Source organism: Adiantum capillus-veneris, chromosome 14, assembly GCF_014529385.1.
Source record: "Adiantum capillus-veneris isolate H3 chromosome 14, ASM1452938v2, whole genome shotgun sequence".
Taxonomy (NCBI): domain Eukaryota; kingdom Viridiplantae; phylum Streptophyta; class Polypodiopsida; order Polypodiales; family Pteridaceae; genus Adiantum; species Adiantum capillus-veneris.
Window position 1 is genome coordinate 135,056,030 of NC_140944.1, and position 144,179 is coordinate 135,200,208.

A 144,179-nucleotide genomic window follows, 5' to 3' on the forward strand; every position below is an offset into this window, starting at 1 on the left:
TAATTAGGTGACCCAATTTATGTTCTAGAGGATAACGTCTTACTTTTAATTTTGTGAGATGCTTTGATAGCATGTCTTGACGAAAGGTAACATCCTTATTTATGGGGAACTCTCCCTCAGCATTAGCTCCCTCTTCAATTTATGCTTCAAGCTCTTCATCATGAAGATCTTCTTCAAATTCTTCTCTCTCTAGTGTGGATGTTATTGATTGACCTGGGATGTGTTTTTTAGAAGCTTTGTCTTTTTTACTCTTTCCCTTTCAATCATATGTATTGATAGGTCTGACACTAGTACTTGAAACCATCGTCTCACTCTTTGTGCGTAGATGTAATTGTGATGGCATGTCCATCAGAGTCTTTGTCGATGAGACCTCTTGTCCAATGCTCTCAAGAATTTTCTAAAATGAATGATAAAAAGTAACCAAATCAAAAATATAAAATATATTGGAGATTCAAGAACTAAGTAAGTGGATCATAAATTAAAATCCTAGCAGTTCTTCTTTGAGCCATGCAACTATGGTATTCATAGCACAATGAAAAGTTTTTGTGTCTTCATCCATTGGTTTGAGGTGACACAAAGGTGCATCTTTCCAACATAAACTTGAACTGCATATACACCATAACATCCACTAGGAATTCTTGAGCCATGCAACACATCAAGTTCTAATACCTTTGTAATATTTCTTTGCTTTTGTGAGATCCATGTCTTTTGGAGGATTGCCAAAAAGAGAAAAAAAATTAAATATTGAATTCAAAAACATATAGATAAACATGGCATATAGATTGTTTGTTATAGTAGATAGTAATCTAAAGCTATCGAGTTATACGAGATGGCGATCAAGTATTTCCGAGCAATAAAATAAACGAGTGAGTCTCTTTTGGATTGTCACTACTAGTTTAACAAATTTGGAAGCCCAATGGTTATTTACACACAATATATTAGGTGCAAAAAAAAAAAAAACTCAAGAAGGCAACTTATCTTGTAGTAAAAACTACCTTGTACACAAGGGAGACATAAAGGTAGACCTTCATACTCTCTTTTTATATCTTTCCATAGATTAGGGTTCCATGTATCAATGTTGTCATCTATGCTCAATAATAAACCACACAAAAAGAAATAGTTCACAGAGGGATTTTGAAATGATAATGTTTGTTTGTCACTTATGTTAGCTGCTTTTGACAAGTCTTCCTAGAGACTATAAAGGCCCCTTTTTCCTTTATGTAACCCTCTCTAGCAAATGCAACCTTCATACCTGAATCATTGGATTTAAGACCATGAACTCGTGCATATGGAATGAGTCTTCACAAAGGCAATGGTGGGCACTCAAAACAACTAAACACCGTTGTTGTTTTAAGAGTTTACTAATCTCCCCTAGATCTAAATGAAAGTGATTGTCGTCCACATCATCTAAAATAGACCCCACCTGAGATGGAACTAGCTCTATGAAACTAGCTCCATGGAAGCTTTCTATCTAGCTAAGCAAGGAGCTACATCATTCACTAACCCTAACCCAAGACCTATACTCTAGCTCCATGGAGTCTTTCTACCTACCTAAGTGAGGAGCTAATTAAATCATTCACTAGCTCTCATTACCTGTCATTTGAAATAGCCCCCAACTTAGATGCAATATGAAAGGGAATTAACTCCATGGCAGCCTTTTACCTACTAAGTGAGGAGCTATATCATTCACTGACCCTAACCCAAGACATGTACTCTTGCTCTCATTACCCATCATCTGAAATAGTACCCCACCTGTATGAAATGGAACTAACTCCATGGCGGATTCCTACGTACTAAGTGAGGAGCTACATCATTCACATCAAGACCTATACTCTATCTCTCATTACCATGAAGATCATTGTCATCGTAGTCCTCTTTGATTGGCGCATTAAGCTCATTTAATCGATATAAAGTGGATCGTGCGAAATAATAGACACTCTCCCTCTTCTTTGAGTTTTTTAAAAATTAATTTAAAGAAAATAAATTGAATGAATTTATAATACGGGGATGACCTGAATCCAAACAAATACAAAATCTTTTTATAGTTAAATTCATAATACCTTACATTCTAATCATGTAATTGTGCACCTATAAAATGAAGTGACAGAGATGAAAAAAACCCCTCCTAATGTGCGGTTAGTGCCCAGACGGCGATCGAAACTATCCTACGATGCCGTGAAATGGTTTTGGCCACCATCCGAGCATCAACGACATGTCAAGAGGGTTTTTTTTCATCCTTTTCAACTGGTACTATGTAGAAATTAGATGATTACTTAATAATGAATATATATATATATATATATATATATATATATATATATATATATATATATATATATATATATATATATATATATATATATATATATATATATGTATATATGTATATATGTATATATGTATATACATATATACATATATACATATATACATATATATATATATATATATATATATATATATATATATATATATATATATATATGTATATACATATATACATATATACATATATACATATATACATATATATATATATATATATATATATATATATACACATATATATATATATATTTTTTATAAAAAAGTTGTTTTCACAACCGTTGCAAGTGCCAACACCACGGTAGCCTATTGGTGCTCTGTTAATGCAACAAGGTAGACCAGTAGCGTGTTGTGGTGCGCGACACACTTAGAGGGCATTTGATGTCAGGGTGCCATGCTTGTGTGTAGGCAAAGGTATTGTGGCTAGCAGTGCACCTAAAGGGTTATGGTGGAGCGCATCTAGAGGGTGTGCATGGTGGGGTGATATGCTTACCTATAGGTAATTGTAATAGCATGATAGTAGAGAGCAAGGCTTTGCGCAGCCAAAGCAGGGGTTGGGACATGGGTCATTGTATGTACAGAGTTGTGATCAGGAATAGGAGCCGGGGCATGAGGTTGGGTGGTCAGCAAAGCATGCTGAGAAGTGTGAAAGGGGGCAGGAGCCGGGGCATGAGGTTGGGTGGTCAGCACTGCATGCTGAGAAGTGTGAAAGGGGGCTAGAGCGAGGGCATGAGATTTTGTGGTCATCACTGCATGCTGAGAGATGTGAAGGGGGCGGAAGCGACATTATTATTTTTGAAGATCACTAGTTTGCAGGGATGATTGGCCAAGGACGATTATGGTGAGAGCTTATGAATAATCATCGGTTTTCCCTTTTTCTCTCTCGAATTCACTGTCTCAGCGTTGGCTCCATAGTAGCCTACTGGTTTGCTCCTACAACTAGTTCGCACCAGCGCGGACTGGTTACGACAGCAAACTAGTTAGGGTGCTTTGGCTGGTGGCATACCTCGAGGAGGGTGATTGATATCAAGGCGCCATGATTGTGTGTAGGAAACGAAGATAGTAGCGTTTACTTATTGGAGGATTGCATTCAACATCAGGGCATCATGCCTACATGTAGACAACGGGGACATCAAAGTGCATGGCTATCGATGGCAATGGTCACTGCTAAGATACAATATGGCACTATCACAAGTAGCGTTAGGGTGGTAGATAGATGATAGAGGGAGTAGGGTTGATGATCCCCAAGCATGCTTATGGAAGAAATTGATCGAGGTAGTGAGACTTCATAGGATGCTAATGAGTAGAGCACAGGCAAGCGACCACTCCAAGGACTATAAGTGGATGTAGAAGACAGATCACATGCACGAGAGAGAGAGAGAGAGAGAGAGAGAGAGAGAGAGAGAGAGAGAGAGAGAGAGAGAGAGAGAGAGAGAGAGAGAGAGAGAGAGAGAAAGAGAGAGCGGGGGGGGGGGGGGGGGGGGGGGGGAGGGGGGTATAAGGAATTCAGACTCCTTAGACAACATTTTTGCTTATAATTAGAGGGGGTCAATCCCCTAGGATGCCCTCAATTGTAAGATTATAAAGGATGTAGCTGCTATTGGCAAGACAAACAATCCTATATGTATGCCAGGATCTTAGACCAATGAGAGACCAATTGTAAGCCTCAGAGAGACGTAGTTACGGGCTACATAGCATGTGAATTGTGAAATAAAAGCATTCAATGCATCCGGTGTTATGCTTTGATTGATAAATGCTCTTTGGATTTCTTAGAGTGTGGTCAATACCTTATAAACTAGTTTTTGTTTCAATGAGGTTAGAATTTCCACAACAAATACGTATTCACATCATTTTTCAATCCTCTACTTGCTTGGTCTTTTTTTGCTTGTGATGAGCACCCACATTACTAACTAAAGTCCTCATTGTGGTCCACATTACTATCTAAGGTTCTCACTTTGGTCAAACACTAGTTCTTATTTTTTACAGCAGTTAGTTGCAAGACATCAAAATTTCTACACTTAAAACAAAATTTTGATATTTAAGATGAAGAATTCTCATGTGTCCAGTCACATTGTTTGGAGAACATGTGAAGCTTGAACGTGGAGAAAACAACTTTAGCAATTACCTGGTCTACACATTGGGGGGGTGTATGCAAGGTCAAGTGTACCCAGGTTTGGTAGTTTATGTAGCTTTAGACTACAAAAAAGCAAGCTTTCTATGCAAATGTTATTGCATGACACCCTAGCTATACTCATTTTTAAGAGCCAAGAATTGGTGGCCACATAAAAGGCATAAGTACTAACATACCAAACATATTTGATTTTTTAACAAACTAAATAAAATAGTACCTTTTGTGTGTGAGGAATCTCTTGGTTTGACCTGTCACGCCCTGTCTCACAGCATTGTGATCTTAACATAGATTCTTATATAAGTCTCTTATTGCTTACTTAATTTTGAAATAAACTTGCACATGAATCTTGCATATGCTTAAAGAGAATATTTGGAATTATTGGATTTTTTTTGTTCATTTCTTTGAATTATTAGTGATTATCTTTGTGAAAATTTTTAGCAGTTCGTACATCACACTATTTCTGCACAAGATATTTATAGATGCAAGGTTAATTTCTCAAGATCCTACGGTCGTTTGATAGATAAAGTTATCCGGAATGTGGTGAGACAGAAAAACCATACTTTAACGGTTGAATTTTGATAGATCTCCCTTGAAAAATTTACATAGAATATCAATAAATAAAATTCAACTCTTTTAAAAGTTATAATAAATAGAATAATTATTAATTTTTCATGGATTTGATATATATTATAGTTTGTGATACAAGAAACCCATAGAAAAAATATTGTGTGCAGTTAGGCTAACTTAGCACACTAATTCAATCCAAGAAAAAGAGTTACGTGCTCAACCTCATTGTTGCTTTTGGCTTCATTAAGATCATAAGCTAGAAAAAATTACATCTCCTTTTGGATTCTTAATGATCACCCCATCACTTTCATTTTGAAGAACTTTCCTATATACACGATCAAACATCATCATATACGCATCCGCAATGTCCACTTCCTCTTCATTATTGTCCTTATCAAATCTTGAGTAAGATGGAAGCTCCCCTTGCTTGTGTCCCACTATGTCTGCCAAGTGATCTTTAATGGAATGATCAACTTTGAACTCATACTCATACTCTTGCACCTCCAGTCCACTTTAAGATGCACTTGCTAGGCTTCAAATATTGTTCTACATCCCACAAAAGATTGGATAGTGAGCACATAGAACTTTTGTGGAAGCAAATATATCTTGAACTTGTGACAAGCAATAACTAATGCAAATACTCAGTGTTTCCTTTTTGTGTAGGAGAACTCAATTACATTCTTCATCTTGCATTCAAAATAGATTGGCTTGAAGTTTCTTCCCCAATTTTATAAGAGGGTCATCCCAAAATCTATTGCTCACACACTAACAGATACATAGAAGAATATATCTATCAAGTGGACTCTAAGTCAAGTGGACTCACTAATTTTGTAAGAGGGTTGACCTAAATTCTAATGATCCCACACTAATAGATAGATAGAGCATGCATTCCATGTCGGAGGACTCACTATTAAAGCACACAATACCTCCTTGATACCAGCAAAATCCTATTGTATGTCTTCATTCCATTCAAAACCTTGAACTCTTTGGATCGATTTCTAGAGAGCATATGCATATTGACATATCATCCAAAAAAAATTTGATAGGTACTTGAGCTTATGTAAAAATGATGCCAAATCCTTTGTGTTACTCGCCAAATCCATAAGCAATAAAGTTTAAACTTTCTCAAGGTCGTACTCTATTCCATTTTGTGAGACATTAGGAAAAGTCTGGACTCAAAAATGGGCCTTGTAAGAATTGTTGATGTGGCATAGCTTTCAAAAAGTGGGGATCGGTAAATTTTTTGCAAATAAGATCCAAACTTGTCGGAGGTTGGATATTTAGAATGCACTCTTCAAATGCTATCTATTGATATATAGCATGCATGTATCGGACATTGCCTTCATGTAGATCTAGAAAAAGGGGATTTTAGATTACCATAACGGTAACAAAATCTAGCTGATTGAAAAAAACTGGCATAACTTTCATAGAAGTCATCCAAACGTTTCGGACCTTGGCTCTTTAGAATCCATTTTTCAAGAACTTTCCAATGATAGGTCATATCATGGGGTTCTAAGAAATATTTAGAGGGGTCTACCGGGTTGCTTTCTTTTGTACAACTTTGATGATGTGGCACTCTTAAAAGGCCCAAAAATGAGTTCAAAATTTTCCTAATGCCAAATGTCCTAGCAAATGATTTCTAGCATGAAGAAACCTTCACTTCTTTGGGTTAAGTTGCCCACACCCTCTTGTTTATCAAAGTTCAATCTCAACTTCTCCCAATGTGTGATCGTGGAGCTATAACATCCAATGCCATTCATGAAAACTCGAATGAACTTACCCAAGTAGGGACAAAACACTTGATTTATCCACCCTTGCAAGGTAGCATACACATTAATAAATCCAAAAGGCATTCTCTTGTAGGAAAAACAACCCCAAGAAGTCACAAAGGTAGTCTTCAATTGATCTTCAAGCACTATCAAGATTTGAAAGTAGTCAAAAATCCATCCATGATTGAGTAGCATTCATGACATGCAATTTGATTCAGGATTTCATCCTGAAAGGATAGTGGATAATGATTTCTTTTGTGGAAACATTCAAAGGTTTGCAATCAACACTTAATCTAGATCTTTCATTCTGCTTTGGCACAATAACTACTACAGAAACCCATTCAGACTCCTCCAGTTGAAAGATAAAATCTGCTTCTAACGACTTTGTCACCTCTTCAAAAAGTTCCTTCTCATGAATGACCCCCGATCTCCCGAGCTTTTGAACCTTTGGCTTGGCACCTTCTTTTAGGTTGATTCTATGCTCAAACCCTTTTGCTCCTTGTAGCTCTATATATTCAATGGAAAATAGCTTTGGAATTGGCCCCACCGTCAAGTCTTCAATACATTGTCCAAGTTTTTACATGTGCGTGACTGTCGACACACAAACTTGACTATTTACAATGTGTAAATTTTACAACCCAATAACATGTTGTGAAGCTTCTGATTGCATGTTTTTAGATTTATTTGTACACATATACACAATGCTATGTACATGCCAAAAGTTGTATATCAGTGTCCATGCACACACAGTTTTAGATCGGATTTTGGTTCTAGTTGTTGTTGTATTTTGTTCATCATCTTGTGATTATTTCCAGCATGAGTCCTTATGTTTTACTCCTCTTTCAAAGCTCTATAGTTGCACAAAAAAAAATAGTTTTGTTTTTTACATTAGATTCAACTCTTGATGCTTCTCAAACATTCAACATTGGCTTTCACTATATAAGGAGATTAGGTGCTTCTTCTCTAACATTGGAGATAGAGAAGCAGGGTGTGTGATTTTCACACACACACACATACTCTTAGCATTTATGAGTTCTCTGCTCATCATCAGATATACACAATCCAATTTTTGGCTTTGATGACTCCGACATCTTTGAGCAGGCAAGATACTTCCCTCCAACAATGGAAGTCGACATCGACACCCAGACTTCTCGGCATTGACAAACAATCTTTTTGGCATGGGACATTGACTTCTTGATATTGACACAGCACATTTCACAACATCATCAAAGAGTGCAATCTTGACAGTAACCGCTTGGATTCTTAGTGTTCTATTGTGCTTAATTTTTTATGTATGCCTATTGTGGTTGTGTTATGTGAAGCTTAGTCATTGACGGCTCACAAGCTACCAATTTTCATTAATTTCTTGGACTACATAGCTATAGGTTTTACAAAGATTCTTAGCAAGCTTTCCACTACAAATTTGTTGTTCTTACACTTGACAAGTTCCAATTATTGTATACATTTGTGGTTTGATTTTGCTTACCAAGTTGGCTCTGATATCAGGTTTTGCTTTGATGCCAGCTATGTGAGTTTTTCTCTTTGACTTTGATACCAAGTTCGCAGTCTTTTGACAGTTTCTTTGAGAGATTATCATATATATGGCATCTGTGGTTTGATTTTGGTTTGAGTAATTATGCTTAATGTCTTAATCAACAAAGGACTTGCAACACCATTGAAAGAGTGTAGAGAGGGTTTGTCCACTAATGATCAATGGGACGCGTGTTAGAAATGGCGTTTATGGCAGAACATAAGTGAGCTGTTCGTCACATGATTAGTAGGTAAATAACACAAGAGATTAGAAAGAGAGAGATTCACACTAATACAAGTAGGAAAGCATGATTAGATAAATGGAAAACTAATATGCAAATGGTAAATACAAAGTAGGGTAGAGTGATGGCTAGTGCATGGATGTAAGTTGGATACAAAGTGTAGCTTAGGCTTCTTTTATAGACTTGGAAGAGGGCATCTAATGACCTAATTAGTGATGTCAAATGTGTAGGCTTCCAAACTAGAGAGTGTTCTCACTTGTGGTGGTGTGGATGTGTCACACACCCTAATAAGCCTCCCCGCGTGTGTCATAGTAGCACCCAAAAGTACAAAGGTGTCCACCCCAGAGAATTGTCAACAACTGGGTGTAGGACCAAAAGTCAAAATATCCTCCCCAAAGAATTTCCAACTGGGTGCAGGATCAAAAGTGTCTGTCCCTTGAGAATTTAATAAAAGGGTATAGGCAAAATATACATCTCCCCTAGAGAATGGTAGACAACTACACGGTAGGTCAATTACAAACGGGGCTTTATCAAAGGTGAATTCCTACTGCAAATGCTTCAAACTCTTTTGTGATGTATTTTGTTGACAATGTTGACTGCAAATTGTGGATGTTGTCCAGGTTGTCATTGTCAATGCTTCTCTCCCCTCCATTGGTGTTCTCGCAGTTGTCAAAGTAGATGTCGATGGTGGCATGGCATATGTACCAAATTTTTGTGAAAATGTGTGTCGGGTATTGTCTAATCCTTCTACAAACTTTCTTTTCGTGAAGCCAATAGTGGTTGTGCTTTGTGTCCAAATGAAGAAGCGAATGCAAATACTTGTGCTTTGTGCTTGTGAAAATGTGTGAATACAAAGAGATCATGAAAATGTGTGATTTGGCTCTAGTGGGGTTTGTACATAGATAATACATTCAATTTCAAGTTTATGAGCATTGGTGATGTCTCATTTGGGCGGCTAGGTTCAAATGTTATGGCATACTATGAGGTCCCCACCATGTTTACGATATCCATTTGGCAATAGGAGGTACCTGATAGGTCACTAGGCCCTAATCTCTTGAGAAAACTGATGGGAATGGGATCATGCTAGCTAGGGTGGATGAAAGAGAAACATAGTGCAAGTGTGTGAGTGTGTGTAAGCAAGATCATTACTCAAGATAGATTAGCTTGGACTCATAAACACAATCTTGAGTATTGACTTAGCTTAGCACAAGCTCACCATAGACAAGCATGTCGTCAAACTTGAACTATGTTGTTTATTCATGAAAGTAAGCTTTAAGTAGCTCTATAGCTTGACACCATTACATGTGGGATAATTCCCCCTCTTCGCTCCTTCACTTAGACTCTAGGACAAAGACCACACTTTACAATCCTCCCCTTGGGATTTGGAATAAGACAAAGTACTGAAGATGCAATATCCACACAGGATGATAAGTTGGTATCCACACAGGATGGTAAAATCCACACAGGTTGAAAAAATCCACACAGTCAAATAAAAGTCCTTCGCTACAAGTAGAGAGGCTGCATCTTCAAAGTATGTCATCATAGAAGACAAGGTTGTTCTCACCTTTGTCTTATTTTTTGTCTTCTACCATGTGAGTTGATCCTTTGCTAGGTCTCTTCCCTTTGTAGCTTCTAATGTTGCTTCTACTATTACTACTTTCTCCACTGCTACTGCCTCCATTTAAGTAGCATCAAGAAGGAGGATGTCCCTTCTTACCACATTTGTTGCAAGGTTTGTTTGTGTAGCAATATTTTTCTATGTGTCATCCCATTCTTCCGCATTCATAGCACTTTATTCCAAATGATGATGTTGATGGTGAATATATTCCCCTTGATGATGTCATGACAAAAGCCCCTCCTGATGATGTTAATGAGTCTTTTTTCTTTCTTTCTTCTTCTTGAATTGAGTTGATGACATCTTGGAAAGGTGGATCCGGTTCTTTTTCTTCAATAATGGTGACTAAGTGGTCATAAGAAGGTGGAAGTGCACGTAAAAGACCATCCACTTTGTCATCTTCTGGTACTTCACATTGGATGTGTAATGGTAATGGCCTATGAACTTTGAGAATAGTGGAATTAAGAGAATTAGAGTGAGCATTTTTGTGAGATTACTTTGAGAACATAGAGGATGAATTTAATTAGTGGTAGCAACATAACCATAGTACTTAATTAACTTGGCATGAATAATACTTTTGCAAGAGAGAGAGTTTAGAGAACTTGATAACAATTGAGGACTGAATTTATGTGGAGCCGGTCTCCCCTCCAATAGGTTTTTGTATTATAGATTATCCCATCAAGAGAGACTTGGTACAATACAATCTTTGTGTTCCTTGTGACCTAGGTGATGCAACGAAGATGGAAAAATTCATGCATCACGAGCATAACATAGACTTTGTAGAAAGCATTAACCATCCCCGGTCTCAGACCCAAGGCCTCAAACACCCTCAAAGGTGGAGAGAGCTAGTGGGGAATGAGGGTAGGAAAGAGGAAGAAGAAACATTCATAGGAGAAATAAATAGCTCCTCACTTATCTCCACTCTTCTTGCTTAGCATACATAATAGCATAGTAATGAAGATGGAGAAGATGGCAAGCTTAAGCATTGGAGCATGGCTCTTGGTAGGATTTGCATTCCATAGCCAAGAGTGTTGGTGTAGGCTCTCAACTTCTCTACAAGCTTGGATAAGGAGATGGAGCTCTTGCACTTTGCACTTCACACAATGTGTGTGTGTGTGTGTGTGTGTGTGTGTGTGTGTGTGTGTGTGTGTGTGTGTGTGTGTGTGTGTGTGTGTGTGTGTGTGTGTGTGTGTGTGTGTGTGTGTGTGTGTGTGGGAGAGTATACCCCCCAAGCTAGTCCCCCTCCTTGCTTTGGTCGACCCCCTCTTCTAGAACTAGCTTGCACTTGATTGGACCTCCTCAAGCTTGGATAATCACATGCTTAGTGCATATAAAGAAACAAGGGTAGCCTTGGGACAAGTGTCCCCCTTTCCCCTTTGAGAGAGAGGACCTTATAAATAAATAAAAAATTAATAAAATTAACTAAATTATCATTGGACCCCTTGGGAGGCCAACCAATAGGCGTTAGGCACACTATGAGGGCAACATGAAGAGGATCTTGACAAGTGTCCTACTATTCTTTCTTTGTACCAAGCTTGCCTTGTGTGAGGGTGTGTGTGTTCTCTCTCTAGCTCCTACAAAGAGGGCTCACCCCCTCATAAGTAGGGATATGCTTTGACTTTTTGAATGCATGAACCCCTCAAAGCACCTTAGTCATGGAGCACCTTAGTCATTAAGCACCTCAAGTACCTTAATCACCTTAGTTAGCATGCACGACAAGCACCTCAAGCACCTTAGTTAACAAGCACGACAAGCACCTCAAGCTTGGGCCGGGTTCCCACCTCAAGCATAGCCCTAGCTTGCCTAAGGTCGAACGAATTTTAACACTAATTATTGGAGGTATTTAATGAAGCTAACCCTAAGGTCTTTAAGCTCCAATAGCATTTCTCTTTGATAGACCATCTCCCATTTGGGCCCATTATATTTGGCCCCGTGCTGAGATGCATCTAAAGCACATATCTATATTCTAACTCTTGTTCCCATTTATCCTCTCACATTAAGTGATCAATTTAATATAACAAAATCATTTGGGTATAGTTAGATATTAAATTTTATGACAGGATATAAGTGAGCTGCATGACAATGCTCTTAAGCCTATTTACTAGGCTAGCAATGTCCTCCCCTTCAACTATAGTGATCTTGTAAAGTTGTCTTTTGAGACTAATCTTACTTCATTTAGCCCTTGCTCCAAAATTACTTTCTAGGACATTTCAAGCTTCATGTGCATGCTTACATTCGTCTATGAAATGCATGTAGGTATCATGCAAAGAAGTGATGATAATTCCTAATGCTTGTTCATTCTTGGCCAAATTTTGTGCACTTGCTATGAGTGTAGATGCCCTAGTGTGCACTCAATCGCTGTCGGTTTGTTTGTTCTGAGGCAGTACTGATAATAGACCACAAAGATTTTTTCATGAGATATCCTCTTAAGTTTGTTTGCCAGGTGTGAAACCCCTCCTCGTTGAATTTTTTTATTCCCTTCTCCCCCATTTGTGCTAATAGAGGGTTTTTTGCTTAGGAGACTCTCTTAGCCATTGTCTACCTCTTTACATGGGCACAAGTATCCCAGAATTGAAGTTTATTTATTGTGCTTGGATGGATTTATTTTATTGCAAGTTGAGAGAGAGAGAGAGAGAGAGAGAGAGAGAGAGAGAGAGAGAGAGAGAGAATTCCTTTAGTAAAGCTCTACTCCTTTTGTGAAGCTCCTCTTCACCACCAATGAAGCCACTCTTCATAGTTGGAGCTTGATCTCTCATGATAAAGGCTTTTGGTGCTTAGGTATGCTCTCTCTTTGAGGACTTGCTAGCTCTGACATTCTTATAGTTCAAAAATTGAAGCCTTTAAATATTGAAGTCTTGTTTTCTTAAAGCTTCTTTGAATGCTCATAAAAAAGGCCCGCTCTTTAGTACCTGCGTGGTTTGACACTCCCCTTATGGAGGGCTTAATGATATGCTAGCCTCAAGCTCTCTGCAAGTGGGAATACTCTCTTATGGCTGGGAGCATTTGGAGATTAAGGGCAGGTCCACTGGCCGCCCGCAGGAAGGGAGGCCCAAATAGGCTCCAGGCAGGTGAGGTCAAGGTGGTCAATCGAGCACGTATTTGGGCATGCGGGGGAAACTTGGGCAGATGCAAGCAGATCAGACAAGTTTTGGGCAAGTGGGGTCAGGCCGGGCAGTAGGGTGGCATCCTCGGGCAAGCGCGGGCAGGCGGGCAGGCCACCAGGCAATCAGAGGTGTCTTGAGTTGTGGTGCGATCCATCAAGATCCGTTTGGACCTGAAATTTTTCTTTAATGCAGCATACCGGGGCCTTGAGCTCCTATTTAGGGGGGTTACCCACCAAAGTAGGACCACCCCTTGTCCCTTTTAGCATTGACTTGAGAATTGTAGCAGATGGCATTCAAAGCCTTTAGGCACACACACACACAAAAAAAAAGCTTCTGAAGCATTGTTCTGCAAAAAATTCAGAGATTGGGAATGTGCAAGAGAGAAAAATCAATCAACCTCTAGAATGTGCAAATGAAGGGCAATTTGAGCATGGATCACCTTGATGGGACGCACTCGAATGGGGCTATGCACACACATCAAATTGCAAATGTCAATTTGCTAAATAAGGAGCATTTATTGAATGCAAAATGCAAGTTCTTGATGGTAAATTAAGGCACTCTATTGCTAATTAGTCTTCCAATTGGCCAGTGAGTAGTGGCCCAAGAGACTTTAACTCAAGAACATGCTCATGCTAGCCAATGGAGTACTAGTTACGCATGCGATATTCAATAGAAGATAAAACTTGGTGGATCTAGCTAATGATGATTAAGTAATGTTAATTGTACAAACATGCCAATGCATAATAGCAAACTAGCTAGCATGCTCAATGCTCTGATACCACTTGATGGGAATGGGATCGTGCTAGCTAGGGTGGATGAAAGAGAAACATAGTGCACGTGCGTGAGTGTGTGTAAGCAAGATTATCATCCAAGTGAATTAGGTTCCAATATAGATTAGCTTGGACTCATAAGCACAATCTTGATTATTGACTTAGCTTAGCACAGGCTCACCATCGACAAGCATGTAGTGCAAACTTGAACTATGTTGTTTATTCGTGATAGTGAGCTTTAAGTAGCTCTACAACTTGACTCCATTACATGTGGGTTAATTCCCCCTCTTCCCTCCTTCACTTAGACTCTAGTACAAAACCCACACTTTACAAAAACATAGTCAAGAAGGAATTGATTTCCAATGGAGGGTCTCTCGTCACCAAGTAACTTGAGTCTGAACTATTGAAGAGGGATCCTAGCCCTATCACAAAGGGAAAGCATAAACTAATAGAATAATTTTATATGTCCCTAATTCTCACCTTCCAAAAGAGAAAAAATCCACATACCTTTTTCCCCATAGCTTTCAGGGGCACGTATATTTAGGACTTCTCGACTCTTGGCACAATGAGTCTCTAATTTTGATTCTGTGAAAATGAGGGAGTGGAGGGTTTCTCAACTAATCAAGACCACCTATCCTTGAATGGCAACCTGAGCCACTTTCCACCCCACACTCACACTTTTTAGCTTGTTTTTTTATTACTACCACATGATTGTTCATACACAAAATTCCTTTTTAAGATTCCCATCACAAGTTTATTAAAACAGCCCTTTAAACATTATCAAAGCGTCACCAAAACAATCTTTTCTAGAAGAAAAACAACATAAGACCCTTCTTCATTAAAATATCCCAACCCCAAGAGTTCACTCCTCTTGGCGAGAGTTTATAGCTCCCGGTGTCTTTAGTTGCCCATACAACTAAATTATCCTGCAATCTAGGCACAAACCCGCAGTGACTAACTTGCAACCTGGGCCCAAACCCACAAGAAATATTTTGCATTTTGGCCACAAACCTGCAAGATGTGGACATCCATACGCACTACTTTAGCGTTCACTCTGCTAAGCCCTTCTCCCTGGATATCAAAGGGAGTTTTGACTATATCGGTATAGGATTTTGAATGAAGAAGGTTCCAGAGTTTTCCTACTAAACTTAAATAAAATTAACAAATTTAATTCATGTAGTTTCAAATTGAGACTAACCCAATGTTTAGATAGTTTTCTCCTTTCTAATTACTCATAATGCATTGAACAAAATAGAATTTTCCTACATGTTCATGACCAATAACATCACTTCATGGGATAAGTGGCACATCCTCATCATCAAGGCCTTTCCTTTGCCTTTACCATCACTGGTTCCGGCTTCATGATCGTGTGATCCACCATAGCGAGTTCTCTTGGGTGCCATTCCCACTACCAAATGCTTAACTTAACTTGAGAAGTTGTAAGCTAAAGTATAAATAACCCAATGGAAGTAAGGTAATTGATTTTGAGTGCTTCAATACCAACAATTTGTGGTTATGACATACATTACTCCAACATATGATTTGATTAATTCTATCATAGTAGACTTATGCTACACATACACTACAACCCATGCAATATTCTCACTCCCTTGCATGGATGACCATAATACAACTTCAGCAAGCTTAATGCATACTAAGTTTAGGCTAAGCACCTCACTTACCACAAGTAAATGATGATTGATTTTTAACTTCCTTTATCTCAATTTTTAGTGCAAATCTGAACAAGAGACTTGTTTATGTCGAAACAATTGAGTGCATAACGAGTATCATAATCATGAATTTGCAATCAAAACACATGATTTAGATTGTTGCCATATTGCAACATCTTGAGGAATCATAAATTAAAGTATAATAAGTAGAGATTTTGTTGTATCCCAACGAGCTTCAGATAGATAAGAATAAGAATGGTAGTAGTAGATTGGGAATTCTTGAGAAGAGAAGAGAATAGAGATGTAGAATTGAATTGATGCAACAAATTTACATTACCGGCTTGTGCCTAGGAGCTTTTTATCTCTCAAGGTCATGTAGAAGATTCACCAATGAGTAACCACAGCAGCAGAGTCTCCATGTCTCTAATGTGTGTTCAAGCGTGTGTAAAACTGAGTGGGAATGCCCTTTATATAGATTTTGGAGGTTCCTTGTTGCCCAAATAATCCTCATACCTCCCCTGCTCTGCCCCTCTTGCTAAAAGCATGTGTAGAGGTGTCACAAGCTCCCACGTAGTCATTAGAGGTGTCCCTCTTTACTCTTTTGGGTGATACATCTCATGTACTTACCCATGCTTATAGTCATCCCCATACAATAAGAGATGGGTCCATGGCTATGGGTCATTTATGGGCATCCATGGACATACATACACATGCACATACATACATATGCACATACATGCCCATGCACGTGCATACATATACATACCTTAGACTTAGGAATTAATTTATTAACACTAGGATGAAAATTAATTGTCTAAAGTGAGCTTAGCTTATCAAAATTTAATTCTTAAAGTTTCTATTGAATTGCCATTTGGAAGATAACCATCCTTCAAGGTCAATGGTTCTTTTTCTTCCCTATTACGTACTTAAAGTCTCGGTCAGTAGTATACTCATCTATCATAAAAGATAAGTCATTATGAGTTGCTATATACACCACATTTACCCTTGGTAGTTGTGAAAGTGCATCGACCACTTGATTGTGCTTGTTAGCAATGTGAGCAATATGAAATTTAAATTGAAAAAGAAATTTTTCCCACCTCATTTGTTGGTTGGAGAGCTTGGTTTGCGTCATGAAGTTCTTGAGGCTTTGTGATCCATTTGTAGGATGAATGGAGTCCCCAAGAGATAGTGTTTCCACATGTTTAGGGCATATAGAATAGCGAGTAGCTTTTTTTCATATTTGCCCAATACTCACTTATCGAAGTTGAGTCTTTGACTCTCATATGCTATGGCATGCCCTACTTGAAGTAAAATAGCTCCAAGGCAATTACCACAAGCATCACATTGGACCTCAAATGGCTTTGATAGATCTAGTAGTGTGAGCACACATTGAGAGATAAAATTCTCCTTAAGCTTCTTTAAAAGCTTCTAGCACTTTTGCAGTCCATGAATACTTAACATTCTTTTTTGTTAAGTCATGTAATGAGCTTGCTATTAGCGAGAATTTTTTTTTTAATGAAGCATCTATAGTATGCACACATACCTATGAAGCTAAGTACCTCCTGTAGATTCCTTGGATTAGGCCATCCTTTTATTATCTCTAACTTTGTTGGATCCATACGGGTGCCATCTTTAGAGATAATGTGACCTAAATATTGAATCTCTTGTAGGAAAAATTCACTTTTCTTTTTATTAATGAAAAGTTTATTCTCTCTCACAACTTGAAAGATTACCTGGAGGTGTCGCTTGTACTCCTCAAGAGAATTTGAATGGCCTGAAGATTTTTGTCCATCATGAGTTTGAATGTGTCTGGAGCATTTGTAAGGCCAAAACTTGTAAATTATCAAATAGACCTTCTACCCGCGGCACAGGAAATCTATTTTTGATAGTAATCTTATTTAGTGCTCTATAGTTGACACACATGTGATATGTGTCGTCTTTCTTTTGCACTAAAAGCAATGGTGAACAAAAAAGAGAGGAGCTAGACCTCACCATCCTTTTTTCACCAATTCATGCACTTGCCACATGATCTCCTCTTGTTGAGCTTGCGAAACTTGATAAGGAGGCTTGTTAGGCAGTGATCTTCTTGATAGGAGCTCAATTGCATGGCCATCATCCCTCATTTTAGAGGTAGCTCACTAGGGATGTCATCAATGAAAACATCTTAGGATCCATTTAAGAAATTAGACAACTCTAATTCCTCTTGATTTCCTTTACTTCAAGGATATGGTGTTCCCTGAATCATTAGCATCTATGTACATGCTCTCTTCCTTGTAGGCAAAGTAGATTCTCCTTTCAGATAACATCATGTTCGAAACCATGGTGCTCGAAAAATAACATCGTCATGTTTGAGAGGGGAGATGAATAAATCCTTTTTTTCCACATAGCTTTGGACATGAAGCCTTGATTTTCCAATTAAGGAAGTAACTGAGATGTCTTGTCCCTTGATAGCTCCATTGGCTTTCAATGCATCTCCCATCTTGTGGGTTGTATGCCTAGCTTGGTGGCCAACTTTGTGGATATGAAGTTGTGAGTTGAACCAGGGTCAAAAAAAATGAAGGCATCATGCTCTTGCATCTTTCACCAAGCAGAGGAAAGGAGAGATCCTTGACAATGAGCATCCTCTTTTGGAGCTTCAAACATAGAGGCTCTAGGAGTCTCATTGTGGGCAATTCTCTTGGGGCAAGGATGATAACTATGGCTTTGCTCCCCACACTTAAAACATTTGTGGTCCTTACAAAAAGCTTCTAGCTCTTTAGGAGAGAGTTTATATTGGAACGATTGTTGCTGTTGTTAAAATAGACTTGGTAAGAATTTTGGGCATTGGTTTTCCCCTTGGCATCACTTTTGTCTTTATTTTTCGTGGGCTTGACATTCCATCTAGCCCCTTGTTGAAAATTGGTGCACGAAGCAACCATGGTGTGGTGGATTACTTTGGTGATAGAACCAAGCCATTGAGAGTTGACATAATTGGCCATCTCTTTGGGTAATCCGGCACAGAATTGTTGCTTTTGCTCGGTAAAGTCTATCTTTTAAAAGATAGTAGCTTTGAGATGTAAATCCCAAAACTTGTCCACATATTTGTGGATAGACTCATGAGAGAGAAGCTTTAAACTTCACCATTTGGTAAGCACTTTGTCCTTTGCATCACTTGCGAGGAATTGCTTCATGATGGAAACTCGTAGATTTTTCCATGTCTTTGGGGCTTTGCCATTGCCACAAAGGCTAGCCCACCATTGACGAGCTGATTTTTGGAAGTGCATAGCTACATGGCATAGCTTGGAGGACTCCGTGAAGCCCTCGTCTCCAAAGGCCGCATCAAATTGTTGGATGAAGGCCAATACTTTGTCAATAGCACCAAGGTGCCATCATAGGTGAGAAAAGAGATACTATTTCCTCCCTCTTTGAACTTCTTGAGCTATTGGGTCCTTTTCCATGCAGAGTAAGCTTTGCGATGTCCTCCCTCTTGTATTCTCTAGGAGAATAGCCATAGCTTTCATCGGTAGAGGAGGAAGGTGAAGAAGAAGGAGAAGAGGGTGACTTCTTTCTTGCCCTTTTCTTCCTTTGTTTCCTCTTCCCTTTTGGAGTGACAAGGAGAAGAACTATGGGTTAACCGTTTCTTCTTGGAAGGAGTTGGCGATTGTTAAGTTTGCCTTCTTTGTGGAGCCACATCTTCAGAGGAATTTAGGGATTCATTACTTTCTTGATCTTTGGATTCCTCCTCTCGTATGGGAGAGAGTCTTCTTTTGGGGGTCTCCTCAAGAGGCCTCCTAAGTTCTCTCCCCTCTTGAAGAGGAAAGGAAATCCCATAAGCACGAAGTTGTTGAGTAACTTTGGCTTGTAAAGCGGGGTTGCCCATAGCTTGTTGCAACCTAGTGACAAGATGATTAACAAACATGGAGGCATCATCATTAGCACCTTCATGTGCAAAATCAAAGTTATCAATGTTCATTCTACTCTCTTGGTTTTGTCATCCATGTTAATTAAACATATGTGTTTACTTAGTGTATGCTTTGGCAATTCAAAACCTTAGTTGCTACTCCTCTTAGCCTTTGAAAATAGGCACTTAAGTATCTACACCCATGGCTCGAATTGGTAAATTATAGAGAGTAGTGGAGTGAGTTTAACATAGCGAAGTTTCCGAGGGATAGCTCCTTTCGGACTTCTTATGGCTCAATAATGATAAAGTCGTAGGCAAGTCTAAAAAGACTCCAGTATTAAGACAAAAGCTCCTGAGGTGTGCACCATATCCCACATACTGGGCTCAACAAAACCGATAATAGATCCCAGTCCCACTTACCCTAATATAATTAACAAAATTAACCATTAATAGGCTACTTAAGGACCTCTCTTCTTAAGCAAGAAAAGGGAAACCAAATGCTCTGATACCAATGTAATGGAAATGGCCTATGAACTTTGAGCGTAGCAGAATTAGGAAATTAGATGAAGTACTTTTGTGAGATTACTTTGTGAGCATAGCGGGTGAACTTAATTGATGGTAGCAACATAAACATGGTACTTAGTTAACTTGGCATGAACAATACTTTTGCAAGAGAGAGAGTTTAGAGAGCATGACAACAAGTGAGGACCGGATTCATACGGAGCCGGTCCCCCCTCCAATAGGCATTTGTATTATAGTTTCTCCCATCAAGGGAGACTTGGCACAATACAATCTTTGTGTTCTTTGTGACCTAGGTGATGCAATGAAGATGGAAAGCTTCATGCATCACAAACATAACATAAACTTTGTAGAAAGCATTAACTCTCCCAAGCCTCAGTCCCAATACGTCAAACACCTTCGAAGGCGGAGAGAGCTAGCGGAGAATGAGGGTAGGGAAGAGGAAGAAGAAAAATTCCATAGAAGAAAGAAATAGTTCCTCACTTATCATCACTCTGCTTGTTGCTAGCATACATAATAGCATAGTAATGAAGATGGAGAAGATGGAAAGCTTAAGCATTGAATCATGGCTCTTGGTTGGATTTGCACTCCATAGCCAAGAGTGTTGGTGTAGGCTCTCACTTTTCACAAGCTTGGAGAAGGAGGTGGAGTTCCTCCACTTTCACCAAGTGAGAATGATCCACAAAATGAGTGTGTTAGTGGTGTATACCCCCCCAACTCCCCCTTGCTTGCTTGGGGTGAGTTCTAGCCTTTCCACAGTCTTCTAGCTCGTTGGACCCCTCTCCCCCTAGCCAATCACATGCAGCAAGCATTCAAGTACATGGGTAGTCTTTGGACAAGTGTCCTCCTTACCCCTTAGAGAGAGAGAGAGAGAGAGAGAGAGAGAGCTTGAAAATATCTAGATATTTATTGAATAGAAGTAAAAGCTCATTGGACCCCTCTTTAGCCAAACCAATAGCATTCAAGCACACCATGTGGCTAATCATAGGGAGAGTCTAACATGTGTCCCATGTGCCCCTTGGGAAAAGGGGTATCCTTTAGGTGAGTGGAAAGTTAAGTCAAAGATTCCCCTAACTTTGGGACTTTCCCCCACCTTTGTAGGGTCTCTATTTTACTCAAGCACCTTACCTCCCATCAAGCATGACAAGCACCTCAAGCACCTTAGTCATCAAGCACGACAAGGACCTCAAGCACCTTAGTCATCAAGCATGACAAGCACCTTAGTCAACAAACACGACAAGCACCTCAAGCTAAGGTCGGGTTCCCACCTCAAGCTCAGTCCTAGCTTGCCTGAGATCAAGGACTTTTAACACTAACCATTGGAGGTCTTTAATGAAGCTAACCCTAAGATCTTTTAAGCTCCATTAGATGCACGTTGCTCTTTAATAGACTACCTTCTTTTGGACCTGTATTGAGATGTAACCATCTCCCCTCTTGGTCCCCTACTAAGATAAGTCCAGAAGCACTTACTGCACATTGCTCTTTGGTAGACCATCTCCTTTTGGACCCATATTGAGATGCAACCATCTCTCCGTTTGGTCCCCTACTGAGATAGGTCTAGAAGCACATGTCTCTATTCTAACTCTTGTTCTTATTTATTCTCCCACATTAAATGATCAGTCTAATATGAGAAAATCATTTGGGTAAGCTAGATATTAGATTTTATGACAGTCAATTTCAAAGAGGTGACCCTAAAGAACTATTCATACATCTACAATAGCAAACCAACCACTTCCTAGTCATAAGATCAGCATATGTCCAATCTCATTGCTCTAGGTCATCACGCCTTTTTGGCATCCAAACAAATTCATAATGCACCAAAACTTAAGGAGAGGTGTTACAACACCTAAGGGCATAATCCTACCAAGTTCTGCAGTCATCTGGGAAGGTACATAAATCACGATCCATCCCAAAAAATGTATAGAAAATTGAAACAGAACTACACGAAAAGGTTTCGTTCAAGCTTATAAACACTCTTCCAAGGTCAAAACATCAAAAAATAACCATTTAAGACCTCAATTTAGCGCATTTAGCTCATAGACAAGACGTCACAAACCACAACAGAATTGAGGATGATTACACTTAGATTAAAGAGCAAGAGATAAGGAACACAATGTGCTATTCGAAATCAAATTTTGATTATCAGACAAGGAGAAAGGTTGAATACAACCTATAGCAGAAGTACAGCTCTCAGTCGATGGCCAATAACTCCCAAAGATAATGATAATGTATCTTTCAAAACTAAGGGTTTTGACTTAAAAACTTGGGACCCTTTCCCACGACCATTGGCCACTTACAAGGTTTGTAGGTTTTGAGTAGGTAATAGAGAATAACAGGCTAAATTACAATTTGAGGATCATCAATAGTAGAATTACAAGGCCTCTTTTGGAAAAAGGATTGAATATAGCAAAGTTTGGTGTGTATTTGTCTTTTAGGTGATAGTCTGTTGTATCCACCAAACATTCCCCCTTCCTATTCATTGCATGTCCTCATGCAATTGATTTGATTGGTGCCTTTAGTAGTTTCTCAATCTTTTTCCCAGCGTTTTGAGTCGTCCGAATTTCTCTGCCCGTGCTTCGATCTCCATCCTTGTTGCCAGCTCTCTGAATGGGTTATTGTTAAGAGTGCTTTGATATGCGATATGCCGAGCTGGTAAATCCTTGGTCATGAGATTAAATATGGAGGAGTCACCTTCAAAGGATCCTATCATGAATGCCTCCTCGAAGGTTCGCATGCAGTGTGAGGGCAAAAACATGACTCTTGCATATAATCCCATGATGATGTTTTTGCTGAGAACTTCAGTTTCCATATTCCAGCATAGTCCTCTCGTTCCTTCCACAAATCCTTGCCAGGGATGCTCCGCTACTTCAATATCATTGGAGGTCTTTTTGCAGGGGATTAGCATCTTTGTAATCTTTACAAGCATCTAGCATGCAAGATCTGGCACTTCCTTCATCATGTTGATGACTCCTTTGAGTATGTGAATCATATACTTCTCTGAGGGAAGAAGGTTATCGCATGGCTTTGTTATTACGGGGTAGTTGAGAACAGCTGGTCTCTTGCTTTGCCAAGAATAGAAGGTATACCAGGATCGCCTTCTATTGATGGGACAATAGGTCATGTCGATCTGGAGATACTACGGAGCATTTCTGTAATAGGTTTCATCTGTTGGACGCTGCTCAAACCATTTCTTTTTCCAGGTTGGTTGATTCTTTATGATCATTTGTACTTGTATAGTAGTTACAGGAACATCCATGTAATCACCTTTGTGGTTGGGCTTGATGGTAGGCAGCATTTTTCTTTTCCATAAGAGAGCCTCCTGCCTCATCAATGGAAGCGTGATCATTTCATGCCCTAGATTCTTCACCACTTTTTCATGTGTGATCATGAGAAGAGCAGCTTACTCCAACACCTTGAGATCATATTGCTGATACTCCTTGTGTGAAGGATCCTTGACTTCTAATATCCTTTGCTAAATTTTATATTTTGCAATGTCAAAGATTGATGTAGTGGTTGGATCATCAAACTCGTGCATTGTTGTTTCTATGCTTGTACTTGGCATATTTTCATGGTGAGTTTCCAATGTGAATTGTCCATGTCCTTCTGTTTGAGTGACTTCTACACGGACTGGTTGGGCTTGCTTTGACTGCATTGCACTGTGAGCAACCAAGTCTTCCCTTGCCTTGGCTAGTTGTTTCTCTAGCTCTTCAATCTCTTCATCTTTAGCTTTTTGTAAAGCTCTATGCCCTGCTGTTAGGATTTTCATGTTGTACTGTTCTTGAGCAAGGGTAGTCTTTAGACCCTGTACCTATTTTGTCAGCAAGGTTGGTTTAGCTCACGTACTTGTTGAGCTTGGCATCTCTTGCAAGTCCAAGAGATGTGTAAGAGTCTTGCTCACCACTGCATATGACTCTCCAAGCTTTTCATTCGAATACCTCTCTTTGGTTAACTCAAGTCCTCTAGTCTCGCTGCTGCTCTACCTGTAGAGTTGTGTTTGATTCATTGAATGCCTGAACTTCCTTGTAGTAATAGGCAGCATTCTCTTGTTCTCTCTATAATTCTGACTGGAGTTGTAGTTGAACTTTTGTAACTCCTCAATCCTGTTTTGCGGTTCCAGATTGTATTTGCTTCCTTTGGCTGCCTCCTTCTTGGTGTCTTCCAGCTCTAATTCACACAGGTTGTAGAGTGCTCTTTGGCATTGAAATTGGAGCTTGATCTGGTCCAAATGTGCGTCAATGTCAAAAGACATGATCAATTGTGTCCCGTCATCTACCACAGCCTACAAATGAGGCGACCTTGGTTTTTGTTGATCTTGTTGACCTTGATCAAAAGTGCCAGCCTCAATCGTCGTTTTTTCTTCTGTTATCTATGTTTCATGAGCCGCTGGAGTTGTGGTGATCTTTGATATTGTTGTCTCATCTTCTTGAACTATTTGCTTTGGTGATAGCGCTTTGTCTGTTGTTTGTTCAGGAAGGTCCATGGTGAATTCCTTTCTCTCCTTTTCAACCTCTCGATTAGCTAACTCTTGAGTAGGGGAAGGTATTTTTTTCTTAATTGATGATGGCATGTTTTCTATTTGACCTTCAGTGTTGTCTAAATTACCTTCCTCTTCTTGGCTTCCTGTTTTGTTATTGTTGTCCTTCTCCGCTACCTTGGTAGACTCGTCAGATGATTCAAGATCATCAATGCGTGGGCGTTTTTCTTCTTCTCTTTCTCTTTTCTCCATCTTGTGTTTAAACTCATTTTGAATTTGTTGCTGCATCTCGTTGACAATATTCAAATTTTACACTACCTCTCTTCTTTTTCGCTGTTTGATTCTTTCTAGAGCTTCAGCTTTTCTGTGTTGCAGAGGCATGTCCTCCTCGTCCTCTCTTTCATCGTCTGCCTCCATTCTAAGACTTCTTTTTATCTCATTATTTTGTTGGCAAAGTTTTTCCCTTTGTGCTTGCGCTTCTTCATCATCCTTCGTGCTTGTGTAATGGGAATTGCCTCTACTGCACTAGTTGACCTCCTCTTTAGTCTTGTGTGTCTAATTGTAAACTCACCTTTCTATCCCTCCTCTGAATACTGATACTCTAAGGGAGTTTCTCTATCCTTTGATTTAGCTTCATCGATGTTTGGCACATCTGATTCTATTTCCTCGCTATTAGTGTCGTGTTTTCTTGAGATTTGCCTTGTTTGCTTTATCTCTTGTTGCGGTCTTGTTAATGGTCCTGCAAGTGGCTTCATTGCTGTGCTCTTTTGGATTTGTGGATTAGATCCAACTGTGCTTCAATAGGTAGTAATTCATCAATCATGCCTAAAGCCTAGTAGGCAATTCTGGTCAGCATTGGTCTAGCATTCATAGATGACTTGCTTCTGTGACTTCCTTTTATGTTTGCTTCCACTATATTGTCAAGGATGTAGTTGCCAAAGTCATAGTTGACCACTCTTCTTTCTTCCAAACCAATTGCCATGACCACTGCCATATGCAACATTGGTTCCATGTAGCGTAGTGCCTTTTGCACTTTGAAATGTTGCAATATCAACCGCAGTGGCAGCTCTGTCTCAGAGTAGATCAGATCTTGATAGGTCAATTTGTGTCCCTGTTGCTTCAGAAATGTCTTGTCATTATCTATTGCTTTGGTTTTGTGCAATAGATTGTGTGTTCTGTGTTGCAGGTGAAGAGCTTCGATGATTATTTTTGCAGTGATTTTTACCTTGACTGTAGCGCCGTCCGTGTCAGGTAGAGTTCCTTCTCCATTGTATTGAATGGAGCTAATAAGTTCATGCGCTCTTCTGAAATCTGTTCCCCATGGCGATAGTCTTAAGAAGTTGTCCAACTATAGACATCTAGCCCCTTCTAGCACTTTGGATCTTTGGTGGAATTTCCACAGTTCCTTTGGAAATAGGGTGGCCTTCACTATCACTCCATCTGCTGCCTGGAATTTCTCGATGAAAATGTTTAAGGGTATTGTTTCCAGTTCCTGTTTCGTGATGTAAGCTTTCTTGTTTGAGGAGATATCAGTGATCTAGTAAGGAGCCACCTTCCACTCTTTTTGTGCTTTCCTGCGAGGCATCATGAGACCAGTTTCAAGTTGAAATTAGGGTTAAGCAATGACCAAAAAAGCTGTTTGGAAGCTGAAAAAACACAAACTTTAACTAGAAAATGAAAAATGAGCATAACTTTGTCAAGACTACCCCAAATTTGACCAAATTTCACCAGTGCATCTAAGGTTACTATAGTCACAAAGGCATGAGATCACATATGAAGTTCGGCTCTGAGGTACATGGATCGCGATCCATGTTGGGAAACATGTTGAAGATATGATGATACCATCTAGTAGGGCTCATCAAGGTGATGCCTTGGTCCAAAGATTTTGAGATTTGGATCACTAATTAAGAACTTAGGCCAATTCTTGGCAATTTTCTTCAGACTTAGAGAATTTGGACCTTTTGGTTGGGATTTTGGGATCCAAATGAATTTATACTTCATGGCTAGACTTGGTATGATGTTCAGAATCAATTGATGTGATTTTTTCTCTTTCTAGACAAAAAGGTACATGGATTTCGATCCATGTTGGAAAGTATCGGAGCACCCTTTTGCACACATGTTCCCATAGGTCTTCCTAGCACATTGGTGAAACTTTTTCAAGTTTGGACTTGTTTTTCCTGTGTTTACTCAATTTTCCATTTTATGGTCATATTTGTCCCGTCTTGACCATATCTATTTTTTGGATCCAATTTGAGCACTTCCCTTGACTGATATCTGATAGTTCATTGACTCCTGATGATTTATGTCTGAGAACCACTGTGTTGTCCAACTCTCCACAAAATTTTATCATTTTCTAGATTCATTTGAAATGGGCAATTGATGCAGGCAATTTTCACAACTTTATAAGTATCCCTTTGCTTTGTTTTACCCTATTTAGACATTTAGTGTTGCTTCTCTTGATCTTTGGGTTTTACACACTCTCGGATTCCGTTTTGCTTTGTACTGCTTTTGAATGAAGCCACTTGAAGTTCCAAATGCTGCTCTGGAAAGTGGGTTAGCTTCATGTTCCCTTCCCAGCCTTATTCCATATTGCTTTTTGGGAGTAAGACCATTTTAGCCTTGATTAAATAAAAAATAACCCTTTGCAGACTGAAAGTACCAAATCACTTGGTTTTTATGAGTTTAAGATCCTTTTTGTGTCTAACTTGCATGGTCAGTCATCCCTTATTTGCCTCCTCCAACTAGTGGTCTACTTATGCCCTGTTTTTCTCATCAAGATACATGGATTGCGATCCATGTTGGAACATGTTTTGCAATTCCAACTAGTAGAGTCTGCTCTTGGGCTTATGGGAAACTCATTGCCCAAATTTTATTGGTTTTAGGGTTTCAAAAACATGGATTGTGATTCATGTTCCAACTCTCTTTGTAACTGTTTTTGCATGGGGTAATTCTGCCATGTGCCAGGGGTCTACTGATGAGAGGGTTTTGGTTTTGGGTTCCCCAATTGACTCTGACAACTTGCAAAATTTTCGTCTGTATTTTGATCAGATCTGTTGTTTTGGTGTTGTTGGTGCATAATGGAGAATATACAAATGTTCTTGTAGGGTTAATGATCATATATGTCAGATCTGGTGGAGTAAGTACTATTGTAGTAGTCGCAACAGGTGAAAACACGACAGGATTCTCTAAGCTTCTTTGGCTCCCTCTCTCTCTCTCTCTCTCTCTCTCTCTCTCTCTCTCTCTCTCTCTCTCTCTCTCTCTCTCTCTCTCTCTCTCTCTCTCTTAGTGAATGCCAATGAGATTAACTAGCCCCATTTGGATTATATGTTCCCTACCTACTCGGAATGCCCCTTTCATACTTACCTCCATTGCTCATATCTTCCTATTCATAACCTGCGGTTTGAACCATTCCTCATTCAGGTATTCGATTGACCAATGGCCTTTAATCTGTAGTTTTGATACTTCAGAACTTGGCTCAAATCCCGTCTTGTGCCAAACCTTTTCATATTTTCCATGTTTGAAGCCCTTGCTTTGAAGATTCGGCTTTTGCTCTCAGAAGTCAATTTTGACCTTTTTGGCTCAACTTATTAATTTTTGTTGATTATTGATTCTTTTTAGTTTTTTAGCATAAAAAGAAAAAAAATTACCCACAATTATTATTAATTGGCCAAAGTTTTGCCAAAATTATTGTAATCACTCATATATATGTATTCTTAGCGTGGCATCTTATTTTTCATGAATGGTGTCAATATGGCTCATTATTATGCCTGCTAAGAGCTAAAAAGCTTTGAAAATTTGATTTAAAAAAATGACAAGAAAATAATATCTACAAAATGATGATTATCTTGCTGCTAGTTTTCCCCCTTTCCCATAATGAGTCGTCCTGGATGAACATGTGTCAAAGTGCATGGGTATGAAGTAAGTGTCTATGCATAGCCATATATTTGGCTCTAGGACGTGAATGTATGCATGGGATAACAAAATGCGGTGCAAGATGTGGGTTCAGAACCATATGTTCAAGGGTTGTTGATGATGAGATTAGTTTGAAGCTTCGTGGTCCAAACAAAAGAAGTTGAAGAAGAGCGATCTATCTTTGACAGTGAAACCTCGTAGTTTTGACACTGCATTGTCTTTAGAGTGATTGCTCTTTTTTGGATGCCATTGAAATTGCTTTGATGTGGATTTTGACTTCAAGTCATCCTGTTCACGAGTTGGTTTTGGTCTCCATTTCCAAACGACTTCTTTTGGTTGTTGATGGTTTGATTGTATTGGCTTTGTTGTCTTGACAAAAGTTGTAGCTTTTTTGTTTGGGTGTGGTTTGGGTTTGGTATTGGTTGGTGTGGCGTAGGTTGAATTTCAGTACAATGTCGTTTGGGTATCCATATTTTCTTCGGATGGGTTTGCATAATGGATTTTTTTACCCATATTTTCTTGATCACCTTTGTAGAACATTGTGGTATCGGATCAAGGGCTGGTAGAAGAGGTTCCCATAGGTAATCTGACTGTGCGTATGGTGTGGTGAAAGATGTGTCATCCAACATGAGTTGTAAGGTATCATTTTGCCAATTCAGTGTGTCTTTATAAGTGTGCATCCACGGCACTACCTCATTAAGGTCTATATCTGCAACTACATGAAATTGATGAGGATAAGCATTTCCATCAATAGTTATTGATAAATTGACATGTCCCAGGTTGTTCAATGTTCCTTGGTTGTCCACCTTGAACCCGATAGTATTTGGTGTTAGAGGTTTCCTTGTCAATTTTAAAAAATGTTGAGTAGTTGACAACATTTGCTCATGCCCTAGTGTCCACTAATGCACGCTCGATGGAACCATCATGAAGTTGGAGTAAAATTCATAGATCTATGCCACCTAACCATGTAGGTTCCATTTGAATTGATGCTATTGGAGGAGGATTGATGCCTCTGTTTTGCCTCCAAGTTTCTTGAAGGTTTGCTTGTTCCTTTCGCTTTAATATTCTGAACATGGCTTCCTCTTTAGCCTGTTTCTTAATAGCATGGGCTCGATTTCTCCGCTGGTCTGCTGCACGAATTATTTGGAGCTCTTTTGGTGTCATGGAAGAAGATATTTTTTTAACCTACACCCACTTATCCAATTAGGCATCTCCTCACCTGCCAATGTTGCAAGCTTGATGGTACCACTTTGTGATATATATGTATTACGAAAGGTCCCATCCCTCACTTTTTTGAGTTTTTTGGAGTGTTGCTTTAGGGTATACACCAAAACGTAATCCCCCTTTTTGGAACTCCTTACTAATTACATGTTGATCATGGAAAGCTTTCATTTATCATTTCCAAGCATATATTCCTGATACCACCCTCATTCTAGTTTCTAGTTGTTCCAAGATGTCTATGTTACCATATACATGTGGTAGTGATGTGTGTGAACACACTAGGACCGCCGGGGCATTTTTTCCCTCTTTAGGAGGTTTTTTCCCCCGTGCATTGTATATACGCCCATCACTCTAGGGCTATCTATCTTTCCATTGCACACTAAGTAACACACTCTCTATTGTGTGCCTTGAGATTCCTTCGTCTTCTCCAAGCTGTGTGTGTTTCTCTGCAACCCTAATTCCAACAATTGTATCAGAGCAGGTCACGTCCTCCCGGGCTTAGTCGCAAGCTGCTCCAACACACGCCTGCTCACTTTCTCCGATTTCAGTGAGCTTTGGCGAGCGTTCGCAGGTCGACAAAAATTTTGGGGAAACTCGAAGAGCTCTTTCTGCTCAGAATTTTGATTTGGGCTCATTTCGGCCTCTGTTTCCACTACAGGTAGTATTGCACAGGCTATTTCGTCATTTTGTGCAGAATTTTTGTCAGTGCCGTTTTCAGCATAAGAGGTGCCTTATAGTCTTCTACGGTTTGTGCTATATAACACAGGTTGTTCCCGCTCCGTTTCTCCTATTTTCGGGCAGTTTTCACATCAGGTGCAGCATTTACCATGGCCGACGACAACAACAACACAGATGTGTTCAAGATGTTTGTTGCTGAGGACACGTTGGATGGGTACAACTACCCTATGTGGGCTTATATGATGCAACATGTTCTTGTGTCAAAGGGTGTCTGGAACATTGTGCAGGGCATTGATGTACGTCCTGGTTCTGAGGATGTAGGCGATGTTGAGGATGTTGCAGGTCTTGCTGCAAGGATTGCAGCTGTTAGAGTTGTTTTGCCTACGGCAGAACAAGCTCGTTGGGATGTTAAGGATGCGCAGTCTCATGCATTGATTCCGTTGTCTGTGAAGCGCACCATTGTTCCTCACATCCGTTTAGCAAAATCTGCAAAACAGGCTTGGGATATTTTAGTAGGTCTTTATGCAAGCCACAATGAGGCTAAAATTGCTTTGCTGCGTAAAGAGCTGGAGTCTAAGATTATGCATGAGGAAGATGATATGGACACTTTCCTTGCTAGTGTCAAGGATATCAGAGTGATCGTCGATGAGAGGCGCACTTTAACTTGGACATTCAAGGGATTAGTTGGTTAAGCATGGGCGCCCAAGTGTGAATGGGGTGAGCTCCTATAAAAGCCAACTAAACCTAATTTTTACTCATTCTCTCATTTGTGCAATTGAAGAGTGCTCTTGCTCCATCTCCATCTTCTTCTTCTTCACCTCCTTGTGTGTGTGTGTGTGAGAGAGAGAGAGAGGGAGAGTGTGTGTGCGATCGAGCATTACGAAGGCACGACGGCGGCGAAGCGGTTGAGCGCGGCACGACTGCAGCTTCTTCTTCATCGCGGCGAGGAATCCACCACGAAGGCGAGCGTAGAGCGGTGAGTGACACACCCTTTGTTTTCTTGAGCTTGCTAGTTTAGGCTTGTTGTGTGCTTGGAGCCGTTTGTGGCTCGCATACGGTGTATTGGCAAGTCCCTTGCTTCGACAGTGCGGCAAGGAGCGCACAAACTCCAAGTGTCAAGTGAGTTTAAGCTTGCGGTTTCTCTAATCAATGAGAAGATGATTTGTCAATTGCGCATGGGAAGAGAAATTTCAAAAAAATTTGTAAGCACTATTGGGGTTAAACAAGGATGTCCGTCGTCACCAACTCTCTTTGGTCTATGCATCGATCAATTGAAACAAATAATACTTTACTTTATGCAAGAAGAAGACATTGAAGAGGTCGCTATTTGCAATGCGGTAATCATGCTTTTGCTGTATGCGGATGATGTAGTGCTTCTAGCACACACTTTAGAAGATGCACAAAAGCTTATGGTTGTCCTTGAGAACTTTTGCTTGCATAGTGCATAGTGGGCTGACTGTGAATGAATCCAAAACAAAGGTTATGCTTGTGAAAACCAACCATAAGGAGAAGCCATGCATTGTGTACAACAATGAGACACTTGAAGTTGTTGAGAGCTTTAAGTACCTTGGCTTGAGGTTCCATCCAATCACCAGTGGCATGAATGTGCTATGCGTCTTTTGGAAGTGGGAAAGAGAGCGTATTATTCATTTGAGAACATGTGTAATGTGGGAAACATCAACTGTTGGGTTCTCAAGAAGTATCTTTTTGATGCATTGGTGACACCGGTTCTTCTTTATGGAGTTGAAGTGTGGGGCGGAAGCATCTCAAAGTCTACTTGGAAAGAGTTTGAGAATGTCCAAAAGCGTTTTCTTACAAACTTTCTCCAAGTTAAGACACAAACACCATATATACTCCTACTTCTTGAGTCGGGATCTCTTCCAATTGAGGTTATGGACATGGAAAGGGTTGTGGAGTACATGATAAAGATGCGTCAAAACCCCTCACATCGACTTCCTACAATTGCATGGGAAGCAAGCAAAAAAGTTCAAAAGACGCATAAAAGCAAGACTTGAGCACGGGATGGATGCAAGACATAAAGAAGTGGTTTGGGAGATGGGATGCATTACACTTGCTACATGATTCTCCAATTGACTCCCAAGTGAATGAAGTTTTTCTACTACTCCAATGTATCACGGCTTGGGAGAAATCCGGTGGGTCACGCTTCATACATTACACCACCCATATTGCCCCCAACTACAAAACCATGTTCTTCGTTGAAAGAGGAAACTGTACTCACACTTACATGCTTAAGCCTATCCCCTTGTCGGCGATACGCACTATCGCAGCCATTCAACTAAGCTCCCATTTCCTTCGATGCGAGATAGGGCGTTGGGGCAATGGAGAAGAGTCAAATAGATTGTGCATATTATGCTCACTACAAGTTCAAGAGTCTGAGTACCACACACTACTAGAGTGCTCTGCTTTTGGTCACATCCAAACTAGCTTCTCTCACATTTTCAGCCATAACTTAGACCTACACACTTTCCTCTCCCAGCCACAATGTGGGCTCTCCATTGTGACTCTCATCACCACAATTTTGGAGCATCAAGAGTCATTAATCAGCCATACACATACTACATCACATGTAACTTTGGTCCCATAGGTCATATATGACCTCCGAGGACGATAATAAAATCTCTCTCTCTCTCTCTCTCTCTCTCTCTCTCTCTCTCTCTCTCTCTCTCTCTCTCTCTCTCTCTCAATGACCTTCTCGCTCTCTTCTCCCCCCTCCCTCTCTCTCCCCCTTTATTACCTTCCACCTCCCTCTCTCTCAATGCCTCCTCTCTCTCTCTCTCTCTCTCTCTCTCTCTCTCTCTCTCTCTCTCTCTCTCTCTCTCTCTCTCTCTATGTGGGAACCATCTCTTCTCTCTCACTCTCTCTCCCCCCCCCTCACAGGAACCACCCCCAACCATTGGCCCTCCACATGGCAGTGCCATGTGGATTCCAAGTCACTTGCAGCCCTAGATTTCCATGCAGTCCACGATGATCCGCGTGATGGGCCACGCTGGTGCCACGGCTTATGTGGAGCCAGCGTGGCCTACCACGCGGATTGTGGTGGACCACATGACAATCCATGTGGATTGTAGGCAACCACTTTGGCTCACCACACAGATCGTTGCGAATCGCGTGGTAGTCCACATGGCATTCTATGTGCAGGGCCAGCGATCGGGCCTGCGCCACACGAGACTGGGTGGTGGACCATGATAGGCACCCTCATGGACTGTGGGCGCCCCGCAGTCCATGGGGGCACCTACCACGTGGGCTCTCCCTAGCCCCGCCCCCTTTTTCACCATGCGTTCGCCCTCACCCCACCCCTTTTTTTACCACGTGCTCGCCCCCCCTCCTTTTATCGCCCCCCTTTTGGCCACGCGCGCACCCGACCCCCTTTTTGACTCCCTCCCCCACCCTTTGACCACACATCCCCCCTCCTCTCCCCCACCCTTTTTTACCACATGCCCCCCCCCCCCATTTTGACCCTTGGGGGGACATCCCCCTTGCCTATAAAAGGCGTACCTCTTGCCATTGCTTTTTCTCACTCTCACTCTCCACCTTTCTCCTCAAAGTCATAAGCCTTAGTGAACTCCAAAAAAGTTGCTCTTTTTCAGTTCACTACCCTCCCCTTCTTCCTTTGCTATAACCTTGGCTCTTCCCTTTTCCACTCTCAAACTTTTCTCTCAAACCTCCCCCCTCCCCACCCCTTGCCTATAAAATGCCTATAAAATGGGTAATCCCTTGCACATTCTTTTTTTCTCACTCTTACTCTTCATCTTTCTCCTCAAAGCCATAAGCTTCCTCCTCCTATATTTTTCTCCCTCACCCACTCACTGTATTCTTGCTCTTTTTTTAGCACCCCAATTAATTTAAAAATCCAATTCTAATGACAAAGCAGTGTAAAGAGTGGACGCCAAGAAGAAATCCCAATCCACACCACTCAGTAAAGTAGTTCCTCTCTTGCAACGACATCCACGGTTTGAACGCTCGTGTTGATGGCTACACACGTACCTATGTCGAAGGGTGCAGTCATGTCGACATCCATAGAAGCACAAAACATTCGTATTGACCTTCTTACTGATCTCTTTGTATCTATAGTCGATATCCACATGTTTTTAGGTTGGATTGATGCACATGTCGTGACATAGAATCACATGTGGCTATGAATCCCTCTTTGTCATCTTTTGGTCAACCCGGCCATTAGAAAGAACAATGATTGTGTGGCAGAACTCACAATCTGTAGAGTCAAAAGAGGTTACCAATCCATGATGGCTCATTTCATTGTGTCTAAAACTTTTTTTGGGCAAGATATTGAAGGGGATCGGGGAGCACACCACAGACGGAGAGTGAGAGAGAGAAGGAGACACACGACACACAGACATGGGTGGGGAGACTCAAAGAGTGAGCAGCCCCCTATACACTTATGCTATGTATAAAGTATACAAGTCAGTGGGCGCCCAGACTCTGGACGGCCGGGCAAGGCACAGACGCCTATACCCCAACAACCTCCCACTTAAAGGCGATTGTGCCTTTAAGCAAGGGAACCTAGTCTAAAGACTACAAAAGGTGAGAGAAAATAGCTCTCAACCGATGCCCACTGGCTGGTTGTGATCGTGTGCATCCGGTTGTCCTGCTCTCGTGTAAGTCCATACACCACCAGACGTACCGCACACGTACTGTAAGTATGTACGCAATACCTGCATATCTCCCTCGTGCACTATGCCATCATCACTCAACAAACGACTGACAACCCCAACTGCAAATGCTCCCACTGCAACTGCGATATCTGGTCTCAAGATCAACATCTCATACATGAGACCACCGAATGCCGATGCAATGCTAGCGGGCCCTGCTAGCTCTACGGAGCATGCATCAACATATATATCCCTGGCAATAGGCATCTCTGACTGACAAGGCGTGTCAGCCACATGCATCTCCTGACTATCCACAAAAGACGCATCAACCTGTCGTGCAACCTCAGAGCAAACCAGCTGCTCTAGGTGTCTGCTGGAAGACATATCCTGCACAACTATATCCCCATGCTCACTGTCGAGCATAGAAAGGAATGATTGCATAATCGCTGACATCTCAGTCTCCTCTGCAATCATCCACTGCAAACATGACCACTCAATCTGCTGTGACTCACTAGAGCTCTCATGCTCTAACTCCGTATGCATAGACTCTTGCACAACATCCTCTTGTCGTGACTCACTAGAGCAAGACCGCTCTACCTGTCTATCCTGCATAGAAGTATCTCGCACAACTGACTCTCTGCTTTGCTCAGTCACTAGCAAAGCATGCATGTCTGACTCTGTCACCTCTCTGTGTGACTGCTCAAGTCGTGCCCCAACTGTGTGCACAACGAGCTCACTACTCTGCACTCCATGCAAAGCATCCTGCAACCCACAAGCAAAAGAGACTCGCCTGCTCTCTCGCTCTCTACCTGGCTGCGTGATCACAGAGACAACACCGTCTCTCCCGTGATCCACATGCAATGGGTAACCTGTACCACTTCTGGAACCTCTCGCAATCACTAGCAAACCCAAATGCATCACAAAATCTCGCTCTCGTAGCAAAATCTGACATCCATAATCTCTAAGCTGACCAATCGAGATCAAATCCCGTCTCAGATCTGGCACATAACGCACATGACGCAGGGTAAATCTCATACCACTATGCAAGGACAAACATACGTCTCCTGCACCCTCAATGTCATACACAACACCATCAGCCATGTGCACACAACCAAGTCTCCCACTAGAAAACATGCTAAACCACTCACGATGCGACGTGACATGGAAAGTAGCATCTGAATAGAAAGTGGGACTAGACTCCCCTGTAGACATGGATGTCGCGTACATAGCATGTAAACTCTGCCATAAAGCATGAGTTGTAGTCTCCCTCGAGACCTGCCAGTAAACAGACTCAACCAGATGCAAACAAATCGTAGACATGGCTAACTCATCAAGATCCTGCCAATCATCATCACGCATAGAATTGGGCTTTGCCGATAAACCACGCAAGGGTTTATCCTGCCCCAAATCCGCCAATGCAACAAGCATATGTTCCTTCCAGCAACAAAATCTACACCATCAAACTGTGTCAGACCATAACACTGGAAGTCAAATGAAAAATAAGCCATAATGCTCGCAAAAGAGCAACCAACAATGAGTAGCAAATGTCAACCAAATCAGCCCTAAACTGGCTCGAATCGCATCAACAAAAGTCTGCAAATATGGCTGTAAGATATGGCTGCAAAACAGCCCCAAAATTCAGCTCTTAAACAACTGCATAAACAAGTCACAAACGTGTCCCAGATCAGCCTACAACTGAGTCATACATGGACACCTGCAAAGAGGAAACAATGGCTGAAAATTCAACACCCAAATAAGCCCTCAAACCTGCCCGTAAACTTGTAAACCTGTAGCTGAAACCTGCTGAAAAACCTCAAGCCATTAGTGCTCGAATCCGGCTACCTAGCTCGTAGCCACACAAGCATACATCACAATACTCACTCCTGTGAGTGTGCCAAGATAATTGTACGCCTGTCAAACCCGTGAGCTAATCACCAAGCCCACAATGTGCGGTATCGATGCATACACACGCACAAATCTCCCACCTGCAGAGAACACCGCACGCAAATGCTGAGTGCAACCCGCAATCTCTACCTAGATCGCATAAATGATGCGCATAAAACTCCTGGGAAAATTTCGCCAGAGTTTCGTCAGTAAAACAGCCACAAAAACTGACTGCATGCTCAAAACCATGAGCAACCAAAGCGCATCAAACTACACTCAACATACATTCATAAGCTCTGCAAAACTATGGCAAACAATGCTCGAGATCACAAGACTCTCCCACCTGAGAGCAAACCATTGTCTCAAGCAAAGAAAGATACACAACTCCTCACTCTTGCGAGAGTGGATACAAAAACACAAAACTGTGTCCAAACTGACAAAACTTGTCAAAGTGAGAGTAAACACTCTATCACAAACTATGGCGAGAATTTGGGAAAAATTCGACAGAATTTCCCCTGAAAATTGAGCAAAAAACTCAAGTACAATCTCTACCATAAACCATAACACTACTCAATGCCAATGAATAGAAATGCCAAAATGGCTCCACATTTTCACATACAATGGCAATCTGCACTCAACGTACATCAACGGAGTGACCGTGCATAAGCAAGCGCCAAAAGATTTGCAATCCGGAAACTTTATCAATGCGAAAACAATGCTCTCAAGAGAGCTTACCGGCACTTGAAAGTGCTCGCCAAAATGCATGTACAATGGGCATCAACCATGCGCCATAACCATATGCAAACCATCCGCAAAGACCATGAATCCAAGCACAAAATCATTGCCAAAGTATCCTGTGAAAACCAATGAAAGAAGCTCCACCTGTGTGCTCCAAAAACCTGCGTCTCTCAAGAGACCGCTTCGGTGGTGTGTAAACGCCTCCGTACTTCATTGCCCAAGTCTACCAAAAAACCCTCAAACCACAAGCTTAACACAAGCTGTAATTGCATATTCACCTCACAATTTATGCACTCAACTTCAAGCATCTCCCGTGCTTCCAAAAGTGCATCAAACTCGCACACAATGCGACAACAGAAAATCTGGAATTTCTGTATACAGTCAGTCTGAGCTGAATATCAGCAAAACGGTGAGGAATTTGCAAAAAGTTTTTTCTGCAAAGTTATAGACCACGTCGAAACGGATGGGCCCTACGGACAGAATTCTCAGATCTGCATTCTACAAGGAGAAAAACGAATCTGAAAACTGTGCTGCTGCGCACACAGTTTTAGGGTAGCACCTTCACTTACACACAATCTTCCACACTCCTTTCTGAGCTTCCACAAGAGCATACATCACTCTCAACTGAGCTCACAAGCTCCCATTGCATTCTCACAGCAAGTCTTCTGCTTTCTTAATCTCTCTACCGTCGAGAGAGAGCGAGCTATTGCCTCGAAGCTCTCAAAGCCTTCGTGCTCTCCGCGGTCACCATAGCTCTGATACCAATTGAAGGGGATCGGGGAGCACACCACAGACAGAGAGTGAGAGAGAGAAGGAGACACACGACACACAGATATGGGTGGGGAGACTCAAAGAGTGAGCAGCCCCCTATACACTTATGTTATGTATAAGGTATACAAGTCAATGGGCGCCCAGACTCTGGGCGGCCGAGCAAGGCACAGACGCCTATACCCCAACAAATATTATACCTTTCAATAGGCGTGGCACTTATGGGAGAGAGTTAGCGATGTCGGCTATGTTTGATGACCAAATTAGAGACATTCCTGAGCTCTCTCACACAGAGGAAAAAATGTTCATCATATGGGACAATAATCATTGGCTCCATGCGTGAAAATATTGGGCATTGCAGGAGCGGTTAGATGAATTCTCCACCCCCCAAAGGATGAGTGCAAGATTGTAAAGTTAAGTGATGCGTTGTTAGAGACCCACACTCCAGTAAAATGGAACCTAATCAATGGCTTGGAGGGTGCCGCTTGAGTGGGTAGACCTATCCACACATTACAAACTTGAAGTCGGCATTGGTGGCATACCCCAATGGAATGTATTCTCTATCGAGATTGTTGCAAGTGTCTTCACCCTAGCTGTGCCATCTTCGTACCATCTTCTTTCGGATGTTTTGACGCACATACGCTCTTATATATGACTTCACCGATCCATTAATTTATTAACCATTTCTCCACAAGTTTCATGGTAGATATTGGTGTGTTTCTATTTTAAACATTAATAATGGTGTAGGTCGAGACCTTGGTGTTGGCCATGTTCACACGTAAAATTGAAGGGCTCCCAATTATTCCATTATATGATCGCCAAGCAGGAGATGTGGTAGCCAACAATGATGGTTTTGAATTTGATAGTGACTTTATCCAAGAGTCAGTCCGGGATACACCGTGCATGCTAGACGGCTTCGGAGTACCATTTTGGCCTAGAGTGAAGAAAAGCGAGTTCTTTGCTCGGTAAGTTGAGGAGTGGACTTCTTTGCTCAATAGTTTTCATTGCAATGTTCACTAATGTTTGTGTTTCTCTAAATAGGTGGTTGTTGGGTACCTTCAAGAAGGTTGGCAACGCAATTTTGGATTTTCTTACTAGATGTGGCGGCTTGGTGACGGAGTGCGAGCATCTACAAGGGGGAGGGGGGGTCAAATTGTGTATATCGCGTGCATTTAAGGCCTATTTCTAAATCTTCTTATGTATGATTTTTTACCAAATAAAATATGCCCTTTTCATATTCAATGTGTAAATTATTTTCCCAATTCCTTTTTATGGTACCCTTTTTGTATGTGAAATTGTGAGGAAAAATGAAACTTAATAACCCCTTCTGCTGCATTCAAGTGATATATTATTAAGTGACCCCCCCACCCTTCAAGGAATGATACATCAGCCTATGCTAAGAGCAGCATAATCTAAAGGCTTTCCAAATTGCATTTATCTTTTAAGTTCAAGGTGCAATCATAGACCAAAGTATAGAAAAACAACCAAGATTAGTCTATGATGAGGAGCCATGTTGGTCTACATTCAATGCCCACCTCTCTCACTTTTGCCACCACAATATATGATGCACAGTTTGTAAGGCCTCCATATGAGGAGAAGCCAATGGTGCACATATATTTGGTGGATTCCCGTTTTGCACGCTGTTGAGATCTCTATTTGTGATCGTGGACGGTACGGAGCAAATTCAGGGCCAACTTTTTATTTGCCAAAATATTTCTTTCATCGGAATATCTTGGCCAAATGGTGGCCAAGACAATCAAAAAACGATCGTCCAGTGGTCAGTGGCCGGTTGTCCGTGGTCTTTGGCCAGTGGCCAGATTTCCTTGGTTGGTGGCCGAGTTCTAGGTGGACTTGTCTTACCAAAAACAGCTATACATGGGTGCTTCGGAGATTCCTACTTGGACTTCATTACACATGGGCATTTAGAGGCTCCCTTACATCTATATAAGGAGGCCTTCTCATGAGTAATCCGGTGAATGGTGTGCACACTTGAAGCACACAACACATCCTTGTTGAAGGATTGTTAGTTCCTTGTATTCCTACTTGCTCTAGTTGTCTAAATCACCATCTAAGCTCTACCTTGAGAGTGCATGGGTGGATGACGCCATCACTTTGTAATAGTGTGCTAATCTATAGTTTTTGATTTGCCACTAATCTACGTTGCATCGTATCTCTCTCTTCTCTCCTTGCTACTAGATCCTTATTGTATTCCGCATTTCTTACAAGCCACAACCAAAGGTCCATTTAAATACTATCAAGTTTTTTTTGCCCATCCCATCCAATCAAAGTGTTAGGATCATAACCAGTGGTATGAACATCGGCTACCAAGTTTCAACACTAGCCAGTGAGATAGCGGATCCAAACCCGTCTAGTGACAAAAACTCTCAAGTAGCAAGAAAAAAATTTAATTATCCCCATTAGAGAAAACTAGATTTTGAAGCAACAACAATAGTTTTATACAATGCAAGCCACATGTCCAGAATCCACCAGTTTCATAGCAGGAACAGATCCCTAAGTCTAAATTCAAAATGAGGTAGCAAAGCATTATGAGAAAATGAGAATCATTAATGCCTCGAGATTCACAATAGGCATTTGTGTCACTAAATATTTTAGGAAATGCTTGCCAAAAAAGAGAATATTCTTGTGAGACTTGAAAGCAAGAAGAGATATAGCTTAGAAAATTACAATTCTTTCAAAAATTCTAGAGCCAAATCAATAGACCTAGGTAAAGGATTACCACATGAGACATACCTTACATGTTTGGGTCTCCTATGAGGAGGAAGATCTCACCATAGAGTGAGCGGCTTGTAGTAACCATTTCTTGGGAGGAGGACCCCATCTCAATTTTTCAAACTATCAAATAAGCTAAATAGCACCAGTATCATCTAATAGGTAACAAATCAATGACTTTGACTTTTACCCGTTAGCATCAAGAGAGGCATGCCAAGATCACGTTATGAAAGGTAGCCAAAGCCAAAGGTTATAGAGCTTAATGAAACTACAATATGACAAAAAAACAAATTTATTTAAATATTTTAGGCTCAAGCCTTTGAAGTAATAACATGTAATAAAGATCCTTTGAGAATTTCACATGGTGATTAGAGGTGAAAAAAGACCACAACAATCAACACCGAGACAAGTGAGATATCCCTAGATATTTTTCCACATGATTATCCTTGTTTTCTCATTATCAAAAACACAAGTTCCTCCCATTTTTACTATGATAGTTTTGGCTAATAGAAATAACAAAAACAAAGGCTAAGTGAGGGTTATGGAACCCTCACCTTCAATAGCTCAACTGGTTCTACGCCTTCACAAGTAAGTTGGCATCCAATTCCATAGCCAATGTAAGTAGTGATTTGAGAAACCATGATGGTGGTACATCTGATTTAAGACCCTATCACAAAAACCCACAAATAAGGAGAATAGAATTGTGCGTCATAGCAACTAGCCCAATCTGAGTCATAAAAAACAGGTATTTCTAGCAGGCAATGATTTCCCCTTGGGATAAAACAACCCAAGATGTAGAGTGCCACACAAGTAGCAAAAGATCCTCTTAACTTCCCGCCAATGCTTAGACCCTGGGGCACGGACTTCATAAAGGGTTTGCGCACTTGCCATTTGTGCATACTGCTTCTCACATAGCTCATCCTTGTGTCTATTGGTGTTTTGTACAAACCATATGCAAACTAGAAAGCACAAATGGTAAGACGGCAAGCCGTTTTTGAAGTTCATTTGCATTTTTAGGATAAAAAACGTAAAACGATTTCACAAACAACCTTAAAAATGCAAATGGAGTCCAAAAATGGCTTATCATCTTGTCGTTTGTGCTAGAGGAAGATGACATGGACACTTTTCTTGCGAGAATCTCAATGAACAACTCATTTCTATTGGTGAAGTTATTTCTGACAGCTGTGTAGAGTGTTCTTGATGCATTGCCATACTCTTTCTTGATGCATTGTCAGACTCTTACTAGAATTTTTGCTAGTAGTTGTGGAGACTTATGACCCAAGGAAACCCTCAAGCTGTCAAGTTCGATGCATTATGCACATCAAGTGAGAACATGATTTTGTTGCGTTTCAAAGAGGAAGTGGAGGAATCAATCAAAAATTAATATCCAATCTTCAGGGAGCCCACCATAGAATTGTTTCTTTTTCTTCAAGAAGTTAATGTGCTTGTATAACGTAGCTTTGAGATGTAGATCCCAAAACTTCTCCACATATTTTTTCATGTCATCATCAAGTTGTAGGCTTTGCAATGCTAGAAGCACTTGGTGGAAGCCCCACTAGATAAGATTTTCTTTATGATAGCAACTCAGCATGTTTTCCAAGTCTTCGGAGCTTATCCCTTGGAGTGTAAGCTTGCCCACCATTGATGGACTGATTTTTGGAGATACATAGCAGCATGTAGGAGTCTGAATGACTTCCAAAAAAAATCATCCCCAAAGGCCGCATAAAATTGCTGAAGAAAGTTTAGAACTTTGTCCACATTGCCAAAACATGCTAATGGCATGCATCTTGGGATAAATGTAGTTGTTTGTGTTTAAATATCCAACGAATCAAGACATTTTGAGTTCTTTCTTGTCCACATTTGCTAGTGCTATTTCATCGAACACACTACTTGAAAAGATAATTGATGTGGTTGTTCTTGACATTAGTGCAAACAACGTTGAAACCATTAATGTGTGGTTGAAGGCATAGATTATTCAAACACAACCTAAATGCAATGGCTCTCTTGAAGTGAGAATTTTTGTGCAAGCACTCTTGAAAACCTGATACAATTGTAAGTTCTTGAGTGTGCATTTAATTTCAATTGTTTGTCACACTTTAGGTGCTCATTGCAATGTATTTTTCTTTGAGAATCTATGTTACAAGAATATCATTTTTCTAGACCTTTGGATGCATCTTCGTCCTCCAAAGCATGTGGAACATTTTTCTTTGAAACCTAAGTTAGTTTACTCTCCTTTACCTTGAGCAAGGAACTATGTGAAACGTGTGCAATGTGTATGGACCAAAGATACTACAACCATTTTATCTTCATTGATCAAAGAAGCTCCCAATTGCAATTCCAAAGAAATTTCATCTTGAATTGGAAGTCTAATGCCCTCCTCTTACACTTCAAAACACGTACTAAATAAGATTTATAAGATATGGCAAACCATGCAATCTCAACCTCGAGGCGTTGAGTGTTCAAACTTGTAACTAAGGAAATACTAGATGCAATAAATGATACAATTTTTTTTTCCTTGTGCATCATACAACACTTTTTTTTGGGAAAAATTTTGAAGAGTGTTACCGATGCCGAGCGTTTATTATCAATGGATATGAGGCAAGTTCCTCATGGGGAAACTTTGCATCTTTGTGTTTGTGCAACTTGCAAGCAATCTTTGAAAGCTAAACAATCACCATGTTTTTGCATGCATAGTGAGCTTGTCTTCAATGCAAAGATAGAAAAAATGCCATTGAAAGATGCCTTGTGTCACCATAGTCCCATTTGATGGTAGAACTTTTGAGAGTACGAATGGTGTTGCCATGCTTTGTGGATAAGAAAACCACGGTCCATGTGGAGATCAAGTGGAAGAATGAGTATGATCATGCATACTTGAGTGTGTTTTTTGACCTGTATGTGTGGTCCAAGCATTGTCACACCTTTTGAAGACACCATTGTATGTTGATGAGCAAAACGTAACACTCAATGAGTCGTGAGCATCCTTGTTTGTGCCGACTCTTGATCTTGCAATGGTCCTAATTATGATGACCAAGATTGTCTTCTTGAGCAATCAAACACCCTTGTCCATGGTCTCTACTTTCTGTAGCAAGCTTTTGCTCCATGCCGCACAAGCATGGAGCATAGCACCTTGCAAAGGCTTTAGCCCATTTATCATATTCCATGACAAATACTGTGAGGAGTTGTCATTCCCAACATTGTTCTTCGGGCAAAGAAGAAGTATCATGCCTTGGCAAAGTAAAGTTATCAACAAGTGGCAAAATGGGAGATTAAGAATATGGATAGGCATTTTACAACAAACATAGAAACTATTTTTATGAAGATCACCATTGGGAAGGTGTTAGGCTCTATATGAGCTAGACTTTAGAAGGGAAAAATCCAAGGAAAGAAAATTCAGTTTATAGATGTTTGAGCAAGCACAAATATTGAGAAAATACTTACCTCTGAGCTTTGGATACCATGACTTTGAGACCTTGCACACATTTGTGGATTATAAGACAAAGCTCAAGTGCAATGTGTTTGCAATGATTCGACAACTAGGCCATCCCACCTTTTTCATGACATTCTGACGTGTAGATGAAAGATGGAAACCCTTGAAACAATGTCTTGTTAGATTGAACACGAACATCAAGGAGGAGGATTACTTAAGTACAAGCAGTTTTACGTGTGATGTGGTGTGCTTGGACACTATCATTACTACAAGATATTATGTCAATAGATTCAACTAAATGAAGAAGAAGCTCAAGCGCAACAACTCAATACTTGGTGAAATGGTCAATTATTTCTTTGTGACTGAATCTCAACATAAAGGGAGCCAGCATGACCATGGACTACTTTGGATTAAAAATGCACCCATCTTTGCTATTGCACCCAATGATGAAACATTGTAATTCATTGATTCGTACATCATGAAAAACAAGGATGGATTGGACGAGAGTCTTAGGACTGTTCAAATTCATTCCCATTGCAAAACATGCAAAAAATGCAAAATATCTTGTTGGTTTGGTTTTTCAAACCCAACAGAACAAATATTCACAATTTTGTATCCACTCCACTCATTATGAGTGATTTGATTTGAGGAAGAAAACCCTCTTGCAAAACAAAAAGCACATTGATGAGAAACTGCTCCTCTTAGGCCATGATTCAAAGTTGTTGTTTGATACTTGGCTTCAAGCTTTGGGTATGGATGAAGAGCTCCACATTGAACCTCTTTCAGTAAACATTTTGGAGCCAACAAGTTTGCTCATGAGGGATCCAAAAGACATTTACATGAACAATTTTAACACATCATTGTGTGCTATGTGGGATGCAAATATTGACATCCATCGACCATGGAGTAGTTGCATATTGCACATCTTACATGACAAAGACTGACTCCTCTACAAGCAAAACAATCAAGAACATACTTGAAAATTGGAAAAGACAAACCTCTCAACATTGAAATGCTTAAAAAAATGAGAAGCACTTTGATCAATGCACAAGAAATTGTATCATAGCAAGCTGCATATATTGTACTTTCCTTGACATTGCATAGTGCAAGTAGATAGTTCGTCTTCACATCAAGCCAAAGAACATTGTTGCTAAAAGAAGGTCTATGCTAGACTCTCGCCGAGTGCCTTATGACAAAGAATACTCTTTAGCCATCTATTTTTGCCCACTTATGCTTGGCAAAGTATGCTAACAACTATATTCTATTGCAAGATGTCCTACAAAGGTTGCAAGAAACCTCGGGTCAGTAAATACACAAACTTCAATGTAGACAAAGACCCTGAGATACCATGAGCTCTTCCTATATATCTTCCATTTATTGGTAAGGAGATCTCCTTTGAAATGTCCTCAAGCTCTTGAGAGAGAAGTATGAGCTTGATATCGAAACAATCATATAAAACAGGCAATTTTTTTAAAGAATGGAGTTGTCGATGTCAAGCACCAAAAGTCATTGTTGGGTAGCTCATCACAAAATGATGCGAGGAATTCTTTAATTATAAGCTCAAGCTTGATCTCCCAAGTTCTACACGTTTGAAAGGGTCTTTGCCCCCTTATTACATGCTTGCATTGCCTAATCATGAATACCACTCCCTTGTTGTGCAATTAAACTCAGTGCAACAATCCTTGCATGATGACATCATGCTCAAAAAACGCTTGCAACCAGCTCAACCAATTCACCTATTCTTGATAGGAGGTGCATGAATGGGAAAGACATTCACATTGCATGCCATAGTTTAAGCGGTTTGATTCAGTTCTACAACTTGGCAATCGAGAGTGATATTGAGCTTCCAAAAATACTACTAGTGGCATACACAAGAAAAGTAGCCTTCATCTTGAAGGGACCACAATCCACTTAGCATTGCATTTATTTACCACTTGTCTTGCAAATAGGCAGTACCCTCTCTTCCGTGGAGAGCCTAGCTAGCTCAACTCTCGTACCTCTACAAAAGTGATGAACTGAGTGTCTTTGACTAGCCCTCATTGATAGGGAATAGGTTGTTTTGCATCATAGACAACTGAATGCAAGCTATCAAACATAATCATATGGAACCATTTGGTGTCCTTGGAGAAATCTTTTGTGGGGATCTTTGTCAAGCAAGCCTGGTTCAATCAATGGATATTCAATGAGCCCAATGATACCATCAAGATACTCACACCCTCCTTTTTTGGCACACTCACATTTTAAATCCAAAGATGCAAATTAATTTGTTCAACAAATGATACATGGCGGGTCTTATTGAAAGCTCATACGAGATCCTTCTTGAACAACCTTTAAATTCTACTCTATTGCATTTCTTAAATGACAACTTTAACTTGGAACCAAGAACAACTTCCTTTATCAGTGCACACTCCCTAGGACCTAAACCTCCTAGATGTCGACTATTTGCTGTCTAGAGGCCATCACAAGCCTCCAATTGTAGTGGGGTCAATGGACTCTTTGCGAAGGCATGACTCGAAATCTTGGAATTCCTCTTCTTGATAAGAGAACAACAATTGAATCTTTTCATCAAGGAATCCAAGCCTTGCAGGAGGTCCCTGCAAGCTCAGCTCATAAATCTCCTGGCTAGTATGTCCACTATCTATTCAGGCCTTGCAAACATGGGTCATTAAAGAAGGCTCATCAAGTAAAGCAAGTGTAATAACAAAAAACTTAGTGTCCCAAAGGTGCCCCATCTATTAGTCAACTACTTAGCCTTGCAATACACATATTTCAAAGATGAAGAACTACACAATATTGTGTACGCCCAATTCATGCCACCAACATGCAAAGAAGAAAGTGCCTAAATGCTTGCATAATTGCAATTAGAGCAAAGGAGAAAATGAGATGGAGTTGACATGAATGGTGCTTTACCAATATCCACTCATTAAAAAACAAAACGTGTCTAGTCAGACAACTCTAGAAAGTGATACAAGTAAATAATGATAAAGGAAGAATCCATGGAGTCCTAGCACTCACAACCATAGTATGAAACACTTAAGCTTATCAAAGGAGCCCAAATCTACCAAGCCATGCATTGCAATAGAGGCAATTTAGACAATGCTATGACAAACATGGCAAGACAATGAGTTTGAAACAATCAGCTACATTGTCAAAATGAGGGATGGGCTTAGTTCAATAGCTTAGGGGCTAGCTTCTTGGGAGGGAACATCTTCTTCTTTAGTGATATTTGTGCACATGGTAGGCAAAGGAAACCCACAAAGCTCATACGTTGAAGAAAGTGAAAGAATAGTTATTGATTGGGGGAGGGGTTGAGAGAGAGAGAGAGAGAGAGAGAGAGAGAGAGAGAGAGAGAGAGAGAGAGAGAGAGATTGTGGAGAGGAGGCATCTATACCCTTAGAGAGAGAAAGGAGTACGCATTTGGATAATCCACTAAAGGAGAGGTCGAATTGCAGTAGCACAAGTTGCAAGGTGGATCAATAAATCCATCTCAATGCATGTTGGATAGTTATATGCCGTTCAAACTCTGAGATTCTTTGTGCCACTTCAACCCATTATAGTGGTCTTTGTCCTTCATGGTGCAACTCCATGTCCCTTCCACAACAATAAATTAGTCTTGCTTGGTGCACATTGACATACACATGTTGACATGAAGCATCTCACACTGAAATTTTTTGAAAAAAGAATTGCATGTGTATTTATTAAACAAATATGCTAATTAATTACCTCTATAGGTGTCTCTAAAATGGTCAAATTTCACAGCTTTCTCTACAACTGTTTGAGCAGTTAGACCAAGACATTGATTGCTATATGTCGTACATGTTTGGATAGATGTTGGAGCGATGTTGGTTACTTGGTCGGTTGTGATTGTTGTTGCCTTGGATTTTGTTGTGGAACATGAGCGGATGGGATGAACCAATTGGTACGCAACAAGAATGGCTTATATTGGGACTTGAAAGTTGTGTCCCCCATAGGGCTCACTATACAATAGAGGGTTAATAAAGGGAATTATTAAATTGAACAAAGGGTTGTAGCTTAATCATTAGGCTTAAATCCTACTCCTTAACCTACTTTGGTAGTTTATTTGTAGATTGCCATTCAGCTTGGTAATATCACCGGCCATTTAGTCTCTAGACAGGGGACCCATCTTTGAGGCCAATTGTGCAAGTTGGAGGACAATGTTTGAGTCAAGATCCATAAAAGCAATGTGAATAGTTAAATATTTTATCTTGCAATGAAGTGTCACAGAGTGAAAATGCTAAATATACTGTGCACATCATGCAGAAGTGCCATACAAAAGTATGGTGGAGAGTTTGGCACTTTGCCAAAAATTATAAGAAACGAAAGCCGTGCCCTGCCCCGTAGCATTTATGTGTTGCACCAAGCAAACACATAGGCATGGGGAATTGGATGCAGATAATGGACCTCACAGTGTTATCAAGTTGGAGTCGTGCTTGTGCAATAGAAACATCCATTTTTGTGAATATACGTCCTCTCTGTCAAACGCAAAACATGTGTTAAGACAAATACAAAAGGTGCACGATATATATCTACTTAAGGAAAAGCAAAGCAAACTTTATGTTCTACATCATAGACATATTGGAGTCCTACGTAGAGCGAGAAGTGCCCTCGCTTTGCATCCTAAAACCAACGAGCCAGAGCTTCGTGGCCTAGTCCTTGTTGGGCATTTCCTACAATTGATGAATTTCAAGAGACAACATTCTAGACATACATGTCAACCAAGGCAGTTCCACATGCCTTCAAGATGCTCTTTGGCTCAATCTTTTGTTTGAATTTCAAAAAACGACATTAGAATTACCACATCCCTCCTCTAGCCCTAGGGGCCGTACATACCACACACAATACTACGTGTTCTCACATATGCAAGGACCCTTGTGGCAAATAAGGACAAGCACTTGAGCTCTATGGATATAAATGAAGGCTAAAGGCTTGTACTGTGCAAATGGATCAAGCAACAAGCATACGCAAAGTGAACATTCTTTTGAGTTAAAATAGAGGATGGACTTGACAAGGCTGGGAGGGTCTTGTTTTTCAAGGACTCTTCCACTTACCTTAACCCTAAACGATGTCATAGCTTATGCATTTTGAGCAAGATCCTTGGTTTTGTAGAGCTAATGGATGATGATCATTGCTTAGAGACACCATTCAAAATACAAACATGAATTCGACCACATAGCGCACCATCATGCATAGGCAAATATGAATCATGATGGATTGAACAAAGTCTTGCATCATAATCACACATGTAGATAATGACTAACAAATCTATTAGCAAACACCTTTAGCATTATCACCATCATCTACCTTGCCATATATGGCCACCAATTTCACTTTCTCAACTCCTTTACCTGGAATATTTCCACAAGATTGACATATACATTAGTCCTTCCTTCAGCTTTCTTCTCATGCTAGCATGTTCCGTGTAGACTAACTCCATGCCCCTGCAAGAAAATATTTGATGTAGTCAGCATCTTTGTTATGTCAATTGCATCAGAAGAGTTGCTGGCTTCTTTTTAATAGACTACAAGAGACTACAACCGCCGGTTTCCACAATCCATCATTAGAAGTTCACATACAACCACTATGCATGAGCAAGCACATGAGGTGGGCACACTCATAGATTGCATAACACACAAAAGAGTGTATCATAAAGTCATATGCAATGAGTGGGTCTCTCTCTCTCTCTCTCTCTCTCTCTCTCTCTCTTTCTCACACACACACACACACACAATATATATATATATATATATATATATATATAATATAGGACTTGTGTTCAAGACCATTCGATTAATCAATTTCGTCTCCTGGGATTATTCCAACTTCATGTATAGATTAGTTAATTGTACAACAAAAGTATCTTGTATGACCATTACAATACACTTCTCCTAAAAGAAATGAAAGGAGCCTACAATACTAGAGCTCGAGGTGAGCTGATGGAACATAGCATGAATAGGAGAGAGGAGGCCGCCCAAGTTCAATTTTCTTGACGGGTTTCCTACATGCCATCTCAGTTTGCTGAAATCCTCCATCATCTTACGCTCCTCCACTTTATCCTCTTTAGAGCTTCGTCGCCATGGGCTAAGACGTCGTGCCCAAGTTTCACTGCATGTGCTTGTGGATCGCTTAGACACAGGACTCACCCATTGCAAAGGGCTAGTTCGCCGCTCCATGGGCTTCTTGTTCTCCTTTGAAACACCAGTCTTTTGGGTGTGTGGAAATTGCAATTTAAGGTCTGAAACCTCCATGCTAAAACCAGGCCAAACGGTGGGTTGGCTACACGCATTCGGACAATTTTGATAGAATGTCTCTAGCTGAATGGGTCAGCAAAATATATAGCTATTGACCTCTCGGCAAAGATCAAACAGGCAACCAAAACATTAATGAAGTGCATGTATGGCATGATTACGATATTGCAGGGTTTTCCATGGCATTCACAACACAAATGGCCTCTTGAAAGCTATCCATTGCATCGCTTACAATTCTATTTTGTCGTCGTTGTAGGTGGATTCAATTGATTTTGGAAAATGAGCTTCTAATTCCCCAACTTTGCCTTTGCCTTTGCCTTCTTTAGTAATCAGCTTTCCGCCGAGGTGTAATTGGGCTATGAAGATCTAAAACATTTTTGGTGCAGTAACTGTTGCACCAAGCTCCTACTTGAAAGCAATCTTCTATGCAAATCACTTGCATCCTTTACATGCATGAGATGGCATCATCGGTGTAGAGTATAATCAATCCATAGGAAGGTGGACATAAGCTCATCATCGTCCTTGGTTGTCAAATTAGGGTTCTCCTTTTGAGCCGCATGGTTGGAAGATGCTATCCCCTGGCCGTTCAGAAGGTGGGACCTCCTCATAATATTTTGCATACATCTACAAAGAGTGCTTTTTGCGAGAGCTATATTGGCCAGAAGCTGGCGGTGAGGCAGGCTCCTCACCATCTTCACTCTCGTCATCTGCTTCTTCTTCATACACATCAATATAGTCAACATCATCATTGAGTACAGGACCATCGCCAGCAATATTGTCATCATCCTTAGCATCTTCGTAGATGTCTCCAGTGTCATCGTTCCTTGCTCAATATATTCATCCTGCTCGCCCTGCTCCTATTGCTACTAGATCAACAAATATCTATGGCAAGGCAATTTATAGAAGCAGAGCAATTCAAATATAGAAGCCAAAGTGCAGAGAATAATAAAAAAGCTTCTGCGTGAAAAGCTCGATGCCTGATCACAATAAGTAAAATGCTCTTTCAAAACTTGGTGGGGATCTATGGCCACGATTGAACCATTATTGATTGGGGACCTATGGTCAGGATTGAGCCAAGTGGCTCAATTCCCTGGCCTTATTTGAAAAAAAGAACTTTGGTTCACCAAGTAAACATTGAATTGACTGCTACTGCATTGGCAGCACTTCCTATTGAATTCTCTGAACCTCATGACCAACACATCTCTACATCGTGCCCTGCAATCTACCCGTAGCCACACAACATGTGCCTCCCTTACTTTCCACTCCAGGAAACAACCTTTACTCAGATTAATTCTCCGTAGATGATGACCAAGACACCATAAACTCTACGTGCCATCCCGCCTATGCGCTTGCCTCATGAAGTCCTCACTATGTGTCCTAGTCTCCTCTGCAGGCTGCCCATGAAAGCATTGCCACCTTCTCATGCCTGCGTGCTTATCCACCCAGTGTCCTCCCACGTTGCAAATCCTTGCGCCTTTACACCCTTAAAACTCTCAGGTGCTGTAGAGAGAGAGAGAGAGAGAGAGAGAGAGAGAGAGAGAGAGAGAGAGAGAGAGAGAGAGAGAGAGAGAGAGAGAGAGAGAGAGAGAGAGAGAGAGAGAGAGAGAGAGAGAGAGAGAGAGAGAGAGGACGCGAGTATGGTTCCTCTATGCTCTCAATGATGATCAAATTGGTGGACCTTTAAAGAAGTTCATCATTTTGATAATGGAAACTTGAAATTCTTATGTCTTTTAAAGCAATTAAACACTATTTTTAGCAAAAAAAAAGAGAAGTCATCTCTACGACCTTTTAGAGAGTGTTTGGAATAGTTCAATCGCTCTAAACGAGTTTGGACGTTTCAGCAAAAGGGTAGTCTCTTTGAGGACTTAAATTACCCTTTCGATCTCTATGACCTTTGCCCTTTGGGTAGGCCAAAACGTTATCAAGCATCAATAAATTTTTTGTGTACTAAATAGCGGACTAGAGTATTAGCTCTTTTAGCTTTCCTAGCCTTGAGGTGTTGAAAATTACAACATGGATGTCTACCGCCTCTCACCAAGGCTAATCATAATAGGAGAACTATAGTTCTAGGCTTTTACTTCTCCCAGGTTGAGAACATGGCATGGGTAGCCCTAGAGCAGTCTCCCGAGTCTCAATTGCTCCGAGCGTATAGATCATCACTCTACTTTCTTGTATAATCTCTGAGAAGCTTGCCACATCAAGGTCTTCCTCAAACACACGACGGTTTCTCGCTTGCCATATATGGTGAAAGAAGAAGTACATGATAGTTTGAGTGCAGACAAGAAGAGCAAGACTACCCATCTTCTTGTCACCAAGGAACATATCAGTCTTAAAGAACCCGATCTGCCATGTCATTTGGATCCACTTGCATATTTTCCCTGCGAGGCCTGTGATCGTTTGACATTCCATGAAAACGTGGGCCAGATCTTCACTAGCTATCTTGCACCCCATGCAACGATCGGACCCAATTCCTCTTTCCTAGATTTTTACGTCCGTCGGTAGAGCACCCCACATCACCTTCCACAAAAATGTCTTCATAAACTTCAGCCACTTTGGCTTCCAAATATTCTCCATGACTTCTTCCCACCGATCTTCTGGCCAATGCCTCTTCCATATGATGTTGAGGGGGCTAGACCACTTATTCTCGTACATTAATGCATGATAGATGCCTTGAGAAAGGGGTTTCGAGAAAAGACTACTTCTAGGCCATCTCCAAGCGTTCCGCTCAAACCCAGACTCACAGATCGCATTGTCTAGCTCTTTTTGGCTTTCTAAAAGAAACCCTTAGTGTTGTGTTGGGTTAGGGGGACTTTCATTGTTTTTAGTGCATGATGGAGACTTATCTTTCATTTCACATTCTGACATGTCTTTACTTTTTGTGCATTCTATTGTTTTAGAATGCTAAAGTGAAGCTTCACCTTACATAATTTTAATAAATTTTACACACACACACACACACACACACACACACATGTTTTTTTTTGCATTCTATTGTTTTAGAATGCTAAAGTGAAGCTTTATCTAGTATAGTTCTAATAAATTCTATATACACACACACACATATTAATTAGTTCTTTTTATTTCACCTTTCATTTCACAATTTCACATAGCATTACATTTTTTGCATTTTATAGCTTGATTTCAATCAATGTTAACGTTCGAAAAAGTCTCTTTAATTAAGCGGCTCTGTTGATCGAGTTTCTTTCTCACAAAGAAGAAAATCGGAAGTATTAGCAAAAAATTTGAGATTTGCAAAAATTTTGGACGACTTCTCACATATTTCATCGATTTTTCTTTCGTTTACCATGGTTTGCAGCTAGCTAGTCTTGATTTTCAATCGGCTCAAGACTAAGCTGAGACAATCCTTTTCCAAGCACTGATACGAGTTTAATTCAACCTAATAATTACATTTTCAAGGATCGTAGGGACATACTCGTTCTAACTAAAATATAATCATTACCTCATAATATTCCCACCCTCACTTACATTAACCCTTTGGGACATTCTCCTTCTCTTTCCTTCCGCTGTGCCTTGCAGAACGAGCCCGCCCCGAGCTACCCTCCTCTCAAGTCTCTGCACTCAGATATGTATCCTCGCTTTCCTCCACCCTACCTCATGCATGCTACCCCATCTTGTCTGGGAGCAAGTAGCAAGGAGCTCCAGCAAGGATCACGCGCAAGAGACAGAAGAGAGAAAGATCCGAGCAAATTTTGCAACAACAAGCTGAGGAAGAGTAGTGTACGGACCACCAATCGCTGTGTGTGTGTGAGAGAGAGAGAGAGAGAGAGAGAGAGAGAGAAGGCTTCCTTCCCTTCAGATCTGGTGATTGCATGTGGAGAAAGGCCTTCAATTCAGCTGTTGTCGTCGGTTGCCTTCTCTCCAAGTCGACTGCCAGCTCGCATACAACTCAGCAGCCCCTAACGCTTAAAAGATCTCCTAAGATTCGTGGCAAAATTACATCTTCAAGGATCGTAGGGACATACTTATTGTTTTTGAAAGCCGTTGTGACCCTTTCACTTGTTAACACTAATTTGACTAACTAAATGCTAGAACACCAAGCACCCGAAAAATAGCGATCCTTGAACTGACCAGCGAAAGACAGGATGGACGGCGGCCTTCTCTTCTTCATCGTCACGCTTGGCTTTGCAGCTGTGGGCTTGCTCGCATCTCTGGGTGTTCCCATCGTTTATAACAAAGGCTCTTCTACCAATCGGTGCCCTCTCTCTCTCTCTCTCTCTCTCTCTCTGACACACACACGCACGCACGCACATAGACATTCTGACGGTAACATAAACGAGATAGATATATGTAGTGGGTCATCTTCTTGTATCTGGTCAAAATCCGCTAGATCGTGTATGCCTGGTTTGAAGTGTGTGGTTGGTTGACCCTCTCGTGGCCATTGCAAGGGTAAATCCTCTGATGATAATTTGTGGTGTATTTGTGTTTGTGGGAGTCAAAGATCCTCAATCCAACGAGGGTTGCTCGGAGTGTCCTGAACATGCCGGCTGCAAAACGTAGGCAATGGCCATCATGTCAAAGTGCAGCGGAAGGTGTGTTAAAAGGGAACATGAGAGAGAGAGAGAGAGAGAGAGAGAGAGAGAGAGAGAGAGAGAGAGAGATTACAGGTGGATAGATTACATGGCATTATGCACCTCCTCAGTGGTTTCTCCTCCACTCATCATACAGACCACCATGACATTGTTCTAGTCGAGTTGTCACTATAGTGGTTCTCAACCTTACATTCAGCTTGTACACCCCACGTGATAGGCTATTTTGGCATCCACTGGGGATTATATTGTACTCAGTAATATACAGCCCTGATTTTTCCAAAAAAAAAAAAGGAGAGAGAGAGAGAGAGAGAGAGAGAGAGAGAGAGAGAGAGAGAGAGAGGATACTAAAACGGGATGAAGTCCGAAACTCCCCTCTAAGGGCCCCCCCTCTCTATCGCTAGAGAGGTATTTGCCTTTTCGTAACACCTCTTTGATCGAGGTTTCCAAATGGCTTAGTTATTGTTTCAAAGCCATTTTACCTAACGTAAATGAATTGTGGAATAATATGCTAAAGGAAGCAGACGTACCTACCGATTCAAGTTGGATTTTAAATGATTCAGTAGGCGTGATTCCTGTTTTAAAGTTTTTGAACTCTTCAAGAAGCCTTAAGGATAAATCTTCTCCTTTATGTCTCCAAACTTTTGACTTTACAACGCTATACACGAAGCTAAATTTGGAGGACCTTAAATTTAGAGTCAAGTCTCTTATTTCAAAAGTTTTTGCGTACAAGCTTGAGAAGGATAGGTACAAGGCATTGCTAGTAGAAAAGTCAGCCTTGAACTTTGACTTCTTATGGCTGAAAAATAAGAATGTAGATGTAGACAAAGGAAGAAAGAGATTCACCAGGATTGTAGATGACATTGACATCATATCTTGAATAGATTTTCTTTTGGACAATTTATATATAACCATCGACGACTCTCTTTTCAAGCAAACAATTGGTATCCCTATGGGCACCAATTGTGCTGTTTTTCTTGCTAATTTCTATCTTTTTACTTATGAGTTTGATTTTATGGAGCGTCTTGTCCTTGCTAACACTTGCCCAATATTTTTGCACAAGTTATGCAATGTAAGACGCTTTGTAGATGATCTTTTTGTCCCTGACGTTCCTTCTTTTCAAGTTTTTATGTACTTGAATTCGAGTTCTGTAGGCGGAGGAATTTATCCCAAAGAGTTTTGTGAACTTAACTGTACCACAAATAGTGATTGTTGTGCCTTTTTAGACCTTAAGATTTTTCAGAATCCCTTGGGATTAGAAGTAGATATCTATGATAAGCGTGTTGAACCAGAATATGCCAATCTAAAAATCATCCGCATGCCTCACATTTCTTCGAACATTTCTCTTTTAGCTAAGTATGGTGTCATTTGCTCTCAACTATTTAGATTTTCTCGTCTTTGTTCTAGTAAATCTACTTTTGTTGTTCAATCTTGCCATCTTATTTCTTTACTAGTTGAAAAAGGACACTCATTCAAAAGAATCATGAAAAAAGTTCGTTCATTTTTGCATCGTAGTAAGTTTATTTTTAGTGTTTCTTCCTTTGGAATGTTCAAGATAATCAGTAGTAAATTCAATAGAAGTGGGGAGCTAAAAAGCCCACTTATTGTTTGACTTAATAACACCTTATGGTGTTGTTTTGATCTTTAGCGCTTCTAGTATTTTCACTATAGCTTGACAATTGCTAGCCTTTATCATGGTTGAGTATGCCCATCACCTTTGGAGGGTGATAGAAACTCAGCTCGTTGGTTTTGTAGAGTACGTTCAAAGCATGAATGGCCTCTATATAAACCTGCACCTACTCTTGGGCACTGACGACGTGAGTAGGGATGTCATAGTTGTTGTCCAAGCTATGCATGATAAAGGTGATAATCTTATTCTTCCTGTTTGGACAAGCAGTGAAGTTGAGATCACATATCGTCAAGTTTGGTTCTTTGCTCTTCGTAGGTTTGTAGTAGTATTCATTTTTCGATTTCATATTTAGTTTGCCTGAGGACTGAAGAATGTGTTCCATTATAAGTTGTGTGAAGTTTGATTTCTAGGATTAAGTTTTTACGATGTCTTATCCTTTTTTTTTTTTGTGCTTAAAGTTGAGTACTTGTTTTAAGCCAAGTAAGTTGCGTCAACTTATTTTTACACATGCCTTTTCTAAAAACATTTTGAAGTTAATAATGTTTTGTTTTATCTAGTTTTGTTTCGTAGCAAACAAAGTGATTTAGTTTGTTTGTTTGTTTGTTTTTGTTTTTCTTTTCTTTTCGTGTGTCCTTTGCTTTTATAGTTTTATGAGTGCTTTATTCCCTCTTATAATTCGTGAGTTCAGACTATTCTGAACTTATGAAGGTATATATAGGTATTTGCTTTAGATTGCACAAATGGTGATAGTGGATGTGGATGTTGAGATGTTGATTGGATCTTGTGGTAAATGCTTGGATTTGCGAGGCTAAGGGTTGACAGTGCAAAACACTAGTGATGCTGACTTAGATTTGCAATTGAGATGAGGTGATGGGTTGAACACTGAAGGACTGATCTGAGGTGCTGTTGAGGACTAAAAATGCTGATGTTCTGAAGAAGATTAGGGCTGCAAATAGTGGATTTGAAGGCTGAAATCTGCAATGGCTTGGTCTGCTCCATGGTGCTGATAAGGAAGGAAAATGCTGATACTTGTTGCTGGCTGAAAATGCTATTGTTGTTGATGATGGAAACGATGGTGAGGATGCTGGGCACCGTGTGCCCATGTGGTACTGGGTACTAACCCAAGTCGGTCAACAAGGTGACGTAAGGGGTTCCTTTATAACTTGACAATGTGGGGTAGAGCAAATGTCTAGATAATATACCCCATGACTTCGCTAAAAAGTCACTTATAATTGTTAATAAGTTAATAACTCATTATGAGAGGTGCTTAACATATAGGTAAACTACCTAGGCCGAACCCTAAAACTGTAATGGGAACACTCCCCAATGCCTACACCTAGCATACACTGGCTGTGCTCATGTGCAATTAGAGGGTATGCAACTACTCTTAAGTGCCTAGATATGCATGCCCTACGGTTTCAACACACTTCTTAGGCTATCTTAAACAATAGAAGTAGGAGTCAGCTTGTCCACATGCATATAGGGTTAGATGTGTACTTACTCACAGATAATCGGGCTGGACATTGACCGACTGCCACCCTTAGATTATAGTCTAGATTGCCCCATATCCTTCCTGAACCAGATTGAATTGGATCGAGTCTTCAGAGTAGATGTTATGACTCATGAGGATTGAGACAGAGAGGACATGGACCCAACAAAGATGTTCTATAGGAACCACTTCCTACACCTCTCTTGCTTATTAGACCAGAGTACATGGACATCCACCTTTCCCATGGTATGCAAGTTGTCATTGGACAGAGTTGCACCTCTTCACATAGTTAGAGGACCGAGACAGGCAGATGGACAACCACCTGAGTGGAGCACAGGATTTGTGAGCTTCGGGGCCGAGAACTGGAGACAAAGGAACACTATATTTGCAGATGCATAGTATGCTGCATTTCTATGAAGCATAGTATGCTACTGTCACGTGACGCATCCCAACCCTATGTGTCCATGGACAAGCTACACCATAGCAGGGTTCCCTTCAGTTCAGTCAGTCTAGATTAGCAGTGATCTGGCACTTTTGTGAGTCTATTCGTAGACCGTGCATGCCCAGTCACTTAGCATAGATGCATATCCTCCGGTTGCCACAGCATGTTCATCGGAATTCCCATCAGAATCCATTAGCATCAGTTAGGGGAATTTTCCAGTGCATTTAGCCTATTTTCCTATTTATTGGTTATTTTCACTTATTATTTTTAAGTGACTTTCCTACAAAAGTAGGTAGGGCAATTTTGCTAAGTTAATATATAAGCAAACCCAAGTTAGCACTTTCTGGCTGCTCAACATGCAACTTCTCAGCAAGACCAACCCCCGCGACTACTCTGGTGTTTTCTCCACAGAAGACCTAGCGTTTTTGCATCAGATCAGCCTCGGCGATTTGTGGACAGCAGATCAGCCCCGGCGTCATCACGACACATCAGATCAGCCTAGCGTTTTTGCATTTGCAGAACCCCGGCGACAGAAGGACCAATTTCAGCCCTTGGCGTTTTTGGATTTCAGCAGCAAATTAAGACCGGCATCATTCACCTAAAGTGTAGCAGATTCAGCCCGTAAAGACCATCAGTTTTCAGCCCTAAGAAACCTCATTTTTCAGCCAAGAAAACGCAGCCAAAACAGTCATTTTCAGCCACCGAATCAGTCCCGAAATTCAGTGATTAGAAGATCTCAGATTTCAGCCATCGTCGTCGTCGTCGTCGTCATCGTCGTCGTCATTGGCATAGACCAAGTTGCATAGTCCATTGCATACGCATTGTACACCTTTGTGCAATCAAAGAATAGACCACTCTCGCCGACGAGAGTGGGGCCTTCGGAGGAGGGTTTTAGAACCTCTCGGTGTCGTATCTCTTCTCTCTCCTTCTCTCAGTCTCATTCACTTGCACGCACAATATCCACTCACTTTGTTCGTGATCATAGCACTCTCCATAAGACGGAAAGCTCTCTCTTTCCCTAAGAACTAAAAGGAACCTTGAGCAATAAAGATAACTAATCTTGAGAAAATACAACATTCATTCCGCTGCACCTAATAGCTACATTGCTATGACATACGGGGGAGGTATCACTTGTCAAGTGCACATGGCTCTGTATGCCACAGGGACATGCTTCATCGACTTGTAGAGCCAAGTTTCCATCTATCCCTAGATAGCATTAGTACGGACAATTTTTTGAGCCTCCATTTTTCGATGAGTCCATTAGATTAGGTTTTCTAGTTTTCGAGCCCTCTTGCATAAATGGATTTTACAAGTGTTTTGACAAATTTTTTTGCACTTTGGTGGACATCTGGCATGACGAGCATGTAGGTCTAGATTAGAGGAACGTGAGAGTCCAGTCGTTTTGTCAAATGGGTCACAAAATAGTGAGTTATCGTGAGAAGACTCGCATGTGCGCACATTTTCTCGACTTGGCACAATTTTCCCAAAGGTCAGTATATAAGGAGCACATTGGCTAGCGTTTTGGTATCACTCTTGGGAGCGCTAGAATTAAGCCTAGCGTGTTTGCAAGTAGGAGATCCTTGGTATTTTGCTCCTAGCTCGCAAATCAGCACAGTATTTTCAGTGTTCAGCAGATTAGCCCAGCGTTTTCAGATTTCAGCCCTTTCCCTTGACACAACTGGCCCGCATTTGTCACTGCTAACCTCTCCGTTGCAGCCCCCGATGTCGTGCAGCTCCGCTCCCATGCCAAGAAAGATACTAGGAAGATGCACATCAAGCTTAATTGAAGCTTACCTGATTAATGATTAGTGTTCAGGGCTTGTTAACAGGCTAGTTTTACGATTAATGTATGCCAGACGCGGCTTTAAAAGGCCAACAGATGCCTTAATGATGCTAAAAATGAGTATGCTTGAAGTGATTACAGATGGGAGATTATGGTCTTGAACTGCAATGCTTGAAGTGCTCTACCGGTCTATCTTTACGACTCGTCGTGGAGCTACGGTGAGGAAGTTATGTCAGCTTGAAGTTTGAGTTGATGCAGATTCGTACTGGATTGGGCAACTGCAGCTGAGGGGACAGAAATGAAGTGAATGCATGGGCCTAAAGTGCCCACTTTGTGGAGGACGTCGGTTTTTTCAGATCAGCAATCGGAGTTACAGTTACCAAGATATTGCCAGATTAAATTTCCCTAGGGCGAGTTCCGTGCCAGGTCGGTTGCCTCGGTCGTTGTGCCATCTGGGAATTTTACAGCCTCAACCATGGTTTGTATGCGTTCTATGCAGCTTGAGAAGTCTAAAGGAATTTACGGCTTGTCAGACCGAGTCCCGATTGATGAAATAATATGGGTGTCAGTTGCCGGCACTGCTGAGCTGGATGATTTTTGGCTATTTTCAGCAGATGCAAAGAGAGGATAACTCTCCAAATGCAATCACATATGCTTGTAGCTTGAAGGAAAACTGCACCATGCAAAACATTGACATGGGCAACAAAACTCACGATGATATTGTCAGTCGAGGGTTGCTGTGAAAAGATGTCGTGCGAGGCAATGTCTTTGTTAAAGTGCTTGGTCATTATGTATGCCAAATGTGGTGTCCCTTGAGGGGAACCGGCCGCTCAAAAGGCTTAAGGCCGCCCATAAACTTGAAATGGCCGCCCAAGGTGGGAAGTGGCTGCCCATGACCTCAAGAGGAGGGTCCGCCCATGGGATGGCCACCCAATTAAAGAAAAGGGGTTTTTAGTGTGGACAAGGAGGGAGATAAAGAGAGAGGGCATCGTTGCCCCTCTTCAAAAGCAAGCTTTGATAAGTTTTTTTTAATGGGGAGAAGTGGAAAAGTCATGCAAAGTTAGGGAAAAGAAGAGGTGGAAGAGAAAGGAGAGCGCCGTGGAGAGAGAGAAAAGGAGAAGATGAAGAGAAGGAAAAGAAAGAGGAAAGAAGAAGAAGAAAAAAAAAAAAGAAAGAAGAAGAAGAAAAGGAAAGAAAGAAGAAGAAAAAGAAGAGAAGGAAAAGAAAGGGGAAGAAAGAAGAGGGGAAAGAGCCACGGCAAGGAGGGGGCTCTCGCTCGGACTCGGCCGCGTTAAAGACCTCTCTCTCTCTCTCTCTCTCTCTCTCTGTGGACCTTGAAGCAAGAAGGCAGGATGACACCAAAGGGGAATTGCATGAGGAGGAGGATTGGAACGTGCGGAGGGGGAGAAGTAGAAGAAGGGACTCGAGGTCTCTCTCTCGCCTCAACCTCAAGGAGAAAAGCATGACAGAAGAGTCGCAGAAGGGGACAAGGATTGAAACGTGAGGAGGGTGATCAAGAAAGAAAAGGACTCGATCTCTCTCTCTCTCTCTCTCTCTCTCTCTCTCTCTCGTGGAGGAGCAAGCAGTAAGACTATTTCTCTCGTCCATGAGTAAGCAAGTCTCTCTCTCTCTCTCTCTCTCTGAAATCTTAAGCAGTCTTAAGCAGAAGGAATCCAGCTTTCTCTCATCTCATAAGGAGCAAGTAAGCTCACTCTCTCGAGCTCGAAAAGAGAATTCACCAATGGCATACAGAGCCTGAAGGCAATCAGAGCAAGTTGAGTAGAGGAGAAGTCGAAGCTTGTGAGCAGCAATTAAGGCAGTGCAAAGCAAATAGAGCAGGAAGCTGCAGAACATTTGAGAAAAATTGAAGCATGATGATTGACATAGTGAACTTAAATGAAGTTTGCAAAATCTTGAAGGTAGTTGAAGCAAATAAGGCGACACGAGAGAATTTCCATCACCGTCATCAACTTGAAGATTGATTAATCATCTTGTTAAGTCTTGGTGTCGTTAACGGCCCGGTTAATCTTGTAAATCGGGAGCTTAAACTCCTAGTTATCAGATGATCCAAGTGACGGTGCTGTTAACAGTCCGCCTTGGCTAAGGATTAAGTTGTACTAAAAGTTTGACTCGATTAATTGAAGTTTACGGTGATTGCCAGAGCCACTTGCATATGTTGTTCTCGTTCTCTCTCCTTCACACCTCTCACAACCAGAGGCCCCGCGCCTACCCGGCTCACGTTTCGAACCCATATCCCCCGACACCGGTACTTCGGCAGCCCATTGCCCCGCGCCTACTCGGCTCACGTTTCGAACCCATATCCCCCGACATCGGTACTTCGGCAGCCCATTGAGCCTCTTCTTGGCCATTCCCTCACCACATGGAGTGCTCCCATTGCTGCCCATCATCGGCTCTGTCATTATCTGCGTTTTCAGCCTTGCTTTATGCAACGGATCGGCTGCGTTTTTGCAGCCAGATCTGTGTTTTGCAGCCAGCTTTCAGCCCTTCATTCCTCTCACATCGGGAGCACAAATCAGCCCTAGATCTACCCCTTGGTGGCCATTATTAGGAACCCCTCATTGAGACGGATCCAATGGTGCATAAAATTAACCCCGGAGGTGCTTCATTTTGAAGAGTTATTGCGGCAACATTCCCCATTCGAGTCAGTAGAGTCTGCACTTGAGGTATTACATGTGTGTACATTCCATTTCTGCAATCAAAAGCAAATACCACATTGGCAACGGTATGGGGGGCCCTTGAAAGGGTTGGTTGGGACCCCATTGGGTGTCATTCTCGAGAGGAACGTCGATTGGCGGCCGAAGCCAAGGCTCGTAGACGAGAGCGCGAGGCAGACACCGAGGCTCGTAGGCGGGAAAGGACAACCATGCGTGATCTCATCACAACCCTAGCAGTCCGATCGGATACTTCTTCATTGGAGCTTGATTGCCTTTGGGACAGTTTGCTTTTGGAGATTATGTCACAAACTGATGATGTGGCAGGACACCCGTGAAATGTGCTGACGAAAGGCTGACGTGGCAGCCAACGTAAATTCCGTCGGAAAATGCACTGACATGTTGACGTGCCAGGCCATACGGAAAGCAGTACGGACGTCCCGCTTTTTACACTGACAGTCGTACGAATTTCTGGAAATTGCGTTGAGAAGCTTTTTGGGCATAATACTTTAAAATTTTAAAAGCTTTTGGAGATAACCGCTTTTGAGTTTGAGATTTTTGGGGCTTTGCTTTTGGGCATCCCTTGTACCTATAAATAAGTTGGTTGGGCCTCATTACTCAGAGCATCTGGACGGAGAGTCTGAGTGTGAGTCCCCGTCGACTCTCTTTGTACTTTGTACACCGATTAATATAAAAAGAAATACCAAAAGGGGTGCCAATCTTTGGGGCCAATACCTCTGGGCACGGAACTACGCCGGGTCGTGTCGTCTTTGTGAACTGTTTTGAAGTGAATTTGTGTTTTGTCGCGGTAGAATCTTGACTTGGGGTGTCCAAGTTTGTTACAGTGGTATCAGAGCCCGATTGATTTCTCTTCTATTGGGAAATCCGATTCTTTTCTTGCGACACTTATGGATTCCAACAAGAATCAATCGACTTCTTTTGCATCTGCTAATGTGGGAGGAGATCACGAAGAAGATTTTGATGAACAAAGAGAGAGAGAGTACGGGCCACCTTGGCCTACTCGGTTCGAACTTGAAGAGATGGAACGTCGACAGCAGGTTGACGAGTGCACAAATGAGATGGTTAAAATTGCGAAGGATCCGCAGTTGCAAAATTTGTCTCAACAATATCGTAGAAGTGCACACCTAGTGGCAGAAGGCCACAAAACCACCCATCAAACCGGCAATCAAGAAACCTCCTTCTCCGAGGATGTTTACAGAGCAAGAATTACAAGAGGTGGTTCAGACACAGATGAATCGGCTTTTGGACGCAAACAACAAATCCAAAAAGCAAGAGAAAAAGCACAAGAAGGGGACTTACTTCCCGGGTTATTTGGGTCGTCAATCTTCTTTTGCATCGTCAAGAAAGTTTAGAAGCGTGTACGATTTGAAGGACTACCCAATTCTTCTTCTTCTTCTTCTTCTTGTGACAGCTCTTCTAGCTCTTCTGACTCAAGCAAAGACAGAAAAGGTAAAAGCGAAGCAAAAAGCAAAGCTTCGAAAAGGGCAAGAAAAAGGCAAAGATGTCACGTGACACATCCCAACCCTATGTGTCCGTGGACAAGCTACACCACAGCAGGGTTCAATCAGTATAGATTAGCAGTGATCTGGCACTTTTGTGAGTTTATTCGTAGACCGTGCATGCCCAGTCACTTAGCATAGATGCATATCCTCCGGTTGCACACAGCATGATCATCAGAGTTCCCATCAGAATCCATTAGCATCAGTTAGGGGAATTTTTCAGTGCATTTAGCCTATTTTCCTATTTTTGGTTATTTTCACTCATTATTTTTAAGTGACTTTCCAACAAAAGTAGGTAGGGCAATTTTGCTAAGTTAATTTATAAGCAAACCCAAGTTAGCACTAAATGGCAGAAGAGGCAGCAGGAGCTTCCCGCTCAACAGGCAACTTCTCAGCAGTACCCCGCTCAGCACCCCCAGTGTTTTTGGACCTCCATCATCGCGCACAAGTTCCCATCCTTGGCGTTTTCCACAGTAGGCCATCGCCATCACCCTTAGCATCGTAGCGACAGCAGATGCTCATGATCGCCATCAGAATTCCTAGATTTGCTGGCGTTTTTCCCCAGATCAGCATGGGCGTTTTTGCAAGCATCATAGCGTTTTTGATTTGCGGTTCCAGATCAGCACCAGCGTTTTGCTAAGCAGCCAGAAGCCTCAGCGTTTTTGATTCTCAGCCATACCGCAGCAGAAAACGCAGATTTTCAGCCTTACGAACAGTAGCAGATTCCCCCAAGATTGGTTGCAGAATGTTCCCTCATTTTCAGCCATAAAAACGCAACCAAAACAGTCATTTTCAGCCACCGAAACAGTCCCAAAATTCAGCAATTAGAAGATCTCAGATTTCAGCCATCAAGTCGTCGTCGTCATCACCGTCGTCGTCATCGTCATAGTCCCATTGCATCAGTCCATTGCATTCGCATTGTACACCTTTGTGCAATCAAAGTAGACCACTCTCGCCGACGAGAGTGGGGCCTTCGGAGGAGGGTTTTACAAACCTCTTGGTGTCGTATCTCTTCTCTCTCCTTCTCTCAGTCTCATTCATTTGCACGCACAATATCCACTCACTTTGTTCGTGATCATAGCACTCTCCATAAAGACGGAAGGCTCTCTCCTTCCCTAAGAACTAAAAGGAACCTTGAGCAATAAAGATCACTAATATTGAGAAAAAACAACATTCATTCCGCTGCACCTAACAAAAGAAGCCCAGATTTCGTTCAATTTCTGACAGTTCTACAGAGGAGTCATCCTTTAACAGCTCGGACCTCGACGAACACATGTTTTATGTCACAAGTCGGGCACCAAGGCTAAAGCCTTGGGAGCATCTCGAAACCTTGAAAAGTGCTCAAACTTTAATGCCTGTCGTCTCTTTCTTTGAATTCTTTGGGCTTTTTGCCCTTGTCGTCGAGAAAATCATATCGATTGGCTTTGTAAACATGCTTTCTTTTTGCATAAAACATGTGTTCTGTCCGTCGTTTCTTGCCTTTCCTGTCCTCATCACTTGAATCAGAAGAAGATGAGGTGTCCGAGCTATCAGAAGATGAGGACGAATTGGGCAATCCTTTGAAGCGTACTCGCTTCTTCTGTTTTCTGGTGTTTTCAAAAGTGGATTTCTGATCCAAGTAACCGGGGAAATTAGTTCCCTTGTTACGTTGTAAATTGCTTTTCCGTTGGTGTATCCAGAATCTGATTGATTCGCGCCTAGACTGCATCCTGGATTTCTTCTTCAGTAAACATTCTTGGAGTAGGAGGCTTCTTGATTGCCGGTTTGATTGGTGGTTGGGTGGTTTTCTGCCACAGAGTATGAACTTCAGTCATCGCCTGCTGGTTCAAAAATTTTGCAAATTAGGGATCCTTAACAAATTTAATCATCTGCTTCGTTGCCTGGTCAACCTGCTGTCGACGTTCCATCTCTTCAAGTTCGTACTGAGTAGGCCGAGGTGGGCCGTACTCTTCCTCTGTTTGATCATGAGAATCTTCTCCAGGATCTTCTCCCGCATTCCCATATGCAGAAGAAGTCGATTGATCTCTATTGGAATCCATAAGTGTCGCGAGAAAAGGATCGGATTTCTTGGTAGAAGAGAAATTGGGCGTGCTTTGATACCACTGTAACAAACTTGGGCACCCCAAGTCTAGATTCTACCGTGACATGAGAGAGAATCACTTCAAATACTTCACAACTTTAAAATTCACAGTTCAATTTGGTTGACACGGCCCGACGTAGTTCCGTGCCAAGAGAGATCGGCCCCGAAGACTGGCGCCCCCTTCCGTATTTCTTTTATATTAATCTTTGAGCAAAGTACAACTCTTGCAGGGACCTCTGCTCTCAGACTCTGCGTTCAGATGCTCTGAAGAATGAGGCCCTGAGGGCTCTTTTATTCTTACAAGGGATGCCAAAAACAGAGCCCCAAAAATCAAAAGCTCTTAAACTTAAAAGCTTCTCAAACTAAAAGCAATTATTTTAAAAGCAATTGATCCCAAAAATTTTCCCAGAAAGCATCAACACGATTTGCGGAATTCCGTACAACAGCTTGTGCAAAATCCGCACTTCCGTATGGCTTGCCACGTCAGCAGCGTGATTTCCGGCAAAAAATTAAGGCGTCCGTATTGGCTGCCACGTCATCAGCCTGTCAATGTGAATTTCGACGTTCCGTACAGGCTCTTCTCAGCCAAGAGTGTGAGTGTGTCTCCCGGGGTCTATTGCCACGTCACCCATTTGTGACGCGAGCGGTGGGAGCAAAGGTCTCGTCAAAGTCCATGCTTGGTCGCTGTGTGAAACCCCAAACAAGTCTTGCCTTGTGTTTGTCGAGGGAACCATTGGCCTTGTACTTTGTCTTGAAAATCCATTTCGTAGAAACCACCTTCCGCTTGTTGGGCCTAGGAGCCAAAATCCAGGTTTTATTCCACTCAATAGCGTCCATCTCTATCTGCATGACACGCTTCCAGCAATCATGTTGAAGTGCTTCCTCCATCGAGGAAGGCTCAACTGGTGAAGCCTGAATCTGGGACATCAATGCAAAGTTCACAAACTCTGCGCCGTCATGAACTTGCCTCTGCTTGACGCGCGCTGAACGTTGAGGCTGTTCAGGGTTTGGCGAGTCTGGTAACTTCGTGACTGCAAAGGAAGAAACAGTAGAGTAGAGCCAACCAAGAACTAACTTCTTCTTGCGAGGTGGGATTGCCTCCACCGAAAGAGAACCATCATCCATATCAGAATTGGAATCTGACATGGCATGGTCTGGTGAAGTAACTGGCTGCAATGTAGAGGGTACGTGGCTAGGGATAGGGGTAGGATCAGGTGTAGGGGGTGGACGAGCAGGAGGTAGGAAGGTACATGCTTGGATGTTGCCCCCTGTGCAGGTGTCCTGAAAAACTCCATGAAAGTCACATCACGGCTAACTGTGCTGGCGTTGAATGCCCTTTGACTTGCACCACTGTGCAAAGTCCTTCGAGGTGAACTCACCTCCTCTGTTTGAGCGAATACATTTGACGTGCAAGTCCTCTTTTTCAACCATCGTCTTCCAATTTCGAATGAAACTGAAAGCCTCTGACTTGAGCAATAAGAATGAAGCCCAAGCGTACCTGCTGAAATCATCCACACGCACAAGCAAAAACTGTGAGCTAGAAAATGAAGGAGTGCTCATTGGGCCACATAAATCAATTTGAACAAGTGCGAGTGGTGCCGAAGCTCTGTTGGATGCCTGCTTCGGAAAGGCAACCTTGTGTTGCTTGCCCATCTGGCAAGCCTCACATATGCCTGATGAGGAGTGTATCGCTGGTAAATCCTCCACCATAGAAGTCCAATAGCCTGCTGAAGCTGCTAATAGCATAGATGTCCAAATCGTGCATGCCATAGAGAAGAAGACTCCGTGGTCCGAGACAGAAGAGCAGTGAGGCGGTATACAAAACAATCGCGTTCACCGCGTGCAAGGATAGTACCTGTTGTAGAATCAGAAATGGTCACTGTGCCACTACCAAAGTGTATGTCAGCTCCCTGAGAGTCCAAACTCGACACAGAGAGGAGGTTGAAGGCCATGTCCGGAACGTAAAGTGCCTCCACTAAATTGAACTTCGGGTGTGAGGTAGAATGAAAGAGGGTAATCTGGTCTGTGCCAGACACTGGAATCTCATGGTTGTCACCCATAGTGACGGTCTGCCCATGAGTCTCCTTGAGAGAGCTAAACCAAGACTGTTGGGGAGTCATGTGAGTGGTGGCTCCACTGTCAACAACCCAAGTACTTGACTGCGATGTAGCAAGAGTGTGGTCCGTCGTCGCGACAAGAGTAGTCCCCGCCGTCTCGTGAGAGGCTACAACTGTAGTCGAGGCTGTCTGTTTCTCCATGTTGGCCTCGTCTCGCTTCTTCTTTCTGCATTCTGATTCTTTGTGCTCTTTCTTGTGGTAGAGGTAACATTCGATGTCCTTCTTCTTCTTCTTCTTACCTTTACCTTTCTTGTTGCCTCCTTGAGCTATCAAAGCTCCCTTTGCATCAACAACACCTCCGGCTCGAAATGTGGAGTGCCCCTCGATCTGTCTAAGGGAAGGGAGAATCTTGCCTAGGAGGGAAAAGAGGTACGTCCAGATGTGAGGAAACTCTAAAAGTTGAATACTAAGAGGCCAGCCATGCGTGTCGAGGTGATGTCGCCTCCGGCGAAGGCAAGGTCGTTGAGAGTTCTCGCATGCGGCGGGTCAACCCCTTCTAGTGTGACACCAACCCGACACCGTCACTCCTTGGATGTAGCACAACAATTCAAAGGGAATAAACATGATTATAAACCGGATGTGTTTCTAGGTCATTGTCTTGCAGATTACTTTGGGATATTGGACGGGATATGTTCGTAGTTCATTTTCCAATGTGGCGGCACAACTCAAGGTAGAATGCTCATGGAGACGAGAGGTAGTTGAAAAATCCAAGGTTTACCTAGTACTAGTGCTGCATGTGTGGGCTATTCGGTCTATGGTAGCATCTATGAGAGGGCGCGTGTGCGGAAGAGAGAGAGAGAGAGAGAGAGAGAGAGAGAGAGAGACCACACACACAAGGTATGGTGTAAGTGTCACAAAGTGATGACGTGGCTACCGACAACAAAAACCCTAATTTTTGCAAGAAACCCTAAAATTCCTGCAAACCCTAATTTCTGCCAAAAACCCTAATTTGCAAAAACCCTAACCCTAACTGCTGGCTGAAACCCTAAAGTGGCTGGAAACCCTAAAACAGGCGGCAAATGCCACGTGGCAGCAGTACGGACACTTCGGGATTTTTCGGAGCTGAAAAAAAAGCAGCAAGCGACGCAAAAACTGCAGCTTTTTGGCTACGCAAATTTGAGTTGTGAGAGGATATGCTTTACTCTCTTGAGTGAGAGAGAGAGAGAGAGAGAGAGAGAGAGAGAGAGAGGTTATGCTTTTGTTTTTGAAAGCTTTTGGGGCTCTGCTTTTGGGCATCCCTTGTAATCTTTAAATTAGTGGTTTAGGGCTTACTCTGCAGAGCATTTGGACGCAGAGTCTGAGAGTGAAACCCTAACCGCTCTTTGTACTTTGACATTGATCTAATACATAAAGAAATACCGAAAGGGGCGCCAGTTTTTGGGGCCAATATCTCTAGGCACGGAACTCCGCTGGGCCAATGCAAATCTAATGTGATCTGTGAATTGTTTTGAAGTGGTTATTTGGTGCTGTGGTGATTGATTCTTATCTTGGAGTGTCCAAGTCTGTTACAATGGTATCAGAGCACGGCCGATTTCTCTTCTACGGGAAATCCGATCCTCAAATTTTTTTTTCGCGGCACCTATGGCTTCACGCAAGGATCAGTCGACTCCTTCTGCATCTGGAGATGCGGGTAGGGAGCACAACGAAGATTCCGGTAGAGAGTATGGCCCGCCTCGGTCTTCTCAGGCGGAGCAACGAGAGATGGAGCGTCGTCAGTTGATTGGCGATGCAACAAAGATGATGCTCAATTTTGCGAAGGACCCAAAATTTGCAAAGTATATGAGCGAGACTCCTTTTCAGGAAGTGCATGAGCAGTGGCAGAAAACCACTACATCACCCCCGAAACCCACTCTCAAGAAACCTTCTGCTCACAAGAAATATTCAGAGAAGGAATTAGAAGAGGTGGTTGATGCACGGATTGCTAAGCTTTTTGACGCGCAAAGGAAATCCAAAAAGCACGGCAGAAAGTAGAAGAAAAGCACCAACTTCCCGGGTTATTTGGGTCGTCAGTCGACTTTTGACAAAGCAAAGAAACAGAAGAAGCGTGTTCACTTTGAAGGAGTACCCAGTTCTTCTTCTTCTTCTTCTTCTTCTTCTTATAACAGTTCTTCTAGCTCTTCAGATTCGAGCGAAGAAGGACAGAAAAGGTTAAAAGCGAAGCAAGAAACAACGCTTCGGAAAGGGCAAGAAAAAGGCAAAGAAGGCTAAATCTCGCGCAGAGATTGACAGTTCTACTGAGGACTCGTCTACAGACAGCTCAAATTCCGATGATGGAAACTTTTATGCGAACAAGAAGAATTTTTATAAAGCCAACCAGTATGACTTTCTGGAAGATAAAAGCAAGAAAGTCCGAGAGTTTAAGGAAGGTGGACACTCGATCAAATGTGATACTTTTTCAGGATACTCAGATGCTTCGAAGGCTTTGTCTTTTATACAGCAGTTTGACATCGCTTTCGTGGGAGGACGCTACTCAGAGCACTCCAAGATTCGGAGAGCTACCTCTTACTTTAAGGGGAATGCTCGCACTTGGTGGTCCACTCTTCTTTTAAACAAGACTGCGCCAATTAAATGGCTGAAGTTCAAGAAGCTTTTTATTTCTTCTTGGTTGATGCAAGAGTATGAACGAGATATACGAGCTGCTTGGAACCATCTTCAGATGACCAAGAAAGATACAATAAATGCTTACTGTGAGAGATTCTGGAGCTCTTCTCTACCGGCCTCTTCATTCAAGAAGATCTCGTTCAGAGAGCAGATTGAGCGGTTCACCTTGGGTCTACCTACAGAGATCTGAGATCACGGCTTGGAACAGAAGTCAGCTTCTATTCAGGAGTTGATGAGTCATGCGAAGCGGGGCTTTGCCATTCTCTCTGGCAGTCTGACCTACCCCACAGATGAGGCCATGACACGAGCCGAACAGACTTCTGGAAATGAAAGTAGAAAGAAAAAGAGCAACCGAAAGAAAAAGGATGCACGACCCAAGCTTACTCCTCAGGAGCGAGCTCGATTCATCAAGGAGGGGAAGTGCTTTGGATGCGGGGAACATGGACATTTCTCCGCGAAGTGCCCTAAAAAGGCACAGAAAGGACAGAATGATAAGGACGACGACAGGATTGAGAGTTCGAGAGCAGCTGAGGAACAAGGACGAAAAGGCAAGATGAAAACAGGACTGGTTCTAGATTGTGTGGGTACCGATCCCGACACCATGGACGAGAGTACAGAACTTTGCCGAGCTTGGGGCAAAGTGAAAGATCAAGAGGCCGTGATCTTCTTTGATGGAGGAGCCAAGGCCAATTTCATTTCACCGGAATTGGCGGCGCGGCTCGAGATCACTCTCGATCGGATGAGACCACTTGCGGAGGCAGTTCTAGCGGCACTCGGTAGGGACATAGCCATTACACCTGTCATTGGCAAACTTCGGTTGCATTGTCAGGGGTATTTGGGGCATGAGGACTTCTTCATAATGCCTTTGGAGGGTTTTGATGTTCTCTTAGGGATTCCCTGGTACCACAAGAACAACGCCGTGGTCGATTATCGGGCGAGAAAAGCGACTTTGACTACAGAGAAGGGTAGAACCATTGTACTTGATATTAAACTGAAGGGCGAGTCTGACCCTATTGTATCGCTTCGGCCATTTCAAAATTAATGAAATCCAGTCTGTTTGTTTACTCGATCTTTATGAAAGAATTGAGCGATAAGGATAGGACAAATATGTCTAAACTTGATAAAGAACGCCAATATTTTCTCCACTCTCATGCCGATTGCCTCTCAAAAGGCCTACCAGGCGAGTTACCAACTGCTCGTCCTGAAGATCATACCATTGATCTAATACCTGGAAGCACACTTTGAACCGGCCACCTTACCGTGTGGGCCGAGCACAGAATGAAGAGATTATGAACCAAGTGAAAGACCTCTTGGAAAAGGGTCTTGTCCAGCCTAGTACTTCACCGTATTGCTCTCCAGTGTTGTTGGTTTTGAAGAAAGACGGATCTTGGAGAATGTGTATCGATTATAGAGCTCTCAACAAAATTACCATCAAGAACAGACTTCGGATTCCTAGGATCGATGATATACTCGACAGGTTACAAGGATCCTCGTGATTTAGCATGATTGACTTGAAGAGTGGATATCATCAGATCCGAATCGCGCCGGGAGACGTCTACAAGACAGCCTTTCGGACTACTTTTGGGTTATTTGAGTTTTTGGTGATGCCTTTTGGCTTAACCAATGCTCCTGCGACATTTAACCGGATGATGGACATGATTTTCGAGAGTACAGGCTATTTGTTGGCACTTTTTTTGACGACATCATTGTTTTCTCCAAGAATGAGGCAGAACACAGAGATCATCTGCTGCAGGCCTTTCAGGCATTACGAGATCACAAGTTAGTGATTAATGCAAAGAAAAGTGAATTTTTCCTACTAGAGACACTTTTTGAGACACATTGTCTTAGCAGCAGGAATGCAAATGGATCCGGCCAAGATAGAGACTATATGTGATTGGCCCGATTTGAAGAATGTCCATGAAGTTAGAAGCTTCTTGGGACTGTGTTCGTACTACAGGCGGTTCATACGAAAGTTTGGAGAGGTTGCTTCCCCTTTGCATATCTTGACACAGAAAGGAGTCTTTTTCTCGTGGGGATCCACAGAGGTGACTGCCTTTCAGACATTGAAAGAGAAATTGACTACGGGACCAGTTTTGACTTTGCCGGACTTGCAGAAGTCATTTGAAGTATATTGTGATGCTTGTGGTCGTAGTCTGGGTGCGGTCTTAATGCAAGAAGGCCATGTCATTGCTTACGAGAGTCAATTGTTCTCTAGGCCGGAGATGACAACACAGATTTATGAGAAAGAGCTTTTGGTGGTTATCCATGCTCTTACTCAGTGGCGGCATTACCTACTTGGAGCAGATTTTACTGTCTTTACAAACCATCAGAGTTTGTGCTACTTCTTGTCACAGAAGCAGCTTTTGGAAAAGCAGATGCGGTGGGCGAACATCTTGTCATAGTTTCACTTCCAGATTGTCCATGTGCAGGGACAGAAGAATGTGGTGGCATATGCTTTGTCTCGGAAGCCGTTGGTTCTGGCTATTTTTGCGATACATCATAGGAGCTTCGAGGATATGGTCGATTAGTATGCCACAGATACAGATTTTGTAGATATTTTCACACGGATACGGGATGGGGAGACAATAGCAGGATACTCCATTCGAGAAGGCTACTTGATGAGAAAAACCATGTTGTGCGTTACACAACCGTTGAGGGAAAAGCTTATGACTGAATGCCATTGTCCACCTTTTACGGGTCACCGCGGCATTGCTACCACCATGAAGGGGGTAGAGAGATACTTCTTTTGGCCGAGACTCAAAAAGGATGTGGAAGAATTTGTGCATAGCTGCTTAGTATGCCAGAAGGTCAAGTTTGACAGGCATAAGGCACAAGGATTGTTACAGCCTTTACCCATACCCACCCGCCCCTGGGAAAGTATTGCAATGGATTTCATTTTTGATATCCCGAGAACACAGAGTGGTCACGATGGTATCTGGACTGTTATTGACAGATTTAACAAACAGACTCATTTCATTCCAGTGAAAAAAACAGTCAAGCCGGATCACTTAGCTAGACTGCTTGTGGCCCAGATCTTCAGATTACATGGCATGCCTGAGACGATTGTCTCCGACAGAGACCCCAAATTTACGAGTTTGTTTTGGAAGGCAATTTGGGAGAACATTGGCACGCTGTTGCAGTTCTCGTCATCGTGCCACCCGCAGATTGATGGGCAATCTGAGATTGCAAATTCAGTGGTTCTAGATTTATTGAAGTCTTATATCTCAGATCAGAAGACTCAATGGGAAAAGTACTTACCTTTGGTGGAATTTGCCTACAATAACACGATACACTCTTTGACGGGGAAGGCACTATTTGAGATTGTTGAAGGTGCTGCGAAGGTTCCACCCTTCCTAAGCACGAAAGATAAGATTTTTGAAGCGGATGAATATACGCGAGATTTGGATACGGCTTTTGCCAAGGTTCGCGAGACTTTGCAAAAGTCTCAAGAACGACAGAAAAAGGCAGCGGATTGCCATCGTCGCGACTTGAAATTGAAGGAGGATGATTGGGTGCTCTTACGTTTTGAGAAGGCACGCCTAAGAAAGAAAAAGGGAAAGGAGAGGCTTTTTCCAAAGCTTAGTATGCGATACTATGGACCTTTCCAGATTACTGAAAAGATAAATGATGTCTCCTTCCGATTGAAACTGCCAGATACTTGGAGGATTCACAATGCATTCCATGTGAGTCTCTTGAAACCTTTTAAGGGTGATATGCCTGATGATGGGGAGCCTGATGAGTAACCTGAAGTGGAAGAAAATGAGGAGATCCTTGTGCCTGAATAGATTTTGGCACATAAGGATATGAAGACTAAAGGTAAAGTCCGAAGGCGGTTCTTGGTTAAGTTCAAGAACTATCCTGCATTGGATGCGAAGTGGATGGAGGAGGAGGACCTAGCAGATACTCCTCAGATTGTGAAACTTTACCTCGATGCTTTTGGTTTAGCATAGTCTACTCCAAACAGAACCCAGAATTCAGCTTGGCCGGAGATCTGGTGCAGTGGGATGCACAAGAGGGGAGTCACTCCGCTCCTTTGTCAATAGATGCCTTGATTTAGATACTAGAGTCACTGATGTCTCTTTGAGCTTCAGGGATACTGAAAGCTGACAGTATGCTGCTGTATGACTTTATGAAATGGAATTCCTGATTATGATACTGATTTGTTCTTGGCTTCTTTTAAGTGCAGGAACTGATAGACGAAATGACTGCAGCATTTTGGTCTGATTGATCTCGAATAGACATGGTTGCAATAGGGGTTAGTCAATCGGACATCGATGAGGTCTCGATTGGACCTAGATGCTATTGCTAGCTACATTGCCGATAAACCATGGTCTAAGATCCGAATGAATGTTGAATGTCATGTGATGTCTAGTGATGTCCTGTGATGTTGTGTGATGTGACTGTCGATTTGGTACATGTGCTAGATGTGTGTTTCTAGTACGTAGGTACTAACTGTCAGTGTCTGCTAAGACGGTTTATGGCTTCTGTCGGTTTTGCAGGCGTAATCGTGGTCGATTACAATGCTTTCAAGAGGGGGGTATGTCACAAAATGATGACGTGGCTATCGACAACAGAAACCCTAATTTCTGCCAGAAACCCTAAAATTCCTGCAAACCCTAATTTTTGCCAAAAACTCTAATTTGTAGAAACCCTTATTTTTGGAAACCCTAACCCTAACTGCTGACTGTAACCCTAAAGTGGCTGGAAACCCTAAAAGCAGGCGGCAAATGCCGCGTGGTAGCAGTACGAACACTTCCGGATTTTTCGGAGCTGAAAAAAATGCAGCAAGCGATGCAAAAACTGCAGCTTTTTGGCTACACAAATTTGAGTTGTGAGAGAGAGAATGGATATGCTTTATTTTTACTCTCTTGAGAGAGAGAGAGAGAGAGAGAGAGAGAGAGAGAGAGAGAGAGAGAGAGAGAGAGAGAGAGAGAGAGAGAGAAGTTCTGCTTTTGTTTTTGAAAGCTTTTGGGGCTCTGCTTTTGGGCATCCCTTGTAATCTTTAAATTAGTGGTTTAGGGCTCACTCTGCGGAGCATCTGGACGCAGAGTCTGAGAGTGAAACCCTAACCGCTCTTTGTACTTTGACATTGATTTAATATATAAAGAAATACCGAAAGGGACGCTAGTTTTTGGGGCCAATATCTCTAGGCACGGAACTCCGCCGGGCCAGTCAAATCTATTGTAATCTGTGAATTGTTTTGAAGTGGTTATTTGGTGCTGTGGTGATTGATTCTTGACTTGGAGTGTCCAAGTCTATTACAAGAAGAGGGGACGATCAGCCCCCCATGAGTACCATGAGCAAAACCCAATACAACAGCCAGATAGTGTGGAAGTGGGTACCCCCCTAGCCCCATAAATAGCTGGGAGGTAGGGCAAAGCATGGAAAAATCCCCCACGACCCAACATAAATGATATATGGAAATATATATATGTGGGCGCCCGGACAAGGTGGACGGCCGGCCCCAAACTCGGGCGGTCGGTCTAGGTACAACCTAGATTATGGGTGGCCAGCCCGAAGACATACTAGCCATACAAGTATGTCCTAGACCTATGTGAAGCAGTAGAGTGGTGTAAGTCTAACACCCCCTCTTAGCACCTAATGCTGAACAAACCGTGTGAAGCTGAAGATGTGACGCAAATGATGAAGATGTCTGCTATGATGTCCACTGAAGGACAATACTAGGGCGAACTCTGCGAGTGTAGCAGCAATCTGGGGTGTCCGGACTGCCAAGGAATCTCTGTGGTAAATTGCCGTCACGAGCAGTGTAGCAAACTGCACTCCGCCGATATTGGGTGAAGATACTACGTGAAGGTCCCGAACTGAGTGTGAAAACAACTCCTTGTTGTAAAAGAAGTGCCAATAGACGTGCAAGTGTCCTTCCCAATAGGATCTGTGGTGTCTGTAGTCAAACCGTTTGGAGAAAATGGGGAAGCCTAGGAATCGTCATGAAAATGACTGGAAGCTTGTCAATGCATGAACCTGCAACCCAGTGTGGCCAGGTAGCTAAGCTGTACAAAACTCTAGGAAGGCCAGATGTAGCAATTTGCGTCGTAAACGTCCTCCGAAACAAGGAAGCCAGACTACACAATCTGCACAGTAGAAGCTACCCTAAGCTGTAGCAGTCACCGATAGACCGCACGGACCACCACCGGATGGTGTCTTGTCACTAGGTAGAGTAATCCAAGATGAGGGGAAAGCCAGACTCAAAAGTCTGTGCTGTGAAGGGCCTCTGAGAAGAGGTGTGGTCAGACCAAGCTTTGTGCACCGTATTCATCCTATATGAAGAAGTGAAGCCAGATTGAGCAGTCTATGCTGTGAATAAGCTTTGAGAAGAGGAAAGGCCAGACCAATCTGTCTACGCCGTCTTGCCAGTATCTCCTACCTCCAATCCCCCGGTGTCAACCAAAACAGAATCCACGCCAACGCCACCAAGGTGTGGCTCTCAGTGTAAATGAGCTGGGAGTGGCCTACTGCCCAGGTTGAGGGATAAGTCTGTTGTAAGGTTACCGAGAGTGAGTGTAAGCAACTCTGAAGGCGGCAATCCAAATGATCAGGAGTGTAGAAGAGCAATTGCACTACCATCCAAGCCAAGCTCCGAGTGACTCCGGATGTAGTCGCGGGATGCTTGATCTCCCGCATCTCGCGGCTAAACTCTCCAAGAGAGTCCAAAGCACTGAAGTTCCACTGCAGTCTGTACATCCAAGCAATGAACATGTCCAAGAAGAGATCTAATATCCTCTTCCTAAGACCATGTAGATGCTCCTATCTAAGCAAGTGATCTGACGTGTCAAGGTCAAGTGGTAAGTGTCTGTCCACCAAAGATGTGTCTTCTCTGGGAATGTCGTGATCCCATATGCTATGAGCATGGCCGTATCTCGCGTGAACTCCTCTGAGGAGTGCATAAGTGTGTCCATAGCAAACCACAAGTCACCACCCCCTTTGGAGTGCGCAACTGCCAAACGATGGCTGGAATGAATGGATCTCCCAAGGATTGTACGCCCGTATATGATCAAGCCGATGTCAAAGATACCGTGTATTGCAGCAGTCACTGAGAGACCGCATGGACCACCACCAGATGGTGTCCTAGCAGGAGGTAACTTAATCCTTCGTAAAAAACACAAACCAAGAGGCTGCTGTCCACCCAAAAACCCAACTGCGAGGTGATGAAAACGCTGCTGTCCAAGAATTTTCAGCGTGCTCGTACGCTGTCGGCAGGGTCCGGAGCGGTGCTGAGGGTCTGCGAGGGTGGGGTATCAATGTAACGACCCCTGGTGGGCTGAAAACAGAGAATAAACAGCAGGTGTATACGGATGAAATCCGTAGGAAATGGAAAGGATGCTCCACGGCAACACACCGGATGCGAAGCCATGTGGGATAGGCAAGATCCATGGTGGGCAGGGCCTAGCGCTCCCCCTCTCTGTGCTGAAATTGCAGCAGCTATCCATAAACGCAGCTCCCCAAAAAATGCCAGGGGTAGACAAAAACGCTAATGGAAGTAGGGCATTTCTGGCGAGGAAAAGGCTTGTAGAGGCTACGCTGGCAGCCAATAGCAAAAACGCAAGCAAGGTTGATGAGATCTTGCCGGTTGTTTGCAAAACGCTGCAGATCTGCATAAAAACGATGATGCTGGTTCTTCTTGGGAGGAGTACCTTGATGCGGGTGTTGCTAAATTGGCTTTATCTTACAGAAAAATAATTCTAAATGAATTGTTGGAATTATAAGCGAGAGGGTTTTCTCGCTTGGAACACCAAGGAAAAATAATTCTAAATGAATTATTGGAATTTTAAGTGAGAGGGCTTTTCTCACTCGAGACATCCGAGTACAGAGTATTCCTAGTGCATCATTCAAAGAAATGACGGGAGCACTGAGAACGGGAATATTTGTAAGGCCACCAGGAACGGGTACATCTGATGCGTCACATCGGATGGGTGACAGGGAGCATCGGAAAGAAGTATCCGACCATCTGGGAACGGACATCTCTGATGCGTCATAGGATGGGTGACAGAGCATCGTGAAGGAGATTGTACCGTAAGTTCGGTAGGAAAGGACTAGGTGATGGGTATTCCAGGGACGCCTGGGAAGTGCCGTGAAAGCATTGTTTTTAACTTATAAGGTTTTATTGAGTTTTTGGGCAGGTTCAGACTATTTTTAAAATACGCTGGCCGCCCACTTAATAAGTGGGCAGCCATCTGATAAATAAGGCAACAGATCAGCCAGCGTTTTCTCTCTCTTTTTCTTGCAAAACAAAAAAAAAAAAAGGAAAAAAAAAAAAAACCCGGCCGCGATCTCTACGCGAGCAGCTATTCGTGCGCGTGGCTAGGAGCTATAAAAGCATCAAATGCCCTCACTCAGAGGGGAGGACCAATCTTTGCAAGGAGGAGATGCTGCTGCAAATTTCAGCCGTAAAGAAGACGTTGCAGGTGATGCCCATGGCTGCCCCAAGTGTACCAGATGTCGCCAAGACCCAGTGCGCGAGTTCCCTCGCGAAGAAGTGCCTACGAAGCGTGTTTCCATCGCGACAAGTTGCTGTTTTTCTCTGTTTTCAGCCCATAAACGTCGTAGACGGGGCTGATTTACAAGAAGGAACCCGAGAACACACCTCTTTTGTGTGTAGGATTGGAAGAGAGGATTTTCTATGGAGAGATCTCTTCCGAGGAATTGCTTTTCGAGAATCGAGTTGCGTTTCGAGCGTCGAGACTTTGAAGGTAACGATTTTCATGTTCTGATCTTGGAGTATTTGATTGTAGGTGTACTTCCTCTTCGTGAGGGAGTAGGAGCAGAGGAAGGCATGAACCTCTGCAGGAGAAAGCGCTCTGAGGAATTAGAGCCAGATCAGCCCAAGGGTTTCGTACCCGAGTTTGGGAAGTAGATCCACGGATCGGAGAGAGGTAGTCTCTCAAGTTGTGATCCGGAAGTTGGGATTCCCAAGTAAGGACTTCGTGTCCGGGAAAGCACAGTTGTTTTGCGGGAAGAGGACTTTGGAAAGAGAGTTGGAAAAGAGTTGCAGGGATGCCATGCCCCGAGTCCGGAAGGTGAGATCTAGAGGCGAGAACCTTGATTCTCGAGGAATTGGAATAAGGAACGGAAGATCCTTGGAATAGGGTTTTGCCCTAGGAATCGGAAGCTGAGGCTTCCGGGAACCAGGCTTCCGGGAACCAGGCTGCCGGGAACCATCAAGTCTTATTCTAGAATGAACGTGGTAATACGTTCGGTTCAAGTGCTTGTATAGACTTCTTCTCAGTAATAAAGATACTATTACGGGGGGGGACCAGCCCATCTTCTGGTCCCCAGTACTGTGTCGATCTTCTCACTCTCTATTTATTTCTCTCTATATCCTCTGGCTTCAGTAATAAGTGATAAATCCTATTTATCCGAATGTATTTTATATTGTTATGCGCTCCCGTTTGTGACAATGGTATCAGAGCATGGTCTCCTCTCTTTCTCTGTAAAGGAGGACGACTCTGGGAAGATACGGGAAGAAGCCATGACAAGCCAAGAGAGAAGTAAGCAGGCGGAACCCGAAGTCTGCAAGGAAAAGCTCGCAGAGTTGGAATTTTTTTTTTCTCTCTGCAAGAAGTCGACACAAGGCTTGGGATTCTCTGAGAAGGCGACAAGAGCATGATGCTCAAGAACCTAGAGAATCCAAGGAGCGGAATGCTCGAGATTCTTCAGAATTCAAAAAATATCCATGAACGTCAATCCAGAACTATAGCCAGGAAATCCGTCATTTCGGGAAGGATATGAAGAAGGTCTCTAGACCTAGGAACACTTCCAGTCAAGTTTGATACTTTTGACGGAAGGGAAGATGCCCCGAAAGCTACCACATTGATTCAACAAGTTTGAAGTTGCCTTTGCAAACGGGAATTTCTGAAAAAGCGTCGAAGATGAGGCATGTGATTAAACACCTCAAGGGGATTGCAAGTACTTGGTGGTATACCAAAGCTCTGCAAGGAACTTACAACAAGACTTGGATTCAATTCAAGGCTGAATTTTTTGACAAATTTTTTTCCTCTATGCTTTGAAGAAGGCATCCAAGAAGATTGGGATCGGTTTGCCCAATAGGAACACGAGTGAGTCAAAGCAAGTAGTGGTTCACTCTTGCCAAGGTAGCTCCATTCTTGATCCTCTCTGAGGAAGGAAAGATGAACAAATTTAATGAAGGACTTTTGCCCGAATTTGTAAACCCATATGCAAGATACTTTGTAGCAGATGGTGGAGTCAGCAATACAAAGCTGAAAGTGTACACCTTAGTGTACATAGAATCCAATCCCCGTGGTGGGACGGGAAACATTGAACACAGAAAGTTTGGAGTAAGGGAATTAAATCTAACTCCTGAGTTCTTGAATAGAAGACCCTTGAACTTTAAGTGAGAGGCAGGTTTTTAATCAAAGTTACATCTTTGAGGAAATCATAAAGTGCATTATGATTGTTTGCTCTTTTGCACGAGGTATGGTTGTGTCTAACTAGGACAATCACTCTCGAGTGTTTATGAGAGTAAGGTTGAGTCAGAACATTGTTTATACGATGAACTGCTTTGCTTAACCATCCGGAAGGTCCATGATTGATCTGGTATCCGGTAGTTCTCCAACAAATTACCTGCTATTGCGGGTAGGAAATTATGAAGGAACCATTCTGAGTTTTCAATCAAAGAAAAGCTTTCATGAAGCTTGAGTACTCTTTAAGCCCACACCCCCTACCCGGTAAGGGAAGATATGGTAGTGCTTTTTGCACAAGTGGATGAACACTCTCTTTACGAGGGAAGGAACAAGCGACGACTATGGCCTGTGCTTGAGGAATCCAAGGATTAAAATCCTAGATTATTTGATGAGCGGGTTTTGCTCTAAGATCGAGCCAAGTGATCGTCAAGTTGAGCGTCTTCGCTCTAAGGATCTTACGAAGGGAAGGTAATTTCCCAGGTTCACCAAAACTCTAACACAGCTTAAGAATTATGTACACCTTTGGGTACATGGATAACACACAAAGATACATACCTATGCCAAGGTGGGTCATCTACCAGTTGAATTTTTTTTCTGCTAAACGGAATGAGATGAACCAACTTCCTTTTCAGGAACTCGACGGGAGTTTGGTATACTCTCTTGAGCGCCTTTTTATGCGCAAGGATATTCTGACACGAGAATCTCTATTTGAGATGTGTTCGGTAGAAGGATTCTCTACGGAGAAGTGCTTTTACCATTATAGTAGCAACTTTTGGTTGCGGTATATGTTTCTCCATGAGAAGGTCAAGTAGCATTTACACGCTGCTGGAATAAATTGGAACTATTATGTTCGTAAGAATATAGTTCGCCAACCGTTTCAAAATGGTAAGAATTACATATGGGAGAACATCCCTGAGATTCAAAGAGGGTTCGCTCTATTGTGAACCGGGTTTGAACGTACGTTCAGAAAATGCTATGGCTAGAATCCTATCTGCCTGAGATTTTGCAAGTTGTCATTGATGCTTGCAAGGTGAATCATTTTTTATGATTTTGCAAGAAAGAGACGCTAATGGGCGTCGGGAAAACACTGCTAGTGGTAATAACTCGCAGGAGAATAAGATTGGAAGGAAGTGCCGCCGTGCACAAGGAATCTTCGGATTGGAACCGTCCGCCTACGTTGAGCGACGGCACGGAACAAGAAACTTCATTAAGGTGATCGCAGACTTTGTTTGTGCAGGAAGATATCGAGATTAATACTCATGATTTGGGCGTTCCCTATGTGGGAGGACACAAGAGGTTTAATACCCTCTCGACTAACAGCGCAAGATTATGCGCAAGGACAGATACCTAGATTGATTTCTAGGAGGATTATTCTTCTCGGGATTGAGAAGGTGGAATTGAGTTAACAGATTCTCGGATGAGGAAACTTCCGATCTGTTGGAAAGACGCGAATGATGAGTTCTTACATGGCTCGTAAGTTTGATAATTGGTGAAGGAGATCCTCGAGGTACTAGAGGAAGGACATGAACCGGTAAGGTAAGTATTGAATTATTGAATTATTGAATTTTTGTTTAAATTTATTTTAAAGTTCTCTTTTGAGAAAGAACTAGCTCAACTCACCATTGAGCAAGATTTGGATTCTTTCCGGTTTCTCCCCGGCAGTTCAGTTGGACCTCTACAATTGAGGACAACTGTTTATAAGTGAGAGGGATGTTGCTAAATTGGCTTTATCTTACAGAAAAATAATTCTAAATGAATTGTTGGAATTATAAGTGAGAGGGTTTTCTCGCTTGGAACACCAAGGAAAAATAATTCTAAATGAATTATTGGAATTTTAAGTGAGAGGGCTTTTCTCACTGGAGACATCCGAGTACAGAGTATTCCTAGTGCGTCATTCAAAGTAATGACGGGAGCACTGAGAACGGGAATATCTGTAAGGCCACCAGGAACGGGTACTTCTGATGCGTCACATCGGATGGGTGACCGGGAGCATCGGAAAGAAGTATCCGACCATCCGGGAACGGACATCTCTGATGCGTCATAGGATGGGTGACATAGAGCATCGTGAAGGAGATTGTACCATAAGTTCGGTAGGAAAGGATAGGTGATGGGTATTCCTGATGCGTCACAAGGTGGGTGACGGGTGCATCAGAAAGGGAATATCCATAGTCGGGAGGAAATTCCGAACTGTGTTAGAATTGTGCACAAGGAAAAGCAAGCACTTGAATGAAGATGGGTTCAGAGGAAAAACAGATGCTTTCTGAGAAAGCGGGATTGCTTTTCGGGAAAGTAGATGCTTTCCCGCGAGGAAGTTTATGTTTGCATTGCAATTGTGCGTGTGATTGCATCCAGGGACGCCTGGGAAGTGCCGTGAAAGCATTGTTTTTAACTTATAAGGTTTTATTTAGTTTTTGGGCAGGTTCAGACTATTTTTAAAATACGCTGGCCGCCCACTTAATAAGTGGGCAGCCATCTGATAAATAAGGCAACAGATCAGCCAGCGTTTTCTCTCTCTTTTTCTTGCAAAACAAAAAAAAAAAAAGGAAAAAAAAAAAAAAAACCCGGCCGCGATCTCTACGCGAGCAGCTATTCGTGCGCGTGGCTAGGAGCTATAAAAGCATCACATGCCCTCACTCAGAGGGGAGGACCAATCTTTGCAAGGAGGAGATGCTGCTGCAAATTTCAGCCGTAAAGAAGACGTTGCAGGTGATGCCCATGGCTGCCCCAAGTGTACCAGATGTCGCCAAGACCCAGTGCGCGAGTTCCCTCGCGAAGAAGTGCCTACGAAGCGTGTTTCCATCGCGACAAGTTGCTGTTTTTCTCTGTTTTCAGCCCATAAACGTCGTAGACGGGGCTGATTTACAAGAAGGAACCCGAGAACACACCTCTTTTGTGTGTAGGATTGGAAGAGAGGATTTTCTATGGAGAGATCTCTTCCGAGGAATTGCTTTTCGAGAATCGAGTTGCGTTTCGAGCGTCGAGACTTTGAAGGTAACGATTTTCATGTTCTGATCTTGGAGTATTTGATTGTAGGTGTACTTCCTCTTCGTGAGGGAGTAGGAGCAGAGGAAGGCATGAACCTCTGCAGGAGAAAGCGCTCTGAGGAATTAGAGCCAGATCAGCCCAAGGGTTTCGTACCCGAGTTTGGGAAGTAGATCCACGGATCGGAGAGAGGTAGTCTCTCAAGTTGTGATCCGGAAGTTGGGATTCCCAAGTAAGGACTTCGTGTCCGGGAAAGCAGAGTTGTTTTGCGGGAAGAGGACTCTGGAAAGAGAGTTGGAAAAGAGTTGCAGGGATGCCATGCCCTGAGTTTGGAAGGTGAGATCCAGAGGCGAGAACCTTGATTGTCGAGGAATTGGAACAAGGAACGGAAGTTCCTTGGAATAGGGTTTTGCCCTAGGAATCGGAAGCTGAGGCTTCCGGGAACCATCAAGTCTTATTCTAGAACGAACGTGGTAATACGTTCGGTTCAAGTGCTTGTATAGACTTCTCCTCAGTAATAAAGATACTATTACGGGGGGGTACCAGCCCATCTTCTGGTCCCCAGTACTGTGTCGATCTTCTCACTCTCTATCTCTCTCTCTATTTATTTCTCTTTATATCCTCTGGCTTCAGTAATAAGTGATAAATCCTATTTATCCGAATGTATTTTATATTGTTATGCGCTCCCGTTTGTGACTGCGGGTGGTGCGCCCTCAACGCTGGCGATTGATACCATGTGAGAGTGCGCGTGCGGAAGTGTGAGAGAGGAGAGAGAGAGAGAGAGAGAGAGAGAGAGAGAGAGAGACAGCAGACCACAAACGCAAGGTATGGTTAGGGAGATCAGTCCCCCATGACTACCATGAGCAGAAGACCCAATACAACAACCAGATAGTGTGGAAGTGGGTACCCCTCTTGCCCCATAAATAGTTGCCCAAGGGAAGGTATGGCAAAGCCTGGAAAAATCCCCCACGACCCACATAAATGATATATGAAAATATATATATGTGGGCGTCCGGACAAGGTAGGCAGCCAGACCAGGTACAACCTAGACTATGGGTGGCCAGCTCGGAGACAATACTAGCCGTACAAGTATGCCCTCGACCTATGTGAAGCAACTGAGTGGTGTAAGTCTTACAGAATCTTCATTGCTGTCACGAGGACGTGGCAATTGCTAACTTGAGTTGTTGGTTTCTTTCTGATGATTTTTGTTTAATTTTTGGGACCCTTTTTTTGAAGTTGCAAATGGTCGGACATAGTGTGAAATGGCTGACGACCGAGAGTTTCACCCGCAATCGGGAAGGGCAGGTCACCATGAGTTGGTTGGGCGAATCGGCACTGGAATCCGAGCAGTAAAATGGTGTTTAGACTCAATTCAAAGTCATTTAGGCCCCTCGCTACACTTATAAGTGGGCGGGTACCAGGGAATTAACTCAAAAGAGGCAAACTGGACACATGGTGGCTCCAGATGCAATTGCCAGAAGCATCAGCAAGAGGGGGCGCCCCGCCCATTTTAAGAGAGGGGGACTGATTTCAGCCCATAAGTGAGTGCTACAGTGTGTGTGAGTAGTGGGTGCAGGTGCTCACAGCTTTAATGAAAAGTTTGCCTTCTCCCTTGCTCTATGTAGCGGGACGATTTTCTCTTGTGCATCTCTCTCTCCCCTTTGCACATATGGTAATGCCTCTCTAGTTGGGCTTCTCAGATGACCATGTACAGTTCTGGGGTTTTATGCGCGTTTGCCAAGGCAAGAGCCTTCTGCACAAGAACCGAATTAGCTAATTGCTAATCCCCTTCAGGTAGGCACAGTTCCATCGCGAAGAAATGCAAAAACACATGAAAACTCGTCCAATTTACAAGGGAATTGTCCCATTGCGTGCGAGACACGCATAGGCGTGCTCGCTCCGCTCGAAACGGTTCAAAACAAAGAATTACAGCCTGCTGTGTTTTTCTGCAGGTTTAGGGTTTTGCACCTAAACTGTAGGGAATCGCTATGGGAGCCTTGGAAAGGCCTTGGGATGCGTGTACAAGGCAGTAGACACCTAGCAGTGGCAAAATAGAAAATTACAGCATGCTGAAATTGACCTGCAGCTCATTGGAAAGCTTCCATACTGCAAGGGAAAGTGTCCTTGACGTGTACTTTTGACCTACAGGGATTTTTGCGTTGTTATGCTAGCGAAATTGGGTCAAAAACCTGCAATTACAGCCATGGACAGGTTTGGATAGCTTGGTGAGGGTTAGGTGAAAGTGTTCGGATCGTTTATTTGCTAAGGGAGCCTCGGGAAAGCATTGGGTGCTTGTACAGGACAATTTAGAGAGAATTCCCGTGAGGAATCTCGTCTAATTCAAGGGGCAAGTGACCCTACAGGTGCGTGAGCTCGAGGACTATCCACAGAAGTGATCGGCACGCGGATCGGAGCGCAAAACAGAGAATTCAGCGAGCTGCAATTTGTTGCCAGGTTTTGCAAAGAGCTCTATAGTGCATGGAAAGTCAATGTTTACTCGGGATTATGTCCGTGGAGACTTCTACTGTGGTTATGTTGCCAAAATCGGGTTAGAGTAGAGGAATTTCAGCCCGATAAAAGTGGGACAGCTTGTAGAAGTTCGCAGGTTTTTCTACCGAAAGGGGCGCCAGTCTTTGGGGCCGACAAGGTGTCGTTGTCTACTTGGTAGCGCTATAGCTGCCAGGCCGTGGTTTGTCTTGAAGTGTTGAATTCCAGTCACAGGCTTATTCGTGAAGTTCCTTTGTGTCGTAAAGTTATCGGGTGAAAGCCAAAGTCTACCGCCCTACAGGCCGGTTTCAATTGCCTAGTCGCTTTATTTATGCATGACCACCATGAGCTGTAGAGAGGTGTTGGAGATTGTGTATCTCGTAGTTATTATGCGTATTAGTGATACAAAATTATTGGTATTATGTCCAATAAATGAGGTAGGGAGAATTCCTAAATTTCTATATAAGTATGGCCATGGGCCACCACTGTAATCATCTGAGTTAATGCAAGTTGGCTTCTCCCTCTCTCTCTCTGTAGAGTTATCCGTGTGTGCTTGTATTTTTGACAAATCTATAAAGCCAATCACTTGTCAAGTGCTTTCATTAGTAAGATAAATCAATTTCTTGACTAGGCGAGCATGACAATTATGACCAATCGAGTGAGTTGAAATCCTTGAATGTTATCTGTCTGGCAAACGAGGTCTCCTCAAACTGGTCAAGAATCCGTCTCCACAATGGATGTGTATGCTCCTCTTTGGAAACTTCCTTCGTGATGCGGTCTGAGAGTTTCATCATAAGAAAGTCGAAGACTCGTATGTCCCGATCTACCCACTCGTCGATCTGGGCTTGAGTGGCGGTGGGAAGGGAAGGCTGTGTAGCCGAATGGGTCAAATCATTCAACCATGCGGATGCGTGTCCTCCACACAGATTAGTTGCGTAAATCCAACTTCTTCTCCTCAGCAAACTGGGTGAGGGCATAATTGTTGGATGTTGTGTTGGCAGATGTTGACGTAGGCGCAGAAGTGGAAGTGGCCGTAGTCGCCGAAGACGTGGTGGCCCCCTTGTGGGATTGTTGTTGTTGTCCCTTCTGCTTCGGAGTCGACATGTCGCGTGCTCGAAGAGTAGTCTCAGAGGTAGATTGATAAGATTGCAAGTCGTTGACGAAGGTACCGTCTCCAATGTTGTAGCAGTCCAAAATAACCACTCAGACAACCATGGGATGGTGTCTTGACAAGCAAGAGAGTGATCAACCACACAAAGGGTAACAATTCAGCGTGCTGTCCGCCCTAAAAACGCTGCAAAGGGTGCTGAAAACGTTGCTGTAATAGAGATTTCAGCGTGCCTATACGCCACGATCGGGAGCGTCGCAAAGTGTCAAAGGAGGGGGTTCTCGCACTTCTCAGCCGTCGAGGGGCTGAAAACAGAGAAAAAACAGCAAGTAATCAATGCCAAAAGAGTGCCGATTGGCTGTAGATACTTGACCAAGGTGTAGCTCTGCAAGTGCCAGGCGGTAGAACGGTCTCCTATACAAGTCTTGGCCGCTCCCGGTTGTATAAGAGGCTTAGCATTTGCTGAAAATGCAGCAACCTCAGAAAACGCAGCAAGTGCACAAAAACGCAGATCTGGTGTAAAAATGCAGGCCTGTCTTGATGTTGATCTTCTGCGATTTGATGCAGGGAAGGAGCGCCAAGGGGGAGAGAAGCAGATGGTGGCCTTATGCTGCAAAAACGTAAGGCTAGAGTCCAAAAACACTGGCTTGTGCCTGCAGAAAACCATAGGGCTGAAAATGTTATGTCGTGTTTTGCAGTTTTGCCGCGATCGAAGGGCTCAAAACTGCTTGCGTTAGGTCTGGGTGATGAGATCGATGAAGATCCTCAATGCTTGGCGACTGATACCATGTGAGAGTGAGCAGCGGAGAGGATGTGAACCACGCGCGCCGAAAACGCTAGAGAGAGAGAGAGAGAGAGAGAGAGAGAGAGAGAGAGAGAGAGAGAGAGAGAGAGAGAGAGAGAGAGAGAGAGAGAGAGAGAGAGAGAGAGCGAAAACACGAGTGCTTTGCAAATGATGCTCTCAATACACAATCTGAAGGACTACAAGATCCTAAGCATTCTATTTATAGAATCTTAGGTTGAGGTAGGGCAAAATGTGTAATTGGTGCAAAAAACATAAAAAGCCAAAAATTGCTATAAATGTGTGCACCCAGCCAGTCTCAGAAAATGACCGGCCGGACACGTGCTAAAGTGTTCGCCCATGCAATCTACATGATGTGCGGTGGGCGGCCCATCTGGGACAATCACTAGCCGTAAAAAATGGCGAATCAACGTTGGTGTAACTTCAGGTGTTTCACAAATCTCGGGTCTCTGGAGTATCTGATCAATCTTTTCACACGTGTCAACCTGCAGTTGATGTCTGTGCTCCCCTTGGCAAACTTTTCCACCAAGAAATTGTCCAAATCTTCATTCTTTTTTTCAGTTCCCGCGCCGGATTTCAACTTATCCCCCCCCCCCCCGCCCGCTCGCGCGCCCGCGAGAGGTGTTATTTCTGTTAGATTCTCTGCGAGAACCCATTTGTAATCTGGGGTTCTTTATGGCTTATGCGCTTAAAGACAGAGCTATGACTTCAAACGAGAAATCAATAGCAACACACGAACAAAAACTTCAAAATCATTGAACTTAAAAATAAAATAATAAAATAAATTATATATATATATATATATATATATGTATATATATATATATATATATATATATATATATATATATAGAGAGAGAGAGAGAGAGAGAGAGAGAGAGAGAGAGAGAGAAACGCACAATGGAGTTCCGCGCCTAGAAGCATTGGCCCCAAAGACTAGCACCCCTGCGGTATTTCTTTATTTATTGATCTCAACAAGGTACAACTCCTGAGGGACCTCTGCTCTCAGACTCTGTGTCCAGATGCTCTACAGAGTGAGGCCCCAAGGGCCCCTATAAACAGTACAAGGGATGCCCAAAAGCAGAGCCCCAAAAGCAGTACCTGAAAAGCTTCAAGTTCTAAAAGCGTCCAAGCCCAAAAGCTAGCGCTGCCCACCAGCCAGCGCAATTCATAGAAAATCCGTACGCTGCCACGTCAGCAGTCAGCGCGATCTGCGGGCTCTCCGTACAGCTGCCACGTCAGCATCCTTTCGCGGTCTCTCTTTTTTTATTATGTCTGTGTCCCCAAGGGCCCCATCAGATGGGTACCCTACAAGTTGGAACAACTTATAATCTTTTAAATCTGTCAATTTCCGGGTGGACATACTATGTCATCATTTTGTGACATCATGAGATTGTTGTTAGTTGATTCTACGAGCAATATCATGCTATTATTATCTATCCAGGCTTTATGGGTTCCCCTCGAACTCAAGCCTGCTCACAGCATTTTGCAATGCATTGTTATAAACATGGTCTCGGGTTGTATGTGTGTCACCAAGTGATGACGTGGCATGTCCAACTGATCGATAAAATGAATGAGTTTCATAAGTTGTTCCAACTTATGGGGTCCCATCTGATGGGGCCTAGGGGACACAAAGAGCTTTAAAATAAAGCAAGGACAATTTTTGCGTGAAGCTGCTGATGTGGCAGGCAATGCGGTCTTCCGCAAATTACGTTGACGTGGCATGCTGTATGGACGCCCGCGAATTGCGGCGCAATTTATGTTGGCTTGAGAGCTTTTGGAACTTGAAGCTTTTCATGTACTGCTTTCAAGCTTTAGAGCCTAAATAAGAACTGCCAGGGTCTCTCTCCCTCAGATTGGCTTGCGAGCATTGAGCAGAGAGAGGACCCTCGGACATTGTACTCTGCTCAGAAATTAATATAAAAAGGAATATCGAAAGGGGCGCCAAGACTTTGGGGCCAATACCTCTGGGCACGGAACTACGCCGGGCTGTGTCATCTCTTTTTGAGCATGATTAAGTTCATTAAGTGATTTTAAGTTGCTCTCCCATGTGTCGTGCCAAATTCCCGACTTGGGGTGTCCAAGTCTGTTACAATGTGTCATTTTCTTTGTGTGCCGATATGTTCTAGTACTTCTCACAAGTCTTGGTTTCGCTTTTTGCAGGTTGCATCTTTTGTTAGTGATTACGGCAGTTATCTGTGCATGGATGATGTAAGTTTTCTTTTATATGGGAGAACAGTTTGGTTTGTCTTTTCAGCATTGTGTTGATTCCTTTACATGTCTCAAGCAGGTGGGCTATTGTCTATATGGCGCAGTGGAAACCTCTTGTGAATCCTATATTGAGTGAATCTTAGCACTTCGGAACTTGGAAATGTCTCACTTTGATTTAAACAATTGTATCAAATTCAATAAGGCCTGGCCCTGGAGCATGTTTGTTTGCATTTTTGGTCAATATCTCTGCATTCTCAGCTCGCCTTCGTAAAATCCTCCAATGTCATTGGCTATAAGAGCTAAACCAGATTATCCAGTGTCGTATCTTCTCAAAGAACCTTGTGGACGAGGGAAGGGTGCAATCTGAGATGGCATTGTAGCAAATTTTTAGTAGAATTTGCGTTGTAGTTTGATGTTTGTGCCTTTTATAGTTCAACTTTCGGCTCCCCTGGTGATTATCTAAGTTATTAAATGAATGTCATTGCCGTGTAACATTGCGTGCTATTTAAAGAACAACTATATTGTTGTGTGGCTTGACTCTGCAACATTTAATTTAGCTGAGGAGCTTTTCATGCAATCCATCTTCAGATCAAAACAACTCTGTCTGTGTATGTGCATGCATGTGTATTTTGGGGGGGGCCGGGTGGGGGTTTTCCCTTTACGAATCTAAGTAAATGTTGTGACTTCTGTATCCTTCATACTGTAATGGCTTGTATGGTTGTCACATGCTTGTGATTGTCTCTGCCGTAAGACAACTAATGATGGGCTGTGCACTGTTTACTTGTTATTGTGCCATGGGAGATGTGGTTGGGGTCGAACTCGGGATCTCATCGTTCACACTCGCACCCTGGAGCTAAATTGCAGAAGAATGGTTTTCTAGTAGCCATGTGGTCAAAATAGAGACAGGATTAACTCGGCTGTGTGTATGCATGCATGCTCATGTGGAACCGCCTTGAGGCAAGGATGGGGGCATGGAAATTGATTTTGCGACAGCCACATGTACCCTCAAGGGTTGAGACTAATTGACATGGGGCTGTTAGGTGGGATCAATGGTTCCTCTTGTTGGGTGGTGTTGAGATGGGATACACACCGTCCAATCTAGGATTAATCCCCAAGTGAATGTAAAGTGAGCCAACATAAAGTGAAGTGGACTGTTCCTCAGTGAGACCCCACCCATTGCATGTGTGTCGAACTTTTGCCCTGGACTCTGCAATATGTATGACGGGTTTGTGTTTAGGAGCTTTCTTTGATTTGGCTCCGCCCTCTGGTAAAGAATACTCCAAGGGTGTTGGATGCCCTTACTCGGGTCTTTTGATTAATCCAAGGCTTTTAGCCTTTTTGGCTTTTAAAAACAGGCCTTAGAGAAGAAGACAGTAGGCATACATCTGATATTTTAGTATTTCTTCTATTGATGTAACCTACCTTATCATGTGAATCATTCAAGTCTTCTTTTGTTCGTAGTTTGTCAGAAGGCCCCTTCATGTGGTTTGACCAACCTTATCCGGCCGGGAGGACTCTACCTTAAGAGTCGGGCTGCCTCCACTTCTGGGGGTTGGGGTGTGTCTCATAATTTGAAAGTTGTAGGTAACTCTGTAAAGAAAGAAAGTCCCTTCATTTCATAGCCTTAGTAGGTGGCCAAAACGGTTTTTTTGGGGCTCATTACTTGACTTCCTTTTCATTTTATTATTTTAGAATGCCAACCTGAACCATAGCCTTGTCTTGTGAAAGCCATTGGAAAAAAATTGTATTAAGGCACACACCTAACTAGTAGATTGTGATGATGTGATGGTTGGGCGTTGGCCCGGAGGGGGGGGGGGGGGGGGGCGGGGGTGTGTCAAATTGTCCTGTGGAGCATCTACCTTCTGCCAGAATTTTGTAAGTGAAGGTATTCAAAGGAGGATCTCCTTTTCCTTTATCAAAAGGGTGACTTTGGAACATCAAATATTGGCTATGGGCTCTCTCTCTCTCTCTCACACACACGCACACACTACCAACTTTCTAGATACTTCCTAGTCTAGAAAACCTGTGTGTGTGTGTGTGTGGCGGGGGGCATCTTTCAAGGTCATAAAGCGTCTTTAAGAAAATGAAGCAACGGGGGCGGTTAATAAGTGGGGTTGTCCCTCAAAGAATCTGTCTGTGTCTTTCCAAGGCCTGTCCCTTCGTGCCAAAAGGATTTTATGCTATTCAGCGCGACACCCATTTAAGCATCAGACGAAGCTCAGAGAGAGAGAGAGAGAGAGAGAGAGAGAGAGAATGGATAGACGCTGCCACTGCTGCCCCTACCATAAAAGGCATGAGGCAGCAACAATGGCAAGGGCTACTACCCCGAACCCGTCTCCGGCATGGCCCCTGGTGCTGCTGTGTGTGGTCTTTGGTCTACTAATGGGACCTCTGGTGGTAGAGCCTCCAGAGAACATCGGCACTTCCTTCATGCTGCTGCTACCCTTCCTCCTCTTGGCTTTGCTCTTCTTCTTCTTCTACTCTCAACCCAAACAAGATGTTTACTCCTACACGCCTTCTAACACCTACAGCTCTCATGGCTACACATACCCTTCCCGTCACTCACCGCCCTCCACTCATCCTCATGATGAGCCCCCCCTCCATGGTTGGGGCCTCTTCCTCATGTTCATCTTAGCCATAATCCTATACCCGTTAACCCGCTCTTAATAAGTCTCTTTAGAGGTCTTGTGTTCAAGACTCGTCTTTGGGAATTGCTTCTTATCTCTTTGTAGTAGGAACCCATTATTCCCAATGGAAATTCTTCCCAACATCGGTGGATAGAGTTTGTAAAGAGACTAAAGTTTAGACATTGGGAATGACAAGCTTAGTCAAATATGTTTACTTATATAAACAAGGCATGTGGCGATTGGTTGTGGGGAGGGAGAGAGAGAGAGAGAGAGAGAGAGAGAGAGAGAGAGCTTCAAAATTTGGAGGGTGCTCTGTTGTACACTGGTTGAAACTCCCTCGTCATATACCCTCCTTGTCGAAAGGCAATGCTAAGAAAGGTGATAACTCAAATTAAGAAGGTTTGTGAATGTTACCACAATGTGTGTGCGATTGTGTGTGTTGGACATGCGAATTCGTTTTTCCTATTTATTTCCTTAGTCTTTTGGCAAAGTGTTTTAAGGACTTTATTTTTAAGAGTCACTAGTAAAGAATCTCTCCTTTTATTTTGCACATTCATGCTATTAAATTTTATTTTAATCAATAAAGGATAGGTCTCTTTATGAGAACATGTAGATCAACTGGTAGTGGTGTAGGTCTTGAGTTCAAGCCTTAGGCCCATCTATAAGCTGAATTTAAGTTGTTATACTCATCTGGTCCACAAAGTTTATGACCTATATATAAATGTGCACGTTATTTTCTAGAGTTGTAGATTGCTTCTTCACATTGGATGTGGGATGTGGAGAGTTCGAATAATGAGAGTGCAAGTGACCTAAATTTTCTCTTTCCCATCAATTGCAAGCGGATAGCCACACTTGCCCAAGAATATCGACCATGAACCCCTTTTGAGCCACACACCTATACCGCAAAAAGGAAAGAAATACTTGCTTTAATCCACAACCTTGAGATAATTTTGAAACTTGGGTTGAAATTACAACAAAAAATGAAAATTTTGTCGATTTGTGCAAATTAATAAATTAGCTAATGTTTCCTAGTAACAGTGTAATAAAGGTGCATTTTGACAAAAGGATACCTGGAGGCCTCTGTAAACTCATAATGCAAGAAAGACAGTAGTTGGGCGGTATAAGGAAGACAGAGGTTTGTTTTACTTTTGTTTGTAAAATGTTTTTTGATGCATGTTGTGTATGTATGCTTTGTAGAGTGCATGATGCATGTGGAGTACAAGAGAGAAGAAGAGAAGACAGAGTGTTCGTGGAGCTCATCGTGGGGATTGGAATACCTCATAACTAATTATTCTATATAACCAAAAAATGAGATAAAGTTAGTACGGTCAGTATGATTTGTAGAGTGCGTGATGCATGCGAAGTGCGAGGGAGAAGAAGAGAAGACATAGACTTTTGGTGGAGCTAGTGTGAGGATTGGAATACCTCAGTAATTATTATTTAATATAACCAAAGAATGAGATAAGCTTAGTATCGTCAGTATGATGGATGCCCGATCAGTTGGCCTGAATCCTAACAATCTCCCACTTTAAGGCCAACGTGGCCCAGTTGGCCTATGTATGTACAACCTATATAATCGTAAAGCATTCAGCGGCTTCACCCCATCTCTATGCAATGTGCAAACCACTCTGAGGGTAAGCTCTTCATGAGAGCATCTACAAGGTTGTCATCCGTATGAATCTTGACTAGCTCAATGCACTTGCTAGCCAATATGTCGCATATCACATGATAACGGACTTCTATGTGTTTTGACTTGGAGTGAAACACGGGTTTCTTCGCTATGCACTCGCACTTCGACTATCACAATGCAACACTGGAGTTTGAGTAGTGCAAAGATCTCACATTAGGCGAGCTAACCACATACCTTCCTTGCTAGCATCAGAAACTGCTACATACTCTTCCTCTATGGTGGAAGATGACGTGTAATTTTGGAGACATGATCTCCATGACACGGCTGCTCCAACAAAAAAGAAAACATAGCAAAACATGGATCCTTGACTATCCACACAACCCCACATAATTCACATCCTTGTAATCCACAATGCATGCATCACTGTTCTCAAAGCATAAGCACTTGTCTGCCGTACCTTTTAGATATCTCAAGATGTGCTTCATTGCTTCCTAGTGCTTTTTTTCCAAGATTTTCCATAAATGTGCTAACCACTCCCATTGCAAAAGCAACGTCCAGTCTCATGGCTATATACCATGGCGTACATAAGATTTCCATTTGATAAAGAATATGACACCTTGGTAATTTTCACTTTCTCAACATCAAACTTGGGAGCATCATTATTGCTAATTTTTTCATGACTCAATGTAGCCTTTCCCCCCTGCATATCAGAAAGTTGCAAGACTTTGTGGATATACATTTTTTCTAGTATTCCACGTTTTCTATCCTTCTTGATACTCATACCAAGAAAGCGATTTGCATCTCCTAAATCTTTTATAGCAAACTAAGTGCTAAATGACTTCTTCAAGATGAAAATCTTATCTTTACACTTCCCCACAATGAGCATATCATCAACATAAAGTAACAAGATGATAAGTGAAACATTGCTCAACTTTTGGGTATACAACCAACGACCTTTCTGGCTCCTTACACTCACTTGGGACTCCATGTACTTGTCAAACTTCATGTACCACTGTCTTGAGCCTCGTTTTAGGTCATACAATGCCTTACACAATCTACACACTAGTTCTACCCTTGTAGGCTTCTAAGGTTTGACTTCAAAACCCTCTGGCTGTTTCATGTAGACATCCTCATCAAGATCCTTGTGAAGGAAAGCCCTCTTCATGGCAATATGGAAAAGTTCCATGTCCTTAGTGGCTACTAATCCAAGCACAAGACGCAACATATTCATCTTGACCACTCAAGAAAAAATCTCATCGAAATCCACGCCTTTCTTTTGCGTGAAACCCTTAGCAAATCTAGCCTTTTACTTGGGCTCGAGATTCTCTGTCGTTGTGTACTTCTTTTTGTACACCCATCTGCAAGCCAAGGCTTGTTTTCCCTCTGGATATTATATCAGTTCTCAAGTCTCATTAGCCACAATTGTAATCAGTTTGGATTGCCTGCTCCCACTTCACACTATCTTTCATCTCAATAGCCTCTTGGTAGTAGGTAGGCTCTCTATAGTTAGTGACCAATATATAGTCTAATCCTGACAAAAATCTGTAAGGGGCATGAGATACACGTGTAGTCTTCTTAACTTCCTGACTGTTAAACTCTTCTCTCTCAAGATCATCATTAGCTCTCTCTCAAGCACTAATAGTGGAAGGTACATTGCTAGTAGACTGAGCTATTTACCTAACTAGACATGAGGTGCATCCTCGAATCTTACTTTGCAATACTCAACCTCCTTCACATGGTGTTTGTGTATTTTTGATTCATTAAAAATCACTTGTGAGCTGCAAATAACTCTTCTAGATTCCAGGTGCTAGAGAAGATAATCCATTTCTCCATCTACACCATGGTAAATGAAGGTTCATTTGTGTGACTTGGGGTCCAACTTGCTCTTTAGGCACATGTGATAATGCCTCACAAACAAACACACATAATCTATCATAATTAGGATTCTTTCCCCTCCACACCTCCTGCAAAATTTTGTAGTTTAACGATGTACTAGGCGACCTATCGATTATATGCACAAGTGTCATTACATCCTCTTCCCAAAACCCAAGAATTTTTCATAGATAGCATGGAAGTGAAGCTCTCTTGAATACTCCCATTCATGCTCTCAATAGCTCCATTCTGAGCAAGTGTATATGGTGTAGTAAACTGCCTCCTAATGCCTCATTTGCTATAGAAGTCTTTAAACTCAGTGGAGATGTACTCTCCCCCGTTGTCATTGTGCAAAGCCTTCAACTTTGTGCATAACTTTTTTTCTACAATAGTTAGGAACTATGGAAGACACTAAAGATGTTGTCTTTCCTCTTCAAGAAGTAGATCCATACCTTTCGAGTAGAGTCATCTATGAAATTCAAGAAATATAATTTCCTCCTAGAGATTTATGCGGCATAGGCCCACATAGATCACTGTGAGCCAAATCTAAAGGATTCTCTAATTTTTGATCTAATGCGTAGTCTATTTCTCGTATATGCAATGCTCACATAAACAAAAATCAGAATAGTTTAGCACAAGGCTATAGACAAAACACTGTAATTACTTCATGCCCTTTTGACTCATATTGCTAAGCCGGCTATGCCACAACTCAATAGAAGGTAGCTCGACTACATAGATAGAGTTCTCTTTCATATAAGAGACATACAAGGAATATAATGAGCCAAATTTTTGGCCTTTAAGAATGAATAAGTTACCTTTTTTGATCGTCTAAGAACCATTGCTAAACACTGTAGTGTATCTAAGATCATCAAGCTGTCTTACTGAAAGCAAGATTTTAGTTAGCTTTGGCACATGTCTAGCACCTTGCAGCATGAACTCGATACTGTTGCACATACGCAACTTCACATCTCCAATGCCACATATCTCAAGATGATGAGAATCACCCAACTTAACAAAACCATGTGTAGAAGCATAACTGTAGAACCACTCCTTGTGAGGAGTAACACGAAAAACGACACCTGAGCCAATAATCCAATTCTGCACATAGAATTCGGTAAGAGTAAAGACTAGTACACTTGATGGATGTGTCACGTTAGGAACAAAATCTATCTTCACACTGCTCTTAGGAGGTGCAGAACTTACGACAATGGCTTTACCCTTGTCTTTTTGCAACGAATAGAAATCCTTTTTTATGTGTCCTTTCTTGTCACAATGGTAGCATTCAATGTTCCTTGTGTTATGTCCGTGACTCTTGTTATGTGCATTCTTGTGATCTTGTGAAAGATCATAGATATGACTATGATCTCTCAGCCTTTGATTGCTTCTATAGCTACTTCTACTTGCCATATACACATCACCATTCCTATTAGTGTCAAGACTGGCGTTGAATCTCTTCCGTGAGAAAAGCACTACATTAGGAAGAGGATGGGGTGTAGGAGGGCTTGTTTGTTTGCCATGAGCTTATGGAGGTGATTAACATTTTGACGAATAGGTGTAAGCCTTGTGTGCAAGAATGGTGGGTGTGTAAGAGATGTGTAAGAGTGGTCAAAGGATGCACTTCCACCCCCCCCAAAAGGTGGTGGAAAACTTTATGATTTTCAGACTTCCATAACTCCCACATATGATCTCTGATTTAAACGGAGATAATAGATCTGCAATCTACGCGTCGAGCTCTTTCCATAGATATGCTACATGATATGGTTTTACCCGCCAGATTTTTAATTCCATTTTGGGGGGAAACTTTGAATATAAATAAACTAGCTATTTTGCCTATTTGAATTCAAAACCTGTCCTTTGATTACTTTCTTAATACTAAAGGCTTGACTTCCTTAAACTACCAAATAAAGAGGTCCTCCTAGACCCCATTCTCTTCCTAATGGTAACATCACTGAAAACGATCTTTCCCATTAGGGACAGAGTTACTAATGGCAATGTTGAATGTATCCCATGATGTAGGAAAAGAATATAGCAAGAAAATGGCTTTCATTTCATCATCAAAATTAAGTTCTATCATCAAGGCCAGGCATTTTTATTGGATGGGAAGTGGGTTCAGTCCTTGCTGGAAGCTTTGGCCCACTATTGTCCCAAGTGAATCTTCCTTTTCACCCCCATTTTGTTACACATGATTCCATAAATGCTACCATAGACTTTAGTTACAGATTTCGATGCACATAAAACCAAATATTTTTGAAAGCTCTTGAGAAGGCGCTTCAATTGAGAGATTGAGCACTAAAAATTGAGCTATGAGGGAAAAGATCCCAGCTCATTTCCTTAGGTGGCCCACTATTGGTCCGTTTCCCCTACTAGATGTGGCTATTGAGCATATCATTGAGTGTCATAACCTGCACATGCAGAGCATATCCTTGCACGTCTACAAACGGCCCACTACACCTTATTCGTCATTTAAGGCTGTAACCAACTTCCGATCTCGGACCAGCAGAGCATCAATTTTATTTTCAAAGTCTTTCAAGATTAGAACTTGTTCCCACAGCTAAATCCGAGCTCAAAGCCGCCTTGCTTCTCATGGGCTCCCTCCACACCGAGGGCCTTCAACCATTACAAAGAGCCCTTTTTCCATGCTACAGTCCAGCCCTCATGCAAGCCAAGCAAAAATACCTTATGAAATGTATGCCATAACATTTGAACCTAGCCCCCCAAATGAGACATCAACAATGCTCATAAACTTGAAAATGAATGTAATATCTGTGTACAAAAGCCCCACTAGTACCAAACCACACATTTGCATGAACTCTTTGTATTTACACATTTCCACAAACACAAAGCACAAGCATTTGCATTCACTTCCATGTTTAGGCACAAAGCATAACCACTATTGGCTTCATGAAAAGCAACTTTGTAGGAGGATTAGACACTACACGACATTGGGTTAGACCATCCTACAACACATTTTCACAAAAATCTGGTAAACATGCCATGCCACCATCGGCATTTACTTTGACAACTGTGACGACACCACTAGGGGGGAGGAAAATCGACAATGACAACCTGGACGACATCCACAATTTGCAACCGACATTGGTAGCAAAGCACATCACAAAAGCGTTTGAAACATTTGCTATAGGACCTCACCTTTGATAAATCCCCATTTGTAATTGACCTACAACCTAGTTGTCTACCATTCTCTAGGGGAGGTGTATATTTGGCCTATACCCTTCATTAAATTCTTAAGGGACAGGCACTTTTGATCTTGCACCTAATTGGCAATTCTCTGGGGAGGATATTTTGACTTTTGATCCTACACCCAGTTCACAATTCTCTAGGGTGGACACCTTTGTACTTTTGGGCGCTACTATGACATGCACAGGAGGCTTGTTGGGGTGTGTGACACATCCGCACGACCACAAGTGAGAACACTCTCCAGTTTGGAAGCCTCCACACTTGACATCACTGATTAGGTCATCAAACTCCCTCTCCCAAGTCTATAAAAGAAGCCGATGCTACACTTTGTATGCGACTTACATCCATGCACTATCCGTCACTCCATCTTACTTTGTATCTACCATTTGCATGTTAGTTTTTCATTAACCTAGTCATGCTTTTCTACTTGTATTAGTGTCAATCTCTCTCTCTCTCTCTCTCTCTCTCTCTCTAATCTCTTGTGTAATTAATCTACTAATCACATGATGAATGACACTTGCGTTTCCATCATAAAAGCCATTCCCAAAATGTAGTATCAGAGCACATGGTTTACACCTAGGCCTAATTAACTCCATCATTACATAATTAATTAGTAGAATAGTTGATTGCATTTAATCTCTTGCGATGAAATAAAATAAAATCCACTCCTTAATCATCACTTGGGATATGAGCATGCTCCACTACCCATGATGATTAGGTGAGAGGGACTTAATTTTGCATTGTTTTGTGTTTTTTTTTGAATCATTTCCACCTAGTTGTTCATCTTTCAATTGGTTTCTTTGAAATCAGGACACACTTGCATTGTGTATGTGTGGAAGAAGTCCTCGACACTAGCTTTCAATAATTTCCACTAGTTGTTCATCTTTCAAATGATTTCTTTGAAATCAGGATATACTTGCATTGTGCATGTGTGGAAAAAGTCCTCGACACGAGCTTTCAAGTCCATCCACAAACATTTTGAGCTAAGCTTTGCTAATTAATACCTTGATTAAGTTCTAAGCTATTGTTCGGTCTTTTTGTAGTTGATTGGAGGTATTTTGTGTGTGTACAACCTTTTTCTCGCAATATGAGAGCATCAATTTTATTTTTAGAGTCTTTCAAGATTAGAACTTGTTCCCATAATTAAAACCGAGCTCAAAGCCACCTTGCTTCTCATGGGCTACCTCCACACCGAGGGCCTTCCACCATTACAAAGAGCCCTTTTTCCATGCTACAATGTTAGGCCTCATGCAAGCCAAGTAAAAATACCTTATGAAATGTATGCCAAAACATTTGAACCTAGCCGCCCAAATGAGACATCACTAATGCTCATAAACTTGAAAGTGAATGTAATATCTGTGTACAAAAGCCCCACCCTAGTACCAAACCACACATTTGCATGAACTCTTTGTATTTACACATTTGCACAAACACAAATCACAAGCATTTTCATTCACTTCTTATTTGGACACAAAGCACAACCACTATTGGCTTCATGAAAAGAAACTTTGAAGGATTAGACACTGCATGACACTGGGTAAGACCATCCTCACACACATTTTCACAAAAAATTGGTAAACATGCCATGCTACCATCGGCATTTACTTTGAAAACTGTGACGATACCACTGGAGGGGAGGAGAAGCATCAACAATGACAACTTGGACAACAAAGCACATCACAAAGGCGTTTGAAACATTTACAATAGGACTTCACCTTTGATAATGCCCCATTTGTAATTGACCTTGTTGTCTACCATGTTGGGGTATAAAGCCCAATATGGTCGCCCAAGTAAGTGGGCGGGCCGCCAGGTATGTACACATATTCTTTTGTAAAAACCTAATAAGAACTCACTATGCTCTACACATTACAGCAGAGCGAGTTCACCATATCGTCGTGCTCTTCTTCTCGCACACTCTCTCTCGCGTCGCACTTCCCCTCGTACTCCTTCAACTGGTATCAGAGCTCAGATCGAGGCTCGGGGCAGCAATGCAGGAGGCTAGAGTCACCAGCTCAGATTGGAGTGAAATTCGACAGGCAAAGACACGGCCCCAAATCTTGTGGGAGGCGCCCGAAGGACTCGGTGTTCTCAGAATTTCATTCTGAGGTCATCTCGGCCACTGTTCGGATTCGACAAAGGTCTGCGCATGTCATTTTCGACTACGTGGTCTCAGCGGGTGCAGATCCGACTCTGCAAATTTGGGGTTTTCGGCCTACGACTGCAGGTGCTGAGGATATCGACACTCCCAGAGTGTTGATTTGTGGCTGTCTACACATCGAAGGACGGCTCACAGTTCTTGGAGTCGTGTCACATACGACACGTGCGTATCTACACACAGACTGTAGGCGACATCCACTAGTTCATCAGGTTGATATTGGTTTAGAGGTCAGTTTACAGGGGAAACTCTGCCGAATTTTTCCCAAGAAAGTAAACTACTGTGAAGCGTAGCTATGGCTGGATCACAGGACACTGCTCTTTACAATATCAAGAAGCTGGATGGAACCAATTTCCCATTGTGGAAGAAGCAGATTTGGCACGTGTTGGTACAAAAGAAGCAGATAAAACCTATAAAGCTCAAGGGGATAAAACCAGAAGATATGGACGAAGATGAATGGAGCGAAATGGATGAATTGGCACTTTCTACCATTATGCTGACTTTGGCAGAAAGCGTTTACTTCAATGTAGCAGACGAGATGTCGGCTTATCAAGCATGGTTAAAGCTGAGTGATCTTTATGAGAAGCAGAGTGCAGCTTCACAGGTATACTGGCTTAAGAAGCTTGTTGACTTGAAGATGAAAGAAGGGACACCTATGTCCAATCATCTGAATGAATTCAACACAATCTATAGTCAGTTGTCAGCTCAAGGTGTCAAGTTTGATGAACCTGTTAGAGCTATGTTCCTGTTGATCACATTGCCGAAAAGTTGGGACACTTTTCGCACAGCTTTGAGTAATTCTGCACCTCCAGATGGTTTGAACATAGCAGGTGTAGAAGGAACTGAAGAAACCAATAGAAAGACAATGGACAAAGGCAAAGGAACAGCCTTAGTTGTCAGGGGAAGGACCAAAGAAAAGTACAAAGGTGGAAAGAGGAATCAGTCTCGTAGCAAGTCCCGTAGTGCTAAAGGCAAGAGTGACATAGAATGCTACCATTGTGGCAAGAAGGGTCACATGAAAAGAGACTGCAAAGAATGGAAAGCAGAAAAAGGCAAAGAGAAAGCTGAAGACCATGGTGAGAAGAACAAGTCCTCAGTGAAGATTCAAGAAATAAATGTGACAAACACTGTTGCAGAGGATGACAGTCTAGTGTCAGGAGACATCTACTTCTTGAAGAATACAATGGACTCAGCTCTTCTTACAACATCTGATGGAAATGCACTGAGTGACTGGATTATAGACTCAGGGGCATCACTTCATGTGTCTCCAAACAAGGAGTGGTTTACTTCTTATGTGACCACTAAAGATCATGTTCGGCTAGGCAATGGGAAGACATGTGAGATCTTAGGTGTTGGAGATGTTCAATTGAAGTTTCAGAATGGCTCTTCTTTCACGATGAAGAATGTGAGACATGTTCCCGCAATTACAAAGAGCTTGATCAACACAGGTTTACTTGATGATGCTGGCTACGTCACCATTTTTGGACAGAACATGTGGAAGATATCCAAGGGTTCTATGACAGTAGCACATGGAGTAAAGTCTGGAGGACTTTACATGATTTATGTATCAAATGTCTCTAAAAATGTAATCAATGTAACCGAGCAGCCGAACATTTCTTTGTGGCATAGCCGGTTAGGACATATGTCCAAGAAGGGAATGGAAATCTGGTCTCGTTCTGGTTATTTGCCTGGCTTTTCATTTAATGATTTTGAATTCTGTGAACATTGTCTGTATGGTAAGCAAACACAGCAGCCACATAAGCATAGAAGTAGTAGAAGAGATACACAGTTGGCACTTGTTCATAGTGATTTGTGTGGACCTATGCCTAACCTATCTCTAGGGGGAGCTTCTTACTTTATGACATTTATAGATGATTACTCAAGGAAAGTATGGGTTTACTTTCTCAAGCACAAGGATGAAGCGTTTAGTGTTTTCAAAACGTTTGTGACACTTGTGGAGAATCAGAGTGGCAAGAAGCTTAAATGCTTACGCACTGACAATGGTGGAGAGTATGTTTCAAAGGCCTTTCAGGACTTTTGTGAGTCAAAAGGTATAAAACGTGAACTTACTGCTCCTTACAATCCTCCTCAAAATGGTGTTGCTGAGAGGATGAATAGGACCATACAAGAGAAGGTCAGAAGTATGTTGTCTAATGCACAGCTTCCAAATGGGTTTTGGACTGAAGCTGTATCAACAGCTGTTCATCTTGTAAATAGATCTCCTAGCAAGGTTTTGCAGAAGGATTCAGTGCCAGAGATGGTATGGTCAGGCAAAATGCCCTCATACAAGCATCTCAGAGTCTTTGGCTGTGAGGCATATACTCACGTTCCAAAGGAATTTAGGAACAAACTTGAGCCAAAGAGTAGAAAGTGCATCTTTCTAGGCTATGGTAATTCTGGTGAGATGGGGTACAGACTTTGGGATCCCGAATCCAGAAAGGTTGTCCGCAGCAATGATGTTCACTTTAATGAATCCAAATATCATTCTAAACCAGAGAGAGTTGAGGAGATTAGAAGAGTTGTCTTCCAAGATGATGGACATGCACGTGCAAGACAAAATGTCAGGGCTCAAGAGGAGCAAGGGCAGGATAGAATGGAACCACAGGTTGTGGTTGAGCCTGAGCCACCTATTGTGCGTAGATCTGGATGTGTCACGCGACCTCCTGATAGGTTTGTTCCATCTATGAACTATGTCATGTTGACTGATTGCAATGAGCCTTCATGTTACAAGGAAGCAGTGCAAATGAAGGACTCCGGGAATTGGCAATTGGCCATGCAGTCAGAGATGACAGCTCTGCATAAAAACAAGACATGGAAGCTAGTTAAATTACCACAGGGCAAAAAGGCTCTACCTTGTAAATGGGTTTACAGGTATAAGATCACCGCTCATGATAGTCAGCCAAAGTACAAAGCAAGGCTTGTTGCCAAGGGCTTTAAGCAAGAACAAGGCATTGACTTTGATGAAGTATTCTCTCCGGTGGTCAAGATGACTACATTGAGATGCTTTCTTGCATTGGTTGCCATATTAGATTTGGTGTTGCACCAAATGGATGTCAAGACAGCGTTCTTGCATGGTGATTTAGATGTGGAAATTTACATGCAGCAGCCAAAAGGGTTTGTTGAGAAAGGCAAGGAAGATTGGGTATGCCAGTTGTTAAAGAGTCTTTATGGCTTAAAACAATCACCGAGGGCATGGTACCATAAATTCCACAAGGTTATGCTTCCTCAAGGCTACAAACGTAGTGAGTTCGATCACTGTCTATATACAAAGAAGGCTAAGGATGGTAGTTGGATGATCCTTATTTTGTATGTGGATGACATGTTGATTGCTGGCAAGCACTTGGAAGAAATTTCAGCTTTGAAGTCAAAGATGGCAAAATCGTTTGACATGAAAGACATGGGTGAGGCAAGTCATATACTTGGTATGCGCATTGAGAGAGACAGATCAAAGAAATTGATTTGGTTATCTCAAACATAGTATATTGACAAGGTTTTGCAACGTTTCAATATGGAGAAGGGAAAGGCGCTGAGTGTTCCATTGCCACCATATGTGAAACTTAGCAAACAAGATTGTCCTGTGTCTGAGGAAGAACAGGCTGAAATGGATAAGATTCCATATGCGTCTACAGTGGGTAGTTTGATGTATGCAATGATTGCTACTCGCCCAGACATTGCATTTGCAGTGGGAGTAGTAAGTCGATACATGTCAAACCCAGGCAAGAAACATTGGGAGGCAGTGAAAGGAATATTGAGATACCTGAAAGCTACAAAGAGTATGCGTATATGCTATGGGAGTCAGGAGCTAAGTGTAAAGGGTTTTACAGACTCAGATTATGCAGGTGACTTAGACAACCGAAGGTCTACGTCAGGGTATGTCTTTACATTGGCTGGTGGAGCAGTTTCATGGCGTTCTAGATTACAAGATTGTGTCACTTAGTCTACTACAGAGGCTAAATATGTTGCAGCATCAGAGGCATGCAAAGAATCAATTTGGCTTAATCGACTAGTAGCAGATTTGGGAATCAAAGAAGAGATGCCTGTGTTATATTGTGATAGTCAAAGTGCTATACAATTGGCTCGCAATCCAGTTTATCACTCAAAGACAAAGCATGTGGATGTGAAGTATCATTTCATCAGGGAAATGCTCGAGGATAAGCAACTTCAGCATGTCAAAGTTCACACCACAGAAAATCCTGCTGATCTACTTACAAAAGGACTTCCCTCAGAGAGCTTTGCGCATTTTCGCAAGCAGTTAGGTGTAGGGTAGTACATCACTTCTCTACATCTCTTGTATATTAGCTTGTATAGTAGCTTCTCTCACACTTAAAGTACCACATTGGACTTTAAGTGGGAGGTTGTTGGGGTATAAAGCCCAATATGGTCGCCCAAGTAAGTGGGCGGGCCGCCAGATATGTACACATATTCTTTTGTAAAAACCTAATAAGAACTCACTATGCTCTACACATTACAGCAGAGCGAGTTCACCATATCGTCGTGCTCTTCTTCTCGCACACTCTCTCTCGCGCCGCACTTCCGCTCGTACTCCTTCATACCATTCTCTAGGGGAGGTGTATATTTTGCCTATACCCTTCTATTAAATTCTCAAGGGACAGGCAATTTTGATCGTGCACCAAGTTGGCAATTCTCTGGGGAGGATATTTTGACTTTTGGTCCTACACCGAGTTGACAATTCTCTAGGGTGGATACCTTTGTACTTTTGGGCGCCAATATGACACACATGGGGTGGTGTGTGACACATCCGCACCACCGCAGGTGAGAACACTGTATAGTTTGGAAGCCTACACATTTGACATCATTGATTAGGTCATTAGATGCCCTCTCCCAAGTCTATAAAAGAAGCCTAAGCTACACTTTGTATCCAACTTACATCCATGCACTAGCCATCACTCTATTCTACTTTGTATCCACCATTTGCATATTAATTTTACATTGATCTAATCATGCTTTTGTACTTGTATTAGTTTTAATCTCTCTCTCTCTCTCTCTCTCTCTCTCTAATCTCTTGTGTAATTAACCTAAAAATCATTACATAATTAATTAATAGAATAATTTATTGCATTAAATAAAATAAATCCACTCCTTAATCATCACTTGGGATATGAGCATGCTCCACTACCCATGATGATTAGGTGAGAGGGAGTTAATTTTGAATTGTTCCGTGTTCTTTTTTGAATCATTTCCACTACTTGTTCATCTTTCAAGTGATTTCTTTCAAATCACGATACACTTGCATTGTGCATGTGTGGAAGAAGTCCTCAAACACGAGATTTCAATTGAGCCCATCCACAAACATTTGAATCTAAGATGCGCTAATTAATACCTTGATTAATTTCTAAGCTTCTTAAGCTCTATTGTCTGGTCTTTTTGTAGTTGATTAGAGGTATTGTGTGTGTGTACTTGAAAACATTTAATGCCCAAGTTCTATCTGGTGGGATAAAAGCTTTGAATACTTCAAACAAATTGTGGGAAAGCTTCCTGGAATAAAGGAAAGTGCCTAATTTTGGATGTACATTGGGCAGACTTTAAAAGAATGCTCAACTCAATTCTACAGCCAGGGCCAGTCTGCAAGCTGTGACGGGAAGATTAGGTGAAGTTTTTCACATCCAACCAAAAAAGCTTTGAGGTTTGTGCTCACCCAAAAATTGAAATACCCATTCGCAAGTTAACGCCATCAAACTGTGATTGTCAAGTCAGCCCTCGCCACTACCTTCGGTGCTCATCTGAAAATACTTAGACACCGTGGCCACCAAATTACACACCACCAACCTTACGATGGCAGTTGCCCTTAGTTTGTGAAATGTGCTGGTGCTGCCTAGGGTAAAGGGGCCAACAGTGACCCCCCCCCCCCCAAAAGGAACACTGAAGAGACAAGCCAATAATAGTACACTTTTCACCTAAAGAAGCACAAAGAACTTCGAGGTGAAACGGCCAAATGACCCACTACACCTTATTCGTCATTTAAGGCTATAACCAACTTTCGATCTCGCAACAACAGAGAATCAATTTTATTTTTAGAGGGTTTCAAGATTAGAACTTGTTCCCACAGTTAAATCCGAGCTCAAAGCCACCTTGCATCTCATGGGCTACCTCCACACCAAGGGCCTTCAACCATTACAAAGAACCCTTTTTCCATGCTATAGTCTAGGCCTCATGCAAGCCAAGCAAAAATGCCTTATGAAATGTATGCCCAAACATTTGAACCTAAAATTGAAAATAAGTGTAATATCTGTGTACAAAAGACCCACTAGTACCAAACCACACATTTGCATGAAATCTTTGTATTTATACATTTGCACAAACAGAAAGCACAAGTATTTGCATTCACTTCTTCATTTGGATACAAAGCACAATCGTTATTGGCTTCATGGAAAGAAACTTTGTAGAAGGATTAGACACTGTTCGACATTGGGTAAGACCATCCTCACACACATTTTCACAAAAATATGGTACACATGCCATGCCACCGTTGGCATTTACTTTGACAACTGTGACGGCACCACTGGAGGTGAGGAGAAGCATCGACAAGGACAACCTGGGTGACATCCACAATTTGCAGCCAACATTGGCAACAAAGCACATCACAAAAGCGTTTGAAACATTTGCAGTAGGACTTCACCTTTGATAAATCCCCATTTATAATTGACCTACTAGCTGTCTACCATTTTCTAGGGGAGGTGTATATTTGGCCTATAACCTTCTATTAAATTCTCAAGGGACAGACACTTGTGATCCTGCACCCACTTGGAAATTCTTTGGGGAGGATATTTTGACTTTTGGTTCTACACCTAGTTGATAATTCTCTAGGGTGGACACCTTTGTACTTCTGGGTGCTCCTATGACACATTCGCACCACCACAAGTGAAAATACTCTCTAGTTTGGAAGCCTACACATTTGACATCACTGATTAGGTCATCAGATGCCCTCGTCCAAGTCTATAAAAGAAGCCTAAGCTACACTTTGTATCAAACTTACATCCATGCACTAGCCATCACTCTATCCTACTTTGTATCCACCATTTTTATATTAGTTATTCATTAATATAATCACGCTTTTCTACTTGTATCAGTGTCAATTTCTCTCTCTAATGTCTTGTGTATTTAACCTACTATTCATGTGATGAATGGCTCACTTACGTTTCCACCATAAACTCCATTCTTAACATGTGGTATCAGAGCACATGGTTTACACCTATGCCTAATTAACTCCGTCATTACATAATTAATTAGTAGAATAATTGATTGCATTTAATTGCTTGCATTAAATATAATACATCCACTCCTTAATCATCACGTGGGATATGAGAATGCTCCACTATCCATGATGATTAGGTGAGAGGGAGTTAATTTTGCATTGTTTGGTGTGTTTTTTTGAATCATTTGCACTAGTTGTTCATCTTTCAAGTGGTTTCTTTGAAATCAAGATACACTTGCATTGTGAATGTGTGGAAGAAGGCCTTGACATAAGCTTTCTATTGAGCCCATCCACATACATTTTGAGCTAAGCTTCGCTAATTAATATCTTGGTTAAGTTCAAAGCTTGTTAAGCTCTATTGTCTTGTCTTTCAATAGTTGATTAGAGATATTGTGTGTGTGTTCTTGACAACATTTAATGCCAAACTTATATTTGGTGGGATAAAAGCTTTGAATACTTCAAACAAATTGTGGGAAAGCTTCTTGGAATAAAGGGGAGTCCTTCAAAATCATGCTCAACTCAATTCTACAGGCAAGGCGGGTCTGCGAGTTGTGATGAGTAGATTAGGTGAAGTTTTGCACATCCAACCACACAAGTTTTGAGACTTGTGCTCACCTGAAAATTTAAATGCCCATTCGCAAGTTAATGCCATCAAACTCTGCTTACAAGACAGCCCTCACCACTACCGTCGGTGCTCATCTAGAAATACTTGCAGACCGTGGCCAACAAATTGCATGCCACCAACCTTATGATGGAAGTTGCCCTTAGCACTAGAATGGTAACCTAACAGGACATAAAAGTGTCCTTTCAGGGTTTTGGGAAAAAAATCCAAAACCATAGTAGATCCACTCATTTTGAAAAATCCTTTCATGAGCTTATAGTTCAATAATTACTACATATGGAAAAAATGTGAAACTTGTAATTTTTCTCATCCCTTGGTCACTACAAGCCTCCAAAGTTGATGGACCAGTGCATTTTGCCCAAAACAGCAATTTCTTACGGTTGATTGCATATAAATAAGAGTGGAGATTTTTGTAGGACATGAGATAAAATGCCCTGTTAACTTCAATGGGTTGGGACCAAAACATATGGTTGCTTTTACCTCACTAATTTTTTTTTGGGCAAAAAAAAAGGTACAAAAAAGTTGCATTTTTGCCATTCTGCGGACCTATCATCAAAGTTTCTATAGTTACGCTCAATACAAATACTATATACATGTTTTCTTAGTTCCTTTGGGCCTCTAGATTCAAAAGGAGCCATGGCGCATGTCAAAAGGATAATGGATCTCTTACAATTGGAACCTTGGGGGCAATGATAAAGTGCTAAATATAGCAAACATGAAAAAATTGGGTTTAGCATTATGACCTCTAGAAACCCATAGAAACTACTCAATATCTAGCCAAGTTTGTAGTCTATGATTAGATATGGTTACTACCTACAAAATACACACAATTGGCCTAAGAAACTAGCAATATTGAGGAAGTTATACTTGCTACTCTAAAATGTATCGTATTCTTCAGCAATCAAAATACTCAACCATCATCATATACTATGCTATATAGCATATTAGGTCCCCCAAAACTCAAGGAAGATTAGCTTCATGTTATACATTACACTTACACAATCAAAATTGAATTTGGATATCAAGAAAGCCACCAAAAAAATCATAAAAGTGCTAATTTTGGCCAAAAAACAGGATAATGCAATTCTTGTAAATTGTTCATAACTTTCAATTTTAACACTTAGCTCTCCCTACAAGCATGAAAACATGTTGAGAACTATGAAGGCCTAACCTCTAGCCATCTAAACCTCACAAACATGAAGTTTAGAGTGGTATAGTTGCCAAAAATTGAAAAAAGCCAAAAACAGGACCCGTTTTTTCACATAGTTTAGGTTCAAAAATGTTGTGCAAGAGTAAGGTTAATGGTGAGATTGATACTCAAAAAAAAATGCTAAGTTTTTTTCAGCTCATAAGGCAACTTTGTGGATATATAGCACCTAGAAATTCATTTTCATACTCTTCAAATAATTCAAGCAAAATGGTCACTTAACAGGACACAAAAGTGTCCAAGGACATAAAAGTGTCCTGTTACCATTCTAGTGTTAGTTTGTGAATTGCGTTGGTGCTACCTAGGGTAAAGGGGCCAATAGTGATCCACCCCCCAAAAGGAACACTGACTACAACCCATGACTACAACCCAATAATAGTACACTTTTCACCTAAAGTAGCACAAAGAACTTCGACAAGAATTGGCTAGCTATTTCAAATTGCAACGGTTTTATTGGATGGGAAGTGGGTTCAGGCCTTGGTGGAAGCTTGGGCCCACTATTGGCCCATGTGAATCTTCATTTTCACCCCCACTTTTTGTTACACATGTTTCCATAAATGCAGCCATAGATTTCAGTCACAGATTTCGATGCACATAAAACCAAATATTTCTCGAAGCCCTTGAAAAGCGTTTCAAATGAGATATTGAGCACTGAAAATTGAACTATGAGGCAAAAGATCTCATTTCCTTAGGTGGCCCACTATTGGCCACTTTCCCCTACTAGCTATGATTGTTGAGCATATCATTGAGCGTCATAACATGCACCTGTAGAGCATATCCTTGCACGTCTACAAATGGCCCACTACATCCTATTCATCATTTATGGATGTAACCAACTTCCGATTCCACAGCAGTAGAGCATCAATTTTATTTTCAGAGTATTTCAAGATTAGAACTTGTTCCCATAGTTAAATCGAAGCTCAAAGCCACCTTGCTTCTCAAGGGCTACCTCCACACCAAGGGCCTTCCACCATTACAAGGAGCCCCATTTCCATGCTACAATCTTAGTCCTTATTCAATCCAAGCAAAAATACCTTATGAAATGTATGTGTAAGGTCTTTGGCACCCTTGTAGAGGGGATTCCCATGTAAAGTATTAATATTAGGCCATTTTAATCATAAATAGAAGATTCTATTTTGACAAATTTTCCACCTTTGATGTACTAATGATGAATATATTGATGTAAGATTTTCAAATATAGTAAGTTTTAAGATGCTTACACTCCCCTACTCGTGACTGTCTCATCTAAATCTACCTCGTCCTAAATTTCCACAAAATAGTTGTCTGCTCCAAAAACTGCTAAATATAGGAGGTGTCTGCACTTGATACCTTAGCTTGTCATCCTCAATCTTGTCTTTTTATATCAACTTTCAAAATTAAATTTTGATGAGCTAAGCTCTCTCTAGACAATTAATTTTCATCCTAGTGTTAATAAATTAATTCCTAAGTCTAAGGTATGTATATGTATGCATGTGCATGGGCATGTATGTCCATGGATGCCCATAAATGACCCATATCCATGGATCCATCTTGTAATGGAATTGACATTTTATTGTTCTGTGCAGCTGATAGGTGGAAAAGGCTAAGGGTTATGCGAAAGGATATTATATTTTATGTAGATTTGATTATTCAAGTGCTCTTTATGAGCTTTGGCCATTTATGTCTGGCCGACAAGTTTGTACTCACATTGACCATTCAAGAAATCTACAAATCAAAGACGTGCAAAAGGGAAATGGTCACTCTTGCCCGCGGGGAGATTACACCCAGCATTTGTGTCATTCTTCTCCTCCCTCACTTCTCCTCTCGCCGTGCCGTCATAGCACTCCGCTCTAGGAGGTGCTCTCTCGCTCTATCTCGTTCTTTGTCTCTCTTTGCTTACATTTAGCTCAACTATGGCTTTGTGCGAGTCGTCATGTATGCAGATTTGTTTGTTTATGGCTTGCAGCATGTTATTTTGGTACTTTTGCAGGGTTTTCCACGCATCCCAAAACGTGTCCTCTTGGGGGCCATATCTCACTACTTTGGGTTAGAAAAACTCTGAAGAAAGAAGGCTAAAATATGGTACAAATGCCTATTGGAGGGGGGACCGGCTCCACATAAATCCGGTCCTCAACTATTGTCATCTTCTCTAAACTCTCTCTCTTGTAAAAGTATTATTCATGCCAAGTTAACTAAATGCTATAATTTGTTACTACCATCAATTAAGTTCACCCACTATGCTGTCAAAGTAATTTCCCTAAAGTACTTTCTCTAATTTCCACTACTTTCAAAGTTAATAGGCCATTTCCATTATAGATGTTGTGTTGTCTGTCATGACCAATCAAAGTGAGATTAGTATTTGTTCAACATAGCTTGAGTAAATTACATGCGGCCGTACATTTCACTCGTACACTCATTCTTAACAATTTTAAAAATTAATTGGATCGTTGACCTTCTGATTTCAAGTATGCATTGAGAAACAAATGATGGTATAATAAATGGTGTTTACAAGAACAGGATTTCAACTAGTATGAGAGTTATATTGTTAAACACATGAGTTAAAGTACTACACGAGCCTCACGCTCACCACACACATACTAGGTACGTACATAATTCGATGCACAATATCCTTATGGTGTGTTTTGATTGCAAATTCATGATTATGATACTCGTTATGCACTCAATTGTCTTGACATACAAGAGTCTCTTGTTCAAATTTGCACTAAAAATTGTGAGAAAGGAAGATAAAAATCAATTATCATTTACTTGTGGTAAGTGAAGTGCTTAGCTTAAACTTAGTATGCATTAAGCTTCTGAAGTTGTATTATGGTCATCCACAAATGCAAGGGAGTGAGAATATTGCATGGGTTATAGAGTATGTGTATCATAAGACTATGACATAATTAATCAAAGCATATGTTGGAGTAATGTATGTCATAACCATAAATTGTTGGTATTGAATCACTTAAAATCAGTTACCTTACTTCCATTGGGTTCTTTATACTTTAGCTTGCAACTTCTTATGTTAAGCTAAGTATCTAGTAGTCCCAAATATACGTGCCCCTGGAAGCTATGGGAAAAAAGGTATTTGGTTTTTTTCTCTTTTGGAACGTGATTATTAGGGACGTATAAAATTCTTGTATTAGTTCATGCTTTCCTTGCGAGACAGGGCGAGGAACCCTCTTCAATGATTCAGACACAAGTTACTTAGCGATGAGAGACTGTCCATTGGAAATCAATTTCTTCTTGACTATGTTTTCTAAAGCGATTAGGACCTAGGACCTGTCAGGTACCCTCCTATTGCCAAATGGATATGGTAACGCGGTGCCGGACCTCACACATGGTATTAGAGCTTAGGTTAGGAAACTAGAAAATTTAATATTGTTTGAAAATTTGGAAAAATGAATTGGAGACTTAAGTTTGAGAACTTACCAGCATCGATGTTTTAGGAAGATGTCGAGGCTGAGTATCGCTAGTTCAAAACCTTTGAGATAATGTATTTTGAGGCTTGTCACTCTTCAAATTTTGCTTTTCGATGCAACATGATGAAGATTTTGATGAAGGCTTTCTCTCCTCCATCAACAAGAATCCAAAGGGGACGAGAACTTGCGTGGGGATGCGACGGTGGCATCTTTTACGTCAATGTGAAGAAGCTCAAATGCCTCTCTTTTTATCTAAAGAAGCTTCGGTGGGGGGAAGAGGTGCGAGTTATCCAGATTTACTACTTTCTAGTACTGTTAGAGATGACTACACTGTTATCTCTGAAGATGGCACTGACATGTGTTAAGTATGGAGCTTGATTTACCCCTTGTAATTTTCACTATTGAAAACACACATTTGTAAGGCCCCCATTATGAGGAGAAGCCATTGTGCGTGAAGAAAAATCACTCGCCGGGAACCAAAATTTTAATGGCTCGTCAAAATATTCTTTTTTGCCAGGATATTATGGCCAGGGACTACGGTCGAAAAGTGGTCGGAAAATGGCCGATCGTTTGACCGGTTGGCCAATGGCCGATGGTTGGAAATTAATGGCCGGTGGACGATTTCAAAGGCAAACTTGTCTTCTCAAGGGCGGCCACACATGGGCAGATTAGAGTGTATATTTGGACTTGTCTACACAAGGGCGGCTACACGGCTGCTCTCATGAGAGAGGGAAACCCTTTTGGCCTATAAAAGGAGGCCATTTCTACACACATTTTGGAGTGTGAAGTTGATGCAACAAGGTGGGTGTGAGGTGGTGAGAATGAAGCAAGGTGGGATCTCTATTAAGGGTAAAATCCCGTTGTAACCTACTTCTTGTTTGAAGTACTAAAGCCATTGAGTGGCTACTTTTCCGTGGATGTAGGCCACATTGGGTGAACCATGTATATCGTGCGCTCTCTCTCTCTCTCTCTCTCTCTCTCTCTCTCTCTAATCTCTCCTGTGTGAAAATTTGTCTCTCTCCATTAAATAAGCTACTCAAATATCTATTTAGCAACGTCTTATTTCCTAACAACATGACCGTAAATGAATGGGTTTTCAAATCAAGTGGTGAAAGTGATCCCTACTTATAGGATTAAACCCATTTTTGTCCTTCACATCTTTCCCCAAAAGAGTCTTGTATTCTCTGAACCCCGCAAAGATTTGTATAAAAGCTACCACTCAGACGAAATAGTGGATTGTAAAAAGTTATCCACAAATACCTATCGATTGTACCACTATGTTCTTGGGAATCCGGCTCTAAGAATCATATAGTTTTTTAATAGAACTAACATTTTTATATATCAAAGTAGAGTAAGAAGATGCTCATCTAGCTTCTCGATGAGATCTCAACTTTGTATATATCTTGATATAGATAAATTTATGGCATCTTGAATTTAAGAAAGATAGTTGCTTTCCAAATTTTGTCTTGAGTTGTGGAAGTTTAAAGCACTTGATATTGCATTGAGACTTTAAATCCAACAATTGACAAACGTATTATTGCATAGGTATTGTCAAATTCTTTATACACCACTGTATTTGTGAAAAAAACTTCTCCTTAAACAAGCCCAACCACCCACATTCAAAGGCGAGGGAGCCCATACTGAGCATGATGTTGAAGCCTGGACTGAAAGGACAAGGCTATTTATTAGTTGCTCGAACCCAACCTGTAAACCAAACTATGTTTGGAATGTTTCATCTTACTGGCGATGCAAAAATATGGTGGAAACAACATTGCAAGGACTTGGGAGTTTCAAGATCTTCCCAGTCTTGGGAGGATATTGAAGGGGTGGTTGCATCACGATATCTTCCACCCTCTCATTGAGACGCCAAAATAAATAAGTTCTTTACTCTAAACTAGTTATCCTTATCAGTGGGGGAGTATTACTCCAAATTTGTAACCTTGCCAAAGATATGCCCCAAAAATGTCCACAGAACAGCAGGTAGCATGGTTTTGTCAAGGATTGAATCATCCCTTGGGGATACCTATCTTGAAGCATTGAGACCCACATCAGTTCAGGATTATCTCTTAAGGTCAATGCCTCTAGCAAAAGAAATGACCAAGAATCAAGGGAGAGAACACTTTAGAAATCAAAGGGGTAGGCTCAATAATTGGAACCCTAGATCTGTTAATCAATCTTATCAACCTTGCCCTGTAGCACCCGCAACTACAACAACTCAACTTGAGCATCTTGATGTCCGTTGTTATGAGTGTAATGAGATAGGACACTATAGGAACATGTGTCCCAAAAGAAGTGTAGAAACTATTGCAAATGCAATTTCAATAGCACCGAATGGTAGAGTCCAACATGTTCATCGTGGAGGAAGGAACGCAGGAAGAGGTCATGGAAGAGGAGCGATGGCTTAAACTCATACCATTATTATGGAAGAGACAACATCAGGAGACCTAGCTAATGAGAGAGTAACTTTGCATCCTTGAAACTAGAGAAAGGAAGCTTAGAAACAAAAGCATCTTTGAGCACCTGATCAAATGGACGGACTTCCCTGAAAAGATGCAACATGGGAAGACGAGACATCTCTCCTTAAAGATCATCCATAATTACCTTTCAGATGAGGACATCTCAATTCTTCACGTTGGGGAGAATGTAAGATCTCTGGCACCCTTGCAGAGGGGATTCCCATGTAAAGGATTAACATCAAGCCATTTTGGTCATAAATAGTTTCTATTTTTGGCAGTTTTGCCACCTTTGATCTTCTAATGATGAATATATTGATGTAAGATTTTCAAAAATGAGTTTTTTACTTTTTTGTCACCTTTGTCCAAATATAGTAAGTTTTGAGGTGCTTGTACCCCTAGACGCGACTAAATCTACCTCGTCTTGAATTTCCATAAAAGTACCTGCCTTCTTTGAAAACTGCTAAATATAGCAGGTGTGCATCTGATACCTTTGCTTGTCATCCCTTTCAACTTTTGGTATACCACGCATTTTGAAACATACTCTTGTATGTTTAATTTTCATGGTAGACCAACAGAAATACATTTCTACTCCTCGAAGAGTAGACTATGGAATCCCTCTTTGCCCCGCATAAGGAGAAGTATGGGATTCATACATGACTTTCTTATTGTATGGGTGATTAACACATAGCTGGATTGTTTCAATCGACAAGCTTAACAAGAAAGCACACTCTATGCCTATCAAAAAGACTATTAAGGCACATCAAATGGCAACCCTCTTCAGATCTCAAATTTTCAAGCATCATCGCTTTCCAACATCCATAGTGTTGGACAAAGATCCTAGAATTACCAGTAATTTCTAGAAGGGTCTCTTTTTGGAATCTAAGAAGTAGATTAAATTTCTCTTTCGGCCTATCATCCACAAATGGATGACTACAGTGAAATAAATAATCTAATGATTCTTGAATCTACTAAAAGCCTATGTCATGGAAGTAGATCAACGTTCTCAATGATAGAAGTACCTATCTCTTATAGAGTATGCGTACAATGACATTGTACATACTTGTATGGGGAAAGCACCTTTCGAAGTTAAAGAGTGAAGATCCAAAAGTCCCTTACTACTTAAAGTACATGGGAAGATCTTCGCTACTAATGAATATAGTTAAGACTCACAAGAATCTTTTCCAAAGATTAAAGAGGTTGTATCCATCTCAAAGCAAAGGCAAAAAGGGCTGCTGCTAATAAGCACAAAAGAGCCTTAGCCTTTAAGTAAAATGATTGGGTCTTGCTCAAGTTTCTCAAGGCTCGTCTAAGGCATACTACGGGCAAGAATCCTATGGGCCACCAAGAGTATTATGCTAAACTAGCAAAAAGATATTATGTTCCTTTTTACATTCTTAAGCCAATCAATGAGATGGATTACCAATAAAAGTTTCCCCAACCATTGGCTCATGCACCATGTTTTTCATGAGAGCCTACATAAGCCTTACAAAGGAGCGCCATCAAAAGGAGAGATGGTTGAAACCCTCCAAACATCAAAGATCAAGTACTTCAATTTGAGTCCATCCTATGACATGAAGACAAGGTATTAAAAAATGGTAAGATTATTTGACGACATCTTATAAAGTTTAAAAATTATTCTTTTAAAGATGCTAGATGGATGCAAAGAACCCAGCTTAAGGATAATATGAACCTTGTCAATGCTTACAATGATGCCTTAAAATAAGCATATGAAAATGCATTTTAAATGAACAATGTTTTTGTCTTATGAGACTAGTTCTCTTTTTATTGTGCAAAAATTTAAGAAGTATGCATGCTTAGAATCATGTTTGTGGTGACGACGTCTCCCAAACACCAAGTAGAACTTATCACTCTACTTTGGAAGTATGATATGGACTAAAGAGTAGACATGCTTGTGGCAGCTATGTCTCCCAAGCACCAAATGGATTATTCATCCATCTTGGAATGATATCGTAAGGTAAAAAGGGATCCTCTACCTGCTAAGAAACATGGACTAATGACTAGGCTTTACCTTCTCTACCTCATGGTCGAGGATGACTATGATTTCAAGAGAGAGGTAATGTCATAAAATCTAATATCTAGCTTACCCAAATGATTTTCTCATATTAAACTGATCATTTAATGTGGGAGAATAAACCAGAACAAGAGTTAGAATAGAGACATGTGCTTCTAGACCTATCTCAACAGGGGACCAAAAGGAGAGATGGTTGCATCTCAATAGGGGTCCAAAAGGAGATGGTCTACCAAAGAGCAATGTGCAATAAGTGCTTCTAGACTTATCTCAGCAAGGGACCAAGAGGGGAGATGGTTACATCTAAATACGGGTCCAAAAGGAGATAATCGATCAAAGAGCAACGTGCATCTAATGGAGCTTAAAAGACCTTAGGGTTAGCTTCATTAAAGACCTCCAATGGTTAGTGTTAAAAGTCCTTTGACCTTAGGCAAGCTAGGACTGAGCTTGAGGTGGGAACCCGACCTAAGGTGCTTATCGTGCTTGATGACTAAGGTGCTTGAGGTGCTTGTTGTGCTTGATGACTAAGGTGCTCGAGGTCCTTGACGTGCTTGATGATTAAGGTGCTTGAGGTGCTTGTCATGCTTGCTGGGAGGTAAGGTGCTTGAGTTAAAAAGAGACCCTACAAAGGAGGGTGAAAGTCCCAAAGTTAGGGGAATCTTTGACTTAATCTTTCACTCACCTAAAGGGCACCCCTTTCCCCAAGGGGCACATGGGACACATGTTAGACTCTCCCTATGATTAGCCACATGGTGTGCTTGAATGCTATTGGTTTGGCTAAAGAGGGGTCCAATGAGCTTCTACTTCTATTCAAAAAATATCTAGATATTTTCAAGCTCTCTCTCTCTCTCTCTCTCTCTCTCTAAGGGGTAAGGAGGACACTTGTCCAAAGACTATCCATGTACTTGAATGCATGCTACATGTGATTGGCTAGGGGGAGAGGGGTCCAATGATCTTGAAGACTGTGGAAAGGCTAGAACTCGCCCCAAGCAAGCAAGGGGGTGCTGGGGGGGTATACATGACTCACACACTCATTTTGTGGATCATTCTCACTTGGTGAAAGTGGAGGAACTCCCCCTCCTTCTCCAAGCTTGTGAGAAGTGAGAGCCTACACCAACACTCTTGGCTATGGAATGCAAATCCAACAAAGCCATGCTTCAATGCTTAAGCTTGCCATCTTCTCCATCTTCATTACTATGCTATTATGTATGCGAGCAAGTAGAGTGATGATAAGTGAGGAACTATTTCTTTCTCCTATGGAATGTTTCTTCTTCCTCTTCCCTACCCTCATTCCCCGCTATCTCTCTCCACCTCCGAAGGTGTTTGAGATCTTGGGACTGAGGCTTGGGATACTTAATGCTTTCTACAAAGTTTATGTTATGTTTGTGATGCATGAAGCTTTCCATCTTTATTGCATTACCTAGGTCACAAGGAACACAAAGATTGTATTGTACCAAGTCTCTCTTGATGGGAGAAACTATAATACAAATGCCTATTGCAGGGGGGACCGGCTCCGTATGAATCCAGTCCTCAATTGTTGTCATGCTCTCTAAACTCTCTCTCTTGCAAAAGTATTGTTCATGCCAAGTTAACTAAGTACCATGTTTATGTTGCTACCATCAATTAAGTTCACCCGCTATGCTCACAAAGTAATCTCACAAAAGTACTTCATCTAATTTCCTAATTCCGCTACTCTCAACGTTCATAGGCCATTTCCATTACATTGACAATCTCATTGAGTCTCCGTGCCCCATCCCGAATCGCTTCCTTGCGTATTGACATTATGTTAGTACCAGATAGCTATGCTGTAGACGTTCATCGCGGCAACCCGCCAACAACATACATGAAGTTTCATTCCAGTTAGACATATAGATTGAATATTGATAGGATTTTACTGTTTATGAGAAATTCCTTGTCAAAAAGTGGCAATTTTGTGCAAGTTTTACTTCCAAAAGTTTCTGTAAGCACATGTTCATGCTGTACACATCAAGGAGCACCTGGGCTAAAAACATAATTTCAATTTGGCAAGAAATACATCATATGCGTATGATGTCCTAGAGGCCAGATTTGGGGTCAAAATATACATATGCATCCTTGTGATCTATAGAAGTTAGGAAGAAAATAGACAAAATCCCATTGAATTTGAAGCATTTTTGGGCTTGTAAAGGCCAAGAGATAGATCTAGGCAAAGTGAATGCTTGAATTGATCATATCTAGCACAAAAAGTGTTGAAAATTGAGTTTTGGAAGTTTCTGTGAGTTACTTGTGTGGTGAAAGACTTCTAGAGTGAGTTTCACCTCATTTTGACTAGCTAGACATCATACACGTATGATGTTTGAAGGGCATGTTTAGAGACTAGAGATGCCATCAAAGCTAACTAGGGTGTTTAGCACCACAAAACAAGCTTAGACACCAAGTTTCTCCAATTTGGAGCATTTTTGACTTAGTAGATCTCCCGAAGAAAATTATAACAACTAAGACAGAATTAGGGGTAATAGACCTGCCAAAGGGTGTCTGAAGCATAAAGTAGAACTTAGAGTGAACATAGCACATCAAGGAGAGTCTAAATTTTAAGTTTGGGCTAATTTTGAGCACTTATACATCACATGTTTATGAAGTCTGAAGGCTCATTTTAGGGCTTAGATAGTGATTTTGACTGTACAAGAACCTTCCTTGTGACCCTAGGATCCCATTTGTCTCTTTAGATCAGTGTATAGAGCTCTCATAAGGAATCAAGTCCTCATATACAATTGTTCGGTCGAGATCAACCCTCTAGTTATACCAATCAACACCGTAGCGTACTTAAGTGAGAATCACTATTTTGACAAACTGTAGATTCAAAAGTTTTTTACAGATAGCTAGAACCAATTATCCTGTAAGTCGGTGATCATTTTGGAGTGCAAATTAGTGCAGAAGTTGAGAAAGAGGTTTGAAAGCAAGAAAAACAAAGAGTAGCTGCAAGCAAACTTCTAAGGTAAGAGGTTTGGGTTGATAATTGTTGTGTGAAATATTTGATAAATCTGAGATCTAATAGGTGTCTTTAGAGAGACCAAAGAGTGGGAGGAGATCATGTTAGGTTAGTGTCAACAGAAGAGAGTGTAAACCAAGCAAGGATAGATCTACTAGCACCAATCATAAAAGAGGGCAGTGATACTGACACCTCTTCCAATGAATCATATCAGTGGATGGCTAACCAACAACTTGGAGGTTTCCAATAGCAAGGGACTATGGGGGGTAGCACCTCCCAAAAACCCTTAAACATACCAAAATACAATGCAATCTTCCTAAAGGGAACAAACGCCCATGGAGTCCTAATATATGTGGATGTTTGAGGACATCAATGCATCTATATTGGAGAACGGCTAGCTAGAGGATTGGCCGTAATCATCGTAAATAATGATGGTGATAGATTCCACGATAAGGAGGAAAACCACTACCTCATTGTCAAAGACCCAAAAAGTTACAATTAGTATGGAGACAATGTAGCAAAAGGAAAGATAGTTATAGAGACCTAAGAATTGCCTCCTAAAATCACTCTTGCTCGAGCATTTTACATTCATGACAAGAGAGTAGTGAGAGTGGCTACAATTCAAAAAAATATTGGGATCTACAAGCATGGGGAGAGGAGAGTCACCTCTTATTACCAGTGCATGGAACCCCATGTGAATGAATTAAGCAAAGACAAAGTCTTGTACTTGTTTTTGTATGATTCTACAACTGGAACACATATCATTTTTATCGATAAGTATGGAGGAGAATACGAGCAAATTCATCCAGAAGATGTAGGGAGAGTGATAACGCTAGAACTGTTAAAAGCCTGTACAAAATCTACAAATCCCTTGTCAGATTATTACAACACCTCATTGCAATTGAATAGATATCCGTTGCCCAATCCTAAAAAATCACAAGACTTACCACTATCATTTCAAGCATGGCTCAAGCAATTTGCAACACCAAACGTGAACATAAAAGGGTGTGGATATCCAGCCATGTCAGGGCTAGAAGCACCACCAAAACCACCACTCCATCAACAATACCAAGACAAGAGTAGAAAGAGAATGCCAAATAAGCACTACATCAAGAACAAGAATGAGAAGAAAGGGTCAGAGCAGAGGAACGACCACTTGCTAGACCAATTAGGAATTATGGATTAGGAACACCTATAGGTGAGAAACACATACCATACCCTAAACCAGAAAGAGGATCCTATGTTTAAAATGATGGATCACCATAGAATCAGACCATCTCAGGTCCAAAAATGGGTTAACAAGAAATATTCGGGAAACAAGGCCCCAAGGGATCATGTGGTAGCATTTGTGCATGTCATTAAAATTGAAGAAGTTGTGAACTTTCCCACGCAGTTCATAGGATTTAAGTTAACTTTAGAGGAGGATACCGCCACTTGGTTTGATTTTGTTGAACATGGAGACTTCGAGTCAATGGAGGAGATATTTGCGAGTTTATAGAGGAATTATCTCAAAGTGGGATAGTTCACAATACGGTCTCACAAATCCATAAGTTCAAGCAAAAAGAAGAAGAATGTATACAAAAAACAGCTTTAAGGCTGAAATGCTACATAAAATTTTGCCCTGTGGAAGAGTTACTAGCACAATATAGAATCATGTTGATATGTATCCAATGACTGAGGAATGTGGACCTTCAAAAGGATCTACATATGAAGAAGAGCACAATGACGAGTTGACCAAAGAAGCTCTATACCTAGTAGATAACTGTGCTATCTACAAGGAAGGTGATTATAAAGACTTAGATGATGATTTGTCATCACAAGATAATGGATCAAAGTCCACAGAATCAACACAAAAAAGCAAGGTAGCTGTAAGTCAGGAGCAACTTATTAAAGAAGTGCTCAAAATGGAATTATTTGAACCCTTTGGATGGGAACCGTTTCTAGCCGTTTCCAGAGGTGTTATTTGAACCCTTTCGATGGAAAAAAGTATTGACGACTCCATATATTTGTGTGAACGAGATGACCAACACGACCTTTTGCAACAATGATGGTTACAACATAATGCCCTTCAAGATGGTGAATGATCTCTTGGCACAAGAAGATAAAACAAAAATAGCCAAAACCAATGAAACAATCGATTGCAAACTAATAGTGTACAAAGTTTCTGTTCAAGATCTATGTGATGATGAGGAGGACGAGTACCATGTTTCTAGAAGCGATGATTTTGGGAACAAGGCCAAAGATGAAATTTCCAATGGCTCTGAAATTGAGAATGCACCAAAACCAGATGAGCCGATCTTCTATGAGTTTCCTAACCAACAATTCAGGAGACAACAAAGATATCAAATGAGATGAACAAAAAAACAAAACAACAAATTTGAGAAAGTGATGCCAAGGTTGATGACCAAAAAGCAGTATCTCATGCTCGTGGGAGCAGATGACTGTGGCCGAGACAAAATTATTAGAAAACACATGAAAATGACAACCTTTCAAGCAAGTTCAAAGAAGTAGAGCAAAAAGAAAACAAAGGACATGGCTGAAACATCCATCCGGAAGTCCAAAATTGAAAGAAAAAGGGAGTATCAAAAGTTAAAACAAACATTGAAAGAGATTTTGACCACTAAAATGGAAAGTGAAGGAGACTCTAACATGGAAAAGTTTGATGCACCCTCTCACTACAAAAAGTACACCATTCAAGATCGACGCATTGTGACCGAACAACCAATACGAGAGCTTAAAGAACCAAGAACATCTTATGATAGACCTAAGAATGCAAAGAGAATTGATCTTGTTGAACAAGGAGAAGAACCAAGACTAGCTTACATAGCCACAGATCTCACCAAAGAGGAAGAGCAGCTTCAAGGATTTTAAGGGAGTAGATCCGAGCGTATGTCAACATACAATACCCCTTGAGAGCAATGTTAAACCACGTAGACAACATCCCTATACCTATAATGAAATAATTTGAAGAAAATCAAAGAGCAGATAGACAAACTTAAGGAAGGAGGGTTTATCTATGACATAGAGCACACGGAGTCGGTGTCACCTATTGTGGTAGTGCCCAGAAAGAATGAAAAATTGAGGGTGTGTAAATCCTAAATAGTAAATGCTACCACGATCAAAGATAACTATCCCTTCCCCATCATTGATCATGTGATTGAGAGAGTCACGGTCAAGGAAGCTTACATCTTTCTTCATGGATTTTTGGGCTATAACTAGCTTGCTCTTGGGGTCACCTAAGAAAAATGTAACCTATCACGTGAGTTCAATAGAAGGATATTTAAAGTTGTTGAAACTTACAAAAATATATATACATAAGGATAACATTTGTTTTCAAATTTAAAAAAAGGTACAGATTTTATAAGAAAAGGGTACATTATATTACTAAAAAAGTTCATAGATAAGGGGTTTACAAACATGCCTTGAACACACGTGATATGGTAGTTTTACACATAGTGAACCCCCCGAGAGCTTGCTATCAAGACAAAAGATCAACACAAAATGGCCTTTGCCACAAAATGGCATATTGGCTTATCGGGTGATGCCATTTGGCCTAACCAATGCACCTGTCACATTCCAAAGGCTGATGAGTCATGCATTCAAGGAATATCTAAAACAATCCTTAGAGATCTATATGGATGACCTATGTGTGCATTCTCTTCGAATAGAAGAACATGTAGAACTCTTGAAAAAGGTCTTTGAGAAGTGCAAAACTTATCGTATTTTTCTAAGTTTGGAAAAATGAATTTTTATGGTAAAACGAGGTAGGATTTTGGAGCATATTGTGTCTAAAAATGGCATTTCTATAGATCTTGAGAAGATGCAAGTGATTGTTTCTCTTTCAAGATCCACTAAAGGTAGAGAGGCACAGGTCTTTATGGGCCATTGTGGCATCTATTATCAAAGGTTTATTTACATGTACACAGTGGTCGCAAAACTTCTCTATGCTCTCATCACAAAATTCGAGTGGAATGAAGATTGTGAGAAAGTGTTTCAACAATTGAAGCAGAGACTCATTTGTACTTCAATTTGAAAGCTTTTGATTGGAACAAGATCTTCCATGTAGATGTGTCGGCCTATGCTATCGGATGCATCTTAGCTCAATCTAGAGAGAACAAAATGGATTTTCCAATTTGTTGCTCTAGCAAACAGCTCAATAGTGCGGAACAAAATTATGCAACCACAGAAAGAGAAGGCTTGGGAATGATTTATGCAACCAAAAAGTTTAGATATTATCTTCTCACAAAAAAATAATATTCTTTGCATCAGGGAAAATTTGGAATGGAAAAGGGGCCCTATAATGACTTTGACTTTCTCTCTCTTGTCCAAAACGGGCATACCGTAAAATGTTTACAAATGAAATCAAAACTTGTCGGACCCTTTGAAACTAGAATGTACTCATTGAGATATATCCATTAATACATAGCATTCCATCAGATTCCTTATATTCTAGAAGATTCCGTTTTTTAATGTGACAACTCCGTCTTACAGATGGAATCTCTCCCCACATTTCAGCTTCACCGGGGAGGCCATAACTTCTATAAATCAACTCCAAATTCTTTAGAGTTTGGGGATCTAAAACCTAATTTCTAAGATCTTTCCAATAATATGTTGATTGATAGGGTTTTGAAAAAGCCATCATGGACTTCACCAGGTTGCCCACTTTGTGGACAAGAGAGACAAGTCAAACATCCTTATAGGGCTCCTTTGAGAGTCCAAATTTTTCCTAATGTGGATCACAACTTTCTATTGTACTCAGTGAACAAACCATGCAATACTGGCCGCATAGTTCGATGGTTTATAATATTGTTAGAGTTTGACTTCACCGTAGTGGTCAAGAAAGGGACTACTCATCAAAGGGCAGACCATTTATCATGTTTGAAACATAGGGAAGCACCTCTAGGGATTGATGATGACTTGTTAGATTATCTTTTCAATATACAGATGGTGCTGAGTTGGAATGAGCATGTGATACCATTGCATACCATTGGTTGAAAATGATTTCTCTGCTATTCAAAGCAAAATGCTCTATTAGACTTACTATAAAGCAAGGCTTTTCAATGACCAACCGTGATGTATCCATGCCAGTACACATCGTGCAAGGCACATATGTCATCTACACACATTCTGGAGACTGTCACTGAAGCCAAGAACTTATCACACTATTTTCTAAAATGCATGCATGGCATGCCAGTATTGTGGACTCCTTTCACTAAAGCATGGTTTACACTTTCTCTATAACATCAGCTACTTTGTTTAGAAAGAGTTGAGGCTAGTATATTTGCTTATGATTTTTGTATCCTTGCTATCAAGAAAATATTTCACAGGATGACATGAATATAATATCTTCTTATAAACCCAAGAAAATCTAATATGACTACTTTCTTTGGAGTATTATGAATCATTCTCTTCTGTTCGAGGAGAGATATGATCATTTTAAGATTCGATTGTGAATGAGATTCCAACTATGAGATGATCTATGCTTATTTGCAACACTGATTGTGTCTGTTGGAGTAATAATTGTAGGGGTATGAACTAGCTGATATACAATCACTCCATAGGTTCACAATTTGATCTCATCGTGGTTCTACTTTCAAGGAAAGAAGTCCATAAGCTACCAAGGGATAGTGGACAAGTTCAACTTCCAGAGTTGACTTCAATCTCTGCTAGAGACAGTAGACTCTGTTGGTCACCGTTGGCTGCTAGGTTGAGTAGTATTCATACAGAGTCTAACCAAGGGATTTGACATTCTCAATTTTAACCAAGGGATTTGGATGGCAATGGCAACACCCAGGGTTACAAGTGCAATACTACTTGATTTTCACTAATCTTTCAATTAGTGTTGATAGGACTTCTTAGGTGGGAGATTTGGTCATGTATATTTGACTACGGTAAGTAAACAACATTTCCAACCTCCAAATATGCATTTGGTTTGGTTTTCTTTTATTTTTTTGATTTATTTTTCCAAGTATGATGTATAAGCTTCTATGTGTTCATCCATTTTTCTCTTTAGAGTCATGACACGGTCATATAGGAGCAAATAATTTTGGATTTACTGTCATAGATACATTTTTGTGTTATGCCGTTAAGGATATACATAGTAGAATTTTAGTTCGAATGTTGTCACAAGAGGAGAAACATGGTCTAGGAGTTGATGGAGTTGGTTAAGCCAATGTGGAGCAAGGATGATGAGGGTCCCTCTCACTCACATTGCAAAGTGTTTACAATTACCTCCACACACAAGTACATCTGATGTTCTTCCTTGGACATCCTTACCTGAGACATATTCCACATGTGGAGAATATGTGTCTGTGGGACTGGCACTAGTGCCCGTTTTTTCAATTGTGTGTTGCAACAAAGTCCCTATGTGTTGGTCAAATCCGCTAGCTAGACCATTTCGAGCACATTGTATTAGAAACAATTTCAGTGGCAAAAAATTGGTGGATACTAAGGAAAGCTTGTTAAGATTACAAGTACTCTTCAAAAACTTTAACGGCGGGCGGTTGTTTTTACACGTAGCAAAGTTATGTTCAATTCAGGAACTAGTTCATTTGGTACCTAGATGTGGTGGATTTTTACATTCTATTATGGTCCAAATATGTTGGCACGGTTCTCACGTAAATAGTATTTAGTTTTTTTCCCGTGAGTCGTGAGCATAACATTTTACATACACATCGACAAGTACGGTTATTGATATACAGGTTTGGATCTTTTTTGTTTTTGTTAAATGTATGCTCACTAGGTGTTATGGAACCTAGTGTTTAACAAAGGCTGATTTGGAGCGGCATGGACATTCCCCACACATTCATGGCATCGGTAGCTTTTAAAGCACTCTATGTGCACTATCTCTATGAGATTAATTATAGATCTATCAATCACCAGTAGTGATGCCCAATTTTGAGTTTGGGACTTATTATAGGGTATTTAGTGAGATATCCTCAAAACAAAAAGGAAAGTCTAGCTTGCCAGCCAACTGGCAGAAGAGGAATGAGGGGGGAGTATAACATTTATAAAAAAAAATGCAAGCTTTGGTGAAGACGACAATGAGCTACAAGGGCGTTGTGGTCGGCACATGAGTGGGCAATATCAAAATATTTTCTCTTGCTTAAATAACGCAAATCTCTTCATGGTGATGGTATATGGTAGGCTTATGGTGTAGATGGAATAAAAGAGCTCGTACAGGCTACTAGAGCTCATTCGCAGGAGGGCAGAGGCAGAGCACGAATGGCCAGAGAGAGAGAGAGAGAGAGAGAGAGAGAGAGAGAGAGAGAGAGAGAGAGAGAGAGAGAGAGAGAGAGAGAGAGAGAGAGAGAGAGAGAGAGAGAGAGAGAGAGAGAGAGAGAGAGAGAGAGAGAGAGAGAGAGAGAGAGAGAGAGAGAGAGAGAGAGAGATTCTATTTTCCTGCACTCTCCTTGATTGCACACGACACATAATGGAGCCTAGGGTAGCTTGCACTAGTGGCTTCCAGTGGTTCTAAGCGCAGGGCAAACGCTGACCACATCAGCTGGGTGGTGCACATAGAGGGTAGGAGCACAAACGAGGCGAGTTGGGTGGTGCACACAGATGCCATCATGGAAGTTATGTCCATGCATAGTTCAAGCAGGGGAGGAGCACATCCATTGGGCAAGAAGACCCATGCAAGCTAGAGGATGGATGGCAAAGGTGCGAGAGGGCACACCTGTACAAGGTGCGAGAGGCCACTTTTCCTTTCGAATTTGGTAGATTTTTTGGAATCTACATGGAAAATTATGGATTATTTTGAGAATAGACCTTAGTAATATCAATTATCCAGAGAGGATAGGCAGCTTACAAGTGTTAATCTTGTGCTAAAGGATATGCTAAGTGCATACGCTAGTACCAAGAAATCTAGTTGGAATGGTTATCTCTCTAGTTGGATGTGATGTGCATGGGTATCAATATTGTGCTAATGCAGGCCATAGTGTAGCCCTATATGCATACTTAGTCAATGCATGGACAAATTAATGTTGTGCGAGAGGAGGGTATAAGAAATATGCTTATTGACATTCGATGTTGAGGTTTCTTGTTATGGCATAACCTGATGTTGAGCGATGAAATAATAAGAATTCTTATTGTGCCACTCTTTGTTTAATTGCCATTGGATGCTCTGATACTACTAGTCCATCGTGCGCTATGGGGCTGCACACTTTTGTGAATCCAAAGACCGAATATGTTCTACACTTGGTCTTTTGTTTAGAAATCCACATGGGGCTTAGTCTTTTGAGCTTGCCATAAGCTCTTGGGTACCCAAATCTTCTTCTCATTTTGTTTTGTTTTTTTGGGTTGTGGTCCTGATTGAATCTTAGGTGTTCTGTGACTTGTCTCTTTGGAATATAGAGCTTGTCTCAATTGCCTTGAAGTGCAATCAACCTCTTTGGCACCCATATTTTTGTGATATACTGTGGGTTTGGTATTTCGAGTGTATCATATGTCATTGGAGAGGTAGCTAAAAGCTCTGGCTCCCATCATAGACCTTAACGGCATCTCATCCCTCTTTATTGGTACTTTGGTACGCTGACAAGCATCACATCTTTTAACATACTCTTCAACGTCCATATGTAATGTAGGCCACCATATTCCCATGGTTAAGACAATTCTTGTGTCTTATCCCTTAAGAAATGGCCTTCGCTTATTCCTCCATGTGCTGCTCTAAGATTGGAAAATACATGCTCTCCGTTGTACACATCATGGCTGATTATCTTTGCCTCTCTTATAGAGTTGATTTTCAATCAATGTGAAGTCTCTACCCTCTACCTCTATAGCTCTTTGACGTGCTCTAGAGGTATTTTCAAGAAACGTTGTCGTTGTCAGGTAGTGAACTATATGTTGACTCCATTCCTGTGTAATTGTTACGTGAAATAGCATTGCATGTTCTACTGGTGGTGTAGATATGCATGTAGCACAATTAGTAACATACTCATGAACATCAACACACCTATTTGGCCAATAAAATCCTGAGTGTTTCAAGCGCTAATATATTTTTGTTTGCGAGCAATGAAATACGTGATTCTAAAAGATAGCAATCATACTCTTATGGAATTATGCATAATTGTAAAATATTATTCAAGTCTAAATAATACAAACATCTGTCAATTAATTGAAAATTATTGGATTGGCGAACCATTTGTCGTTTAAATTCTTGCTCAGTCCCATCAAACTCTCCTTCATATGATAGTAAACTAACTATCTCTTGAGACCACTCGGGAACCATTTCAACATTGAAAAGATATGCATCAGGGATGTCATTGTCTACACCTTTTGGAGCTTCTCCATTTGGCAATCTGGAAAGATGATCTGCTTGAAGGTGTGTCTTTTCCTTTTCAACCACTATTGTAAAATCAAACTCTAGCAATATGATGAACCATTGTACAATGTGTCCGGTATTTCATGGTTTGTTTACAAGGTATAAGAGGGCTTGCTGATTAGTGAAAAACACAAGTTGGTTTTGTAATGGGACTATTTTTTCAAGTTCTTAAAGTCAGAAAGAATGCAATAGGTTATATATTTTGTTAAATATGGTTTAAAAGATTGTTGAATAGTTTATGAGATAGAGAGTATTAGTTGTACACAAATGAGTTCGAGATACCGATAATTATTGAATAAAAGATCATTTGGTTGTAGATTGTAAAGTAAACACATAGTGAAAATTATTGTTTTCATCAATATCAATGTTTTATTTTCATGTGTTTTAGCTTAAAATACATGGACAAGCTTAAAATAAGTTGAAAAAGTCATGGAGACCCAAAAATAGAGGTTTTATGAGTCGTCATCTAAAAGTTTTGTTTTTAGCCAAAAGGAGTTTTTCGCAATTCTGTTGATGATGCCTTGTAGACCAGACTTATTCCCATCATTTTGAGTACTTGAAAGCTTATATTTTGCGTTTGTATTACAAAGTTATGGTAAAAACAAATTGCATGCAGCATCAGAGTAGCCTACAAACAACAAACATGTTAGCTTACAAACAGATATACACAGGTAATATTGCTTTTGTTTCATCCAATCAAGAAGTGATTGCACTCTTTTATGATGATACAAAATTATGTTTTTGAATTTGATTATCATGTTGAATTGGTTGTACGAGTATGTTCTTTTGGCTATTTTCTAGACTTTGCAGAAAGCAATGTGATATCTACTCTACAAAGTGAAATGGGATATGTGCAAGGTGTCATGATATTGAGATTATGATCGTGTTGCACTTCGGATGATGATCACTATTGCCAACCAAAGATTGAGATTGTGATTGTGATTGAGATTGAGATTGTGCACAAGCTTGAGCTCGAGATTGCGATTGTGATTGAGAGTGAGATTGTGATTGAGATATCTCGGGGGTGGTAAGGAGGTATGAAATGAGCTAATCTCTTCCTATAATCATTATCTTGTATCCATACAAAATCTCTATTTCATCTATTTACTCTCCGTACTCTCTATATTCTTTGTTCATCAATCTATTTTGCTCTCTCGTGTCGTGTCAAAGCTTTGTAAGGAGATAATGCCAAAATTTCTTAACAACATATATAATCCCTAGCCCTTCTCTCTCAGTGGTAGTGTAGTTCTTTTCAACACTGTTAAGATGTCTGCTGGCATAACAGACTGGGAAGTCCATATTTCCTTCTCCTACTTAAGCCAAGATGCATCCTATAGCAAATATTGAAGCATCAATATGAAGATGAAAGATCTTTTCCCAATTTGGTGCTTTTAATATGAGAGCGGATGTTAGTGTTTTCTTCAACTTTTGAAATGACTCCTCACACTCCTCCGTCCATTCAAAGACTTTTATAAGTTTATATAGGGTTTGAGCAATAACTGCATATATGTGGATGAACCTCCTTCAATAACCACAATATCCCATAAGGCATTGTACCTGCTTTGTGTTGTTTGGTTTAATTTAGGCATCTCTACAATCACTTTTATCTTATCCAAAACCGTAGATATGCCATTCTTTGAGACAATCTGCTCCAAGATTTTGCCTTGTCTAGCCATGAATAGACACTTTTCAGGGTTGAGACAGATCCTATACGTCCTGCACTTCATGACTCTATTTTTTTGAGGTGTTTTGTATGTTCACCTTTCAAGAGAGAGTTTACACATAGGTCATCCATATATATTTCCAAGAATATTCTCAAGTAGTCTTTAAAGGCATGTGCCATTAATCTTTGTAATGTTGCCTACACATTAGTCAATCCAAAGGGCATAGCTCTATATGCATATATGTCCCACTATGTGAAAATGCAGTCTTATATTGATCTTCAGGAGTGATTGCAAGCTGGTTGTAGCCGGAGAATCCGTCTAAGAAGATATATGCCCGATTGCTTGCCACTCATTCTAGAACATGGTCAGTGAAAGGGATAATTATCCCTTATTGTGGCTACTTTAACCTTCTTTAGATTGACACATACTCAAAGTTTACCATTCTTTTTAGGCACTACCACAATTGAAGATACCCAGTCGATGTGTTCTACTCATAGATCAACTCAATTTCCTTTAGTCTATCAATCTCTTCCTTGATACGCTCAGCAAACATATCATTATATGTGTTGGGTAGGCTTTGCATAAGGTTTTAATGGGATCGTGTGCTAGTATACTATCGGATCTACTCCTTTAGGTCTTTATATGACCAAGAAAACATGTCCTTGTACTCCTTGAGAAGACTTATGAGCTTCTCTTCTTCTTTTAAACTTAGATCGATTGCTATATAGACCGGCCTTGACTCTTCTCCTAGCTCTACCAACTCTATCTTCTTTGCATCTCTGGCCTGTCTCATAAGACTCCTTGTCCTTTTTCTCTCGTGCGGGTTGTGTCATCACTACCTTTCTGTCTTGAATAGTGACTTTTCTGTAGTAGGAAGGTAGGCTCACTTTTTTGTCATTTTTTTCACCCTCTTCTTCACCACTCTCTAATTCAGTTGTCCACATTTCCTTTAGAGTATGCTTGAGATCTCTGTATTTCTTCTTTCTCTCAACCTTGGTCCATTTAGTTTCTCCACACTGATCTAGTCTTGGTTCTTTTGCTTTCTTGGGTTTTGTTTCATTTTCATACTTTTGAGTTTGTTTTCTCAAGTTTCTTGTGTTGTCTTGTGTCTTTGGACTCGGAGCTCTAGAGAATATCCCTGAAACTTTGTCTTTAACAAAATGCGTAGAGCTCTTACCTACTATTGCAATGCAACAGATGGCATTGCAATGTGGCAACCGACACGGGAGTAGGAAGCGCGAGAAGGAGAGAAGTGAGCATTGTTAGCTCACACTGTGTTTCTATTATCCAAAACTTGAAAAATAACTTACAAAAATTGGCCTTTATACCTTAGCCAAGGTTTCTTTGGTCAAAAACTAATAATTTGGGAGTTTTAACTAAGTATAAGTTGATGCAATCTGGAAGCTTATAGCCCCCGCTCATCCATTACAATATCCATCTGGAAAATAGAGTTACAATATTCCCAATTTATCAAAAGAATAAATGTTTTCACAATAAAAGCTCCCGAAAATGATACATGGATTAGCTTGCTGCTAACATTCCCCCCTCCTTGACTGTGTCGTCCCTTGACACAATTTCATGGACCAAAGTAGTCTTTGGGTTGATAGATGGCGAGGCGGTGTTTAAGTGCGTGTAGAGCTTTCTCATATTTGATGCGTCTTTCTTTGTCAGGGACTTGCAAAAACTGAATAGTGACTTTGTTTTTAAGTTTGATAGCAGAATAGCCAACAAACCTTGATGTTAGATTGTGGATCACTGGCCCGAAAATATTTGTCCACCATGTGAAGAATCCTGTGTAAAAAGCCTCTTCGAATGACAACATATTGCTTGATGGCAGGAACATGCATCTATCATAGAAGCCATAGAGGACTTCTTCTGAGGGCTTTCCACTCAGATCATAGCATAAACCTTTGTTACCTTCTAGGAAAGACATCCATGGGGCTCTTGCTTGCTCAGGCTCATGAAAAGCTTGAATGCATGTAAGCAGCATTCGACAGATTTTATAGAGCATAGCACATGAGAGGTCAGGTAGACTTTTGAAGAAGTTCATGACGCCCGTTAGGGTTTTCACCATGTATTCCTTGGTTGCTATTCCCTGCTCTGGAGCTAGCAGTCTTGGTTAGTTGAGCCAAGTTGGTCTCTTATTCCTCAATGCATTGTGTGCCTGCCATGTCCTTACCCTTGGTACATGACAGAATGTAGGGTCTTTCTCTATTGAAGTAGGTGCTCTTGTAAACAGAATGAGATATCTAGAGTTCTCGTTGAGCCAGTTCTTTCTCCATTTGGGTTGGAGAGCATCTGAGTCTTCTGCCTGCATATCCTTGTTAAGTCTTTCTTTGACTTGCAGTAGGTCCACCTTTATCAAAGGGTACGGCAACAACTGCTGATTCCATTGAGCATTAATCCGTCTTGTTTGTTTTGTTTGATTCATTTCTTTATGTTGTTTCATTTTTGTACTTAGGAGTAGGAGAAGTAAATCACATTCCAGTCAGATTTTGGGCAAAAGTTAGAGTCGAGGAGCCAGAAAACCATCACCTTGGCAAAAGGGCCATAAGACTTTGAAATTTAGAAAATCTGACCAAACAGGGTTGATATTGATTCAAATCACAAAGTGGTAGCACAAAACACTGTAAAACACTTGACAGAGGGAGCATACCAAATTTCATCAGATTTGGCCCAGGTATTACGATCGCGATCGGTGTACCTCAGTGCCAGAACTGTACAAGATTTGACATGCGCTTTTCTGATAAGATTTTAAACAAGTTTGTCTAAAGCAACCACACCCAGAAACATCAAAAATCAAGGAAATCAGGCCACTTGGGTAAAACTAGCCTGACAGTCCCAAAAACTGTAAAATCTTTACTTTTGGTGATCCAAATGCAAAAAGACTTGGGCGATAGCCATAAAACATCAGTGTCTACAAGCATACCAAATTTGGTCAAATTTTGGCATTGTACTACGATCGTGATCGGTGTACCTCTGTGCTAGATTTTGACCAGATTTCATCTGTGAGATCCTCAGGTGTATATGAACATAAAAGTATACAGGACCAAGAGCGAGAAACTTCAAAATACCTATCAAACCATTTGAATATAGATCCAAGTCAAAAACTGCTAAACTGGCATAGACATTGACTTTCAGTAGACCAAAACACATCAAAACTGGGAAGAAACCATGTAGAGGGATAGCATGTGCATAGGTCAAGCCTAGGTATCTCTCATATCCCAAAACAAACACCAAAATCAAGTCAAATTGACAAATTCAGGAAAATCAGGCACTTCCAACCAAGAACTGGTAGAAGCTTGACTTTTTGGGGTCTGAATACAAAAGTATCAGGTGGGTAGCCTTAAATAGCCCAGTGAGCAAGCTGGTGAAGTTTCATCAAATTTGGGCACTGTACTACGATCGCGATCGGTGTACCTCTGTGCCAAATCTGACTCATTTTTGACCTGTTCATAGACCTAGACTATTTAAGATACCAAGAGTTGTCAAAACCCAAATTGGACATACTGTCAATAATGTACAAGCAAAATTGTGTTGAAGTCATTAGGAAATTGTTGAATTGCTGATAGTTGGAATGATACAGTGATCTCATAGCCATCAAGTGTATTCATTTGTAGAGACCGATCAAGTAACGATCCATGCAATCGTGTGAGTTGGAAGATCACGCCATTTCCAGGTAAGAGGTTTGGATTCAATCGGCAAATTCCACTTTCTTCATGTTTTTGAGATCGGGAAAACAAATCAACAACCAACACTGAAGTTTAGCGGATCAAGGAAGTGTTTTATCAACGGAGGAGAGTGTAAACCAAGGTGTAGTACGACCGTTAGAGCCGATCCCTGAAGAAAGTATTTTTGATACTTCTTCAGAGAGATCTTACGAGTATTTCACGAAAAACTTGGGATATTTAAACCTAAACGAAAGAGAAAACATGGCAGCAGGACCATCAAACCCTTCGGCCACAATGAAGGTATTGTTCATCAAGTATTAGTATGACAACAAGCAAGGTTCCAAGATCTACAAAGATGGTATGGACCGCTACTATGTGAAAATAGAAGATAGACCAACTGAGTTCAAGGACTTAGTGCCTGTGAGCTATAGCGGAGATAGGTACCTAGATGATAAAGGTATCATGTACTTCGTAGTCTTGAATCCTAACATTGTGGACAAGTGGGGATTGATGGGCACGAAAGCCAAAGTAGATGAGGTACTTGAGGAGAAAGCACCAACAATGAGCTTCCATAATGCGAGGTTAAGGCAAGAAAATGAAACTTTGAGAATCAACACAGACAACGTCTACGTGGGGTTATACAAGTATAATAATGGAGAGGAAGATCTCTATTATAGATGCGAGGAACCCTACGTCGATGAGTTGACGGAGCGAAAAAGACTTTATGTCTTCACCTACACAGAGGGATCAGAAACGAAAATTGTCGCATACGACAAATGTGGAAGACGATACACAACAATCGATAAAAGGAGTTGGAAGGATATACGTAATTTGGGGGACCACTCCACCATTATTATGTCACTCCAAGCCCAGTGAGACCAGCACCTACAACTGTCATGCCAGACCCGATGGCAACAGGTGGAGAGAGGACTCATGTAGCTGATTCTTTTAGTCGACCTCATTATTCTATGCCAGGCCCCATGGGAACATTATGTTCAGAGAATCAATGGCTACAAATCGGGGTAGTACGGTTCCTATCTCTACACATACCACAGTAGGTCTGACATTTGCAGCAACACTATCACATTTGTCTCTTAGTAGTAGATTCGAGGCAGGGGAGCCACCGAGAGCAACCCACGATATCCATGATGTACGAGAACGATTAAGTCGAGACACGAGAGCATTGAGATTGGTCGCAGACCATAGACGGATGAGGCCATCCCAGGTAGCAAAGTGCATGCCAAAGAAGTATAGCGGGTCAGGGGATCCATATGCCCATGTGTCGCTCTTCAATCAAGTCTTAAGAGTAGATCAGATCACTGATTTCCATAATCAATATGAGGGATTCGGGCTGACCTTGGAAGGGACGGCCTTAACGTGGTTTCAACCTTTGAACCCTAAAACTTGTCCGAATATTGAACATGTATTACGGGAGTTTGCGGAAGAATTCTCAAAACGGGGTATAAAACATAATACTGTATCATAGATATATGCTTTTAAACAAAAGGAGAACGAAAAAGTGAAGGAAGCATCCTTGAGATTCAAGCAATACATCAAGAGGTGCCCAGGGAGAGAATTACCGCAGGATGAGAGATTGTCTATGCTATTCATTGAAGGACTTAGAAATGAAACCTTAAAAAAGGACCTTCACTTGAAAGCCTGTAGCACATTTGAACAGGTTACAAGAGAAGCGTTATATCTTGTTGATAACTGCAAAGCATATGGGGAAGTGTCAGAGGATACTGATTCAATAACCAGTGGCTCTTCATCTTTAAGAGTGAACCCTCTACCAAGAAAGATGCTCAGGCTTCTTTGATGCCGATAGCTGACCAAATGATAGAGGAAGTAACGAAGGAATGCAGCAACATATGAGATCAAATCCGGGGATGAGACAGCCTCAGATGAGGAAATGTGACATATGTGGGGGGGATCACCCGACGCCGTGGTGCACACAACAACCGATAGTACCAGTTGCGAATGGACGAGTAATAAAATGGTGCACCATAGAGCAAAAATGGACGAACCATGGCACGGATGAGTGTTTTTACAACAAAAACTATGTGAGAGAAAGGCCGTATGGACCTCCAGAAGGACCACCCCAGCCACCTCCTCCAAGATATCAAGTTGGGCCAAATGTGAATATTGTAGCAGGAGTAGACAGACCTCAACCTGTGTTGGGTCAACAACCTCCTTACCACAGGAAAATAGAGCCATGATTAGGTATGCTCAACCTTATGAAGCATCACCAGCAACAAATAGTACGCCTCAAATTTCTTATTACAAGGAACCGAATGAGCCTTACGTAGCTGAACCTGAACCACAAATGTACGCAGACAAAGCCTATCAGCAGTGGGGAAATAACGAGGGTATGGAACCACCAACGTATGTAGCACAACCTTCGAGGGATCAATATCTGGTGGATGAAAGAACGCTAATGTTCATTGCAAACCAGAACTACAAACCAAGAGGATACCCTAATAGGGCGGGACAACCTATGGGACCACCTCCTCAAAATCAACCACCAATTGGACCGTGCTATAACTGTGGAAGTTCGGATCATTGGGAGCATAGTTGTCCTTTCAAAGGCGAAAAAGTGAATTTTTTTGGATTTTGTGACAGGTGTGGTGTGAATCACATACTGCCAGATTGCCCAAGGAATCCAGACAACAAGGGAAAAGCAACTATGAATATTGTGGGGGTGTTACCAAGTGCAAGCAGTGGGTACGAAACCAAACCCATGATCCAGATTAATGCGGTAACCAGAGCCCAAGCCAAGGACTTAGAGAAAAACAAGACACCGGAAGAAAAGGTCGAGTTGCCAATACCCACAGAAAACAAGAGTTTATCTGCGAGAACACAACGAAAATCTTGGAAGGCAAAACGAGACAGAATGAAAACAAGAAGGATAAAAACCCAAATTACCATGCAAAATGAATTACATGAAACGAAAGAGCAACTGAAACAAGAGAGAGATAGTAAAACTGCTGAGGACAACAACAAGCAGAGGAAAGCATCCTCAGGGGGATCTGTCTTGGTCGAGAAAGTGCTAGAGCCTTTAGATGCTCTATTACAAGCGTATGAAGCAAAGCTAAAAACAAACCAAACCTTAGAGCAGAGATGGTTGACTTATCCTCAACAAGAAGTGGAAACGAAGCGTTTGGAAATGTGTAAACACCTCATTGAAACAGCCCACGCATTGATGGAACCTAATGCGATTAGAACCCCAGAACAAGAAGTGCTGATTCACAAAGAGCGAGAAAAACTGAAGATCGATGAATCAGAACAAGTAAACGGACCCAGACCTGAAACTATATTGTCATTGGATCACTGAGTGGTGCCGAACACCACTGATGATGCTAAGTCAATGACTATAATGCCAATTCCAGAAGTGGAAGAACCATGGCCACAACACTTATGGGAAACCATTAGAAATAGAAAGGACGGGAGTGCGATGTTACAGTTTGCACCAATTCTTGAGGTTAACATGGACAACAAATTTTATCCAGGAGATATACAATCGCTGTACGGAGATGCAGGAACGGAGGTTTTGATGGAAAGCAAAGCTCAATCCCTGAAAACCCTGCCTTCATTTATAGGTGAACACGAGGCACAATCGAAGATAAGATTAGTTCCATCCCAGATGAGAGCTGTTCCACAAATAATTGACTCAAAAGTCTTCAAGAGATGCTGTCGACACCTGTAACATCCACAATCACACTGTCAGAACTCTTGAGAGTCAGACCACACTATGGGAAGACATGGGAAAACATTTGGAGAAAAAGGAATAAAGATTCCTCTTTAGACAAACCCTACGGTAGAAGAAAACAAATGGGAAGGTCAACCCAAAGCCCAACTTGTGCCCATAAACAAGGTCAGAGATTACTGTGAAGGTGAGGAAGGTAATACAACCTTACCTGTCGAATATCAGGCTATAAAGACGATAGCTATCCTAGACAGTGGGGCAGGAGTTGCGATTGCTACAAAGCAAATCTGGGAGAAATGGGGCCGTCCAGCTCTTAGAAATATGAGAATGAAATTGCAACTTGTAGATGGGTATGTAGAGAGACCATTGGGAATCCTGGACCAAATAGTTGTAACTTCGTGTGGAATTAACTATGAGCACACCTTTGCCGTGGTAGATTTTGGAAAAACGAACAACTTTGACATTATTTTGGGGCGACCTTTTATGCATCAAATCAAAATGATACAAGATTGGGGGTACGACCAAATTTACCTAAGGCATGAGGAGCTAATAACAAAAATCAACATGAAGGATCACAGCTATAGAGACGTTGCAAAAACACTAGTGCAAGAATTTGATTCAATCACAGTGAATGGAAAAGAAATACCTGCGTGGTTACAAAAGAAAGCACATGTCTGGATGTGTGGAGCATCTGATTGTGGAGACTTAATCAAAGAAGAATGTGTGCTGGAAAGGTCCGTAGAAGACGAGGCTTATTTCCCAGAACCTTTCCCTGAACATTTATTTGAGCCATTTGGGTGGACTCAAATATTGTCAACCTTGGATGTATGCGTTAACGAATGCACGCCCACAAAATTTTGTGACGCAATGAAGGATACGACCTAGTAAAGTTGCAAATGGCTAGCGTCATCCTTGAGTCAGGATCAAAGAGCGAGAAACGAGAAGAACCACTACGTGAGACTGAGTGTAAAAGAATAGTTGATGAGATATCTGTAGTGGACGATAGGAATCGAACATAGGAGGAATTCACAGACTCACTAAGCAATGACCTTCCATCACTGGGTGATGAAATCCAAATGATAGACGAAAGATCAAGTGGATCAGAGACGAATAGGAAGTATAAGTCGAGACCGGACAGGTTTTACGAGTTTCCTAACCAAAAACCTAGTCAACAAGAGTGGTATAGATCAAAGAGAACAAGGAAATCAAGAGCAGATAAGCATAAACCCATGCCTCTTGTCAATGAAAAAACGGGATATCTAAGGCTTGTAAAAGCTGACAATTGTGTCAAAGACAAGGTCACTGGCCGGTTTATCAAAACTAAACCATGGAAAAACAACAAGAAGAACAAGCACGAAAAGCAAACGACTGAGACACGTAAGGAGGGGGAAACGGGGTCTAGAATGATCAAAATAGAGTGGAAAATAGAATACAATAAGCTCAAACGGACCCTCAAAGACATTTGGACAAGATGGAATCATAGTGCAACAACCAATGAGGGAATTGAAGGAACCTGGTACATCATACGACGGTCTTGAAAAAGCCAAACGAATAGATCTAGCGGAGCCAAGAGAAGATCCAAAACCTGCATATATTGCCATGGATCAAACTGAAGAAGAGGAAAAGATTTTGATAGCTACTCTTAAACAGTATAGAGATGTGTTTGCATGATCATACAAAGATCTTAAGGAGGTGGATCCAAGCATCTGTCAACACACAATACCCCTTAAGAATAACGCTAAACCAAGTAGACAACGTCCTTATACTTACAATGAGACGTTTGCAAGGAAGATCAAGAAGGAGATAGATAAGCTGAAAGAGGTAGAGTTTCTTTACAAAATTGAGCATACTGACTGAGTTTCACCGATTGTGGTGGTCTCAAAGAAAAATGGAAAGTTGAGAGTGTGCGTTAATCTCAAGAAAGTAAACGCTGCTATGATTCAAGACAACTATCCCCTACCCATTACTGATCATGTAATAGAAAGAGTGGTAGGAAAAGAAGCTTACAGTTTCTTAGATGGCTTCTCAGGCTACAACCAACTCGCAATTAAGCAAGAGGATCAGCAGAAGACGGCTTTTGCAACTGAATGGGGCATTTTTGCATTTAGGGTAATGGCTGTTGGCTTAACGAATGCACCAGCCACATTTCAAAGGCTGATGGGTCATGCTTTTAAAGAATATCTAAGAGAGTTTTTAGAAATTTACATGGATGACTTGTGCGTTCACTCTCTCGTAAGATTGGAGCCTATAGAGCACTTAACCAAAGTCTTCAACAAATGCAGACTGTATCGGATTTGCCTGAATCCGGAGAAATGTGTCTTCATGGTAAGACAATGCAAAATATTGGGACATATAGTGTCCAAAAATGGTATTTCGACAGACATGGAGAAGGTCGGCGTAATTGTTGATCTACCACGACCAGTAAAGGTAAAGGAGGTACATGCATTTATGGGCCATTGTGGATATTATCGCAGATTTATCTACTCATATGTTATAATTGCAAAACCTCTTTACGCGTTGATAACTAAATTTGAGTGGATAGATGAGTGCGAGAAAGCTTTTCAAACTTTGAAGCAAAGATTGATATCCGCTCCAATTTTGAAGGCTCCGGATTGGGAAAAGATATTCCACGTCCACGTAGATGCATCAGCATATGCTATAGGATGCATACTTGCACAACATG

At 41.5% G+C, this 144,179-nt stretch overlaps 1 protein-coding gene across 1 annotated transcript; it reads left to right on the plus strand.

The window, feature by feature from the left end:
- Positions 1-54,880: 54,880 nt before the first annotated feature.
- LOC147443185 (V-type proton ATPase subunit e2-like) lies at positions 54,881-92,205 on the plus strand. Its single transcript, XM_086529094.1, has 3 exons — positions 54,881-55,061; positions 91,711-91,758; positions 91,838-92,205. The coding sequence occupies exons 1-3, from the start codon at positions 54,952-54,954 to the stop codon at positions 91,899-91,901; spliced, it is 222 nt and encodes a 73-aa protein (XP_086385220.1). The 5' UTR covers positions 54,881-54,951; the 3' UTR covers positions 91,902-92,205.
- The last annotated feature ends 51,974 nt before the right edge of the window (positions 92,206-144,179 follow it).

Bases quoted from the DNA above. Each gene is read 5' to 3' on its own strand.
- LOC147443185 (XM_086529094.1), top strand. From the start codon at position 54,952: ATGGACGGCGGCCTTCTCTTCTTCATCGTCACGCTTGGCTTTGCAGCT. The intron at 55,062-91,710 runs GTGCCCTCTCTC...CGCTTTTTGCAG, and splicing joins AAAGGCTCTTCTACCAATCG to GTTGCATCTTTTGTTAGTGA. The intron at 91,759-91,837 runs GTAAGTTTTCTT...TGTCTCAAGCAG, and splicing joins GTTATCTGTGCATGGATGAT to GTGGGCTATTGTCTATATGG.